Source organism: Melospiza melodia, chromosome 4 (assembly GCF_035770615.1).
Source record: "Melospiza melodia melodia isolate bMelMel2 chromosome 4, bMelMel2.pri, whole genome shotgun sequence".
NCBI classification, from domain to species: domain Eukaryota; kingdom Metazoa; phylum Chordata; class Aves; order Passeriformes; family Passerellidae; genus Melospiza; species Melospiza melodia.
Window position 1 is genome coordinate 14,730,759 of NC_086197.1, and position 144,179 is coordinate 14,874,937.

Sequence of the window (144,179 nt, forward strand, 5' to 3'; positions counted from 1 at the left end):
GTTATTCAGTATTATGAAAGGTCTTTTTCATATTTCCTAAAGCTTTAGAGAGAAACATAGTTTAAAGCTGAGTACAGCTAAAAATATAAACAATCAACTTTTTGCTATTTACTACATGCAACTTTAAGCCAAAATACAAGCCTCCCATACAACTTCTTCCTGATTCCTTCTAAAAGCTGTAATCAGAGTATAATTTGCAATGTCTTTCCTCCTCTTGTTTTTTTCTCTACTTGCTGAATTTGCACTTAATAAATTGTCCACTTCAAGGAATGAGTCTGAGGCTGAGACAAATGGATTTTCTTCTTTCCATTTTGCTTCTCTGCCCTTCTGTTTCCCAAAATATAGTGGATGTCGAGAATCAATACTACTTTGGAAAAAAATGCCAACAATTTATACAGACAGACTGACCAAAATGAGGTATTCAATGAAATGCAGTGCAGGACAGTAATAAAATTTTGGCTCTGTTTCCTCAGGGCACACTACAAGAAGAAATACTCCTAAAATATAAGGGGCATTATCCAGGGAGATTTTTAAAGTGAGCTCATGAGTGCCTTGAGACAGGTCAGATGAAGAAAAAAATTGAAGTAGATTCACCAAGAGCAGCTTATTTCAAGGACTACAGTCTGGCAAATTAGTAGGGAAGATAGAAAGACAATTATCAAAAAAAACCTCCAACACATCAGACCCCAAGGAAACCTAAAATACAGATATTTTGAAAATTATAGCCTTAAAAAAACCCAATAAATAAGTAAACAAAAAATCCCAACCAGAGACAGAGGCCTGTGTTACAAAGATCTAAATTGTGTGGAAGAGATGTTGAAATGGACTTTTGGACAAGCTAAATATAATCATTCACAAAAAACCCTTAATATTTGAATTTTTTCTTGGAACAGTTCTAGTATACTAGGCACACCTTCCTCTTGTGCTCCTGGTATATAAATTAAGGATAGAAGATACAAAATTAATGCAGCCATTTCAGTGGAAAATCAAAACAAAGGTGCTTTCATTTTTCTCATCTACCAAGTTCTGACATGGAAAAAAAAGTAAGAGAAATCTTTTATTGGTCATAAAAAAATTAAATAAAATCAGGACTAATAATAATAATAATAATAATAATAATAATAATAATAATAATAATAAAAATTTACTTCTATTAAATTTCAAAATGGAGAAAGTAAGCTAATTAAAGTCAACATTTTGAGGGGACATTTTTCTTTTGATAAGAAGAAAAGTGTAAAGTTATGTGTATTAAATATTAATTTTCACAACCCAAAAAGCACAGCTGTGCTTTAAAGACAGAGTGAAATTGTAATTATCTAAATTGGCTTGGTAAGAGCTACTTTTTCGTGGCTTTTTGCCCAGAATACATTTATCCCTTCTTTAAAAAACAGTATAGCAAATTCTAAAACAGAAAAGGAACACATTAGAGATGCAATACAAGAACACATTGATGATAAATAACATACTTGTGGATTACTGCCTTCAGTAATCCAAATTTACATTGATCTGTACAAAGAGAATAATATGGTAAAATTTGATAGCAAAAACAAGTGAAATCTTCAATTTATTGACAAAACAGGAGCAGGCACTGCACGCCTCAGAGCAGGTTTGAAGACCACCCTGGAAAGAACCTCCTGAAGTCCTGAGAATCTAAACATTCACTTTCAGCATTACAGAAACCCACCAAATAACTATTGATTAAAACTTTCAAAAACCTATTCAATGTACCAACATTAATATAGAATATTGAGAAGGTGTTTTTAGGGAAATATTTTTCCCCTTTATATCGAAGAAGAAATTCTGTTGTCTGTCTGATATAATGGTCTTTAGCTGGGGCAACACAGCAGTAGGAGATTACCTAATGCTGAAAACAAGCCCTTAATTGCTGTTTTGTCTGCTGAGTACGAATGATTTCAGAAACTTCTATCAAATTGTCAAATTTTATAGTGCTCAGCACACAGGCACAAGCTTTTTTTCCCATGGAGTATCTTAGAAGAAGACTGATAAAGTTGTATGCTATTTACCCCTCCAAAAAATCATGTCCTATAGCTACCTTCAGGAACACTGCAATCAGGTATAATGGGACACAAAACCCACACTGTAATATCCCTTCATTTTAATAATATTTTGGTGAGGTCCTGGCACAGGGTGCCCAGAGAAGCTGTGGTTGCCCCATACCTGGAAATATCCAAGGCCAGGCTGGACAGGGCTTGGAGCAACCTGGGGTAATGGAAAGATGTCGCTGCCCATTTGGAAGCCAAACCAGTCTGTAATTCTGTGATCTTATGTTTCTTCATGTAGTATGGAACAGGAAACTGCTGCAAGGTACTGCTCCAGTGGCACAATGTTACATCTTTTTCATTCTCTGACTCTTAATGTACTGTTCATTAAGTAACTTTCTACTTGATACTGACACAGTTCTGTTCACAAAAAAAGGTTCAGTAGTGAAATTAACGAGTTGTTTTCCCAGTTCATCACAATGTGTCATTCACAGCTCAGCTGCCTGCCCTTCCTTTGGCCTCTTTATGCCATGTCCTCTCATAGAATGGCACTAAGGCTTATCTCCTCCTGTCCAGCCGAGGGATGGCGTGATCCTCACTGTCCTGCCAGTTCCTGATTCATTTCCATGCTTCTCAGCAAAGGAAAGACAAGGAGAAGGGCCACAAAGGTGATGAGTGATGAGCAGGTCTGGTGAGGAGAGACTGCGGGAGCTGGGTCTGTTTATTCTGGAGAAGAGAGGACTGAGAGGGAAACCTCATTAATGCAGATAAGTATCTCAAAGGAGTGCCAAGAGCAGGGACCAAACTCTTTCCAGTGGCACCCACTGACAGCATGAGGAGCAAAGGCCATAAACTAAAACATGAGAAGTTTCATTTTAACATGAAGAAGAATTCCTTCCCATTGAGGGTGGCAGAGCACTGGGACAGCTGCCCAGGGAGGGTGTGGATACTCCCACCCTGGAGACATTCCAAACCCACCTCTGTGCCACCTGCTCTGCCTGACCCTCTCCTGGCACAGAGGTTGGACTGGATGGTCTCCAGAGGACCCTTCCAACCCTCAGGATCCCTGAGGGGATTCTGGGGTGACACTGAAGAGACACCGCTGGTGCTCTGCCACTCACCGAACCCACAGTGGGGCTGGGTGAGCAAACACGGTCCGGGAACCAGAGGGCAAGGGACAGAGGTTCCATCGAGGGCCGGGGGTGATGCCGGGGTTGATTCCAGCCGTGATTCCAGCCCTGCCCGGCAGGATCAGCGAGCGGCGGGGGCGGCCCCGCGCCCGGCCGGGACGAGCAGAGCAGCAGCGCCCGGCGCTGCGGGGGCAGTTCCCTAATTCAAGAGCTCCCTAAACACAAACACAGCAGTCTAAAGAGTTTACAGAATGAATTCTGTTTATTCTCCAAAGGGCGCACAGTGGGACTTTCCACAAACCACGCTCAGATGGTAACAACTCGCAATCTTTTGTAAAGCAAAACACACATGGTGGACCCGCCTATCTAATCCACGCTCTCCGCCTACCTAATGCATATTTATCCCGTGATGCAATCTTACGCAATGCTACAAACACAAGGTTGTTTCCTTCATTAAGCAACCCGTATTGTAGAAGTTATCTGACGCCATCAGTTGCGTTTACACAAGGTGAGACAGCCCAGCCTGGGGACAGACAATTCCGCTCGGAGGCATCAAGGTGACCTCGGCCGCGGGGAGCGGGGGGGCGGCCGGATCCACATCCGGGTGAGGCCGCGACGGCGGGGAGCGGGGACGGGCCGGGGCAGGAGCGGGGCTGGTCCCGGCTGGATCCGAGCCCTGCCAGCCCCGGCCCGAGCCGGGTCCGAGCCCTGGCAGTCCCGGGTAACAGCCAGGAGCTGCGCTGGCCGAGCGGGCGGCAGAGCCCGGCCGGAGCGTGGCCGCAGGGATGGGCCCTTCGAGGTCCGGCTCCACCTGCCGCCATTCTCCTGCCTCCAGCTGCTGCAGCTTCATCTGTTCCCTCCTGCCTCCACCTGCTTCCATCTGCCTTCACTTGCCCTCACCTGTCTCCACCTGCCTTCTCCTGCCCTTTCCTGCCTTTTCCTGCCTTTTCCTGCCTTCTCTTTCCTTCATCTGCCCCCTCACCTGCCTGCCCTGTGGAGCCCTCCCTGTGCCGCAGCACTGACACCGTGCGTGGCGCTGGTGATGCCCTTAATGATGGGGCACGTGAAAAACGCCGATCACTTGTTTTTAAAATTGTAAAAGTTTAATAGTAATAAAATGGTTATAAAAATAGGAATACAATTAGAGTAATAATAATTTTGACAGATTGAATTAGGACAATATGAGACCATGGAGACAAAGAGTTACGGATGTCCGGGTACCTTTTTCTGGGCAGCACAAGCCCGAAAAACGACACCCGTTAACAAAGGATTAATCCTTAAAAACAACAGCCTGTTGCATATTCATACATCTCATACATGATGCATAAATTCCATTCAAACACAGGATTCTGTCTGGTCATCAACAACTTCATCAGAATCCTGACAGTGCCTTCAAGGCGGGAAGAAGTTTGTTTCTTCTGATAAGAGGGCAATGCATTCTTTTTCTCTAAAAGATTTCGGTGTCCTCTGCCTGATATCTCGCTGCGAGTCCTTTCATTTAAGAAAGTATCCTACATAGCATAGTTTCTATTTTAACATTTTTTATAACCTGAAACTATATTTAACACACTACTTAAGAGAATTAATACAGCATTACTTTTTTAACACAACACATATAATATTAATTTTAATATTTGCGAAAAGCCAATTATAAAATACATGCATTTTTCACAGGGCATAAGGATCGCTACCAAAGGGATTTTAGAATTAGTTCAGAGGAGCAGCAGGGGCCTGCCTTCCTTCCCTGCGTTTTCCCTCTCTTGCACCAGAAAATTGGTGTCCCTGTCCAGGGGAGAACCCTTGGAGTAGTTCTCTAGCCCAGAGGTTTGGAAATCCTGGCTATGAGTTCTTTGTTCATCTGTTTCCAAAGCCAAACTGTACATGGCCAAATTTTCAAGCATTGTCCAGAATCTTTCAGTTGTGAAATATCCTGCATGATTTTTCAGAGGTGCGTGGTCGCCTAGTATCTGTTACTGTAAATGGAGTTAGGTGTTGAAGTATTCCTGAAAATCTCTCAGAATCTTCAGGCATCTAAACCACTTTCTGTAATTCCGGTCTTTAAATATTTTAGGAGTTTTGAGGCTTCTGATCTGTGTAACAGGGTTGACTCTGTCCTCTTGATTCCTCAGCGCCCGAGCCCACCCTTCTGCTCTGGGACATTGTCATGCTGAGCCCTGCCTGCAGCTTTGGTTCTTGTCAGTAGACTCTAGTTTATTTCATAAACAGTTTTTCTTTTCTCTCCTGGCAATTCTTTTTGCCAGTCAATTGCACACTGTGAATGCATCTTTTGCCACCTTACTGCAGCATTTTGGTGGAATTACGAGTAGTGTTTGTCACAGTTCTTGAACACCTGTTCCAGTAGACCTACTTGATAGTTTTTGTTCTCAGCACTCCCTGGCTGTTTGCCTTTCTGTTCTTTAGATTTTATTCTTCCATGTGTATTTTTTGAATAAATGACCATGATCTGAGTGCCTCCACATTCATGGCTTGACTGTCTAGAGTAAATATTGATGCAAGTGTTGTAATTACTTCCTTGTTTGTCCTTCAGGGGCTATCAGTTTCTCACTCCCTAGTTCTGGAAGCAGACTGCTGACCATCCTCAAACACAGACTGCAGGGCAGACAGTGTCTGTTGAGTGCAGTAGTAACCATCGTGGCTGGTAGGATCTGAAAGAAGAAAATCACAGTAGTGTTCAAACAGGTGATGCTTGGAAGCTCAATGAAGGGTAGATAATCCCAGAGCCTTTTTAAACAGCTTCTTAAAGAGATTCTTAAGTGTATTTTGAAGACAATTAAATACAGGAGATAAGTTTCTGTGCTGTGTGCCTCAGTGTGTCTGTGAATTGATCCACCAGTAACAGTTTTTGCTGTTAGTCTGGGACACTGAAGCTGAGATGGTGTTTTAGCTCAGCTGAGGGGGTGAGTGGGTCATGTGCACACCAGATTGAGACAATTGGCATTAAAATAGGGTCTGTTGCCTTTGGTTTTGTTTTCATCCAGATCTCTCTCTGACCATTGTTATAATTAAAACTTCCTACTAGTTTGATTCTACCTGGAGTGGTTGAAAACTGAGCATACCAGATGACACATTTGCTTCTGGTGTATTCACACAGAAACCTCCATGAGGATTTGGAGGTACAGTGATCAGACCATGCCTCACTAGAACTCCCAGTGCAGTTTTAGTCCTTTTGCAGTTGATTAGGAGCTCCTTGACTGTTTTCTGCACATCTTTGAAAACAGCCATGGGCTGTTGGGGCAGCTCCTTCGCATTTCTTTCCAAGTGACGCAGCTACTGCCAGAGCTTGGTGAGGAGTATCTGCTGTCTGGGTACTGTTAGCTGTTTCTCTGGTGTCAGGCTAATGGCAACCACACAGATTGAGAGATGCCAAGATGCAGTTATGCTATGAAGCATATTTCTGCTCTAGAGGAACAGTTGGATTGCAATCTTAAGGGCAATAACTCCCCAAATCTTTACGAAGCTGCTGAGACAGATACCTAAGCGTGGTGTCTCTCTGAGGGCTTGGCTGGAAACCCAGCTTCCAGGAAAGCTTGCAACACCAAATGGGAAAAGGTCTGTGGTATGATGGAAACACACCTTCTGTGAGTTCTTAAATGTACAGTTCACAGTGCCTTCCTGCCCATGTTCAGGTACTTGAAGTGTGGTTTGTGTGTGCAGGGCCCCATGTCCTCATGTGTGGTAGAATCTGCTGCTGTCCTTATCTGTCCAGTGCTTCATGCTCAAGTGCCCTTACAGGGAAGTTCTTTCTGCTCAAGGAAAATGAATTTAGTTATAATAATGACACAGAAAAAAATCTTGTTAAACCAGTTTTGATACTCAGAACTTTTACAGCTGGGTTTTGTTTGTTTGTTTGTTTGTTTCCTTGCTTGCTTGCTTGCTTTTTGTGTAGGGCTTTCCCCTCAGTACACTCCAAGTCTCAGGCTACAGACTCTAAATTTTAAGTCATGTGGACTAAATCTACTTTTAAGCGCAGTGTAAATGGTAGATCATCTGAAAAGTGTTTCAAGGTGACTTTCAGGCACTGTATTTTAACGTCTGTTATGCTTCATTACTTCGTTACTTTGATATTTATCAATGCAAGAATACATCAGAAATTCAAAGTGCAGGACTTGTTTTTCTTTTTTCTACCTCATACTTCTAAAGACTTGAGAATTATGTGGAAATAACCCCTGCTAGTGTTAGTAAAAATAAATACCTTAAATTGGAAGGTTGGATTTATCTTTTCTGATAAGGCCTCTTGCAAACCTAATCTTCTCTCATTACTTTGCATCCTTTAAGCAAAGGTATCTGCTCTCTAGACCTGAGTCTTCAGAAGTAGTATTATTTTTACACATAAAAATCAAGTGCTTTGTAATTTTCTTAATGTAGAATTATATTATCTAAACTTTCTTGGTATGCAGTAGGATTTATATTACTTTATCCTGAAGAGTTGGGATTGACCAGTGTGAAGAATTTTGCTTGTCTGACATAGCAGGCTTTTTTTCCTTTTCATTGTTCAGTTGGCAGATTTATTTTAGGTGTGACTGAAATGAATTCTGGGGGTTCTGTCCACTCTTTCAATTAAACCATTAAAATTGTAAATTCCATTCTAGGGAGTGGGTGGAGAAACAAAATTATGTACCCATAAATTTCTTTCTAAGTAATCACAGAAGACTCTGAATTAAGAAAAAGTGAATTAAGTTTTTTTACTTACACATACAAGTGGCAACGGATGTTCCTCAAGTGGTTTTCAGGGATGAAATTTTTATTGAGTTTTTCTGCAGTTTCCCATCAGATTTATGTGACATCTGTGTCTGCCTTAAGTTTGTTGGCACTCATGAGGCTGAAATTTCCTGTGATCACCTTGTTACAGACACTGCCTAGTAAATGTTCCCATCCTTTGAATCACAACTAGAGGAATGGGCATATATAAAGTTATTTTAGATCCTCAGAAAGAGAAATAGTTCTCATGCCTATATAATGCCAATAAGAGAAAAGCAGGTTTTTGTATTTGTCATTGGAATGATAAAAATTAATTCATTTGAATGTCTTTCAGAGAAAAATTTGGATTTAGCTTAAAACTATGTCTTGTGTTATATTTGCAAAAATTCTTAAGTTTTAGTTTTAAGAAAATCAAGCATGTCTAAATTATAGTGCTAATTTAGTACAAGGAATAAAAAGACATAAAATCTCAGGCAGTTTGTTGAACTCTGAGGTCTTTAAAAACCTTCCACTCAGTGAAAATGATATAGGGCTAAATCTTGATTTTTAGGGCTTCCATGAACAACTGTGGTAAGTTTTAGAATGTAGAGTTTTCATGTATTCAGCATTTTCCTTGATGAAAGGACCAAGTTTGAACCTCTTTATCTGATAACATATGGCATCATAATACTCAAATATGAAATAGTCAGGCAAGTCTTCACTTGCAGTGAAACATAGGTCAGGTTCAGACCCATTCTTCCAAAGACCCATCTAGACCCATTCTTCCATAGACTCCAGGAATATTCCTCTCATTTTAGTGCAGTCCTGGAAAAGATGGCAAATTTTTGTGCGTGTACATAAATTGGTTTTAGGTGCCTGTGCAACAGTAATGGTTGGAGCTGTTTGTTTCCTTTGAGGAAAAGTAATTAAAATATTTAATTTTAATTAAATGAAATGTAATTTAAATTTTTACCTCTCTGGTAGCAGAGGTGGTTCCAAATGGAGACTTTTGCTTATCTTCATCTTTCCTCTGGCTGTAGCAGATCAATCAAAGCAATCTCTGCTGGAGGGTAGATAGCTTGCAGGAGTATAGTTGGAATCTGGCATAAGGGCTGACAGCATTTAAAACTTGGTATCTTTGGAAATGAAGTATTAAGGGTGTACAAGCACATTTTGAAGGGCAAAACATCCAAACTCAAATTATTCCAGTGTGCAAACTAATAACCTCAAGCTGTAGCCTAGGGTCTGTTACTAGAGCTGTTGCTTTTCCTTCAACAAAGAACTTAAAAAAGGGACTTAATGTGCTGTGTTATTTACAGAAAAGAAGTTCTCAGGGACATTGCTGTCAGTGTTTGAGCATGCTGGCCGATTGGGTTTTGTTTCTGTACATGCTGGAGAATTGCACTCTGGTTATAACCATGGCATTCATGCGAGGTCTCAGCATAGCCACATCAAAGCACTGCATCTCTTCATCTGAGTAGAAGATGAAAAATTCACAAATGGCAATCCACTGCATCTTTTGATCTGAGTAGAAGATGAAAAATTCACAAATAACAATCATCTCTTTCAAGTGACGGCGAGTGTGTATGAAAATGGAGTGGAAATTCCATATTTCAGTACGGATATGATAGAAGGCATGTCCTGTGAGGAGCAGCCAGACAAACTCTGGGTCTGTCCAGTTTGGAGAGAGGGAGGCTGAGGGATGCCTCCATGAGGGTGGCCAGGCAGGGCAGAGGCTCCAGGTCGGTGCCCCAGGCATGTCCATGTCCCAGAGGCACTTGGACAATGCCCTTCCTAATGTGCTCTGACTTCTGGTGAGGGCTCAGGCTGATGGACCAGATGGTTGTTGTAGGTCTGTTGTAGCTGGAGCTATTCTGTTCTGTGAGCACTCTGGGGAGGGGATACAGCTGTGGGAGAGGATATTGAATAAATACGAGCTGAAAGGGATGACAGATGCTTGCCCTAAGCTGTGGACATTTCAAGAAAATCACTGCTGTAGACATCCTTGCTGGTACACATGTGCTTTTGGGCACATCAATTGGAGCCAGAAGAAATCTGGTAGAAGGTGAACAGGTTTAGAGATGCTTCATCAGTTAATAACCATGCTCTCAAAAAGAAAATATAAGCTCCTGCAGCAAAACAGGAGCTAACCTAGTGCTGGAAGTAGTTTAACATTTAAAAACCCAGCTGAACAAACCCCCTTCGTCTGGGAAGCAGAAACTAACAATCCATTACATCAATTCATAAGCAATCTGATCTCAATATACAATATTATGAAAGGATTCTTTGTAACAACGTTAGAAGCCTTAAAGTTAGAAGCTCATAAGTAATTTTGTTGTCTCCTTCCCAGGTGTTTATATTCAAGTGAAATGATTCCACATCAAATTTAAATATTAGCAATACAAAACTTCCAAAGGTTTAGAAATTATTTTGTTATCTAAACTTCCGTTAGATCGTAAACAGAGGTACTAAATGTTATGAATTCATTCTGTGTTTCCTTAGTGTTTATTCTGTGTCTCCTTAAGGTTTCTGAATAAAGTGAATGCAGGTAAGAGCTATCCAATATTCTGTGTATTGTTGCAAAAACTTGGTCTTGTAGTTCTTTATTCCTAAATACTTAGCCAGAACCCACTGCTAGAATTTTTTTATCTTGAGGTGGGTTTACAGAAAGATGGAATTGCTTTACTTTGAATTTGTTTTAGTGTCCATTTCTAATAAATACCTATGTTTTCATATAAGTATCTTCTGTTTATTGCAGAACACAGTGATGTTTCGGATTTTTAAAAAGTTTCTGAGGAAGAGAGACCTACAGTCAAGTTCTTTGTGCTAGGATTACTTTTTTCAAAATTTTAACAACACATTACTGTGTTACAGTTCTTGAGCTTAGTGTGTGTGTATAGAGAGAAATAAAGTGGAAATCCTGTCTCTGAGGATTGGAATTTAGTGTAGATTTAGATGGAAACCAAAATATTTTAGCATGCATTTGCCAGTTAAGTTTTTAAAAGGACTTTCCATGGGGTGCAGCTTCTGAAATAGTGTGAGTTTCTGAAGAGGTTTCCACACGATGCACATACCACAGTCGGCTTGCTTTTAGTTCACAAACTGCCACAGTGAAAAATCAGTATCTTGGCCTGATCCACTACAGACTGAAGAAAAGTTGTATTTAGTTTGAAATCATGGAATTGTTAAGGTTGGAAAAGACCTTCAAGATAGTCGGGTCCAACCATTAACCTCACACTGCCAACTTCACCCCTAACCCCTGTCCCCAGGTGCCACATCCACATCTTTTAAATGCCTCCAGGGTTGGTGGCTCCACCACTGCCCTGGGCAGCCTTTTCCAGTGCTTGACCACCCTTTTGTGGAATATTTTTTTTCCCCCAATATTCCATCTAAACATGTCCTGGTGAAGCTTGACGCTCTTTCCCCTTTTGCTGTCCCTTGTTCCCTGGGAGCAGAGCCTGACCCCTATCTGGCTGAATTCTCCTGAGTTGTGGAGAGCTAGAACATTGCCCCCAAGCATCCTTTTCTCCAGACCAAACATTCCCAGCTTCCTCAGCCACTCTGTTCACAACTCTCTGGGCCTGTTCACCCAGCCATTTATTTTACCCAGCCATTTATTTTACCCAGCCATTTATTTTACCCAGCAAAGAGTGCACAAGGTCAAGCCAGGAGCAGCCAGTTTCTCCAGGTGAAGACATTGGAAAAAGATAAGTTCTACTGAAGTCCACGTAAAAAAATCCAAAGCCTTTCCCTCATCCAAAATGTGGGTCACCTTGTCACAGGAGATCAGGTCAGATCCTCCTTCCCTCTCTGTTGGTAGGTGGGAGGAATACTTTCTAATGTCCAGCCAACAACTTCTAAATAGCCAGGACTGCTGGTGCATGGTTGGAAATGGCTCTGTGGCTCTCTCAGCAGCTTGCCCAGCACCCTCAGGTGGATCCCAGCCAGCCCTGTGGATCTGTGTGTGTGTGAGAGGCGCAGCAGCATCATCTTCTGGAATGTGGGGTTCATTCTGCTCCCTCTCAGGGCTGGCTACCCTGGGGACACCTGGTCTTGCTACAAAGACTGAGGCCAAGACAGCACTAAGTACCTCAGCCTTTTCCTCATTCTTCCTCACTATCATTTTCCACTGCATCCAGTGAGGATGGAGATTTAGCTCTCCTTTTCTTGTTGTTGTATTTATAAAATCATTTTTATATTGTCTTTTATGGTGGTAGCCAGGTTAAGTTTTAGTTAGGCTTGGGCCCCCCTGAATTCCTCCCTGCGGAACCTCGTGCCCTTCTTGCAGTCCTGTTTCCCCTCTGCTGGGTTGGATTTCTGGCAGACACCAACTAAAAGGGCCAGCAATTGTGAGACTTCAAGTCCTTTAGAGAATATTTCATCTATCTCCATACTGGTTGGGTGGGCTGTAACACACTCCCACTGAAATATCTGCCTTGGTCACCTTTCCTCTGATTTTTACCCAAAATTTCTGCCCCCTTTCCCCTTTTTTTCTTTTTTTTTCTTTTCCTCTGGAAAAGTTCCTGCACATTTGTTTAGTACTAATGGACAGTAGCATTCTAAACTTGCTCTGGAAGGATTCTCAGTTGTTTAGCACTGATGGATAGTAGCATTGTAAACTGACTCTGGAAGGGGTCTCAGAAACTGAGAACTTCAAAACCACTTTTGTTTAATCCACTTAAAAAATATGCTTACAGAAATTTAGGGTTAATCACAGTGTGATGAATGATAAAATGAGATACTGATGCTCCGAGACCAGATGAAATTTATTATTGGGAGCTAAAAAATAGGTTCTGCTTTAGGACTTTCATAAATACTTTTTTTAATTAAAGAGTGCTCAGAAAGTGTGTGATACAGCTATTTAACTTCCATCAATATTGAATGTACCTGGGATTTGGTTAAATTATCCTTACAAATGCACTTATGAACTGCCTTTAATGTTTATAAAAACTCCTGACTTGCCCTCTTGTTGGGGTTGAAAGAACAATATTGATTTAAGAATCTTTAAGTGGAGAAGAGACAAGAACTAATATGCTTGAAAATTTCAAAAACTGAGTCAAATTATAATTATGTTTGGAAACTTTTTCATTTAAATTGACTGTGTGCCCTGAAGACTTTGCTATACATAGATCCTTTTGTTTAACTATCTGAAAATCAGTGTGTTCATTGTCTTTATATATCTATATCTATATCATCTATATCTACATCTAGGTACACACACCTGTATTGCCTCAGTGATATTTTCACAGTTGAGCCAAGTTAGTTTCTTTGGGGGTTTTTTTGTATTTGTTTATTTTTCATTTTTTATTATAGCAAGTTGAAATAATGTAGTGTAAATCCCTAGCATTTTCAGAGCATACCTTTAGAAGTTACCACCTTTGTAATTCATTTATAGAGGACCAAGGTAATACTGTTAAAAATGAACTTATCAGTAAAAGATTTCAAAATGTTTTTGCAAGATACTGGCTTGCTAAATTGTCTTAATGTATTACAGGGTGTGTTAAGGAAAGATGGAAGAGGTTAGTTTATTGAGTTATTGTGATGTGAATTGTATTAAAGACATATTTTTGGTAAAGCAGATGGATACTGAGTTGCAAGAGTACTCAAAAATAGTTACAAAAATGTAAATCACTTTTTACAAGTTGTGATCTAGATGTAATATATGTAAAACACACTCAGAAATGAAATAATTCTCGTTCTAACATTCTTGAATACTTTTTAATTAAAAAAAAGGAAAAAAAAGTTAACAAAGTTGTTGCAAAAACAGAATACATTTTGATTTTAAATGGTTGTCTTTCCAATTTCCTCATGGTGTAAAATACACCATAATCTGATTAGAGTCTCTAGTTAATAAATGAGGGTTTTAATGGGGGTTTTTTAAAAAAGATTTTTTTATGTTAAATTTTATGTCAGCATTGAATCCTATGGAAAAATTATTGCATTTAAAATTATTTGTATTTAACCTGTTTTAACTCCACATGACTGCAGAACATGTGAAGTTGGTAAAGCTAACAAAGGATGGAACACTGACATTGTCTTTGGTACAGCAGGGGCTAATGATTAGTTTTTGCTTATTAATCCAGTCCAGGTTCCTCCAGAAGGTTTGAATTATAAACCCACACACCAAATAAAAAGTGAGGGAAAGCTGAAAGGAGACCAGCAGTCTCAGAGCTGAGTTTAGTGCCAGTCTTAGGCAGACTAGAACAGGCAGGCTCCTGGTCAGAATTCTGGTGCCAGCCAGCCAGGCTCCCTGCTGAGCAGCTGCTCTCAAGAAATGCACTGAGTTTGAATTTCTTAAAATTATTTTGGCATTTAAAAGGGTTTTCTCTTTGTTCCTATTTAGTGAAATGCTTTACAGTAATAATTTTCTGTGTAAGATGTGCAGTGTGCAACTAGTCATTTGATGGCAGGAATAACCTATTAATTACGAGTGAAGGAGGATAGTTGTGAGCTTTTCAGTTGATTTTTTTTTTTACAATCATATATTTTAGAAGATGGCTGGATTAGCTTGAGATTGGCCATTCATGTACATCTCTTTGTCAAAGCCTCTACAGAAGATTATAGTTATCACCTGAAACTTTAAATTGCTAAATGAGTTGGTTTTTTTTTTTTAATTACTATTGAGTGCAAGTGTAGGGCACTAATGGTTATTGTTGTGAAATTCAAGTTTTTTCTTGCTGACTTTAGTCAAGCAGAACTTGTTTTCATCGGGAATTTTGCTGACTGAAGACTGTGTAATTGCCCAGTAATTAACACAGTTAAAAGATATCACTCTACGTGTAGTGTGTAGTTTGCACTTTGGAATCCAAAGGTTCTGTTGGTTTTCGCAGCATTGCCAGAAGCCATAGTAATTTGAATAAATTTCAGTAGTCCTCTTTAAACAGTTCTGGTGTCAAAAGCCATGAATACATAAGGCCCTTGTTACCTTAAATAATTCCATAGAGTCTCAAGTATATTATTTCTCATTTCACTGTGTGCTTGTATAAATAACTGTCCACTACAGCTTGTTACTCGTTTGTTCTTGTACTTACCTGTATTCTGCATGCCTGGAAGTTTTATACTTTAGGATGAATGTCTGTTAGGCATGCATTTGCTTCCAGTTCAGCAAAAGTCTTAGAGGACTTACAAAATTGTGGTTTAAAATAAATTAGCTGGGAGGAGGAACAATTGGTTTCTTTTAAACTGGGAAGATGTGAAGCATTTTGGTTTTGTCTGTTTGTTTGGGGCTGGGAGGGGAGTTTAACTCCTCTTGAATGAGAAATAATTTTTGCTTAATTGTTAACTGATGTGTGATATTCTTGGTATGTGCCCTCCTCACTTAATTGGTCCTTGAATGTCCTTGCTGAGTATGGAATCTCTCAGGAAACATCTCAGTAACTTGCTGAGTCTGGAACCCTTTAGGAAACATCTCCCTCTTTCTGAGAGGGGCCTGGTAGTTCTGACAAATCTTTGTCAAAAGCTTTGGGCCTTAGAGAAGAGCTGTATTCTAGAAATGCATAGTAGGCATAAAGAATCAACCTGAAGTGATAAATTACTTTAAAGTGTTGTGATCTGATTAAAAGAAAAGCATGTAGGTGTTGAACTCAAATCCTGTTTTTGCTCTGGTCTAATCTGGAATCTCTGTTTGCAGCTCCCTCAGCATATTACAAAGGCATTGATGGCAATCAGCCCTTTCTGTGAGGAATAAATATTTTCTATTTTTTGATTGCAACAGAGAACATACAATTATGATAATATCCATTTGGTCAAAGGTCATGTGATGGAAAGTGTTGCGTTGCACGCTTAGGAGCAGACCAGAAATGAAGATGAAAAAAGAAAAGATAATGTGCACAGACATTCTGGCAGCAGTGTTTTCTGTTGGAAAGTACATTAGCATTTTGATTTTACTTGTTTATGAGTTGGGAGTTGGACAATGTGAAACCTCTCCAGTTTGCTTCATAAGAGGCATATGAAAAGGAATTTTAAGTCACATCGCGAGTTGCTTCTTCATGAGCTGGACCATCTCTTTGGAGAGCAGGGAAAATCAAGTTAATCTGCTTAATATGTGAACAGAAAGTCATCAAGTCTTCTTTTTAAGTATTAATAAAGGGAGCAAAAGGTGCAGTGATGATACATTCTTCTTTCTGTGTGGGAGGGAGGGTAATATCTGGCCTTGATCTGCTTCTAACAGTATAGCTAGAGCTTGCAAACAAAGGATTAAAAGGGGTTTTTTTAATGATCAGTTGTGTTGCATTTAATTTTTGCATTAAACTTCCATAAAATCTGAATTTCTAATTGGTGATTGGGGCAAAATGGATATTATCAGTGTTATTTAAAGTTTTCTTTTTCAAGACCAGCAACTGACTCCTATAAAATCAGAAAGACTTGAAAATCTGAGACATAATGTCATAATGTCAGAGAAATAGATTAGTGTCTTGTTTCTTGCCTGAAATGAGTACCTTTCCCTGTGAGAGGTGCTGTGCTTTCAGGGTTTGGAGGAAGCTGAGGAGAGTTGTTTTATTAATTGGAAAAGTGAGTCTTCCAGTTCATTGGGAGACAGAGAGGAATGATAAAAGAATGCTGTGTATTTTTATTTAGTACAATCGTATCTTAAATAATGTATTTCTTTAGTATAATCCTATGTTACCATGTGATGCTGATTTTGTGGAGGTTTTTGGTTCTTTGGGTTCTTTTGGTTTTGTTTTTTACTTTTAATAAGAGAAAAAAGCCTCATTTTTAAGTGCATGACAAGATGATCTACAGAATTTTTAAAGGTTTTTTTCCTTGTTTTTTTTTTTTTTTCTTTTTTTACTTCAAAGATTCTTCTTCTTGTGAAGGAGTGTTGGTTTTTAGAATAAGTGATTCACTCAGCACCAGATTTTCCTAGGTACTGCATTGTGCCAAAACCTGGTATTACCCTGGGTTTGGTTTTGTTTAGTTGTTTTTTTCTACTTTTTATTTTCCTGTGAAGCATATATTCCTTTTTAATGTGAAAGGTCTTGAGCACTCTTTTCATAACATTAATGACATTTATTAGTGCAAGTTACCACACATCCATATGAACGTGCATTCAAAGACCTAGATTTTTGTTTGACATGTTGTTACATTAAATTGTGTTGCAGTGATGCTCTTACTGTTACTAAGATTGTGTCAAACCTTCTATTTTCACATACCTGTTCTGTGACAAAGTTCCCTTGAGGCAGAACTTGGTGCCTTTTACTCTTGGAAAGCTTCTCCATTGTGCAGACACCTCTTTTTAAGTTCTGTTAAAGCACATTACTGTGATTTGCAGGTAAAAATATTCATTGCATTTGCTAATGCTGCTTATTAACATGGAGAAGCAGGAGAATTTCAGGTTCAGTCTGAGTTCTTGAAGCTCAATAATAATTTAAGTGGGAATCCATTTGAAACATGTGACCCTTTTTTTTGCCTTTAAACCCTCCATTTCTTTAGTTTATCAGACATGAACTGTAGAAGAAAGGCCGCAGTTTGTTCTGGCATTCCCAAACTCTTAACAGGAGGTGTTTCTGTATCCTCTATTTGCTTCTGAGTAAAAAGATTGTGTTCCTAAATCACAGTAGAAAAATCAAGCATATAGTTGGAGTGACTGGTTGTATGAAATTCTGGAACTGGTATCAGCTCTTCTCTTGAGAGGGAAGCCCTGAATTGCAAAGCACTGTGTCTGTTCAGAGGCTGAGAGGAAGGTAAAGGCTGAGACTACTGAACCTGGCTCAAAGAGCCACTGGTTCATTAGGAAGTGCTAGACTTTTCTTTTTGGGAAAAAGAGTTGTTATTTGTAATTGTCTTGCCATGATCATGATCAAATTGTACCATTTAATGATTCCTAGGAAAGGTTTTGAATAAGTTAATGAATTTACAAAGTAATTTATTGCTTCCAAAGAAGAAGCATCCCCGTGCAGTTTTGCTTTCTTGTGGGGATATTTTTTCCTTAATGCCAAAAGTTCACCTCAGCATTTTCATGAAACATTTCTGTAAGACAGGTTTTCTTTGAACTCATGATGAAAATATTTCTTAGAAACATAAGATCATGGGTTGGAAGTGATGTCAAAGCTCATTCATTTCCAACCCCTGCCATGGGCAGGGACACCTTCCACTATCCCAGGTTGCTCCAAGCCCTGTCCAGCCTGGCCTTGGGCACTGCCAGGGATGGGGCAGCCACAGCTTCTCAGGGCACCCTGTGCCAGGGCCTCAGCACCCTCACAGGGAAGAATTTCTTCCTGATATCCCACCTAAACCTGCTCTCTGTCAGGGTGAAGCCATTCTCCTTTGTCCTGTCACTCCAAGTCCTTGTCAATAGTCTGTCTCCATCTTCCCTGTGGGCTCCCTATTTCATTAGGCTTTCACTCCTTTTATTCCTCATACAGCACTGAAGATTCTAGGGCTACTCTTTCTCTTTCATGCTCCTTTCTTGAGGTTGGTTCTTCTGTTATCAGCAAACCCAGTCATAAATGGTCTTGGACAGATGTTGGTAGTTACAAGTACGGCTCAGATGAAGAACAATGTCAAAAGTGAATTCACTTCTTTTTTTAATGGTACTGTTGTGGATTAAACTGAATACATTGCAACATAGACCATCCATGGAAGGATTGAAAGTTTGGAATTTTTGGAAGTTTTTGGAACATTTGGAAGTTTTCTAATCCAAACCACTATGTAAAGCAGATCTGGTTAGAACAGGTGGGTCAGGGCCATGTCCAGTCAAATTCTTTGTGATTATCCTCAGGAATGATTCTCTGTGGCAGGGTACTCCTTCAGGGTAATTCCTTGTGATTATTCTCAGGTCCAACATGTTTGTGGGCAGCCCTTTCCAATATCTGGTCACAATTTTCACTATTCCAAGTTCTGTCCCAAGGGTTTTGTTCTAATCCCAGTGCAGCTCTGAGAACAGCCTTGCTCTGTCTTTTAGAGGTCTGTGTTCAATTTATGGGTTCCAGTAAAATTAGAATACTTTAAGTAAGACAGTTTTTAGTCTACCATGGTCACTTTTTCTCAAGCATTTATGGGACTCATGGTGTCTGATCTTTGTGACCTAATTAGGACATGACAAGTCAGGCTTTTCTCACCTTTCTCTTTTTTTTTTTTTTTTGTTCTTGTTGGTGTTTTGTTGTTGTTGTTGTTGTAGAATACGAACTAAATTCCAGACCTTCTGATTATCATCAGTCTGAATTAGGTTTCAGAGATTATTGTTCTGGACTTGATGTTGATTAATTGTACATTTTGCCTGGCTGTACTTAACACAAATGTTTAATTCCAGTTTAATTCAAGCTGCTTTCTGAGATTTTTTTTGGAGATGGGTGGGGAGAAGGCTTGGTGAAAGAAAAGGGATTTCCTCCAAAGCACAGTATGTTTGAATTGTATCCACTTTGCCAGAATTCTCGCAGAAGTTTATGTGCATTTTGTAAAAATGTGGCTTTTGAAATAAAAGGATATTTGTGATAGGGTAAGCTTAGAGAAGGCCAATAGAGAAATGTGAAAAATGGTTAACTGTGTGATTTATAAAGCAAAAACTAGCATTTCCATGTTCTGGTCACAAGAAACCAATTATAGAGAAGACTGAAGATTTAAGAAGGTGAAGACTGAAGCACTAATCCTTGAGTTCCTGAAATTGTTAGAATTAAGTCTTGGGAAAGATAGGTTCTGCAGGTATTGAAATATGCTCAATAATACCGTATTTTAATAATTCTGCTGGAGTAGGTAATGTATTACTTGAAACCATCTTTGAATATCTAGAGAGAAGAAGCTGGTATTTTTTAAGTAGATGATTGCCTAAGTTGGGGGAAATTTCATGGAACATGGGTTTCCCAGTTTTCTCTGTTAGTTTCTTCTAGGATATGGTTGAGAAATTGACAGTTCTTGAATACGTTTTCCACACAAGGCTGTGGTGCTGTGGGTTGTTTTGTTTCCCTCCTCCTATGTCATAAGTGAATTTAAAAACCAGTACTTGCCCTCTCTGTAGGAGCTCTCAGAGCTCATTTTTCTCTTATGGGTAAAAGTAGAACTCTTAATTTCTTTTTGTGTGGTTGAGTTTGAACTATAGAAGTGAAATGGACTTCATTGTTTTTTCGTGCTTTGCTCACTGTTTAAAAAAGCTAAAAGCTATATGCTGAAGAATAGTGCCCTCAAATTCTAAACCACAAATTTTTGTGGAATCGATTTTGTAGATTATCTTAATAGCAATTTTTGTGGAGTTTCTGAGGTTTTTTTCTCATACAAATTCAGCTTCTTGAAGATGAGAATATTATTTCTAACGATTATTCAAGTTTCTTTCATAAAGGCTGTATGAAGCTGAGATGTTTATTTATACAATGTGGTTCTTTTTCCTCCTAAAAAGGCTTTTAACATTGGGAAAGGCAGTTATGGAAGTCTTACAAATTGTGTAAAATGGTCTTGCTACATGAAGCTGATACAAATGCTACAGCTTTTTCTGTAACTGTTTTGTTGCAGCATTGCCATGTGAAAGTAGAGTTATTTCAAAATTATTGGTGATGCTAGGTGTGGAACCATCATAGGATATGGAATCTTACAAGCTTTTTGCAGGATCTGGATCTTTCACTTCAGGGGGTCTCCTGACAACAGGACTAAGTGGTTAAAAAAAAGTTTTTCCCTTTTCCTTTTCCTTTTCCTTTTCCTTTTCCTTTTCCTTTTCCTTTTCCTTTTCCTTTTCCTTTTCCTTTTCCTTTTCCTTTTCCTTTTCCTTTTCCTTTTCCTTTTCCTTTTCCTTTTCCTTTTCCTTTTCCTTTTCCTTTTCCTTTTCCTTTTCCTTTCCCTTTTTCCCTTTTTCCCTTTTTCCCTTTTTCCCTTTTTCCCTTTTTCCCTTTTTCCCTTTTTCCCTTTTTCCCTTTTTCCCTTTTCCCTCCTTCGCTGTTCTCATCTCTAAGCATTGAAACCTTCTGGAAACTCTTCAGAATAAATGGATCAATGGGTAGACTTGAAATGTGAATAGGAAAAGAAAATTCTCAGGGTGTTTTCTCCACTGCTTGGCTGCTGCTGCATCTTACACCAAAGTCTCAGTCCTTGCAGATATTCTGAGCTTGACTGTGTGTGGCTTTAGGCAGTGCCAGAGCTGGTCTTGTTTTCAGGTTGGGTTGTATGAGTTGTCCTGAAAGACTTTGCAAACTAAATTGTGATTACTTTAATGTTGAGCTGCATTATTTCGGCTGTGGAAGAAAATTCATTACAATGGGCCAGGCTTTAATATTTTCTTAAAAATACCATAAATTTGAATGGAATAAATTGTAATATAAGCAACTACTACTGCAAAATAGATGGGTGTGCAACTGCTGGCTTTTTTGGGTTTTTTGGTTTTTTTTTCTATTAGAAATGTTTTAACATTAAGTAATGTACTAAGTGATTATTGAGTCAGTACTAGAAGTGAAATCAGAGAATAATTCAGGTTAGAGAAGACCTTCCAATTAATGGCTTAGTTATACTATTATAAGTTCTTAAGATGCCAAATGCTTATCCTGCAGCTGTAATTGGTATAGAGCAGGAGGAAAGCCTGTATCAGCCAGGTAAAAAGAAGGAAGTTTGTTCCTGAATTTTAAAATTTGTAAGGAATACTTGGAGTTTTGGTGAATGCCATGGGGAAACGTGCATGTGAGCTACTTAGATCTTGGTGATACAGAAATTTGTCATCTCCCCTGCTCTTTATCACAAAGGTATTGCCACTGTACATGCTTTCTAAATGATGTCTTTTTAGTTTTGTTTTATTGGGATTTTTTTTTGTTTTCTTTTTGTTTTCTTTATTTTATTTTATTTTTTTTACATCTCATACTTATCCTGAGTAGACTTTTTGGAACCTGCAGTTTTGGCCAAAGATTTATTCTTCAAATGCCGTTGTCTATATAATGTCCTGTCAAGGAACAACTAATAAGCCTATCCTGGACTGAACACATTAGATGAGGCATTTAGGAAATATAGGAATGAAAATAAAACAGATAGGTTGTCACCCTGCCAGAAATACAAATGCAGCAGCCCCACCCTCAGGGCTCCACACACACCATTCTGACAAAACAAAAAGCTGTATATTCTGTCAGTTGTTCCATTAAAATGTACAAAATTCGGCCTCAAACTCAGACTTACAGGCCAGGTTGTACAGAAGTCACTTGATTGTACCTGGCAGAATCAGATCTCTATTACTTAGACAAATTTAGGTTATCAAAAGTTGATTAATTTGAATTCTCACTTATCAGAGGTGGATGTGAATGAGAAATTCTTCCTAATTCACCATTTGGTCTTTCCACCACTTCTGCCTTTTGCATATGAAGAATACCAGGATTTCTGGTGGGATTACAATGTTCTTTCTCCCCCTAACTGTTGGAATGGAAAAGCTTTTTTCCCTCAGCTTACATTTTTCTGCCTTATTTCTTGGTAAGGGCTCTTGATCTTCCTGTGTATAAAAACATGCTTTTGGTGTGTCTGTTAGGTAAGCACATTTCACAAAGTTCTCATGAGCTGTTTTAAGCTGCTGGCCAGGCTTTGGTGACTGGATTTGGCACAGGAAATCTTGTGAGCTTCTGAATAAATCCATCATGCAGCCTTACCAGCCATGCAGGAGAAAGCCTTGAGCATTGAAATGCAGTGTTGACCCTGCTTTGAGCAGGAGCTTGGGTTGGATGACCTGCTGGTTTGAATTTTGGCAGAATTCACTGTTCCATTTGGTGGATTCAAGCTTGTTGATAAAACCTTCTCAAAATTCAGTGGCTTGCATATTCCTTGTCCGTGGAAAGTTTCCTTCCTTTCACGGCATGTGACTGGAAAGCTTCTCAAGCCTTTTAGGACATGGCTGTCTGAGAACTGCAATGTTTTGGAAATGACCTGGGCTGGATGACCTACTGTGTCTTTTCCAACCATAATTTCTATGACTCTGTAATTTTGAGGTTGACTTCTTGTTGCCCAATTTTACAGTTACTTAATTCCAGTATCGGGCATATTTCAAGAGACCACATTTAGTCATGGTAAGACTGTGTGGGTTGTTTTGTCTTTTTTTGGTATTTTCCAAATCCTGGAGATTGTCAGCACTTAATGTATTCTTTCCTATTCCGGTGCCACAAATAATTTCCTACCCAGTGAGGAAAGAAAAGTCTGATTCCCCATTTTGGAATAAATGGTTGATTAAAAGAACTTGCTCCCAGATTTTTTGCAGTTCTAAGGAGAGGTGTTAGGCTACTTCTGTTATTTATTTGTACCAGAAATACATTTACATAATGAAAATAAGGGATAGAATTGAGGAATTTTGTATTTGGTCAGATTTTCGGCATTGTTGTCAGTCAAATTTATAATGCATTATTAATACATTTTTAGAGCTAAATGCACATGTACTTTGAGGACTGTGAATGTCTCATATTTCTTTTTCTAAACATTTCCCATAGCATTGATGTGGCCCTTTTCCTTGCAGAAGGCTCCTTTTTTATGCAAGAAGAGATCATATTTTGGGAAATGCATTGCCTAACAAGAGCTCTTGCACCAACATTCTCTGAAGAGAACCTCAGCCTCTGAGTTTTTGAAGTGCCTTATATTAGCATTCCTCAGGATTTATTCCATGCTTTCTATCCTAATCTGCTGCCTGCATATTTATGACACACGTTGAGTTTACCAGTTTCTGGGTTTTTTTTGTTTTTTTTTTTTTTTTTTTTCTGTCCACAGCAATCAAAGCATGGAAACAAATCAGGATTTCCTTTAGAAACAGAGGTGCATGCACATGTATGAATATATATTATACACACCTAAAGAGCACACAGACCTAGAATTCACTCACCTGGGGGGGAATCACTTGGCCTGGAATTCCTGTGGGGTTTCTGAAGAACTGGGAATTGGAGGATTAGCATCTAGGTGTGAAAACACCATTGGTACTACAGAGAGTTCCTGGGGGTTTGTTTATCTTTTGTTCCATTGGAGTGATATGTGGAATAATTCATAAATTAATCACGCTGTTACAGCCACAAAATGTCTGTGTTTAAAACTTGTGGGGTTAAAGGTAATCTTAGGTCAGAATAGTCCTGGGATTCTTACCAGGCTTAAAAAACTGTATATGAAATGCAGTAAAAAAGATGATGGATTCAATAACAGGTTGGTCTCCAGTTTTTCTTCTGCCCTACATTCTTTTTCCCTATCAAAAGTTCTGTTTTATTTATGCATAGTTTCTTATAAATGCTCTTGAAGGAGAAATGGAAATCCTCATATGTTTTCCTTTCAGGGCCTTCTGTCTTTACTGCCTCAGGTCAGTGTTGTACTTGAAGAGAAATCAAAGTAGTTAATCACTTCTTAGAACATGATTTTACATATTTTCTATTTTTGTTTGCCTTTTATTTTTTTAGAGACTCTCCATTTTAGCATGCCTTTCCAAAATTGCTTTAATTCTTGTTGAACTCCTCTGAACTTGTTCCAGTTTGTGTTTTTAAAATACAGTGCTGAATGTAATTTCCCTGGTTGAGACAGAGCCAGTTCTCAGATGATGGGAATAATGTCTCATGCACTTTGTGGAGAAAATCTGCTTTGAAGGAACTTTGTGTAGAGCCTGTAAGACCTGTTGATGTGATACAGAATGTATTGCAGATAAGATAGATCAAATACCTGTTTGCCTTTCTAAAGGCTCACTTTCTCCTGCTGGCTGCTCTGCCTGGTGGCTGAACTCTGGGTTGTGCAGTGATTGTGTCAATCCTCAGTCTGGTTTGGGTGGTTTTCCCCAGAATGTGGCATGAATACAGTGACATTCTCAGTCTGTGCTGTCTCCATCTGCAGTCCTGTGCTGTCCACACAATCTCCATCCATCATTTGTGCACACACTTGCTGCATTCTTGAGCTGTGTGTTAAAGCTCTGAATGTTGATAGACTGCATGAATGTTTGACCAATTAACCTTAACACTGATTGGAAAAATACTCAATTACCTTCTTTGTCTCTTGGAAAATGATCCAGCTAAATCCAAAACCCAACTGACACAAAACCCAACTGACACAGAGCCAACAAAACTCCTCCTAGTCCCTAGAAAGATACTTAGTTCTTATACCACATGAGGCTATTGAACAATACTTCAATTTAGACAAATATTTGTAGTTACACTGTGATAGTGATGATTTGTCATTGAATCACAGGGCTTTGGGTGGAAGGGACCTTAAGGATCACCCAGTCCCATGGCAGGGGCGTCTTCCACCATCCCAGGTTGCTCCAACCCCATCCAACCTGGCCTTGGACATTTCCAGGGATGGGGCAGCCACAGCTGCTCTGGGCACCCTGTGCCAGGGCCTCAACACCATCACAGGGAAAAATTTCTTCCTGATATCCAATCTGAACCTCTTGTAAATCTCTTGTAAACAGTCCCTTTCCATCTTTTCTGCAGTAATGAAAGTTTATCCATCCTATAGACTGTTTTAACTGAAGTCAGTTAGCTTTATAAACATTTTAACATCCTATAAAGTCCTTATAGGTTTTTTGGGTCATCCTTCATTTACCTCTCAGAATTACAGATATATATATATTTTATTAATACATAATACCTTTCTTTCAACAGCTTTGTATATCTTGAGTTAGTTTCATTAGCTGAGTAACTTTGCCTGCTTTTTTTTTTTTTTTTTAAAAGGAACTGCAATTTAACTATAAATATATCCAAATGCCACAGAATTCAGGGCTGCAAGTCAAAAATGCTGATCAGTTTGTAAAATCTTAATCACTCCCTCCATGAAACCTAGGGACGGACCTCTGTGGTAGCAGAAGAATTTCCAGAAATTCACCACAGTTTTTTTCCAAGCTGCAGTTTGTTCTGATGTTGCCAGACAGCTAAGAAGATATGGGAGAAGCAGGAAATCTTTTTGGATTTAATCACAGTGCTGATTTGGAAAAGCAACTTAACAATGGAAAATATTTTTTGTGCTTTAAATCATAAACACAAAACTATACAAGGTCCATGCATTAAGATAGATTGTTTTCCTTATGAGTGAAGATAACCCTTCATTTTGGAATCTGGTGGTCAGAAATCCTATTTCCTAGACATATTCATGTATTTATTTGTTTATTCTAATGTATATATCCAGACTAGATTATTTGATGGTTCTAGTACCATTTATTGAGGTACTGGTGACCTGTTTGCTATACCTGAAATATTTAGATATAACATTTAGGTGACATCTTCATATTTTCCTCTATGAGGAAGCTTTTCCTGCATTTTTGCTTTCAAAAGATGTTGGACTATGTTGATAGGCAGTGCTTATGTTTTCCCCTGAAGTTATTTAAGTTCTGCTGTAAAACACCCAATGTTTTGTATTTTGCTTGATCAATAAAAAAGCGCTTCTTAAGCGATATCTTGCAATTCTTGGCCTTGCATCCTCTGTGTGAAAAAGTTCTTATTTAGGCCCCTTGATCTGTTTTAGGGCTTACAAATCATGGAGACTTCAGTTGGGCTGTGCAGATGAGACTGGAGGGAAGGACTGAATGCTCATTTCTGAGCGAGCAGGGGATGAGGTTATGAAAATGTTTTAAAATCAAGATTTCTTTTGTGTTCCAGTGCCTGCTGAAAGATGGATGATGATGACTTTGGAGGATTTGAGGTATGCTGTTTGGATAACTTTACTTTGAAATTTAACAATTTTCAACTATTTTATGGACATTTATAGCATTGTGTAAAATATATAACGGTTTCTTCTTGTTTCCAGGCAGCAGAGAGTTATGAGTTTGGAAATGGTGAAAAGCAGACCACATCTCCTGCTATTGCTTGGGCAGCATTTCCTACAGGTATTGACAGAATCACTGTAAAAAAAAAAATCTTAATTTTCTACTCCTTTCTTTATGTCCTCACTGTAAATATCAGGGCTTAGAAGGATGTATACAGTAAAATAATGCACAATAAAAGAATAGCCAGCAGTCAAAACTTGATCATAAGGATGTTCCTGAGCAATTATTTTGGGAAGCTGCACTTCTCAAAGTTAAACTTTATTGAGCAATGAAAGAGAAATTCAGTTTATACAGTAGAAAAGGAATGAAAGTTCTTCATTCAAAGGTTATTCTTTTCTACGGAGTGTGGAAGATCTGTTGCAAATTGTGGGAAAACAGAAAAAGTTAAAAATGGGATTGTGATGAAGTATTTTACTTGCTTTGGGGAAGAGAATGCTTGTTTTTACTTAAGCAATTTATATAGTTGAAAAATATATTACATATTCTTTATCTCAAGCAGAAGCAGAAACATTAGGTAACTGTTGTGTTAATTTATACAAGTGCCTGGTGCCTGTCTGGATTTTAGGAAATTGATAGAAGATTATTGATAAATTAATATTATCAGTGGAACAAAAAATATTATGGAGCTCTTAACTGATTTTCTTGTGGTCTAGATTTCACTCTTTTCACAAAGCACAACAGCACTTTTGCTGCACCAGGAAAAAATGACCAACAACCCACATTGTATTGTTGTGAAGAATAAATTTTGCAAAATAAGGCAGGGATTTTTCTTAACATGAGCTCTCTATAAATCATGCTCTTAAAATGTTTTTATTAATTTATTTCTAGCTTTTATCTCTTACAGAATAATTAGTTTTATTTGTCATTGAAACAGAGGAAAACAAATACTAAATAAACAATATTTTTCCAAATAACTTTATTATTCATCTTGTCATTTTGACTGATATTTAAAAATACTGCTGAAATTCAGTAGCATGTTTTAATGTGTTTAATAAATTAAATCCAATAGAGCTGTGCAGTGTCTGTCAGTGAAGTCCAATTAAAATCCTTTAAAGTGTGTAGAATTGAAGTTATTTGTACATAACACAGAAGTTTTTTGTATGATTTTAAGTGACACAGAAGTCTAGGATAAGTTATACCAAGGTATTTTAAGCATTTCAAAATGAAAAGAAAACTCCTGTGTTCTGGATATTTTGTTACTGTAGAATCTTTATGTGACTTTTTCATGCAAATATTGCTGTGAATAAATTAGTTTATTGCAATAGGCAAGGTTTTAATAGTATTGGCCAAGTGCTTCTTGGGCATTGACTTGTAGGCGGATGTTTTTAGTAACAGAAATAACTGAATTGTCTGCCCAATGTTAAGTATATATAAACATGTAACTTTCTTACCCTAGAAATTTCTTTGTAAGTCTTGCTGGAAAATTCAAATGTATTATGGGGCTAGTGGGGTGATTTTGATAAATTCGGGGGGTGATAACATTGCATACCCACAAGATTTGATAAATGTTCCAGAGGAGTTCTTAATCTTGTGAATTTCCTCCATGTCTGCAGTTTGGAAGTTACAAAACAAAACACTGAAGCCTGTGGCTGTATTTTTCAGTGTGCAGGCAGAATTCAGAAATTATTTCTAAGGCCTCAATGGTGACTTCATTGCAGTTTTTGCCCTTGAAATTGGTCTTGGGCTTCTTACTGTTGTTTTGGTAGTATGGACCACGTGGCTGTAGATTTAAAATGTGAGGATAGTAGATGCAATTCCTTTTCTTCTAGAATAGTTTGGCCTTGGAGGAATAAAATGTGGGAAAGAGTTACCAGAAATCATCTTGAGAGTGCAACAGAGTGGTTTTTCCCACTGTGGTCACAAAACCAGTTTTAAACTCAAACTTTCTACCTGAATGTTAGTTTTAATGAAAATGTTTAGGGATTTAGTTTTCAGTGTATGCAGTATAACTGAAAGTGTCCTTTAATTATAAAATCAAGAAAGGGGAGTTGTGGAAGGAAATTTGATTTTGTTTCTGTTTTTCATTTTTAACAGCTGAAACCTACATGTAGGGGAACTGTACTACAAGTTGTTTGCAACCATCTACAAAAATATGTCAAATAATTTTTATATGGTCTTTTTCTCAGAGCCCTGCTGTCATATTTCTTCTTAATTGCTAGATATAACTAACATCCAGTCAGTAAATATTACCCATGTGATACATTTGATATTTCATGTCTTCGTTCTGAAACTCAGTATGAAGGATAAGACTCAATTGGAATGTTGACTTAACAGTTCATCTTCATCCATTTGGTTTTGTTTTCAGAATTTCTGATGCCCCAGAAAATTTTAATAATTGTTTAAGCTGCATTACCAGCATAAAGACAGAATTTTCCTTGCATTAGCAAGATTGCAGGCTGCCCCTGATCTCTGCTGCTATTAACAAACTGCACGGTTCTGGCAGTTCTTAGATAGAAAATTCCGACAGAATATTCTTAATTTTGGGAAGCCTGGGCTTCAGAAATTTTTAGATACTTTTAAGGTACAATTCTGGCAACTAATTATATCTGCATCCTATTTCAGCCTTTTCAGGTGTATGACTTTTGATATACCTGTAATTGTGTGAATGCGTCTTTTCTCTACAGTGCTGCAGCTCTGATCATTGAACAATAAATTTATTTGAAAATTCATCAGACTTAACCTGTTGAAGTCAGGTCTGGTAGTTCCAACAGAGGCAAGTTTTTGTTTCAGGGGTTGTGAAACTGTTCCATTATGGTAGCTAAGGCATGGTAAGCAGGAATGATTTAGGAGTTCTCTTTATAAGCGAATTTTGAGCTGAATTAAACGCAATTTCACCAGTATATACACAAGAGGAATGAATTAAGAGAGCTTGAATTACAGACATAGCACATGCAGTTCTAGGAATGTCTAATTTATCAATCTTTAGCATTGCTGAAAAGTGAAAAGAAGGTTTTGTAAAAAAAGATGTTTGATACCTTGGAGAGTTGCCACCTTTTCTTGTCTTCTGCAAGGTCATGTGTTTAGTTGAAAACTTTAAACCAAAATGTTCAGAAATGCTCACCAGTGGTTGCTCCTCATTTCCTAGGCTTCATTTTGACAACTTAAGGAGTGGGGATTTTCTTTCTGGTTTATTTTCTCCCCTTCAAGATGCAAAGCATTCATTACTATAATAAAACTACTGAAAGCTCCACCTGATTGTAGAAGATTCCACATAAAACTCTACTACCTGAAAAATGGAGTTTTATCTCTAGGATTGGACACCCTAAAATATGTGCCCAGTCTCCATGGCTGTTTTTACTTTTGTGATAAATTATTTATATGTGAACTATGCCTGTGCTATGGTAATCCTCACCAAAGGTTGAGCACTCTCATCACAAGGATCATGGTCAGAAATTGCCTGGTATATTATTTTAGCTGTTTTTCAATCAGGTGAAAATTGATTTAAAACTGAGACTCAGGACATTAAGTGATAGCATCAAGCTGAAGATTTAAGGTTTGTTTAGATACAAAGAGATCATCTTCTATGTCACTTTATTGCCACTTGAACAGAGTAGATAATTTTTATTGGGAGCTGCCTTTGAAAGGAGACATTTGGAATGGGGGGGGGGGGGAAGTTTTATCTTAAGGTACTTAAAAGAAAGCCACAGAAGTCCTGTTTCCAGCTCTGGAGAAAAGTTAACTGTTAAAATGCAGTTACCTATACTGGTCCCCATTCTGTTTGCTGAAATACTCTCCTCTAAGCTTTTTAGCCAAGTTTCTATCTTCTGCTGGACTGTGATTTTTTTTTCCAATTTTTTTGGCCACGTCCAGATCTACTATCATTGCAGTTACCTTACTGATGCTTTTCTGCCTCATGGTGTATTTTCTTTCTTCTTCTCATTCAATGTGGTTTGCATGTTCCTCTGTACTATACCTGAATCCTAGAACTGGCACCTGAAGAAGATGGGACAGAGAGTGCCTGGAGCCAGGAATTATTGTGTTTTTTCAAATGCCTTAAGGCCAGATATACACTCTGTTTTGTGCTGAGTACTTGTGCAGTATTACACAGGGATATCCAGAGGCTGAGCCTTGCTCCAGGCTAGTGGCATCTTTTACATGTTGCCAGAGTTGTAATAAAAATGGGAGCTGCTTTTTCTGAAACAACTGGCTGTGTGTTTTTGCCTATTGCAAAGACACACCTGGAGATGACGGTGTCAAAGTTTGCAGGACTTCACTGTTAAATTAACAATGTATGCAAAACTTTCTCTTTTTCTTTCTTTGTATTTCATTTGTTTAGTTTATGTCTTTTTTTTAAACCAAGATTTTCTGTTGTGCTGGGTTGGTAATGCTGATTGAAGGTTTTTATAGTGTAACTGTAATTTGGTATAGAAGAGCGCTCGGTCCAGAGTTGATTCCACTTCAAGTTTATTAGCTAGAGACTTATTTACTTTGTTGTCTTTTTATCTCTTAAAAAATATAAAGCTGTTTTATTGTGTGTCTTGACAAGCTGTTTGTATGTGGCTTCTAAGACTTTTGTGGATTTTTTTAACTTAAAAATGTATAAAACTTGGGAAATTATGAGTATACTTTTCCTGTTGATTGAAACTGCTTACAGATCATGCTGAAGCTGTAAGGCTGTGTGAATCAAAAGAGACAGAGTTAAAACTGATCCTTTTGAGAGCTGCTGTCTTGTAAAACCTCTGTGTAAATTAAAAGTCTGAATTTATTGTGACTGAATTTATTGTGTAAGTCTAAATTTATTATGATTTTGGTTGTCCTTAAGTCGATACTACTGAAAAACACAGGCACTTTAAGTGAATTACTTTTCAGTGAAGTTGAATTATAAGAGGTACATAAGCTTACATTGGTATGACTAGACTTGTGATGGGTTTTTCTAGGCATGGACTCCAGAAACAAAACTAATTTTTGGGTGTTTCTTCATATTGTGTGTGTTTTCTGTTTCTAGTACCTGAAGTCCATAGATCTGCTGATGTTCTCCTGGAGCACTCTGTGCCTTCTTCCTGCCTGCTTCCTTCTGACCCTTTCATTTTATCAAGTGACAATGTGACAACAGTTATTCAAACAGGCAAGGGTGTGATAAATCCAGCTGTTCCTGAAGAGCAGGTAAATTTCTGATCTTCAGTGTGAGCACTCAATGGAATAAATATCAGTTTTGCATCTTTTCTGTGCATATTTAGGTGGAAATGCTTTTTAAGGGCAAAAGGTCCTTGGATTTCTGTGATGCAGACTTTGAAGTAAAATGATTTTTAGATTGTTTATGAAACCTATAACTGATGGAAACCATGCTACTTTGATCTGAACTGCAAGAGAGATAACTGTATTGGAGTTATTAAAAGTTAAAGGCATGCTGATGGTGATTTCCATGCTCATTTCTTTCCATGTGTGAAGGAAATTTCAGCAGGAAGGTTGTCTTAAAAAAAAAAACTGTTAAAGCTTGTCATACTCGTATGTTTTCTCAACTAGGTTTTTAGGATTTTCAAGGATGGGGCTCTGAGCAACCTGGTCTAGTGAAAGGAATCCCATCCCTGCCCATGCCAGAGAATTGGGATAAGACGATCTTCAAGGTCCCTTCCCATCCAAACCATTCTATGATTAAATAATTAACATTTAATCTTTACCTAATTATGTTTATATTAATTTTAGGGGGGGTTAAATTGCTTTACTTTGTTTTTTTCCCCATTACTTTTAAAGTAGATTTTTTTTGGTGGTCTAGTTGTGGCTTCTTAATCTCTGCTGCTGAGAACTGAGCTTTGTTTCTTTCTGGGGTGTGAAAATGTTTAGTTTTCAACTAAACAACTAGGTGAGCAAGGAGAGAAAAAGCCTTTCTGCCTGGAGATTATCATAGGAATTCTGTCAGAATCACAAGAGCTTCTGCAGATGAGATTTAAATAGATTAACCCTACTGAATTTTTTACTGCCATTAATTGCAGTGACCCCCATTTGGACATGTTAATTCATTGTAAACTTCCTTGTTTCAGGATGTGGGGTAGCACATACTTCAATTAGAAAAGGCTCTTTCTCACTCTGTAGCAATCAGTGTTTTGGGCTATTTGTCAACCCAAAACCCTCCTGTTTTCAGCACTTCCTTGGTTTTTTCTTCTTCAGTTAGACTTATCAAGTCTTAAGGCTGCTCCTGGTGAAAGCTGAATTTCATGATTAAGTCAGATTTTCAATTTCTGATAATTTAAATTCGTTTCTTTAGAGCTATTTAAACAAAATTCACAAAATGCAGGTTTTGGTTTAACTGAGCCTTATAATTTTCTTTTGAGGGGCATCTGTATGTTCACACTTCCAGAAAGTCTGTGGCACAAATTGTGAATTAATTAATTAATAAGTTACCATTTTTTGTTTGTTCCCAGGATAATGTAGTGTGGAAAACCTGTAAAAGTGAAGAAGAAATCAGACCAAATGCAAATGATATCAAAGAAATGCATAAATCCAAAAGTTATGGTTTTTTTTCTTGAGAGGGAGGAGTGTTTGTTTTCTTTTTTGACTGATGCCAGCCACAGTAATTTTCTGTGTTGAAGGCTCTTCATCTGGCTCTTTGACAAAGTTTTGATAAGTAAATTTCTTTTACTGGAAATCTGATCAAAAAGTGATTTTCTTCAGCCACCACAGATCCTGCCTTTTTAAATTTTGGCGAACAGTGAATAACCTTCAACCTTTCTCGTTTGAGCTAGGCCAGCAATTTCAGCTTTTGTGTTCTCTGGAAAGAGCACTTGGGTTATTCCAGAACACTAAGGCTTAGGGGTATTTTTTAAAACTATAAAGTAATTTAGTTAGGTAATCCAACAGAAAAATAAAAAATACTCTTTGTTACTTCAGACTAAGTGCGTGTGCAAATTCTAGTTGTGGTTCATGTTTCAGTTTTTCTCATCTTGTTCTGTTCAGCTACTGAGAGACCCATTATTCTATAAATTCTCTGTAATGCAGGAAATAGTCCAAATTAAAAAACTTTATCAGCAAGTCCTGCTGAAGGGAGTTGAGAGCAGGTCCTTTAACATTATTTTGAGATGGAGATGGCTTTGCACTAAGGAGTAAGCAAAAGGAAAAAGGTGGGCAGAAAACTAAAATAAAATATTCTTATACCTATTAGAGGGTGGTGTTAGTAGAACTGTATTTTATAATTCTATCTCCAAAGCCTCTTGAGGTTTCAGGTAAAAAAATGCTTCCCTGTTACATGTTCCATACTCACAGTTTTTGGTGGTGCCAGACTCTAATCTTGAGTAGTACTCAGACATAGAATTGGCACATATGGCTCCCCTTTCCTTCTTACAGGAGAATTCAGAGCACAAACTGCAGTTTTCTCTCTGTCTGCTTTCTCTGCTGTATATATATATTCATGTACAGTCAAGATCTCAGCTTTGTTTGTTACTTTATTTGAATAATTTGAGAGATATTTATGGGAAAGACCATGCATTATCTAAATGTATGTTTGGAATAAAGGGTACTAGGGGGTGGATGAGGTCAGATCAATCAAAGCTCTCTTTAATAAAGACACTGAGATGTTCCTTTCACCACCCAAATCTCAAGCATGCTTGGCTTTCAGGTTGTTGAAAAAATGGCAGCTGAATTAATGTACCAGTTCTTTCCTTGGAGTTCTTTTGTGGTGAAAAGAACAAATTTTTGCCCCTTCCCTTATTTTTTTTAAGGGGAGAAATAAAACTTTGAATTTTGTTATCTATAATACAAAATGTTTTAAACATCTTAAACAAATTTATTTGTGTTTTTTTTTTCTGAAAGTGTGGGCTTACCATCAGTGCTTCACCTGTTTTCTGTACTTCCACAGTTACTGAAACAGCAGTCACGAAATGTTTAGAGATGTCTGGATTTCTTTTAGTCTGTTAGTCTAGCCTAAGGATGAGATATTTATTTTAGATATTTATTTTAGCCCAAACCCTTTGTATTCCCTCTCTGTGACCACTGATTGCAGTGTGCACTCCTTGCAAACATGGAATGACTAATCCAAGGAGAGGTTGTTTCCCTGAGGCATTGAGAGAGGTGATTGAGTTCCACTTTTCTCCTCTGAACTAGGCTCAAGCAGATGTTCCAGTTGCCTCTTCAAATGCAACTGAAGACAAGGCTTTAGCTGATGTTGAGACAAAGAGAACAAATGAACCCAAGAGCTGCCTTCAACAAGCTGTTGCAAACCTTGAAACCAAGCTCTGCAGTGCTGAAGAAGAAAAGCTAAAAATCAAAAAGGTATGAATAGTCATTTTGAAGGAAAACATTTGGCATTTATATAGGAATTAAATATAGGTGGAGCTGGCAGAAGTTTAAAATTTATTTGAAATTCATTTTTTTCATAGAAATTAGGCAAATTCCAGAGAAACTGGCCAAATTTAGAATCAAAGACTTCCAAGACTATCAAGTTCAACCTGTGCCAGACCCCCACTTTGTCACCAGCACAGAGCACTGAGTGCCACATCCAGGGGTGGGGACTCCACCACCTCCCTGGGCCTGCCTCCCTTTTCCATGGAGAAATTCCTCTTGATGTCCAACCTGAACCTCCCCTGGCACAGCTTGAGGCCATTTCCTCTTGTCCTGTCCCTTTGTCCTGGGAGCAGAGCCTGAGCCCCACCTGGCTACAAGAGATAAAGTCCCCTTGAGTCTTTGTTTTTCCTCAGCCTCTTCTCATCAGATTTGTGCTCCAAACCCTTCCCCATCTCCATTGTCCTTTTCTGGATGCTCTCTAGAGACTGGCCAGAACTGGGCACACCACTCAATTTGGCTGAAATACTTTTTATTTTAGGTCTGGTGTCTATTTTAGGCTGAATTTTCGTAAACTGTCAGAAAAAAAAACCAAACAACCCCAAAACTTTTTTAGCCTAACTGATAAAAAAAAGGGGACAAAGAAGAAAAAAAAAAGAAGATACCAGCTTTCTCAGCATGAGGTTTGTTTTGATTTTTTTTTGGGTTGGGAGTTCTAGTAGCTAAATTCTTCATATTCCTTCTGACCTGAATACAATATGAGCACCAAGCAGGGCTGTGCCTGCAGTTACACATGTAGAGTTAGCAAAAGGTCACTGAGGCATGGGAGAGTGAGTTTAACTTCTGTTATTCTTAATATTGTTTCTTGGGAGGCCTCAAGCTGTGCTGGGGAAGGAGAAATCAGCTTTTTGGAAATGAAAATGAGGGTGAATAACTGGAAGACGAGACAGGTTGAGAGAGAGGCTTTAGATTGGTGCTCCACTGTCTGTTTCTATCTCACCAGTGAAGTCTCTGAAACTGTTTTGACTATTCTGTCCAAAAGCAGGGCTGAACTAAGAAGACCTGCTCTTTCTGTCCTCCTCATGACCCTTCCAGTCCTGCCTTTGTTTGAATAGCTGTGCAGTGACCTGGCAGGTCATTTGTTTCTATACTGGCTTCCTGCATGGCTTGGAGGAATAATTGCTCTTGAGCAACTGAAAGGGTGCCAGCAATGTCCAACAGCAATGGCTGCATTAAGGAAAAATAAAAATCTTTAGCTCTTTGTACAGCAAATAATTTCGAAGTTTATTGTCAGTGGTGTTATTCTCCTTCCTCTCCATAGGTTCATATTGTTGGGCAGGTTTCCAGAGTGGCTCTCTGCAAGATCCCAGAATATTTTAAGATTTTATTCATTTTGGAGATGTAGATAGAGATCATTGCATACATGCATAAATGTCATAGGATTCCTGCCTTTTCAGTGAAAACATTTGCTGACAGTACATTTAATATGCTGCTTTTCAAGAGCAGAAAGGCAGAGCAAGATACTAAAAATATAAAAAATAATTGGAACAGAATAGAATGGTTCCAGTTGGAAGGGACCTGGGACAACAGGTCTAGCTGCCTGAACCCTTCAGTGTTCAGAATAAGTTAGAGGATGTTATAAAGGGCACCTTGGCCACTTCACATGGGTCATTCCTTATACATGAGACATGCCTTGGGTTTTAAACGCCTCACACTTGTAAAATACTGTGCCAATTAAAAGACTGCAGTCAGGTTTTTCTTGCACAACCCTTTATCTCTGGAATAGTTATTAGAGCAAATATCACAGTTATCAGAAATTAAATTAGTTTGAATGGTTTAATGAATCTGTATTTTCAAAATTTGCAGATGTTTGTAATTTCAAGTGTTTTATTTTACAAACTTTATAGGAATTGGAATATTTGCTGGAAAAACATAGTGCTCTAGAAATGGATTTTTTGAAGGAAAAAAAAGGAAAAGTGCTTCCACATCAAGACCATTACAAGACACTCCAGGTAATTTCTTTCTTGTATATCTTTGTTTTTCAGGAGGGTTTTATAGAGTATATTTATGTCCAACAAATATTCTTTTCGCCATCTGTGGGCCTGCTCCAAAGCATTTTGATTTTAAAGAATTAATAAGGTTTTAGATCACAACCTGATTTTTTACATTAGCAGGAATGTAAGTTTAATATCCCACTTGCCTAATTACATTTTTGTAACTCAGAACACTCTTCCTTGTTAGGAACCTATTTCATAAAACAGATGAAAAGGAAACCACTTTGCTCAATGGTTGTGTTTAACAGCATGACTTAGCATGTTCTAATGTGGGCAATTCTTTGTGCTGTTTTACCTAACTTCACTGTGGAATAACTCATGCTACATAATAAAAATCATAATAAAAAATTAAGTGTAATTAGATGATGGACAGTGCAATTAGAATTGTTTGCATTGTAAAAGTTAACATCTTCCATTAGATACATGTGTAAAGTTTCACATTCCAGACAAAATTTTCATTGAAGTTTTCAGTCATCTTCCAGTGTTAGAGCAAAGCAAACTATGTTTCAGCATTTCAGAAGCTTGTGTCTGTAACTCAGCTTCACTTAATTTTTTTTGTGGATGCTCTTTAATAGATTTTGCACTGTTTCCCATTTTTATTTAAAGGGTTGCTGTAGTAATTTGTTTTGAATTCCTTATAGCAGTACATTCTGGAATTTACAGTAATATAATAATCTAATACTGGTGTTTTTTCCTTTTTTATGTGTAACACTTTGCTCAATGAAAGAAATGTTGCTTAACCATTATAGAAAAGGAAGTTTAACTTAAAACCCTCATGATTTATGGAGTACCACAGGGGTTAAAGTTATTGTTATCCTAAACAATAGAATGAGTGGATTTCATGTTGTTAATACTCACTTCTGCATGAAGATCACTGTGAATTTGAATAGTGGAAATGCTACCAAGGTTTGCAGCTATCAGCCTATATCATAACTCTTTGAGTCAGTTGCTGCAGTTTTCAAAAATGGCAATAAAAGGGTCATAACCTTTAACTTGGTAGAAATGCTCATGTGCCTCCTCTTGATGTCTTCTGGCTACAGCAGGAATCAAACCAGAGGAGGAAAGTGAGTCATGTTTCCAAGAGCTGCCTGTTAAAGTTACTTTCATGAGACTTGAATTGTGGATGCCTTCTGTCACTACAGCTTTCAGTTTCTTTTGTCTTTCTCCTCTGGCTCCTGCAGCACCAGGGTCGCCACCTGTGGTCACACACGGAGCAGAGCTGGCAGCTCCTGGGGACAGATGTCTGTCCCTGGCTCTGCCTTTTCCACTGGTAATTAGTAATTAATAATTTTTAAAAAATTATTTAGTACTGGTAATGAGTGCTGGTTATCAGTGCTGCTGACCTGAAGAGCTTTAAAGCAGACTGCAGTGGTGCCTCTGGCACAGCTTTGGGAACTCTCTGGATGAGATTTCCAATGGAACCGATGCCAGCACCCAAAGCTGTAGATGTGCATTGACTTAATTCCTTTTAAACAAAATTGCTGTGTTAATGTTTGAGTAAAAGTATAAAACCAATACCTCAGGAGACTTTTCTTACTGCCTTTTACATGAACATGCACTGTTTCATTCACCTTTATATTTACTAATTTACTGGCTTCTGGCACTTGTGGTAGGGAACTCTTAAAAGCTGCTCTAGATATAACAACGCCAATCAGTTAATCTGTTAAAACTTTGCTTTAACAAGGTGATATTTAGAGAAGACCTATGTTTTTTTGAGAGAAGATTTCAGTGATCTTTGTCAACTAAGTCACTAATCTAATTTTTTTGCATCTTTTTCTATTGGTTTCTGCATCAGTCAAGGGTGACAGTTATGTCACCACAGTTTTGTTCTTACAAAATTGCATCAATTAAATATGTTTTAAGTTTTTTTGATATAGAAAAAAATAACTTTGAAAGGCAAGGCAGGAACATAAAAATATTTTCTCTAAGCTGGGTTGCCATTCTAATGAAGCAAGTTTTGTTCCAGACTAGTCACAAACTTTCTTTTTCATAGGTGTGCAAAAAAGTAGTTCTGAAAAATTGAAAAATTGAAGGCTAGTGATAATCACTATTCCTAAGCATGGGAGGCAGACTTCCAAATCTTTGCTATAGTGTTAATATTTACCAATGGATGACAATAGAGTTATCATACCACATTTATCATTGTGTAAAACCAAAATAAACATTTATCATTGTGTTTCACCTAAATAAAATTAGCTTTAAAAAAAAATCAAGATTTAACAGACCATGTAGTATTGTCACATTCTTAACATTATTTCCGTATGTAGCTGCAACAACCAGAGACAGTAAAGGGGCAGCAGTGGGTTCATAAACAGAATAAACAAATTGCTATTAACTGGTATTATAGAGTTGTTTGGATATTTAATGCAATGGTCTCTTTGAGATCTTGAATTCATATAAGCTAATCAAAATAGAGTTATGATTCCCACATTCCTCCTTCAGTGTATGTACTACTTAAGAGGCAGAATAACAGAGTATATTTCTAACTTCTTTACTTGCAAATTTGAACTGAGTTAAAATTTCTGTGGGAAGTGTAATTTTAGGGGCTTTGACTTGTGTGCAGTGTTGCAATGATAAAGTTGCAATCTTTGCCTTATAATTCCTTGCTTATTTTACACAGCAGAGAAACAGGTACAAATGTATGTCTGATTTTTATATTTTCTTGATTGGTACGTAAGTTTTATATTTTTCCCTTTTTTGATCAGAGTTTACATATTCATCTCAACTTTTAACTTCAGCTCTTCCTTAGCTGTGAATTGCTACATATTTTTAAGTCATTTGGGGCTAGTAAGTCATACAAGGTTTTGGAGATAATGCAGATTAAGTGGTCACTTAATCCTAGAAATCTAAAATTTTGTTGTAGCCGCATTGCAATAAATTATAGAGATGGGCAAAGGCTTCATTTTAAAACTACCAAACTCCAATTTGTAATACAGGGAAAACCATCAATAGCAAAATTATCATTTCTGTTCAGTAGGTGATGTTCTCTTGTTCACAAATCACTGAGGGAACACTTAATTTGAAAAGGAAAAATAGTGCCTGGTTTCCACTCCTCTGAACAGGAATTTAATTCTTGGGACAGATTGTTTAGCTGATAAGGCCCCTGATGTTTGGTCTGTCTACAGACAACTGGTTTTGATGATTCACTGAGAACTGGATCATACTTTTCACTGCTATTTGTTTGATTTACCACACACTCACATTTGAATTGCTGCATTGCTACTGGAAAATTCTCGCTGCGGTTTTACACATTTTTTCCCATCATCATCCCTTTCTGGAAGTTAAGCAGGCTGTTTTTCTAAAGAACAATATAGTTGCTGTGGTGTGACCTTTCTTTTTGAAATAAACCTCTCTTTTTTATCTTTTGACAGCAGACTTCTGTTCTTCCAACTTATCAAACCTGTAATTGTTATGAAAATACCAACAGGTTTTTTTTTTTTTTTTTTTTTTCTTTTGGAAACCATTGTTTCTGTTCCATCTTTCTTTAGGGAGCATCTTAGAAATTTTTATTTTAAAAGGGACTTTAATATGCTTATTTTATGCAGCAGTATTACAGTTACTGGAAAGAGTAATGATTGGAAATGAATTGGTTGCTAGTGTGACTTTGCTTTATGTAACATTTCTGTATGTAAGAAAGCAGTTCAGATAGACTCCTTGTATGAGTGGTTTTTCAGAAGGGCAGGAGAGGAAGATTATCCCTAAGGAAAACATTGACAGAACAGTACAGAATGATCCAAAGGAAGTTCACTAGGTTATGCAGTAAGACCTAGCTGGGATAAAGGTAGCAATAACCTAATTTCAATCATTGCAGGTATTAGGTGTTGTTTCATTTATGTATTTCCATGGCTGTTGATGTTTTGGGAGATTTTTCATTTGAGTACCTGTACAAATGTTATATTGAAATTATACAGCTTCAATTTATGAGAAGAAATCTTTAAACACAGTTATATAAAGATAGAAAAAGGTAAACCTGAGATTTTGGGCCAGTTTGTTCCCTCTTAATTCTGAAGGATGACTTTATTTTGATTAATATCTCTTGTTGTTCTGCAGGTTTTTATGTATTAGACCCATTTATCACACAAATTCACATGAGCCAGGATGCATATTTGGTGGTGTCTGTCTCCTTGTTTTTGAAGTTAGTGCTTCCACTTCCCTTTTATGTCAGAGTTTAGTGATGTTCATCCATGCAGGCCTCCTGCTGCCTGTGCTTGTCCTTATGGACCATTCTTGGGTTTGGAGGAGATAATCCCTGAGCAGGAGCCAGCTCCTTTGGAGCTTTCTCTTTAGGGTGATGTCCTATGTCCCAGGCAGATCCCAAAGAGGCCAAACCCTTCTTCCCTCCATTCCAGTGTTGTGATCCTTGGTTTTGTCCTCCTGAACTCACCATCTCATGGTCACTGCAGATCTTCACATCCTCAGAGAGTCCCCCCATCTTTTTAAGGCTTGGGTCCAGCAGAGTACCTCGTGGATTGTTCCTCAGTTGCCTTGTGTTCCAGGGCTTGTTATCTGCATGCCCCAGGATTGCTGCCTTGTCCCACTGGCAGATTCTGGGGTTGTAAAAATGCAGATGTTAGAATGGTAGGTGCTGCAGCCTATTTCTTGTTCCCAACCCACCTCTCCTGGTGAAAAGCAAGCTGAGTGAACATTCAGGCAATGCAGTCAAACCTCCACTCAACACTCACCACAGCTGGCTCAGCAATAGAGGCAAGAAAGGCTCTTGTGCAAGGTTTTATTCCAGCAGGGTCTCGTGCAGCTGAAGGGGGGAACCTGGGGAGAAAGAGGAGGAACCACGTGGAGCAGGCAGCTTAAGGAGGGGAAGAAGTGTGTATTTGTTTTGGTTTAGGGCAAATTTGGGAGAGAACAGCCAGTGTCTTAGGGTGACTGTCTGATTTAGCTACAGCCTGAGTAGCTGGGGTGTTGGCTGCAGCCTGAGTGAGTGGGGCAGCTGCTGATTTATCTCTCTGCCCCCCTGCCTCTATCTGCCACCCACAAGCCTTAAAGGTGCAAAATAACGCACAATTGGGGATAAAAGCATCGTATAGTTAACTTAGGGCAGGGTGGGAGGCAGAGCTAAGGGCTGGGCAGAAGGGACTGGCCTCCAGGGGAAGGGGGGCAGCCACCAGGGATGCTAAGCCAGTGAGGGGACAGGGAAAGGAGAAACTAGGGGAAGTTTGGACACAGAAGTCCATGGGGGTGTCTGTTTTTCCCCCCAGGAGGGCTAACTCTATGGTGAGTAGTTACTGCTGTTTCCAGGGCCAAAGGCTTGGGAATTGGCCAAGAAAGATTAATTCGTGGGATGCTACAGGGTTGGACACGCTCCTTGTGAGGAATCACATGAGGCTCCCTCCTGTTGTCTGGAGAAGGTCTCACCTGCCCTCATCCATCTGGAGACTGTCTGGCACAGCAATTCCCACTTAGCTGGCCCTGCCTGCTAATCCTGACCCCCAAATCCTTCACTGATCCCCCAGCCCAGGACAGAGCTCCACACATTCCAGCTCCTCCCTTGCCCACCCTGTCATCGCCTTCCTGGCCTTTCCTTCCAGGAGAGTGCATTTATGATCCTGGAAAAGGTGTTCTTCTGCAGGAGGCTGGAAACAGGTCTTGGAGGTAGGTGGTTTTTATGGCTGGAGTACTAGAAAATGTATGTTTTCTTACAAAACTAATATATGACTTACATCCTGTTAAACACTATCTTCTAAGAAAATATTTAGGTTGGTTTTAGGTGCAGACATAGAGGAGACAGAATGTTAATAACAAAAAAAAAAAATAGGTGTGAAAAAAAGTTTTATGTGCTGTACCTGCAAACAGATTTATAAATGAGATTCCAGGAAATTTCATGGGTCACAGCAGGGTTTAAAATTATGGAATATGGAAAAAAAGGGGGAATTGGGAATTTCAGAAAAGACACTTTAACAGATAGCAGTGCATCTTTTTGCTGAACTGCTAAAGGTATTTATGGATATGGCAACAATCCCTTGCCCACCTCTTTTTCAAGTGAGTGCCAGATACCTCACGTTTATTTATTCACCTTTAATTTTTTTTAATGTTACTCTCTGTACTCTTCTTTGAGACACTAATTTTTATTCAAAGTCTTTATTTATTAATAATTTCAGACCTGTTTACATTTTGACCTGTTTCCCCCCTGCCTTCACTGCCACCCTCTCCCCTCCTAGTTTTGATGTCTTATTTCCTCTAAATTATTTTTTCATTCATGAGGAAAAATAAATTTTTATTTTAATTACAGAAAAATTCTGCTCTTTTGCCTTATGTTTTCCTTTTAAACTTCAATTCTTTTATTAATTGTTTTGTTGTCTTGTTTCAGGATTATTTATTAGAAGAGTGGATGTAAGACTAAGCATTTTAATTTTGTTTTAAAAATCCATCTCTCTCATGCTGTTGTACTGTTATTTAACAGCTTTGAGATGTCCAACTTGCCTTATAATCTGATATTCAGTCATAGAACATGACAAGGATTTTTTTTACACTTATGTGCCTCCTTTGCCTCCCTGATTTTAAAAGCATTCAAAAAATCGTGCTTAAATAATGTGCATTTTCTTAGTGTGCAAGTAGGTGCTAGCAAAACAGTTGTGTTTTTTTAACCACGTTTTGTGTCCTGATCTGCTTTTTGCCAATGCACCCTGGATTTGAGTGCATTTATGATTTATGTTCAGTGTGTTAAAGTCTGTGACAGCTGCTACATGTCTTCATTTGCACATTTATATCAAGTGCATTCAGAGGGATTCATCTTTTACTTTTTCTCCTACTTGATAGGGAAATTCTACTTAAGAAGGTTGTGAAATTCCCAGATATATTTAGCACTGGTTGGTTGGGGTTCTGTACCACCAGTCTTGTCTCATCAAGATTTCCGCATCAAGATTTTTCTTTTGTGGATAGGAGTAGTATTTGGTTGGATTTTTGAGGGAATGATGAAAATCTGCAAAATTGATCTAAAAAGAAACCTGTGTAGAAAGGAGTAGCTGTATTGCTAAGACAATACTTAAGGCCGGTTATTTGTTACATGAATAAAATTTAATAGAGATGGAAAAGGTTTAAAGGTGTAGCAGGTTAATGAGCTATAAAATTTTCAGCAATCTACAGCCTCTCATAGTTTATTAATGAACTGTGAACTAGACAAGATGATTTAGGAGTTAAAGGGAAATACTGTAATGCTTGCAGGACAGTTACAACACCTTAAAACGTGAGGAATGGTGCCAAATCATCTCCATGTCTCTGGGTCCACTCCAGTCCTGTTTGTGTTCAGTGTGAGGCATCTGAGACGGGGTAATTATTGTACCTGAGCATTATTCATCCCCAAAAATAGTAAATCCTAGCCAATATTAGCCAAAATTAGTCAATACTTTTAAAAGAATTTGTATTTCCTTTTTATACAGTTCAAAGTATAAGATGCACTGCAAATTTCAGGATGATGTTTTAGGGAGAAATTTGGGAGATTGTCCCTTCATTGTCCTTTACCAGTTAAATCATCTTACTTGGGTTATAATTCATTAATAAACTATGACTGACGGCAGAATGCAGCTTAATACATTACTGAAACTTCTATTGGTAAATTAACCTGCTACACCTTTAAATTTACTTTTTCAATCTCTATTAAATTTTATTCATCTATAGTATACACTTGGTGTTGAAACACAGTTTACTTGTGTTTCTAAACCCAGCTGAAATGTGTAATTTTCCATGTATTAAGCAAATTTATTTGTATAAATGTGTTCTAATCTAACTAATTCACACACTGGAAGTTATAGCCAAGAAACTCATGTGATTTACATATCAAAGTTGAATTTATTCATCCCTTCTAAGTTCCCTTGGAAACTTCCTTATTAATTATGGCTATACATTTTTTTATTTGAGTGAACTGCCAAAATGTTAATATGTAGGCAAAGTGTCAACAAATAACTACTATTTTAGACTACTACTAAAGGTGTGTATCAGGTCACTTCTGTATAACTCCTGATACTGAGAAAGCAGTTCCAGAGATAAAGTATTGGTTACTTTATTGTTGCTGCTCTTAAATAAATAAATAAAATTTTAATGCTGAGACTTGTATAAGGTTTTTTCCTCACTAAAGACTCACAAGGTCCAGAAGGGCATGTGACATTTAAAATAATCATGTACTTAAACTACTGAGAACTTTTTTACTATTCTTGGCAAAACTTTTATCACTGAAAGAAAGCTGATATTAATGAAAACCAGAACATCTGTTCTTAAACCTGGAGGATATTGAGATAAAACAGATTTTCCCAGCTCTATGTAATTCCTTAAAAATAAACCTACCTTACTTGAAGGTATTTTTAAACACAATGCAGTGTTTTGGTTTTGGATATGCATTACAAATTAAACCATTCTCAGGCAAATAATTGGTTAGGATGATCAACATTAATTTCCAGAAGTGAATATCATAATGACACAATGAAATTATGAAAATGAAGGTATGAATAATTCTTAAAAAATAATCTAAGGCATTGCGATGAAGGACTGAGAGAAATTCTGAATTTCTTCAGTTTTTATATTTTTAAATTTCAGCCAGTAAGTCTGTGCTTAATGTACTTCATGTTTATGTAAGGAGAATGCAAAGTTTCTTTGCTAGGTTTTCAAAGGGCTGAGTTTGTCTGGCTTTTGAGATAAGTAATAAGTGAGTGTGTCGTTGAAAAGCAAATTTCCATTTACTTGCTAGGCAGAGAATTTGCAATAAGTCTTGATAATTCAGGGAAGCTCAGAAGGAAAACACCTATTGAGCTCATAAGCAGTGGAGAATGTAAAATGTCCTGAAGATCTCTTATATTCAAACTTTATAACTGGAAAGGTACTTTTTATGCTTGAAGAGCCTTCTTGTTAGTGATAAGCAGAAGAGGAGATCCATTTCCATCTTTTTGAGCTAAAACCTAATTCCACGCAGTATGTCACGCCTGCTTTTTTGAAAATACTTAGTGAAATACTTTTGTGAAGTAATTTGTTTAAAAGAGTAAATAAAGGAAAAAAACCAAACAAAACAAACTGAGACGGGTCAGTAGAGGGAACAATTCTGGGGTTTCTTATGGAGTGTGATTACATCTGGCCCTTGGGAGTTCCATTACCTGCACAGAATCCCCAGTGGGAGAACAGCTGTGTTCAGCTGGGCTTGTTGGGGAGTTCCCTGAGTCCCTGGGGCTTGGACTCACTGCTTATAAAGACACATTTCAACTCTGTGTCACTCCAACACGTTCAGTGGTGGTTTAAGATTGATTTGTCTTAGATATCCCACGCTGTTATTTTCTATAAATGTGGTGACAGTTGTCAGCTGAGGAAAGTTATTCAGGGCTGTATGGAATTCAGCCAGAAATGCAGTGGACATCTCCCATGCCAGAAGAAAAGGGATATTGTAGCTAACAAAGACTACAGGAATAGTTTAAAAAATCTCATCTTTCACATAATATTTTCGTTAGAGAGTTCTCTCATGAATGGGGGTCTGGTGGCACTTGCCATCCTGTTTACATCAAATTTGTCTGTCTTTGCTTTCACATTTTTTTGAGAAATGATTATTTGTTAAATAAAAATAGCAACTCTTTGAAGCGTGTTGCAACTCTTGTGACAATATTTTATCAACTTTCGGCACAGTCCCATTCTGTCACCACCAATTAAATTACCTTCTCCTGTACCAATCACTGACATGGCTGATGAATCTTCCATCGCACAACAGAAACACAGTAGTAATTTTTAAGGAAGAACAAAATGTTTATTCATTTTTATGATATTTTGTATTTTTAACTGCTGCTGCACTGCTTTACATTTTTAAATGTGGCCTCCATCGCTTTAAATACCTTTATATATGCTTAATAAATCTGCATACATCCAGTTGAGAAGGCTATATTAGAGCAGGATTTGCTTTCCCTTTTTGCAAACACTTTTAGCCAAGAGCCTTACTGTAAGCAATGTTTGTGCCCCTCTGAAGAGGGGAGCTGCTCAGAACAAGAACGTGTCTTAATCATGATTTTTCTCATCTGGGTAAGCCAATTTGTGGGAGGTCTGACGTAGTGTAAAATACCAAGAAGTTTCAAACCAAGCTAAAACACAGCTCAAGATTTCTATCAGATTCAGTCCTAATGCTACAGCCTTTCTGAAATGTATTTACATTTTAATTTCTCATGTACAACAGAGGAAGAGTGAGCTTGTTTTTGCCTCCTTGCCAGTTGGCTTGGAGAAAGGAACTGAGGGACTTTGAAAGGGGCAGCATTTTTATGGTCTGGGTTTGTAGAGTTAGAGGAAACAATATTTGTGTCCAAATTAGAATCCCTCTGCTTCTCCCTCTCATTCTTTCAGCAACAACAAGGCTCTTACTGGGGAGGGAAAGTTTTGGCTGCTGTGGGATGTTTGGTGGGGTTTTTTGGTTTTTGGGGTTTTTTTTAGGGGGGAAAGGGGGAGATTGCCTTTTTGTTCTCAACTGCAGCATATTGAATAGATTAAAGAGGGAGCTGTGGAATTACTGTAATTCAGAATAAAAAATTCAAATATGAGAATCGTGGTTTTAACATCATTGGAGGGAAAGACAGAGTGAGGGGTGGAAGAAAGTGAGGGGTGTCCTAGAAACAGGGAAAAGGCAACAAGAGAAAGATCTGGAGAGTGAATTACTGTCAGATACAGTGATGGGAAAGTCAGTCCCTGCTTCATATTTATGCACTTATCAAAGAATATTTCTTTCAATAAACTTTCAATTTACTTCTTTCAACAAAAAATTGAAAGTGATGATATCAAGTTAATATCATCAAGATGAAAAAGTAAATGGGGTGTATAAAATGTCAAGAATCTTGAGTTATATTACTTTTATACTATATTTCAAAAAGCACAGATATATGTGTATTTTTGTTAATTTCACTGTACCTTTAGAATTCTGAATATCTGTATGAAGCCATTTGCTTTTTGTGGTCAGTAGTAATACATATTAAAATAGATTAGTTGAAATAACTTAGAGATCTGTAATTTTAAAAATTTAGTAAGTCTGTGTTTCTTAGATCACAGTTTAATTAAAAAAAAAAAAAAAAAAAACCAAAACACCAAAAAACAATTAAAACCCAACATAGCTTTTAGTTACCTCTAGGAAACTTAATGTGGTATCAATCACTGCTGACTCTTTCAGAATGTTCCATCTGATGTTTTCTGGCTTAACTTAGAAAATAAAAATTGATTCTGACTTTGGTTTAGTGATTTTAGTGAGACTGCTTTGCTTTGAGGAAGAGATTAGGTTGAATTTATCTTTTTTTTAAGAGACTGATTATATTTACCACCTACCCCACATCCTCAAACATAACTTTTCTCCTCTGACGTAAGTAGTTTTGTGGTCAGTTCAGTACCATCAGTGTTTCACAGTAATTAAAATAGAGACAATAATAAATATATGTTATAGTTTTCACCTGGGGTTGGTTGCTCTTTAGATGCCCAGGTTTATATCTAGTCTCCAGACTATAAGGGGGTTTTGGGAGATATCAGGGTGATGTTTGTTTGTTCGTTACAAATCCTGTAGAATTGGAACTTCATTATGTCAGGCCATTTGCTAATCAAGCCCAATTCTTTAACACATTCTTGAGAATTAAATACTGTCATCTTGTTTTGTCCATGTTATTTGTTGCTTGTAAAAGAGCTAAGCAAGGCTTTCTTTCTCCTCCCACATGTGAATTTGGCATCTATTTGTAAGTGGGGGTTTATTCACCTCCGAGGTGGGAGGTGGTGAAAGAAATAACCCAAAACAGCCTCTCATGCTTCAACCAGCACAACAATTGGCTGGATTCTGGGGACCCATGCCAAATGTGCACACACAAATGCATGGTGTCTAGGAAGCCAGCAGAACCTGAGCTTCACCAGCTCAGCAAAAAGGAATGGGAGAGAAGAGGTGTCGTTCGTAAAAACGAGCAGCTTCAGCCCACAGAGCTCAGGAGTGATGAGAGAGCTGGCTGTGAGAGAGTTCTGCATCCACTCAGAGGCTGGGGGAAGCTGCTGGTTGTTGGAAAGAGAGAGGAAGGATGATGGATGGATGGATCCAGGCACACCAGCCTCTTTGGGAATATCATGGTGTAGGTGCTCTTGGCAGCCATTTCCAGGCACACGAACAAGGTGATTGGAAATGGCCAACATGGATTTACCAAAAGACAAGTTATGCCTGATTGCCTTCTGTGGTGAAACTCCAAGATTTTGGATGAGATTTACACTGACTCAGTCTGGAGAAGAGAAGGCTTAGAGGAAACCCAATAGCAGATGGTCAATACCAACAAAGTTGTCAGAAAAATTGAGCTAGGCACGTTCTGCAGAGGTGTGTAGCAGGAAATTTTGATAGCTTGAAGCATGGGAAGATGCAGCTTGTTATAAGGAAAAAGGTATTTTATTATGAAGATAATTACTAGGATGTCTTAGCCAGTGATGTCGTGAAATCCCCATCTTCAGAGTTTTTCAAGATCTCACTGGACAGGGATCTGAACAATCTGGTTTGAATTCAGTGTTGATCTTGCTTTCAGCAGGAGGTTAAGCTAGTTGACCTGCAGAGGTTCCTTCCAACCTGAGTGATTGTGTGATTTTGTGATTTAATACTTTGGTCACAAATTGAGAAAAATAAATAGCCTACTCCCAGTCACTAAAGTTATAAGTCCAGTCCCGGGGATATTCCCCAGGCTGAATTATTTGGAATATTTTACTCCAATCTGGCCTACCTCATTGCCAATTAAGGGCAGGGTCAGGAATGCCTGAACCAAAAAATCTGATTAATGCAGTATTTGAAATGGTAAGCTTGTCAAAATATCAGTTACTGTAAACTTAAATAATTGTTGTATGGAATATAACATTTTTGGTGGTTTTCAGTGTATCTGCCATGTAAGAATAGGAGCTTGTACTATGAAACCTATCCATGTTCAGTGTGAGGTTTTACAGGAAGCAAAATAGAGTTGTTCAGCTGCATTAAAAGTTCCCTAAGATACACTGGAAGTGTAAAGGACTTCTTATAAAATCTGTGTATCTGTGATTTGGATACCTTTTTCTAGTCTGTGGGAGATGCTTTCTTCCAGCTGGAATTTTTCTGAGGTTAGGCAAAAATCCCTTTCTTGCAGAATTCATAGCAGTATCTTAAAATAAGGAAGCAGTAGTTAGTTTTCCTCTTTTCTTTATGTACTTCTTTGTTTTCCCTGGTAAAAGTGTCTATCTCTTTGGACTTTTTCCCCCTTCATGCTTAGACTATTTTTGACTTTTTCAGGAAGTACAACAAAAAAACAACAAATTAATCTTGAAGTTGACAGCTTGATAGCAGTTCTCTGATGGAGGAGAATTTTGGGAGTTCAGTTGCAGATGATATTCACGTTCTGGTTTGGACAGTATAGTCTAACTGATGAGCATCTGATTTTATTTCATATCCCTCTTTTCTCTGCAACCACACAGTCAAGAGAAGCTTTTCATGCAGATCGTCAGCTAAGAAAGAATTTAAAAGGCTGTATTGTCATCTTCAGTGCCTGTATTTCTTGGTATTTACTTTATCCCAAACTCTTTGATTTGATGCTCAATTTCCCAAGCTGATGGTTATTTTATTTATTTTGATCTAAATTCTTGTCAATTTTCTTATGAAACAAATACAGCAAGTTGACGCAAAAATGGATACTTGTGTCTCTGGTTGTCGCGTGAATTCTCTGAGTTTTGTTCAGCTTGCACATCGTCACTTGTCTTCTGGAAAGCAACAAACAAAAATGTGTTTGTAGGCCAGAATGAGCATGGCAACAATTTGTGTTGAGGCTGCTTTGCTTATACTTTGATGGGGAAAGAGCTGTTGTTCAGCTAGTTTTCATATAGTATGTCTGCTTTGAAATGCTTTTAGTGTTCCAAAATATATTTACAAATCAGAAAAGGAATTAAGATGAAAAGAAGAGACAAGTACATCACATTGTTTACTCCCAGAGTTTTAACTAAAGAGACAGACAAAGAAAATGGTTTACATACTGAAAATGGAAAGGATATTCAAATGTAAAGATGTAACTTATCTTTCTGCTGATTTTTTGCTAAGTATGATTGTTGATGTTATAATGAAACTTATTTTCTATACTTCAAAAATAAGGAAGAAAACAATTAGGTTTTTTATTACATTGGAAAAATTTCAAAGATACGGTGATCTTACAGCTTGACATAAAATTATTAGAGTATTTATACATAATGATGCTATGAGTTCTTTTTTTATATCTTCTAGAAGTAAATCTTGGAAAGTTTTTACTCATGCTGAGTGAAATTTATTCCTGCATGCTTTTGAAGCCACTTACTGAGTGTCAAGTTTCTTTGTAGATGTCTTGGGTTTTTAAACATCCATGAAAAGACTGAAGGTATCCTCAAGGAATGTGCTGTGAACATCATTATGTGTTATGAATGGTACAACTCTATGAAAATTCAATATACATTCTTTCAATTAGTTATATTTCTGAAGCATATTTTAGTTACTTCTCAAAGGTTAACAGGGCTGCAGATGGAACTGTTACCAATTTTTGGTGCATAAGGTATCTCTAGTTAAAGTTTTGTTGATAGAAATTGTGGGTTTGATTACTATTAGTTTTGACATTTGACATTTCATATGTTTGAAACTGGTAATAAAAGATTGTATCCAGAATAAATTGTATTGTAGTGAGCTGTATGCAGTGGTTCCTTTGGAAGGGCTCACCTGTGGTATGCTGTGATAAATGTGCAGCACACCACTGTTGTTTGCTTTGTAAGATCTTTTTTAGTGCTTTTTGTGGAACAGTTTTCAGAAAAACCAAATGTAGTTTTTTCATACATATCTATATGTATCATGAAGTGTACTACAGTAAAGAAATACTGATATATTTTGATCAGTAATTTTAATTATAATTATTTAATTATAATTAAAATTATGATATTATAATACAGTAAATAAATACAGATAGATTTTTAAATACATGCACTGTGTAAAGTTGTGTTGGGTGTTAAAACTGGTGTCAGTATCAGTAGCCATCGATGACAGCTGGCGCACTTTTCCAAATTAATATTTTGTTCTTTATGGAAAATGGTGGAATTTAATTTTGATCTGAACACTGATGCTTTTGAGACAAGAGACATAAAAATATCCTAATGAAGCTGAGAGTTCCTTTTATGCTTACTGTGTTGTTTAATTAAAATGTTCTCTTCTTGTCATCTTCCCTGGCACTGTTCTCCCGTTCACTCCTCCCTCCTTCCTTGCTTCCTCTTGATATCCTGTCCCACCATTTAGATTATGTGGGAAAGTAGGAAAGCATCCAGGACATAAATTGCCCTGGCACATTTGTAGCTTCATCCCAAAGAACTATCTGTGTAATATTTTAAGAACCTCAAGGCAGCCAGAGAAGGCTTCCTGAGCCAAGTGTAGGTGCTATTTACCATATCACGCAGTTTTGGTAGTAAAATGTGCTTTCATACTAACAACACTTTAGCTTTAGCACTTATTTTTATTGTTTAGTGTCCTCTTCAGTGGAGGGTCTCTGTATGCACATCCTGTAGGGAAGAAGAAAGAGCAGATATGTTCTTCACAAAATATTAATGTCTTAAATGTGACAGGGTAGAGATCCTTGTCATACCCCCCAAATACTCAGAGTGTGGTGTGGGAACTGTAATTCTGTTTCAGTGTGGGTCATGTGCAGGCTCTTCCATACTATTTCCTTTGCATAGTTTTTCACATTTAATCAGTCACAATATTCCCAGCAGGCTGCTCTGTTCACACTCACTCAGCTCTGGCTCAACTCATTTCTAACTCAGCAGGAAATGTCCTCACCACCACGATGTTAGGCACTTGCTTGTGAAAGTTTATTTGCTACCTCACTTCATTTTTCACCTCAGAGTCTTCCATTGTTATGCTTGAGGTACAAATTATGTTTACTTGTATGAAATAAATCAGTGTATCCTTGCTTCCTGTGGTGAGCTTAAGGCTGTGTATAATGTGGGGTTTTTGGTTAACTTGGGATATCTGAAATCTTTCTCTCCTCCCTGAATTTTTCCTTATCTTTAGGTTCTTAGCTGTATCTTTCACTAGGATGTTGATGATAGGACCAATGTGGAAATACTTGATTTGCTGGAGACCTGGAGATGCTCCCGTGTCTTACTTCTGTAGATCTCACATTCTCATTTCACATGAACAGAAATAGTGACCAACCTCTATTTTATACACAATAGCACACTCTAGTGTGTGTATTAATTAGCCATTATGGACTGATTCTCATCATGTTTACCTCAGTTTCTCATTGGTTTTCATCATGTTTACCTCAATTTCTCCTTTGCATTCAGTATTACTGTTATTTTTTCTCTGCACTTGGGTGAATTGAAGGAAATATTTATATCTTCAAACAAGAACTTAACAGAACCATTATGATGCTAAATGTTAAAATCCAAGATGATTTAAAAAAACTACATCTTGCCATTTGAGCTGATACAAGAACAGACCCTGAAGAACAGGGAGAGAGGGAATGTTTTTTATCTTCTTACTAATTGATGATTGGAAAAAGTGGTGCTTCTCACTGATGAGGGGGAAATGCTGCTGAAAATCCAATGAGGGTTTGCAAACTATTAGGTAAAGGAAAAAATGCTAGAATGTTTTTCTCCAGGTTCCTTTTACATAACGGTGCAGAAAATAAAAAGTGAACAATGTAGCTTCTTTTGAAAAAATCTATTTAAAATTTCTTCTGCAAGAAGACTTTCCCTGAAATCTTAAGAGTAAAACAAATGATAAAAGAGGAGCCACATAATAAATAAGAAAAAATGTGCATTTCTAAGGAAACTCAATCTGATACTACTTTATCTCAACATTTTTATTGGTCGGGGCAGTAAATAACATTTACTAAGAAGGTGATTTGGAAGTCCTACCATCCACAGGTATACTAAAAAACATAGAAAGTTCTGAAAAAAAACCCTAAAAAATTGAAGAACCATGTAGAACCATCTGTGTTCTATGAAGTAAAATTAAGAAATAAAAATAAGTTTAATAGTGGGACCTCCTTATAGATATATACATATATATATGTATATAGATATATACATATATATTCATATACATTATATATATAATATCTAAAGGATCAATCTGTGTGCATTTCTTCATGAAAGATATAAAAACATGAAAATAATTGGTATTTATTTATTTATTCTCCTGAATTAAAATTGTTATGTCATGTGCCTAATGTTTTCTGTATTTTTGTACAGGAAAAGCATAAGCAGGAATTAGAAGACATGAGAAAAGCTGGACATGAAGCCTTAACTATTATTGTTGAAGAATTCAAGGTAAATGAGCTGCCAAGCTAACACAATTTCCAAATGGTGTTATTGTAGTAGTGAACAGGATGAGTGCCTGCAGTGCACAATTATTAGTATTTCTTGTGCTGATTGCTTGACTTCTCCCACTGTCTGTTCTGTTGCTTTCAATTTAGATTGTTTGGTCTGAAATTTTGCATGACCTGTTTTCCCAGCCTGCACTTTGGAAAACTTCAGATAGAGTTGGTTAGCCATTTTCAGTAAGGAAACTTAAAACCAGAACAAACCCCAAATTCTCAGGCAGTTGTGGTAAACTTTGGGTTGGATTGTTTATCACAAATCCACGTTTTGGACCTCTTCAGTCTCCAGAGCTGCACTTGCAGGCAAGCAGCATCACAGAGCAGTTCAGCAGGTTTTGATCCACACAGCACTGAGGGAGGGAATTATGGATGAAATAAAGCTGAATCTGTAGTTCTTCTTTCATGCTGTTTTGGTTCCTGTCAGCTTGTAAAATGAAAGAACTGGATGTTGCCATGGAGCATAAATCTGTGTCTTTTGTTCTGTTGTGGAAACTGTTGGGTAAGAAACTCACAAGGGGCAAAAACTGAGTCAAGTTAGGAGGAGAAGGTAAAGCTAAGAATTCTAATTAGACTTAAAACTGATAATAGGAAACAGAAATTAAGGCTGGTTTTGAAAATGAAAAGGGAAGCTTAAGACCTGGTAGGCAACTGTGAGCTGAGAACACAAATCTGACAATGTCATTAGTGAAGGGGAATATCAGATTTTAACTGTTTGTTAGCAGCAATTTGTAACCAAAGAATGATCTGGCCTGGAGGGCAGGAAGATGAAGTTGGGGGCTTGGCAGTGCTGGGTTAGGGGTTGACTTGATGATTTTAGCAATCATTTCCAATATTCATGATTTTGTGGTAATAAAGCCTTTTAATAATCTTGCTAGTAACTGTTAGTAGTGTTCTAACTAATTAACTGTTACTGTTCTAACTAATATTGAAGTTGGCTCTCTGTGGAAATATATTTGTCTCCATCAATATGACTTATAGTAATTTCATTCTGAACCTATCCAGAAAAATGGTTCAAAAGTTTCCATTCCTGAGAAAACTTAAACACGGCCACTGGTGGTGTCCCACTACTCCAGTGGGAGAATTTTGCTCCTCTTCCCTTAATTCTTTGAGGACCCCTTTACCTTAGAAGCTCTCAAAAGGGAATTTTATTTGGAGTGTGCACCTTTGGATGTGCCACTGAACATCTTCAATGGCAGCAATTTTAGTTTCTATTGTGTTCTAGATACGTGTAAAATGTCTGTCTATTCTGTGTGGACTTATATTTGAACACTCTTGCGAGCTTTTGGTAATCGCTTCCCTTACATTTCCTTCTTTTTAGTTCTGAAAATATAGGTAAATTGTGAAATCCAACAATTTTATGGTGTTGAATGAAAGTTTTGAATGTTTTTGAGGTGTAATTTTTTACCATTTTAATGGATTTGTGTCAACTAAAGGAGAGCTCTGCATGGGTTATATTTGCCTTTTAAAGGAATAATTTCTTCCTGTGTAGTTGGGTAAAGGGATACATTTATGAGCCATAATAATTTTTGAGAGCTGTTTTACCAGTCAGCAGCAGCTGGGTAGATCAGACATGCCCTCTGGAAAATAGGATTTATGTTTATCAGTTTCAGTGATTTGGCACAAAATAGTAGGGAATTAATTGAACCCTGTGTTTCTAAACTATGTTTATATTTAGTGTATTATTTCTCATAGAATGTTTATATTCAAGTTACATAAAGTCACTCTTTAATACCATGGAACCATGACATGAATATGCCTCATACAAATCTTCCTGCTGCATCCTGTGGTTAGTTGAACACTCTGATGAGAAATAATATTAGATATGCCAAGCTCTGAGTAAATTACTGCAATCAGCCCTGTCTGCAAACATGAGGTTTCATCAGGGTTTTTAAAAAAACCCAAGCATTTTTTGGTTGGTTGTTTAATACCTTTCTTGTAATACTTTGCTATGTACTTTAAATAAAAAAGTAACACTGTATCATCTGTGGAGATAAAATCTGTTCTGTAGTTTTGTTTGAGAAAATTATCTCATGGATTCTTTTAAAATGTTAATTCATTGTTCATATTTCAATATGAAACAGGGCTAAGATCTATTTTTTCTTAAGTAAGTGAGTCAAATGTGGTTTTGTAATTATAAAAGTAGTATCTTACATTCTTGGGGCTTTTTAATTGCTCAGATCCTTAGGAGTTGATTCTGTTTTTCAGATATGGTGACAATTAGATAACCAAATAATGGTTCCTAATGCAGCATTTTTTAGGAATGTAAATGAAATCTGACTAGTCATTTTAGTGAAAGACAGAATCGTGAGATTCATTAACTCTTTTAATTTACTCATGATTAGCCAGACTTAATTTTGTGCTGAAATATGTCTTCTTTAGAATTTAGACTGTGTTACTGTAATACGTATTGTTTATATGCAGAAGTAATTTCCATTTTCAGTAGGTTTTTGTAAGTGCTATCTAATTAATCCCCATGTTACCTTGAGTGTGGAAATTCACCAAAACAAGTCTATGGGTCATTTAAAAAGATGTGGGAAGGAAGATCTTGTTTGTGATGAAAACAAGCTTATTTTGCATTCCTGGGGATTTAATAAAGGGAACTGATGAGAGTTATTCCAATCAGGGGATTGCTCAGGCCCTAATTAGGTTATGTTGCAGTCAGGAGTGTTGGAATTCTGACTAATCCTCTCTGAAACCAGTCAATTATAATTCTGTGGTGCTGCTCCAAGCAGAGCCACAGCACAACTTAAAAGGCCCAACATTGTTGGGTTGTTTGAGGATAGCTTGTAAAAAATATGAGCAGTTCATCCTTAGCCCCAGGAAATAATCCCCAGAATGCCTCAAACCCCAAATCCTCAGGTATTGAAACCTTGAGTGGAACAACAGTGGAAGAAAGTTGACTGGCTTGTCTTTCTGTGTTCCTGGCACAGGTGAGTGTTATTGTTGGTAGATTTGTGAATGTGCCTTCCTCTTGGTTTACAAAGGAAAAGAGAGTTGCCATTTTGGTAACCAGAAAAACAGAGTTTTCTTTCATTCAGAGCTAAGTCCACTCCTTCCAGATGTGCTGCTGCAGACCTCTGTTGTGTTTGATGTATCTTCCTGTACTTCCAAATGGCTTACAATTCCTTCTAGTCCCTTTCCTGTATTTTGGGGATTTATTTGTTGTGGAAGGGACGGTATTTCTCCACGTGGATCTTTCACTAGTGTGGTATCCCTGGGCAGACCAGGTACTCAAGTTTGAGGACAAACTCCCTCAATTCCTACTCCTGACTGGTCCTTAATATGGCAGCGGTGCTGAAAACACAGCTTACACAAGAAGCCAAAAATTTAATGACCTGTTTTCAACGACCTGGATATACCAAAACCCTTAGAATTAAATTCAGTTATCTTTGGAATGTTCAGTTGTCGAATGTGTTTGGAAATCCATTAATAGAGACCATTAGATACTTTGTAGCACAAACTCTCAAAAGCTTTGGCCATTGTTTAGCATCTCACATTCTAATCTTCCTTACAACAAATAAACCATCCACAACACAGTCACAAAATTTGTATTAAAAACCACAGGAAAGCAAATAAAAAATTAACTCAGTGCTCAGTGTAGGCCAAGTTTCCCCTTCTCATGTTTACCTAATTTTGTTTAATTTCTGTCTTTCATGTCATTGTTGTTTTAAACTTTTATCCCTGGTAATTAACCACGGTAAAGAAAAGTAAATGTAGATCTTGGAAGTTTTGCTTGTGGGATCACATCACATCTGAAGATATTTACCACAAGCAACATAAGAATTTCTCCTGTGCTTGTTTAGTCAAGCTTTTGTTCTGAAATTGTCACAGTTCTGTAAATAGATGAGTTAATAGTTTTAATCTGTTTTATTTCTCATCCTATAAAGTATCCTCTAATGTAAGTTTTAAAGAATATAAGGTTACAGGCAGGTGTATTTATTTTGATGGGTTTTATTTCCTTAGATTATTTAATGCAATTAATAGTTTTCTAAAAGAAAATCTGCATGAATCAGATGTGCGTTCCCTGTATAGAAATGAACTTAAAGGTGCCAAGTTCTTCCCAGCCCTTGCTACAGTAAGAGTTTTGTCCACCAGTTTTCAGTTTAAGGTGATGAGATTTTTTCAGATTTTCAGAATGTAAGAACAGACATATTTTCAAAGCATGGAATATGTGGGGGCCATCAGATTTTCTTTCAAAAATATTTGTGCCAATAATACACCTCTGAACTGAAAGGTTACCCTCTAATAAACAAAGGAAATTTTAAAGGATTTCATTACAAAAGAAGTTAATCTAGAATCAGGATATCTTTTTTTAGACATAGTTTATCCCTAGTGAGGGAAAGCTCTGAAATGTGGCCAGTTCTCAGCTCTTTTAAACATCAGCTTAGCTTATTAAGTTTCCAAGTTGACATCCTGGCTCAGAAAAGCCTGACACATGAATAAAAGCAAAAATCCAAAATTGTTGCAAGGGCTTGTATTTCACTTCCAACTTCTATGCTTGTTCATGTGCAAGTCACACTAGAATTCAAGTGAGCCTAGAATATAAAACAACATTGTTTTTTCTCATGGAGAGTATTTTCTCATTTTTCTCTGGTGGCTGGAAAAGGAGAGATTCCTTGGGATTTTACAGTATAAGAGTACTTCTTTACAACAGTGATGCTACTGTGGAAGTCTCTCTAGAGAATTCCAATTAAAGCAAGGTGCAATCAAGTCTCATACTTTCAGAGATCTGGCTATTAAAATATTTTATCATTGATTAAATGGCCTTTACCTTTTGAAAGCAATTATAAAAATTGCAAGGAGTCTCTCCCTCCCCTTCTAGTAAGGATGAATTTTGTAAGTGCTTCTAACTATAGAATAATAAATAGAGTGTTAAATATTATAAAAATTGGAAGGTTAATAGAAGATTAAGAGTGAGTTTGCAGTTTGTGTCTGGTAGGAGTCTGTGGGAACATTGTTTTGTGGAAAATAAATCCTTTGCCCTCACATACCATTAAAACTGAGCTATCTAGATAAATCCAGCATAGTATTCAAACTATAAGTTGTTGATCCTTACTGGTATGGATTCAACCACAAGCAGTTGAATATGGTTGTGGATACTCAACAAATATCCACAAATATTCAACAAATAAAAAATTAAATTTTTTATATCACTGCAAAAAATACTTCTTCTAAATAGTTTTATTTATATAATCTCTGTTTTAGCTAATAGCTGAATTAAAACCCAACTAGTCAAATACTGCATTTTATTGAGTTAATGCATCTTTTCCATGGGTTAGGAAAGAATTTGCATTGTGTCCTCTGCTCTGTTTTGTCGTTCAGCAATTGGTTAATTGCATTTCACCCTTAAATTAAGTAGCAGCAATTTATTAAATGGTGGAGACAGGATGCTGAATTAGATTAATCATTGTCTAATGCTATAAAGCATAAAAAATTCCAAAGCACTATTGCTGTATTTAATGCAATTCACCAAGCAGTGTGGTAACTTCTCATTAGTAACTTTTATTTTTAAAGATGACTTGTTTTGGTCATCCTGACTCAGCAATTTTGAAGAAGTGGTTTTATGTACTGACTTCCATTTAGCTAGTTAAACAAGCCAATGATGCTTGAGCAGGATATTCTTTTGGGTTATCTGTGGCTTTTAAGGAATATTCTAAAACATAACCCAGCAATTTGTACTCCATTATTTGTATTTCATACTGATGTTACATATGAGTTTAACATTTACACACAATGCTATGTATCTGTATGTGGGAAGCCTGTGTTTTGCATGTGTTAGAATTGCTTTTAATTTTTTTATTTTTTTTTCAAAAGAGATAGGAGAGGATAATAACCTCTGCTTTTTTTTTCCTGTTGCCTTTATTCTGACTAGCTATTTCCTGTAGTAAAAAGAGTTGAAAGAAAGGGGTTTGGTAATTTGTTACTCTTGGTGAATTCGGGAAGAATTGGGATAATGGTCCTATTTTGGCTATTTAATTCAAGAGGGTTTCTCATAAATTCTAGCTTCTGGCCTTACAATAAATTCTGTCTGGGCAAGTAGCTGTGGTTTCTATTGCCAGTGGAATGAACACGTTATGCACTAGGGCTGTGCAAGTAGGTTTGTATTAAAAATAGGCTGGAGTGTCCACTTTTAGCAAAACTGTAGTTGCTGCACTTTTGCCTTTTTAAGTATGAGGAGAAATTTTAGAGATAATCTGGTGCTCAGTGCATAACACACTGTAGAAATACAGGATGAAGTGTTGTGATCATTTGTGGTTTTAAGCTTTTCTTCTCATATTGGGCACAGCGCAGTTTTTCAGTCCCAGGTGTGTGTGCAGGAATGCTGTTCTCCAGGATTCCAGGTAGTGTGCTGTCAGTTCCAGGACTAAATACTCTGACCAGTGATCATGGATCTTATGATGATATTTGAGTTTACTTTCAGCTCAAGGTCTTCTAAAATTATTTCAATGTATGAAACTTATGGCTAAGGTTAGTTCTTTATCTGAGCTCAAACAGGGATTCAGACTAATTTACTTAGTTTAAGAATGCTTTGTTCAGTCATTTAGATGTGTGAAGATTTTTATAATGGCTTGAGGAAATAATGTTTTTTTCTTTGATTTTTATAATGCATCACATATCAAACTGAAATGAAGGCTCTATAGAGAATTTAAGGGGTTTCACTCTATTTGTTCTGTAAGAAGCCACCATGATGTTTTGGTTATTGAAGGAAAAGCAGTGTCAATTCTCTGACAGTGTTTTTGGGTTAGTAGAGGGATCAGAAAGTGGGGAAGAAGCCAAGGTTGGATGGGGCTCTGGGCCACCTGGTCTGGTGGAAGCTGTCCCTGCCTGTAGCAGGGAGTTCTGATCTTTAAAAGTCCCTTCCAACCCTTAAAATCCTATGATCCTTTGATTCTGTGATGATCCTTCCCCATCCGTGTCTGGGAAGTTCATTGCACAATACATAGAAGGAAAAATGAATTAACAAGAGCACTCATATTGAAATCCTACCCTTGAGTTCATACAACAGGTGCCATAGGCTTCATTGTGCTGTAACCTCACTTGAAATTATTCCATTGAAAGGAGAGTGTTTCAAGAATGCCAGCTTGGTATTAGGTCATTGGCTGTAGATCTATGGAATGTCAGCCCAGCAGTATAATTAATAAATCCTCCTTAAATAATTAAGGAAGAAAGTGGTATTTCAGCAGTGATAAGAGTGTTTGCCCAGGATAGCAATTAATCAAAAGACTTTTGATGTCATTGTTGTTGTAACTACAAGATTAGAGATACTGATCATCAAGCAGCCAAATGTGTGTTTCAGTTTAGCAAATGAGCTAATTGGTAAATGATAAAAAAAAAAAAAATTGATTAGTAATTGATTATCTTGAAATTTGCCAGAGATTTGGATGGGTATTGCGCATCTATGCTGTATTTCCCATTGAGAAACCTCTAGTACTGTGCTACATAGAGAGATCTTTTTCTCCTCACTTGGCCAACTAGTGGAACAGTCAGATACAGCATCAACCCTGTGGTACTATTTAAACTGTGTTAATAATGAGTATGACAGAAAAGGAAGACTTTTGTTTCCAAATGTGGAATTTTATGTATTTTCCAAAGAAAAATAGTAATAATAGGTTAATTTTAAAAAATTAACAGCCTCTACATGCCATCCAATGAATAATATTTATTTCATTGAAAACTGATAGTTCTTTATACCATTTAATAGGATTTTCGCAGTTGCCAGTGAAGGCTGCACAGCAAAGTGCATAAGGTGACTCAACCCTTGGCATGAGCAAGATCTGTCTGAGAAATGCCATGGCAGCCTGATGACCATTCTGTGACTGTGTTTCCTAAGAACAGAATTATTTTGTTTTCTTTTGCACTGGTTACATGAAAAATTCCTTGCTACAATAATTTAGGCAAAAGAAAGAACCCAAACCCCAAGGTCCAGGCTTAATTTTTTGCCAGTGATATGTGGCTATTCTAATTCAGGCAGAGTTCAAAGATTCATGTCCAGAGGTTACACTTCTTTGAGAGTTCAGTTTTTCTGAGTGCTCAAATTTAATGAATGAAAGAATTTAATTTAGTAAGAAATAAATTGTCTTTTTTGAAAGTAAACTTACAGTTTACTAAATACCTTGCAAACACCAGTAAATGTATTCTTATACTTTGATTAAGCACAAATTTTAACCTTTTTAATCACTGAGCTTGTGCTGAGAACTGCTACCATGGTACAGCATTACTGAAGAACAGCGATTTTGGCATAAGAGCATAGTTAGTGAAAAATTTGGAAAGGTAATTGAAAAATTGTCAGAAGATTTTATCTTTTTTATACATTCTTGGAGTTTTTTTTTAAAGTATTCAAAATTTTATTTGATGTGTGTGTTATGTTCCATGAAGTAAATGTATCTCTAAAATAAAGACTGTTTGAAAGATGGGGATTTTTTTTCTTTGCCTGCATTTGGGCCAAAGGTCTGTTTTCTGTAAAAGTCGTGTCTGTTTTAACTTACCCAGTCATTTTGACTATTTCAGTATATTGATTACTAGTCAAGAAAATTTTGGTACACTGTGTATAAATAGCCCTATGAATATTTGGAAAGTGGCCAGAAGACTTTATACTACCAGGGAAATAGGCTTGAATCACATGAGCCAGGTAAATGTTTAGCTGCCATCATTGTTTAGGGAAACCTGAGTGTAATTCTCCAAATGATAAATTGCTTTCTTCATGTATCTTCAAGTTTTTTTTTTTTCCATTTCTGCGTTCTGGAGGTTTTGCAGGGCTGAGTTGCGCGCGTGTGAGTTGAGGCATGTGCACAAACGCGCGCTCGCACACTCACAGCTCCTGCTCCCATCAGCTGCCTGTTACTGCCCTGGTGCTTTGGCTTTCCACACTTCGGCTTCCACTGCCTCACATTCAAGTGTGAACATCCTGGGGGGGCATTCTTTCATGTTTTATGAAGCTCAGAATTTCCATCTGCTTTTACTTGACTTGTGGTTGTGAAGATCATGCTTGGCCCATGGGATCTTACACAGTGCCGAGAGGATGTGGAGTTTTGTCAGCCAGGGAAATATGTCTGGCTTTTTCTTTTTTTTCTTTTTTTTTTTTTTTCTTCTCTTCAGCAGCTTTCATATGCTCCTCTTCTTGTGTGGTCCCACTAAACTGAGTATATTTAACAGAAATACTCTGCCTCTCTCTATCTTCTGTGTGCTGCTGTCTTTTAGGCAGACTGTATAAGAAATCTGAGATACAAAAAATGTTAGTAATGACTGAAAACAAGGTAGTGTTACACAGAAAGATATTTTAATCATTGCACATTCCAAATTTGTAACAGCCTTCCACATTCTGGTTGTAGATAAGTCTTTGTGGATCTTCAGTTACCAATAAACATCCCAGTTATATCTTTGCTGAGTATTTTGTGCCCTTTTTTTGCAGGCACTGCTACAATCTACAGTTCAGCAGCAAGAAGCAGCTATTGAAAAGCAGTATATATTAGCCATTGAAAAGCATTCTCACAAATGTCAGGAGCTCCTTGATGCTCAGGTATGGATGTGCACATGCGAGAATTTCCATGATTTTCTTTTAGTGTCAGTTCTTTCCTGTTTGAAAAAAATATTAACACATATGATCCCCCCAAAAAATGATCCATCTCTCACCTTGTTTCCTCAGCATGCCACTATACACGAGTATTTAAAAATGCTATATAAATAGAGACTCTTCATCTGTTGGGATCAAAAATGTTCTATAACACTGGAGCCTGCTTGGAACAGATTCAAGAAGAGTGTGTAGCACTGAGAAAAAGTCTCAGAGCAACTTAATACTTCTTAACAGCTGCCATTTTATGTGATCTTGGAAAAACCATTCAATTATTTTTCATTTATGTAGATAAATGAAGGATTTGATTGTGTGGGATTTGTACAAATTTTTGGTCCAAATTTTGAGATGGTTCTTAGATGGCAGATGAAAACACATGTTGTCCAGACCTACTTTTATTTCAAAGAAATCCTACCTAAAAATAAAAAAAAGCTATGAGTTATATAATATCCAGAAGTATATACATATATGCATTAATGGCCTAAATTGGCTCATTTAGCATGACTGGAGTAAAAGCACACTGCACAGCAAGTATTTGAGATCAGAGCAGTTAGAGATGAGTCTCTGAACAGTGTCAACCTGGTTTGTTATCAATAAGATCTTGGTTTGACTGAAGTGCAGCTCTAGAATCAAAATAATAATAGCCATGAGCATGAAAGTCTAAAAACCAAGAAGTTAATTTGTTAGTAGCCCCCTGTAGTCATTTATATTGCAACTAAGTTACCTTTTGAGTACTGTTAGCAACACTTCTGTAAAAACTACCAAAGATTACTTTTTAAAATTTTTCTTGCAGTATCTTAGTCCTAAATACATCAAAAGTCCCTTTGAAGGATTCCACTATTTCCAGAAGTGTTTTATGACCATTTGACTGTGCTAACCATATCAATTAACACCTAGTGCAAATGTGTATTAAATACATAAGCATCTGTGTAAACAGTATAAAGGAAAGATGTCATAATGTGGAGAAATTGATTGTATCATGAGTGAGTTTATTGCACAGAATTGCAGTTATTTAATGCTTGCTTTAAAGCTCTAAGAACAAGTAAACTTAATTTAAAAAAATGTTTTGTGTTTTTGAAATGAACACATTGTTTGCTAACTTGATACCACTTTCTGAATGTTAAAAAGGAATGAACCTCATGAAATGCAGAAATTTCACAGGAAGATTTTTTGAGATTGTTCTTACAGACTGACCAATGACTTGCACCTGTGATCAGTGAGATTTGCATCAAAACCCCAAAAATGACACAGAAGTGTGGAAACATGCTGTAGAGGTTCAGATTTACCTGGGGAGAACCCAACAATGTAAAAAACTGTTCTTGGTCATAAGGCAGGCTGTGGTTATGACAAAACACAGTGCCCAGTTCACACCATGTCTGCATTTAACACCCCTTTGGATCCCAGAAAAAGTGTAAATTTTGTTCACTAATTTCCAAGTCATTTCTCATTCAATACAATCAAGGTTTTGAACTTCTCATTGTAATGTAACACTGGGATTTTGAAGCCTAATCAAATAGACAAGTGTGGGTGCTTGTGGTTGAGCTATCAGGTTTAATTAAATATGATTTATACTGGCAGATTTTATTCACTCATAAAACTTCGTTGAAAGATCTGAGAAATGGGCGGTATGTTTTTTTATTATTTTTGAACACATCTATTCTTAAATGTATGTTTTCATGTTTATTTTCACACTTCCTTTTCTTCAAATGATTTTATGTGCTAACAGTTGAGTTTGATGAAATTACTGCTGATATTTGTACACAGATTTCATTACTGTTTTATGTTATGGGATTGCATAACCACCTTTACGTGGTGATCTGTGAGTGTTTGTATCACTGTAAAGAATTTTTTTGGTGCAGCAGTAATTGCACAGTGCAAGTATACACTCAACACAAAAATCGCTTTCTTTTTCTGTTCCCTTCTAATATTTGTGCCCTTACAAGCAGCATTTTGCCTTTAAAGTTTTAAGCTTGTGTAAAACTGTCAAACCACATAGTTTTTTGTGTTCATTTGCCATTCCTTTTAAATTTTCTGCTGTTTTATTTATTTCTAGTTCCGCACAAACAGATTATCTCATGATAACTCCTTTGTCATGCCTTCTGCTTACTCTTGTTTCCCCCCTAAATTCCCATGCTCCTTCCTCACAAAAGTCTCTTTGAGATGGAGGAAACGCTGTTTTTCTCTGTTTGTCTTTAACCTTTTGTTAAAGTTTATTGAAGTTTCTGATTTTGAGGCTTAATTATATCAGGTGGAGGTGCAGGTTAAAATCCTCTCCAGAGAGGTGCTGTCCTGCTGCTAATCTTCAGTGTGCAAGGTTGTGTTCTCCAGGATGGGGAAAGAAGTGAACGATCTCATTGCATTGTCCTATCCCAGTTTCCAGCTGGAAAAATACCTGCAGCTGATATTTGATCATTATGTGTCAGGCTTGTCAGCAAACTGGCTCTCTGTAGGAAGCATCCTGGGTGATGATCTGTGCTATGCTTGTCAGTTTTACTTTTCTAGAGTTTGAAAATATCAGAAAATACTAGGTCAGTTCTTTACATGTTGGAAAATCACAAATTCCATCCTCATCTTTTTCTGATACTCAAACCTTTGATGCCTTCTGAAAATGAACATCAGCTGTGATCTTGTGGTTTTACTCATGTGCTGTGTGAAAATACATGGTGAAAAACATAATCAACAAATTTCTGAATAGTTTTTTTTAATACTCAGCAATTTGTCATACTATTCAATCAAAGCTGATGGTGTTAAAATGTGTCTATAGGAAGGTATAGTTTTTTATTCTTCTTAAAGGAGTCAATGATATGTGTATCAAAATAAAATCTTGAACACCTAAAGCAGTTATTTTTCATGATGATTTTATGTGTCTGAAACATCTCATATTTTTAAATGCAGCAGCATTTAAGACAACTAGGGTTACCCCCATGTCTTTAATGCTTTTTCCACTCTATCATGATGTTGGCTGTGATTTGTATGATAAATAGTAGCTCAAAATCTCTTGCATGAAATCTTTTGTCTCTTTGAGACTCACTCAGAGAAGTACTGGTTTACCTTCAATATGAAAACAACTGCTGAAAAGTCAGAATAAAAATTCCATTGGCTGGAGCTCATCTTTTAAATTTTATGATGCTTTCAAAAGCAGCCTGTGGACAAGCAGGAAACTGGTGTGACAATAGCCACAGACTGCTGGAATGTGATAGGTATCCTATCTTCTCTGTATTTGGATGATTCATTTTGATGTGTTTTGCACAACCTTTTGTGAAAAGTACCACTATGTCTTCCAACAACTCCTAGAACGTAGAATGACAGTTCTTTTACAGCAATTGTTTGTATGCCAGGGAAAATGTTTGCTTCCATTGGAAAATTAATTTCACAGGTGATATAATTTTCCTTGGTTCCAAATAATTGCTTTTATAACTACTCAAACTGTGCCTCATGTTTCTCTAATAATGCTTATTTTGTGAACTTTGATTATGTTTTTCTTCTCTTGAAAGAGGTTCTGTGTTTTTCCCATCTGATGGTAGTAATTGTGAAATTTTTTTTTTAATGCCTGATATTGGAGGGGCCATATGCAAACTAGATTCTGAGAGTCTAGTGAATATTTGCATTTTTAGGAGACATTGGCCAAATTTTTGCAGTGAGAGTAGTAATGCTAAAGACTTACAGACTGAAAATACCAACACTGCGGTGGGCATAACCTTTCTAGTTCAATAATTCCAACTATGATAGGTCTGGAAATTATTTAGATTATTTACCATGTCCCCTTCTTTGAGCATTTCCTCTCAATTCCCAGAAATCTTGTCATTTGCTGCTGTAGAAATATTTGTTTATTCATTCCCTTCAAAACCAAGTACTTCCAATCAGTCCTTCCTGTTACATTTTCATGTAATTCACCTTCACATAATTCATCTAGGTGTGTGTTTTCAGGTCTGCTGCTCTTTTGCCAAGAGTGAAGTTACACTTTCTCAGAACTTAAAGGGGCAAAAAACAAGGATTGATTAAAATGCTGTGGCAAATTTGAGAAATGTATTCCTGAATTCCAGACGCCTCCTTGATTTCCTTGTATATAGAGGGAATCAAAATGAAAAGAGCAAGAATCAGCTTTTCCTGTGCTGGGATGGCATTTTGTTTGTTCCCTTGCTTGTTTTATTCCTAATTCTAGAATTTTTTCAGGATTTATCCTGCTTGAGCAGGGATGTGGGACCAGATGACCCACTGTGCTCCCTTCCAGCTTGACCCATTCTGAGATTCTTTACTTCCATTTAAAAATATGGCAACAGGCAGAACTGTTTGGTAGCTTTTTTTAAAAATATAAACCCTTACCCGAATTTACTAACCCAATTTCAATATACCCACTCTCACATGCCAGTTGGAGGTTGATTTTGCAGTCCCTTTGCACTGCTAATTCATCTATTTAGTGTCCCCACCAAAAATCTGATTTGGAAATTACATTTGCTTCCTTGAATTTATCAAGTGGCACTTGAAAGTAGCTCTTTAGAGTGATATTTTTTTTTCTCTCTCTTTTGCTTATACAACTTGTTATCTTCAAACATTCACTACTTGTTAGGAATTTGCACCCTCAACTCTTGCTGATACTCTGAACAGCTAAGCAATACAGAATGGATTTTTCTCCTCACTTATTTTTATGTCAGCTGTAGTTGAAAAAAAAATTGGGTTTGTTCTTTTTTGCTGTCTTTCATTATTGAATATTTCGCTGTTTACATTGGTCATGTTTTAGGAGTTCATTTCCTTTATTTCTTCCTGATAAATTGAGCGATTTGTGGAGAACTCATATGGGAAATGAATTAGATCAAAAAATAGAAGAAGTCATTGATACTTTTTTATTATTGTCACATTTTTATGAAGTTGCTTATCTCTGCATCCCCAGGAGCTTGAAGTGTGTTGGGTTTTTAATGATCTCTATTACAATGCATGCTTTCCAAGAAAAGTATTTTCATTATTAGATGTCTTTATATATCTTCCTACGTTATTTATAAAAATTATGAAGTACTTATGCAGCAAAATGTTTTAAACCTAATTTCATCCTCTCAGTGGCTCAAATGGTGCAGTTTGTGCACTCACTGTATGCTGCTGAGTGGAACCCTGAGTGCAAACCTATCTTAGCTATTTTATTACTGCTGTTACACTCTTTCTTTATATTTACATTGTTTCAGCTTTTCTCACATAACGATGTTTTGCTGTTTCCTGAGCTGTCTCTTGGAAAAGCTCTGCTGCTTTAGGAGACACTTGGACCTCAAACTGGCACAAAGATACAGCTCAACCATGCAGGCAGTAATAAGTTATAATTTGAGGAAGTGGAAATATGTACCAGATGTTGGAATTCTGCAGACAGATTTTCCACCTTGCACTGCCAAACACTTGAGATGCCACAGATAGTGAGGACAGGGTAAGAAACCATTTAAAATTACCAGTCCTTGTCATTTGATTTAGGCAGAGCTGAAGAAAAGGTGCAGTATAAAAGAAAATGCTGTTAAATGTAGACAGCCTTGTTTAAAGGAGCAGAAAACCATTGCTAGTATTTTAATAAGGTTGCCTTTTTCCTCAGGATAATATTTTGAATAGGGTTTAGAAATGGGAATATTCTGATAACATTACAAAGTCATGATGTGTTTTTGTTACATCACCTTCCTCTCACATAGATAATAATGTTTCCCATGACCTGTGTTATTTCTTCCTACTGTTAGATCCCTTCATGGGAGACAGAAATAAAAGTAGAACTTAGTGAGTTAAGGTTTCTTTTAAAATAGGTGAACAGATTTGAAGTGTTGAATTCTTGAAAAGCTTCATCCAGTGTTTTATTTTCCATGTTGGAGAATGAAGTGCTGAAGCATTTACTAAATATTCCTGAAGATCATTTTCTCCAAGTCTTGAAGGAGCAGGATGTTTCTATGTCCATATATTATGAATGTACAAAAAAGCCCCTGCAGTGTTGCAGATGACATTATTTTGTTTTTCTCTATTAAACAGTTAACTACAATGCAGTTTCGTTAGATTAAAAAATTCAGTGGATACTTGTTAAAAGGAAAACTGGTCTGGTGAATTAGACATATTAATGTCTTATACTGGTTTTGGTGATGATGGCATTAAAGTAAGTTTCCAAGTATCATTTCTTTAGTGTATGACAATTGTCTCCTCAGATGAAAGATCTGTGGAAGAGGGAAACACCAATAACTTCTTGTAGTGATACACCAATTAATGCAAGGACTCCTTTTCTTGTTTATTTTTAGGATATTTGATTGTTCTGTGATGTTCTTTGCTGTTTTATTTGTGGATTATTATCTAACTGACTACTTTTACATAAGCTATGAATAGCAGCTGACAAAATTAATTAATCCCTGCCAAATTTGGTGATCTTTGCATGATGATTTAGTCAATATTGAGAAGGAATCAATCTGCAGAATGGTTCTGCAGATTCCATTACTATAGCAAAAAACCCCCATTTTTATTTATGGATTAAATCCTGAACACATTTAGTTTTAAAGGAAACAGTACAGGACTCAGAAAGAAGCTATTTTTTAAAAAAGCATTCCAGTTCATGCAAGACACCCAATTATTTTTTTTATTTTATATTTGGAGTTTAGGATTAATAGGAATATACAAGGATTTATAACTGCACTAAGTTAGAATTAGTTATTGATAGCTTTAATGCATCATTTAAGCTGTAAAGGAGCTCATCTCATGCATTATTTCATTCACCCCATAAGTTAGTGTAATATCTTCTGTGTAATCCTTCAAATTATGCTTACCTGAAAGAAAAATTTCACGATTCTTCAGAAATAAATTTAATATATAAAAATAACAAAAAAGACAGACTAGTTGCTATTGTGATTAAATCTGTTTACAATGTCTTCTCTGACTCACATTCCAGGAAAAAAAAGAAAGATTTTTTTTGATTTCTTTTTTACAGGAATCAAGAAAAACCACAGGACCTCTGTATTTATATTTGAATCTACATCAAACGATTTTCATTTGGAACCATTGCCTAGAGAACTTCTTGCAGGGAGGAAAACATTATAACCTATTTTTGAATGCCTTGTTTTAAGCTGATTTTCACAAGACTCTTCTTGACCCTCTCATGCTACTTTCCAGAGGGTAGGGTAGAAATACTAGTATTTCTCTCCACTGTGGAATACCACGTCTCAGAAAAGTTTGGGGGTTTTCTTCTATTTGTTTTGGAAATCTCTTTCCTATGTTTTACTGGGCCATCATGTCATGAGACAAATTGCTCCTCAGAATTTTTACAACTCAGAATTTTGCACTCTTAACCCTAAACTCCCTGTGTAAGGAATAAAAGAAGGTAAATTATAGCTTTGTTGGGAAGAAGTGAGAGTGCTGGGCAATGGAAACCAGGTAAAGTGATGGATTGAAGAGCTGCAGTATTTGTTGTGCCTAAGCTAAAGGTTTTTTAGATCTCTCTGGGTATCTCTATGTGGTGTTCAACTCTCTGCTGTGCCTACAGATAACACACACAGTGTGAATGTGCAGCCTAGGAAAGTTTGAAAACTGGGTGAAAACTTCCCTGGTGCTCCAAAGGGCAGCTTTCAGTGACATTTATTTTTGTCCCTCATTGATTCATACACTACATTTCCAGTTCTGTAGTCATCACTTTTTATAAGTGTCCATCTTTGCTCTTCATTCCAGAAACTTGGTAAGATATATTTCTTTATTAACAGTTGGATAATTAGATTCAAAGTTCCAGCATATTTAGATTGGTTTTTACCTTTTTTCTGCTTCTTAGGTCGTTGATTAATAAAATAAGCATCACCTAGACTTCTGTTTAAAAACTTCATGGACCTTTGCAGGGGTTAATTGCTTTTTTCCAAATTTAAGGCTTCCTTTGCAAATCACCATCCTAACTTTCACAGGAAACCTGGGAGACACTTGGTTACTTTTCACAGGACTATTGGGTCTGATGAACTCATTATCCTCCTTACAGGAGACAGATCACTCTGCCTTGAAAGCTTTTATTAGGTTTACTGTTTGAAGCATGGGCAGTGTGCTCTTGACAGGTACAATTACCAGGAGAAAGTGGCCTCCCCATTGCTTGGGAATTGGAGTTCAGGGTATAAATAGCTCAGAGTGAAGTCTCAAATCTCTTCCACTATTCCTTTAATACTGTCTGAAGGAGAGGAACGTGTTGATAATTCTTACCTGTGGAAACTGCAAATGCTGAATAAGATTGATTCAACTCCCACCCTTTGTCTGGCTTTAATTCATGGTGTAGAAAGGGAGGGTTTGTGTCATAAAGCTGCTTAGCTGTAGCCATTTAACTCAAGAGATCTTTAATTCTGCAGTGGTCTATTGTTCAGAGGCCTTTACCATAGCAGAACAAGAAACTACAAGCAAATAAATGAACCTAAAACTCCTTGTAATCTCCTGTTAACTAAAAATACAAGGGCACTTGAAAGCTCTCAAACATGGAAGTGCTGAAGTCAAACTCTTACCTTCTGTTTGTTTTTAACCTTCAAGCCTCTTTAATAAATTTGTCTGAAAGACCAACTGAGGAAGCACTGATTGTATGTAAAGTTCACTGTGAGTATTTGGTACCAGACTCCAAAGTCATTCTGCATGTCTAGAAATTCAGTGTACCAAATGCTTCTAATAATTTCTACTTAAAAGGGTGTGTGGATGATTTTAAAATCTGAAATATAAACCTGGCTGCCCCAACTAAAGAATAGTTCCAAAAGGCTTAGAATAGCTTGTGATGCTGATCCATTGAAACTAACAGCTTGGAATTCTGTTGAATCAATTGTTAATAACTTTCTTTGAATTACTTTTTTTTCTTTCTGTTTTTGCCAAAGGCTGTCTGAACAGTCATTATACAGAAAGAACTAAAACTTTTTTGTTGACAGAAGCCTTTACTATGCATAACTTCCAATATTTCCTGCTCAAGTGATATGCATAACCAAGACCCCTGAATATGCCTTTGAAAGATCTGTGCTTCTGAAATAAGGGATTCAGATGCATTTGGGTACATTCTTATCTAAAAGATGGATTAATAATACCACCAGTAATTCCACATAATTTTAATAAGCACATCTTTCCAGGAAATTCCATTCTTCTGTATGAGGACTAACACTGCTGTGGGGCAAAGTACTGTGGAGAAAACCAAGACATTCTTTATTAGTTATTAAATTGCATATTAATTACATACAGAATGGAAGCTTTCATGTGGTACCCATAGTAATTATGTCATATGGGTTTTCTGGACTTAAGATCTGTTTGAGGGAGAAGCAGTTCACATAATATTTTATTCTGTTTTTTCCATTTCCATTTACTTTTTTTTCCATAGAATTTATGTAATGCAATAGCTTAAGGTATGTTTCTCTCTGAAAAACATGAGTGACCAAATATAGATCCTGAAGCCAAATAAACAGTTCTCCAAGGCATTTCTCTGGGACTAATACAAGACAATTTGCTTTACTGGGTTGTCTGGACAGCTGTTGCAACATTTGTGATGATAAATGATCTTCTGGAAGTTCAGATATGAAGGTAATCATCTATGGGAGGATTATTCCACATGAATAAGCATTTATATTACAACAGGAAAGGACATACCTAGGTATTCACAAGAGACTTACAGTATTTAAATGATAAATTCTGTATTTCCATGAGAAGTAGTGATACCCTTTTATGTAAAATAAGTTGTATTGAATTATGACAGAAGTTATTGGCTTCTATTTCGAAAGCTAATAGGGTTTGTATTTAGGGTTTTGATTTGTAAGGGCATTTAGAAAGCATTCTAAATGCCCTTTCAAATACTTGCCTCTGGTATCTTGAAAAATATGAACTAACACGTTTTCATAAACAGATGCAATTCTTCATAAAGTTCTTGCTGAATTTCTGTGAATTCCATAAAACTCCAAATGCAATACCATATAGATTTTCTAGTCTCCCAAGGAAATAGGAGAGCCTAGCTTAATCAAAGTAATCACACTTTAGTCAGAGCAGCCTTCAGGTTTTTGGAATTCTTGACTTAATTCTTGAGGCAACTTTTTTATGTAGTTAGAGTTTTGGTTGTGATATCTGTGATATTTGTATTTATCCTGCAGAAAATTGCTGGATTGCAGGTTCCTGACAGGTTAATGAGAAGTTAACTCTGCATGAAGATTTAGATTATGTGAAGCACTTTGGTCATCAAACTGTTTCATCATCGGGGGGACTGACATTGATTTTCTCCATGTGTACATGTTCTGTATTGTATTAATGCAAGTATCTGCATTCCTGGATTACCAGGATGGGCTTGAATGCCTTTTCATACATACGTGGAAAATAAAATTTTAAAACTCTTCTGGAGTTTAGAATTGGAAAATTTTGGTCCCGTTGAGAATGGTGTGAAATACATCTGGTAGCTGGCCTGATGTGGAAACTTGAAATGTGGATACAGGTAACCCAGAAATCTGATGGATTCATAGAAAACTAGGAAATCAGATGGTCAGAGTCAAGCTGGAATTCACTGCCTGCCAGGTGTAAACTAGAAGGCCTCTTCTCACTGAAAAAAACAACTTTTATTGCAAATTTTGTTGCAGGTGTTTTCAAGATAGAGTTGGTTTTCTCTAAGGAACTCTCTGTAGAATCTCCTGTGCTGATTCTCAACACGCAAAATAAAGATTCAGTATTTTGCTTGGCATGATTAGTGAGCTTGAATTTGTGGCATATGTCTGCAAAAATATTTGCATGTTTTTGTTTTATATTGTGTCATTGTGAAATAACATATTTGTGACCTGTGCAGTTAGTCAAGTGAGGAGTCATAGAGAGCATTTAATAATAAAATCCATTTATTGTTTCATCTTTGCATTGCTGGGAAAATGTAATTTCTGTAAGTGTCCTGATAGTTAAAGCTGATGTCTGAAAATACAAGAAAAGTGAGTTACACATCATTAAGTATAAACATGATGTGAATTTTGCTACTCCTTCCACAGGTGTTTTCCATTAGAATATGTCTACCACATTCAGAGCTATTTTAAGTAAATTCACAAGGAAATGCCTCTTTACGTGTTTATCCTGGAAGGGCAGATAGGCATTTTACTTAATGAAGCAGTCTTAAAGTTTTCTATTCTTCAAATGAAAAAATATTTTTCAGAACATAGTATTGCAGTTTGGTAATGTATTTCTAGCTGCCATTAGAGACACTTGAAATTAAAACATAATAAAATTTGTGAAACATTTTTTAAGAAATTACTAAGAAACACAAATTACTGTTTCTTAGAAAGAAAGGGGGGATTTTCCTGCTTAACTGTATGTGTAAAAAATTTATGTTTGCTCTATACACTTATACTAATAAAAAACTCTACTGTGACTTTCCTCTTGGTGATCTTGTAAAATGTTATTGCATTAAGGCTGTACTTTCAGGTTATAATAGATCATCTCTTAAATAACTTGTAAAAAAATGTAATGACTTGCTAGCAATTATATCATGACCAATACGTAGCATCAATAACTTCCAGCAGTAATTTTTGGTTTTGGGAAACAGCTTAGCTCTTAGAGACAAAAGCCACATCCTGCAAATTCTTTACTTGATACAGAGACGTGATTATCAACAGTTCTATATCTACATAGAGAATACGTGGTCACTTCAGAGTTCATTTTCTCCCTGAAAAAATGTTCAGGATGACAAGAAATTGACCAAAAAATAAAGCAGAATTGTCATTTGTTCACATTTCCTGGCTCTCCAGGGCCATGGTATCACAAATGGTTGAAAGAAATACATCTGCCTTCTACTCTCTGTACATACAACTGAGGTAGTGCAAGACTAATTTAAATTCTGCAACTGTTTAAATGAAATAAAGTGTGGTGCTGCTTAGACCATCTTTATCAATTGTGTAAGTGTTGCTTTTACATAGTGATTCATTTTTCAACTTCTTTCAACAGTACTTTTTAGAGTGAAAAGAAATATTAATTATTCAGGAAACCAAATATTTCTTGCTATTGGAATTTTTCCATTACATGAAATCATTTAAAGGAGTGCTGTGAATGTAATTTAACTGAATCTACATTTGAAGTAATTTTGTGAGTAACTGACATGTCTGAGTGTCTTGGATGAATTATTTTTGTCTGTTTTATTCACTGGCCATGGTTAGTAAAAGATGAATGTTTTCTCCCTATAGCATCAGCGACTTCTTGACATTTTGGAAGCAGAAAAGGAGGTGTTATCAGAAAAGATAGAAGAAGCTATGATGCAGCAGTCACAAAAGCACAAGGTACTGTTTTCGTTTATTAAAAAAGAGAGCAGCATCATGGAGTTCATTGGGAATTATCCTGTCACAGATATTGACAGGAAGCACTTTGACTATTTGAAATTATTTTTAGCCACCCTTTTATTGTCTATTGCAGTTTAATTTTTCATAACATTTACAGGAAATGCTGGACAAGTGTTTGGATGAAGAAAGACAGAGAGGCAAGGAGGCTCTGGCAGCTGCTGCAAAGGTATCTCTCATCAATTTGTGGGCATGCTATGTGGATTCCATGTGTGTCATTAGAAATGCCAAGCCCAGACACTTAGTTTTGTTTCATAACTATATTTATCAAGCACTGTGTTCTCATCTGTGCTTAGGAGAAGCTGTTTCTACTGAAGATGAACATGTTTGCTATATCCCATGCCTTGATGCAGAGATGTAACTGCCTTCTCTGGGACAATAGCCTCTGAATTTTTTATAACAAGAAGTCACAGAACTGCAGTTCAGTTGCTCTTGATGCTTAAATATTTGTTTTTGTGGTCCTTTGACATCAGTGCATCTTGATTTGAAGAGCTAGGTCTCAGGGTCAACTGATGAACTTAATAAAACAATCATGTCCTATTTAACTTTCATTTAATATGGTCGTCTTCAATGAGGAGAGAACTGTTATTAAAATCATAGACAAACAGAGACAGTTTAACAGGTTTTGAATTATTTTATATAAGCTGACGTTTGGCTAAAAGTGACTCTTCAGTTTTTAAATATGATTTCTCCTGTCTATTTCATTATTAAGTGCATAGGTGTTAGGAGAATAATTTTGTAAATTTTAAGCTGGAATTAAATTCTAATACTGGTGTAGAATCCAGTACAAAAGTTTAGTTGCATGTAATGATCTGGGGAAGCTAGTGGGGTGTATTACCTGGAATCAGGCTATACTGTAATTTTCTGTGTCTTTCTTGTGTAATATATGAACAGTGGCTGAGCACCTCACTGAATAGCATTCAGTAGTACCACAAACATTCCTTATGTGGTTGACATCTACAGGAAAATGTGTGTATAATAAAACTTCCTAATTTAATTGTTGTATTTTTAATATCTAAGTACAAAATCAAGTCCCAGTGAATTGAAATAAACAGCTTTAGTTGGAAGTGTAGGTATCTGATGAATACAGTATTTTTAAGCTGAGGGAATTTTGATTAAGTTTTGTTAGCCCATTTTTGCTTGTTTTGAACTTCAGTTTGCCATTTTTTATTTGTAGATATTATGCAGTGGTTGTGTTGCTGGTAAATATATTAGTGTGGCTACTCATGTGTGGAGCTGTTGGCTTCAAGTTCCCAGTTATTTCAGATAATGGTTAAATACAATGATTGGGGAGCAAATAAATCAGTACTTCTTGTAGCATGGCTAAGGAGCTTTGGGAGGGAAGACACTTGTTTTATCAAATGTCTATTGGCTTATTTTCTACAAAAAAGACTCAGACAGGTTTTGCACTTCAGATATTTGTAGATAAGAGCAGGAATATCTCTTACATGGGAATATCAAGGGAAGCCCATGATGTGCCTGCTCATGCATGGGTTTTGCTGGGTTTTGTTTTTGGTTTTTTGATTTTTTTATTAAGCAAACTAGGTATGAATGTCTGTGTTTCCAGTAGGTGGAATTTAAGGGCCTTCCTGTAACTTCCTTTTGCTTTCTGCAACTACACAAGTCATTGCCTAGAGGTAATACCTGCTTGGTAGCACTCTAAGATAAATTGAACCTCGTAGTTCAGAAGTGAAAATGTTCACATCCCATATCTTGTGAAAGTGATAAATATGAGTCATTTAGTTTGGGTGTGTTGCCCATCTAATTGTGCCTGGTCTGTTTCAAAGGCTGAAAAAGAAGTAGTGCAGGAAGCTGTCCTGAAAGCAGTGGAGGAGGAGAGGAGAAATATGGAGAAGATTCATGCAGAGGAAAGAAAACTGTGGGAAGCAGAACGTGATAGTCACAGAGAGAAGATTGCCCAGGCTGTTTCAGAAGCCATGCAAGAGCAAAGAAAGCAGAATCAGGTTAGTATGTTTTACCCTTCCATGCACCTGCTTTGTGTTTTGGTTTTACTTTTGCATGTCCTCTGTTGTTGTGGTAGATTTTCCTGTGACATCTGTCACTGGGTTGATATTTGCAATGCACAGCAAGCAGTTTGTCTTCATCTGTGAGTATGGAGAGAGGCTGGCACATTCAAAACAAAGTTCCTGTGACCTTTAAAGGTACATATATTGAAATTATGTAAATCATGCCTGGTTTTGTCATCTGACTTCAAAAGGAGCCCAGGATGAGCAGATCAGAGAGTGGCATTTATGCTGTAAACAGTTTAGATGACTTCCATACCTGTGGAAGACTAAAGATGTTACATTTCTTCCTTATAGAACAGGTACAAAATAAAGAGAAAGTTAGAAAAACTGGAAACATAAACCAGTAACGAACCAGAAATGGTTCTAATTATTGGAGAGGTGCTTCTGTAACAATAAATGTATGTCACTTAACACAAACTGAGAGAGACATTCCCAACAGTGCTTTTAGCATTTCTGCAAATTGCAAATATGTTAAAATCGCAAGTAAATTACTCTTCTAAAACTTGCATTTTGTGGTCTGTGATGCTGGAAGTATTTGGAGGGACAGCCTGAGAATTCACTGATATTTTGGTGGCATATTTGAATGTTATAGTCTTCAGAAATTTAAGGAGTATATATTTCATTGGTGTGTTGTAATTTGATATTGCTGTATTTTTTTATGTGCTGCATAAGAAAAAAAAAAGTAATAATTTGAAGTAAAATAAAAGTACTCTTTGGAAACAGCCACCATTTCCCTTTCCAGTGTTAAACAAAATTAATAACCTCATATACCTAATCAGCTACAAAAAAAGGGTTTGATGCTATGCCATTATCATACTCTGTATTGCCTGAATTCCTGATGTAAATAGAATGATTTTATTTTTTTATATCTTCTTTACTTCTTTCAAATGTAAAGTATCAAATGGTGAAATGTCACTTTTCAAGACTTTCAGCAAGCCTTCAGGCAGTCAAACTCTTCTTCAGAACAGAAGGATTTACAGCTGGGTTCAAAGCTGAATTCAAGCTGAGAACAATTGCTTGGGCTTTAGTTAGATACAAATCATTCAGACTATCCAGAAGCAGAACTGGTGCCAGTGGTGTAGAGAGTCTGTCCCTGGAAGGGAGAGTGGCAAAGTGTTCATTTACTGACAGCAATGCTTGGTATTAAAAGACATGTAATTAATGGTAGCCTGTGGAACATGAAGAGATTGGGAGGAGGAGGACTATGGTAACCAAGTTTGGGAAGGGTTTTGATGGATGCTGAGGATTTTGGGTGGAAGATTCCTGTGGCTGGGTGCTGGAGTTCAGCCAGGGCTCTGTGTTCATGGACTTGGGGACACTCAGTGTCCTGGGAATGGGAGAGATGTGGGCTGGGCTGGGCCAGTGACTTGAGGCAGGTTTGCCTTCACTCTGCTGGGTGCTGCAGACTCTCTCATGGTTGATCTTGTCTTTGAAGTTGTCACAAGACAGGATGGCATTAGAAGTAGTTTAATATGGATGGATATATTCTTTGATACAGTCCTAAATCCACTGCCATGTCTGTGTTTCCCTGAGGAAGCAATTCAGGCCTCTCCAAGGACAGGTTTTTCCACTCAAACTTCTTCTAGATCAAGTAGTTCCTAGCGTGGAAGTACCTAGTGATGTACTTGTTGAGATGGTGACAGCACTTAGGTATTGGAGGCCCTTGAAATTAATTATGTTGTAAATATCTTGCACTTTATGTACTCCTTTAGTAGTGTCATTAGTTAATTCCGCTTCTTTTAATACCAAACAGCTCTAACAACTTTTATTGTAACAGGAATAATCTCTCTTATCTGGTTATAACATGATTATTTCACCTTCATGTCTGGTTCATTTTTCAAACACCTGATCCATTTTTAATTAAGGAAAAATGCAGATTTTTCTTGAGATTTCCAAAGCTCTATCACATATATCTATGGCATATATGAAGTTACACTCTATTCTCTTACTAATGAGTACAAATTCCCTGGGGAGGATGGACTTTCATGGAGAAATTGGTTTCTTGGAGAAATTTTCCCTTCTTCCTATGCCAAGAACTTGCATATGTCCTTTAGGCCGTTGCAATTATAAGCGTACACAAAGTACAGAAATTTTCTGTCAGCAAAAGAAGTCCTGCAGAGCTGATGTGCCAAATGATAACTTATATGTGATGTCAGATACAGCTTTGGTTTAACAATGAGGAACACTTGGGCCTACAAGGCACTAAGTGTTTGGGCAGTAATTTTTTCTGTGTAGAGCCTTCCACACAGAGTTGTTTTTTATTTATGTTTTGTTTTCTGTAAGATTTGTCTTACAAAAGCTATAACTGCAGTCTTGACTCTCTTGTAGTCATTGTTTAGGCAATATATTAAGTCAGCTCTGTAAAGGCCAAAATGCAAACACAGAGTCTAGCATTTTGGACAATGAAATATAAAAAAATCCTAGAATAAAATTTTATTTCGCTGTAAATAATTTTAAAAATATTTGCTTTATTGATTTGAACTAAAAAAGAAATTCACCATAGTATTAAAGGGAAGGAGTTTTCCTTCACTGATGCAGTAAATCTGTGAAATTGGAAGATCGCAAAGGGTCAGTTTGGTCTTCTGCAAACAGGTGAGGCAGAATGTCTTACAGTCAAAGTGCCACAAATAACTCTAGGAATAATTAATGGAAAAATTCAAAAACATTGAAAATGTTGTTATTTTCTTTGAGATGCAAACCCATAGAGAAAAAGGCATTTTTATCTGCATGATGCAAGAGTTTATAAAAGATGTATTTTAAAAACTGTAGCACCACTGTGTATCTGCAAAATATTTAGGTTATGAAAGTGAGGGAAAATAAATTTCCATGTAAAAGTGGAATGAATTTGTTGGCTTCTCCTTTACCCTCTAGACCAGAGATACATGATTAGGAGTTTTGATTTGTTGATTTAAAAGAGTAATTTGCTATCCATTAATTTTCTTTATTAAAATAAAATATGTTGGTTTTTTCCACCAGTTTTTAAACTCATGCATTAGAAGTTATGTGACTATATATAAAAAAGCAAATGGAAAAAAGCATTAAAGTACAGTTGTTCACACTTCCTTGGTGAGACAGTTTTAGTAGAAGAACAATAAAGATTTGAAGATCACACTTCTGTGAATTAGTGAAATTTTCCTTTATCATTTAAATAATTTGTTTAAAAGAAGAAAATATGGGTGTTTCCTTTGCAGGGATGATCCAGGTATTGTTTTAGATGTTTTGGGGATGTTGTTGCAGAGTGGCCAGGAAGGAGACCCACAGGGCATCCAAATCTGGAAGGTTTATGCAGATGCCTTCTACTTGTGAGAAATTAATGCTTGACAAACCTTTGTCCTAAAAAAAAACTTTGTCCTCAGTCAAATGTTGTCAAGTCTGCAGATAAGGAAATACCACTTCCATTTAAAATGTATTATACTAATTTAACATTGCCAGAGAAAAAATGGGAGATTTAGAGACAGTTTAATAAATAAATCATATTTAATATCAAATATTTTGTTACAAAATATGAAACCGCCAAGTAAAGATAAACTTAGAGTGAAAGTAGGAACTAAAACATACTGAGTTAATATTTCAACTTGATGGAGCAACCTTGACATACCTCCTTCTTTGCTTTTTCTTTAAGAAATTAAAGGATTACAGCAACATGAATATTGTTTTGTTTTGTTTTGTTTTTTTTTTTTAATGAAAGCTTTTCATGAAATCTTTGCCTGTTCCAGTGACTTGGGGTCTCTACTTAGAGACATGGTATTTGTACTTAAAATAAAGGTATCACTTTTTGAGGCCTTATAACTCTAAAGGGATAAATGAGATATTTTACATCACCAAGGGAATGGAAAAATGTTTTTAGAGCATGCTCTTGAGGTTGGGAAGTAGTAAAAGTCCAGATGACTTCCATTTTGGTTAAGACTGGCAGCATTTTCAGATTTTAGAATTGTGGGTTTTGGGTGCTTCATGATTTTATAAGAGTTTTTTGATTTTTTTTTTGGTTGTTTGTTAATTTTTTTTTTACTTTAGAAGAGCATTCTCAGTTTGGGGGAAGAGCAGGCTTGCATTTTAAATCAGGAAGAACAGGCTCTCCTTGAAAAGATCTAGTAGTCTTTTGATCAAAGATAATGTTCATTTGCACAGGAACCTCGTGATCCTCTTTCAACACATTGAAAACGCATCATAGATTGGGAACTCATCTGTTTAACAGACTAGATGTAGCTTGGCATGTCTCCAGTATTTTCTTTTCTAGTTTTTCTGTAAAAACACTGTAAAAAACACAGTGGCATCTTCCCTGTAAGGAGATTTTAATGTCTGGTAGTTATGAGTGTTGAGTGGTGAAATTCCTCCACTAGAATTTTTTTTCCTAGAACACCTACTTAAATAAAAAGTGGATGTCCTCTAGATAAGGAGAAAGCATAAGAGGTAGTTTGGCTGAAGCAGAAGCTTTTTACCCCAGAATCTAAAATTGCAGTGAAGCTCCTGGGGTATTCTAAACTGGAAAAAACAATGAACAATTCTCTCTATCCTTCTTTACATTTATTTTTACCAATTTAAAAAACTGAAGTCAAAAATTCTTTGGGGATATAGGATGGTGATATCCATACAATTCTGAATAAAGGCTGCTGTATTCAATAAATAATTAATGGAGAATGAAGAGTAGCTCCATAGCTATAATGCACAGAGCCCTCTGCATGGCAGTTGTTATCATCTTACAGAGCCAAATTCTCAGCTGCACAAAGGAGGTGAAATCCATGATGGTGTGGAAGAGAATTAGCAAAAGAAACTGAAGAGAATTTATATAGCACTATTTTTGCTTTAAAATAAATTCATTAAAAGTAAAAGGAAAGCCAGCAGCTGCAGGGTGAGCCCTGGAAATTTAAATCCATCTCATAGCTTGAAATAAATAATCCTGCTAAGGCATATGAAGCAAAGAATCACCTTTGTCATTTCCTGAAGGCTTAAATTTAAAATACTGTATATATTCTAGTGTAGTTTACCCTGATTCTCCAGGGAAAAAGAGCCTGAGTTCATCTCTGCCATAATCCACACAGCAGATCCATTAGAGGCTCAAGTGCTCAAGTGTTCTGAAAGCTGAAAATATTTAGGAAAGAAAAGAAAAAAAAAAGCCTTTAATTTATTAAAAGAACTAACATAAACTCTGCTTCCTCTTGGACATGAGGAAAAGCAGTAAGGCAAAATTATCTTACCAATGGGAAAGTATTTCAGGAAAACTGAGGCTGTGGTGTCTCATTCAGCCAAACCACAACTGAGATATACTGAGATATACAAAGAAAAAATATTTTTGTAAGAAAAGCTAACTGAAACACTTATTAAAAAAAAAAAAAAAAAAAAAAAACAAAAAACAAAAAAGAAAAAAAGGAACTTTTCAGTGGTCTTTGCGGAGTAAGTCTTTAAGAATTAAAGACAATTGAGTGTGTTCACATTTCTGAAGGTTCGTGTTGTGGTGTTCTTTGCAGAGCAATAAATTTGTAATCTATGGTCTTAGAAAGCATTAATACAATTTTACTGGCAAACATCTAGATAGTTGAAAAAGAATTTATTCTTTAAATGGTTTTTAATTCATTTTCATGGATTTATGAATAGCAGCATATGCCATTGCTTAGAAGGTACAATAAAAATATATTAAACACCTAAATCCTAAAATAAAAATGTGTAGATCACCTAAATCCTAAAATAAAAATGTGTAGATTAACCAAATCCTAAGGACTGAGTGGCTCCTTACCTGCTACATTATCAAAACTTTTTCTGGTTCTCATCTACTTGAGGCAGTGCTTTTGGTGGTAGTTTGGCAAGCCTGAAGGAACTTGGTATTGAAATTCTCAAGGATTTCCTTACCTAGTGTTGTGTAAGGGAATAAAAGATATGTAAATAAAAACATGGAGCTGTTGCCTTTGTTCCTAAGGATCTGGCTTTTGTTTCTTTTCTACAAGTGCTAAAACTAGCTGTTTAATTCTTGTTGAAATTTACTGTTTGTCTAAATATTTTTCCCCACTGCCCTGCATTTGAGAAGGTTGTAAGGACTAAGAAGGAGAAAAAGGTTTTCCAAAAGGTTATTTCCCACTCTAGCTTTCAGTCAGATTTATTAGCTATTGAATGGCCCTTTCTTAACCCTGTAATCTGTAAAAAACCAATTCACTTTTTTTCGTGCATCAATTGAGTAGGTATTGAAGGAATTTTTTGGTGGACATTGTAAGGGGAAAAGAGGAAATCTATGGTATTATACATCTGTCTTGTCTTTTCATTGTCCAATAAATTTGTTCTGTACAAGATTGCCTCTTGGTTCATATCAAATTTTGAAGCCTAACTCACTTTTTCCTCCATGGGCCCTTTGTGAGCTATTTCTGTACACAATGAAAACCCTGATAAATCTCTGTGTTGTCTCTTTATAAATGCACCACTATCACTCTAAGGTTTCTTAGTCTTTCTTTTTTCCTTACTCACTTCCTAAACACTTTCTGCACCCTCAAGACAAACCCTGTTGCTTGTTGCTCTGGAGTGTATCATGGTTTTGTCTCAGATCTAATTGTAAATGTAATTTTTTGTTTACAGCACGCATTGGCATCTTATCTGTAAGAGATAAAATATCATATCTAAAAGAAAGGTACAATCTTCACACAAGGTTCAATCTTCAAAGCTCCCACTTTTCCTTTTTTTATACTAATGCATATTCTTTCTCTCCTTTGTAAATACTGCTATAATTACTGTTCAACTTTCCAGGCCTGGACTCCATCACACTTTTGCTGTTAAATAGGCTATAAACTGCTTTTTGCCTCTGTTTCAGGGTTTGCTGTTGTCTCTTTTTCCTCATTAATCGCTTTGTTTATTGTATTTGTTACCAGAAGATCAACTTTTACCTGTGTTGGCATTGCTTGCCCTTCTTCTATGATTTTTTTTTTTACTATGGAGGGCTTTAACATGATGCAATATAGCTTAACTTCGTTGAAATTTAATTTTTCTTTATCCTCAAAGCTCTTTGTGTTTATGATATACAGAGCTTTGAGTGCATTGTCAGTTAAGGGAATACAAAGTATGATGTTTATCAATCTCTCTTTGTCCACTTGTTTTTGTTTTTTTTTCATCATTTACAAGGGTTGCAGAGTCCTGTTGAGGAGTCTGAATTTGAAATATTCCCTTTGTTCTGTTTCTGAAGCACTTAGCAAAGTGGCATATTTCTTAATGTAATTTCAGAAATAACTTTTTATGACCCCATAGGATTTTGATTGGGTCAATGCTAATCTTTGGAAGACAAAATGTTTTTTCAGTAACAGGCCTGGGCTGTTGTAACATTGCTCTTTATGTTTAGTATTTTGTGCACTCATACAAGGAGTTGTTGGGGTTTTTTCCTCTATATCCCATTCCTAACTAAATAGTCTGATAACATTGTATCACACAATGTGCTGGAGAAGAACTTGCTCTTCAAAGGAACTCTTCTCCTCTTCCTCTTGCCTTTATTGTTCAGCTTCAAGTAGGAGTGTATGCTTACATTTCTCTCAAGAAGGCAGCAAACCATTATTTTCAGTTTTACTTTCTTCTTGTTTTTCCACCATCTTGCAGAAACTTTAGTGTGGCCAGTTTTTGCAGAGACACATTAGAAGAAAATTCTGTGTAATCTTGAATGTGTGAGGAAGGACACAGCTCAGTAGGGCTGAGTGGAAAGAGATCCCTGCCATTAGATGAGTTTATTTTTAATATGCTTGCAAAGTCTGGAAAAGGAACAGTTCACAGCACACAGACCTTAACCATGTCTGAGTTCAGAAGTAGATTGTAGCAGTTTGTAACCACAGACATTATAATTTGAGGGTTACTATTTTCTGAAAAACCACTAACATTGCAGTCTGTGGTTGCATTTCCTAGATAAAGTTTAGTGCTGCCACCTGATCCTTGTGTGGAAACAAAAGAATTTTCCTATAAAATTGCAAAGCAACATATGGCTTGTTTTATTTTTTAAATACTGTCTGGAGTTCTCTGGTGTATCAAGTACACTGCTTTTTCTTTCTGTCTTCATACAGATTTCTATGTTGTGATTGTGTGGTTGTCATTTCTAATACATGGTTGAATGTGATTTGTCAATTGAGATTTTGAATATCTGTATTTTATTTTTGATTAGATATTCTTAATCTTCTGACTGGTGTCATTTCAAGCACATGTATAGAGAGTCATGTAACAAAGCCAATTTTGTGACTATAATTTGGTACTCCAGCCGCTGATCAAATATGTAAAAAAAATAAAGAGAGGAGAGAGAGGAATTGCACCTCAAGTGCCATTTTGTAGAGTGTTCTTCCTTACCTTCGGAAGTTTTTCCATTTTCTTGAGTCTATTAAAATAGCACTAAGAGGCTCACATAATGCTCTACTCTTTCTAGTTAAAGAATAAATAAGGGACAATTTTTACCTTTGCAACCAAAATCTAGGTTAGGATAGAATCTAAATGTAGATATGGCATTAGAGGAAAGAGCAAAGACATTAGGGAAAGGTAGACACATGCTGAGAGAGTGTACCTGCAGCTAAGGCTTTGTTCAACAGTAATAGGTAATAGCTGAATTTAAATACCTTTATATTAGTTGATAATTTACTCTAATGACAGAAATAGAGCAAAGACAATGTCTGAGTACCTAGGGGAGAGCACTTAGTGGAAGGTCATATAAAAGAAGTGAGGATTCTTGTCACAGAAGGAAAAACTAATATCAATGATTAAGATCAAAAGGAAATGACTGAGTTCACTAGAGAACAGTGCAGTGTTGGCTCTTTGAAGACTTCTGAACTGAGTGAAAGGGATAAAAGGGTTTTCTTTCCATTCACTGATATCACAGCAAAGCTATCTTTTCATAATCTCAAAAGAGTGTCATTGTTTCACAGGACTCTATGTTTGCCCATTTTGAACTGCAGGTATGGGACAGTGCAAACCACATCACGAGTTCAGAAGTGTTGTCAGAAGTTGTAGGGTTATGTTTTTTAAGACATAACCTGTGAAGAAAGTTGTGTGTTTTATGGAACTGTCTCATTTGTCCTGAATCCAGTCAGCAGGGTAACATTTCAGCTCAGATGAGAAACAGATATTGGGATCTCGGAGAAACAGATCTGTGTGATTCATCCTGTGATTAATCACAGAAAAAAACCCAACAAATCGAAAGCGTTGTGGGCAGCTGCCAGCAGTCTGGTAAATCCAAAGGCTGGGATGAAGCCCATGAAAGCAGGAGTCTTTTTGTGCAGTCACATGAGATTGGCCTGTCTGGTGGCCACAGGATCTGTCTGGTGACATAAGTGTTGAGATGACTTTCAGGTGGTAACAGGAGGCGATCAGTGTCTGAAACAGAGAATGATTTATAATTTGGGAAGATTCATCAGCACTTAACTTGGTTTACTAGAATCTGGTAGATTGTGATGGTGTTCACAGGGGCTTTTAAATGAGGGAAGAGACGAAGATCTGACTCCATGTTTCAGAAGTCTTGATTTATTATTTTATGATATATATTATATTAAAACTATACTAAAAGAATAGAAGAAAGGATTTCATCAGAAGTTTAGCTAAGAATAGAAAAAGAAGGAATGATAAGAAAGGTTTGTGGCTCAGGCTCTCTGTCCAAGCCAGCTGGACTGTGATTGGCCATTAATTAAAAACAACCAACATAGGCCAATCACAGATCCACCTGTTGCATTCCACAGCAGCAGATAATCATTGTTTACATTTTGTTCCTGAGGTCTATCAGCTTCTCAGGAGGAAAAATCCTAAGGAAAGGATTTTTCATAGAAGATATCTGTGATAGTAGATGAATCCTAGTATCACTTAGGTTAGAAAAGACCCTTAAGATCACTGAGTCCCTCTGTTAACCTCACACTGCCAAGGCCACCCCTAACTCATGTCCCCAAGTGCCACATCTACATGTTTTTAAAATTCTTCCGGGGATGGTGATCTAACCACAGCCCTGGGGACTTGTGCCAATACCAGCAGAAATTAAAAAGAATTCTTTCCAATTTTACCTTTTTAATATCAGTGTAATGAACTAGTGTTCCATAAGGGTATTGCTAGGGGTTTCTGTTTTCTTGCATTTTATTAACAGACTTGTAGAATTTAATTGTGTTTTTGTTTGGAATTTATCGTCCAAATACTTATTTGGACTATGTAGTGTTTCGAGTATCATATTTAGGATACTTAACATCAATTGATTGCAAGTATTTTATGGGTGTAAAATTTTCTAGATGTTTAGATACCGCAGTTTATCAGTTCTGTAATTTGCTTTGAAGAGTTTAATGGGATAGGTTATGGGATTTTTCTCCATTCTAACAGAAGACAGTATTTTGGGACCTTTTGAAAAATTAAACTGTCATGAAAATATAATTATAAGAACAGCATATTTCTGTAATATGTAATTTTCTGCTACTTTTTCTGTTAGTCTTGCCAGAGTTCTGTAGTGAAAGAAACCTTTTTCTCGGGATTTTTCTTTGGTAAACTTAATTAAAATAGAAAAAAAATCATAATCACTTTTCACAACTGATTTTCATGTGTACTGCATTCTGGAACAGTGGGGACTACATAGTTACACATTTTAAATTTGGGATTTTAGACTTTTTCTGCTATAAAAATAGCGAAAGTGTAGTTTTGCAGAAGCTATTCCATTTTGGCTGAAATAGAGCAAACAACTAAAGGTAAGAAATAGAGCCTTCTTTTTCAGTTGAATAACTTCCACTGAAGGGACTTCTTTAAAAAAAAATAGTTTGATCCAATTTGGGGGGGTTATTCATTTAGTACACTAATAGCTTATTGTAAAATGCCACTTAAATATACAGATGAATTATACAACTTCATAAATATCTTGTATTTCCAAAACCTTAGAACTCCACCTGTCCACCAGTCAACCTTCCCCACTCCCCCAAATCCAAGCTGTAAATATGTATCATAAAATGTCTGTACTGCTCTGCAGTCCAGCAAGCCTGTAAACAAATTTGTGGGTACTGCAGTGTTATGTCTAACCAGTGAAGAGTAATAAGGAATCCATTTATATTTACCTTTGATTTTCTAAAAGTTTTGATTCAACATATTAAGAAAAAATCATAAATCATGTATGTGAGTAAATACACTAGAAGTCATGTTGTGTTCCTGGTTGAACCACTGAGGTTTTTTCCATTTCCTGCTTAATTCTTCAGGTGCACCACTAGTGCTTCTGTTTCTTCCAATTTGGAATGTCCAGAACAAATGCATAGGAATTGCCAATTTCTCCCTGATTTCTGAGGCACTCTCCATCTTCCTCTTGATCTCCCTGAAAAATCATTTAAGATCATGAGATTACTTTTACTGGGTGCTTTTTTTTTGCTTTCTGAAAATGTTACATTTTCGGGATTTATAGGGATCTGTGTCTTGTCATTTTGTTCTCCTGAATCTTGGGAACAGAACACTTGGATTAATAATGTCGATGCTTATTCCATGAGTGGCTTTGGGAAGCTTTGGGACTTCAGTTTTGGGACAGTTTTGTGACTTTAGCCCAGCAATTTGTTTCCTTAACCAAATACTGCAGGTGACAGGGATGTTTTAAGGAGTGGTTCCTGGCTTTCTCTACTGACAAATGGCTTCTGGAGAATCCCTTAATAATTTAATTCTTGGGCAGCCCTGAAGGGCTCAGGCAGCTGGAGCAGATGATCTTGTAGGGCTCTTCCAGATGACTTGTTGTTGACCTAATAACAACAACTGGTAAATCCCTGCCAACCCTGCTCCTGATGGAAGGTAAAACCTGAATTGCTTTATTATTTTCTGCTTCCAGGGAATATTGTGTTTCTATTAATATAGCTTTAAAGTGATTATTTCTCTCTTTTTTTCCCCCTCTCTTTTATTTACTCTTTAGTACTGAATTTATCGATTTTGATAAATACATGTAGGATAGCTATAACTGGGAAATGAATGCAGAGGCAATAAAAATTTAGCAGGAGGAAAAGAGATGATCTTTTATCACATTTGTGACTTTTATTTTTTTCATGTACACTTACATGCTTTTCTTTTGGAAAGGAGCTTGTCAAGGAAGCATTACTGGAGGAGCAGAAACGAAGTGAAAAGGCAATTGAAGAAGCAGTAAAAAGGACAACAGAGGAACTGATGGAATACATGAAAGAGCAGAAGAGGGTGAGTTACCAGTGGATAATAGGTTTCATCATGAACTGATAAATTGATGAAGTTTGCTAAACCTCAGAACTCTCTTGAAATTCACAGGAAAACAGAATCAGGAGTTAGGTTTTCAGATCTTGCACTCATTTTTTCAAACAATTTGTTATTATGATACCTTCATATATATTTGCAGACTTTTAAGTCCATCACAAGCTGAAAAGCAGACATTAATGGTTCAGTTAAAATTTATAGCATTTCTTATTACATAAAGTACCATTAAGATGGGGCATAAATGCTGTCTATCAGATTTAAATTGTGATCTGAGCTCAGATCATAGAAAACATTTCAGTACAAATAACAGGTGTTATTTTATGCTCACAAATGAACTTTATTGTGCAGTTTTTATGCACACAAAGGCCATTAATTTTTTCCTCTCAACCCATATTATATGAGAACCTGAAAATGTACTAGTATTCTATTAAGTGTGATTTATAGTCAGTGCATTGGTCTTGTTATGAAATGTTGCAATGTTCTGAAAGTTGTTTTCAGATGTTCTATTCATTCTATATCCTGGCAGTTTAATGCTTGTGTATAAACAGTAAAATGTAGCTCAAGGGACTTTGATTTGCTCTCAGTAGGAGGAGAAAAAAATAACACACTTCTCCCCTTTGAAGCTCTTTATAAAAACATAAGCAAAAAATAATTTTTAAAAACCTCTTTCATAGGGCAGTAGCAGCCTGAGCTCAGATTTCAGTATTCTCAATAAACAAAATCACTCAGCTTGAATCTAATGGGGAATGTTGTCCTGAGAAGGAAGTAGAAATAATGAGATTGGCCTCTGCTTCTATATTCCCTGCTTTTATAGGTTAAATAATACTATGGGTAATAGGATTTACCTTCAGAAGTTTCACTCTGCTGGTAGTTAGGATTGCAGTTGGGTGAGTTCCTTCCATTATGCTGTGTGTGGAGACATTTCCTTTTAGCAGGATTTGTTTGATTTGGAAAGACAATTTAAACAGAATCCAGTGCAAAACATGATCCATAAGGATGTTTGAGCATATCTGAAGTCAATTATTTATGAAGGATAAGCTGTGGGGAAGGTGAAAGTAGGTCTACTATTAAAATAACTTACTTATCATAAGTGTCAAAAATGAATGGGTCAGTAAGGCCTCCAGTGCAGATATATATGAAAATATCACCTTCAAAGAAACAAAATCTTTGGTTTATCTGGTAGAGCATAAATTCATTTCACAGAGCATATTCAAATTTTTCAGCCAACCTTTTTCTCTTTCTGATCAGTTGACACATATGCATTAATTTTTTAAAAAATCATGCATAAGGAGAACTAGATTTTTCTGGCATAAGATTTATAAAGATTGCCTATATTCAGGTTGGAAATGAAAGACTTGTTTAACTCCAAATCATGTAACATAATAGCTTTTATATAATTGCATAGGAGGCAGAGGAAATGGTCAAAACTCATACACCTGTAAGAATATAAATATACTTTATGGACTGTGCTAAGAGGTAGCAGCTTATGTAAGGAATTCCTGGAAAGAACTCAGGGAAAGTGCCTTGTCTAGGATTTGGAGAGATTTTCTGGGTTTTTATGATTGACAGGGGCGTCCCAGGTACAGACTTGCAAAGGTAGTGGGCACTCTGTGTCATGATTGTTTTAAAAATCTGCTTGTAGAACCCTCCAAACCATTGGCACAGCAGTATTTGTACCTGGTTAGCAGGGGATTATTTGAATTAGGAGAAAGTTGCTTAACAAAAAGCAACAATAGCATCATGCTAAAATGCTGACAAGAATAAATATAACTTCCTCTGTATTGAAGCCAAAAAAGTCACCAAAGCTAGGGGAGAATTTGTTGGCATGTCTTTCCACCTTCAAAACAAAGAACACTAAAGCTAAAACAAAGAGAGAAAAAAAGGAAAAAAAAAATCGATTGAAACAGGTATTTTCATACAATAAAGGAAGATATGGCATGCATTGTAATTATGGCATATGAACTCAGGTTTTTACAGATATATTGCACTATGTTGGCAGCAGTTCTAATTATATACTGCAGTCTTAGTTTTATTTCATCTGTTCTATAATAAATGAAAATTTTTATAGTAGAATTTTTTTTATTGTTGCCATAGCTAACACCTTAAGAATGGGGATATGTAAGATGTGAAGGAAATTTCAATCGGGAATTTAACTGTTTGTTATGTCATGATTATCTCATAGCCACCACCATTCCAAAGCAGGCATCAAAACTAAACTGGAGTCAGGCTGTCCTGTCTGTTCAAAGACATTTTTCATAGCTACCAAACTTGTAGAGATTTATTTCAACTTCTGTAACATCTTGAAGAATCCACCTGAGTCAAATTCAAATGCATGTTAGGCAGAATTATTTTCCCCAGCAAAGGTCCGTGCACACTATGTCCAGAAAGTTATCTTTATTAATTGCCTGAAGGCATATTTGACTGTGTAGTCTTGCTTTGCCTTCATCTGCAAAAAATATCAAGAAGGCAAAACAATGAGTGAGGGGACAGAGGTGAAGGGTAGCACACAGATAAAAAGGCTCTTTTCTTGGTTTGGAAAGACAGGTGTCTGCTAAGGAAGGCAGGAGCCTCCCCTGAAATGGAAAATGTAAACTCCCTCTCTCTGAATTGTTATAAATTTTAAATTAAGGGGCTCTCAGGAAAAAATGGGAGCAGGAATAACAGTTCTTTATTAGGGGAGAAAATAAAAAGATAAAATAAACAATAATACAAAACAACACTGACAGTCAGAACACAACCTGACACCCTGTTGGTCAGGGTGTTGGTAGCAGTCCCATTGGAAATGTGGCTGCAGAACTCCTGCAGTGTCAGGTGTGGTTCTGTTGGAGCAGGGATCCTGTAGAATGGTGTAGTCTTTGGAAGTGGAAGAGGTAGCAGCTGTTCCTCTGGGAAATCCAGTGGAGAAGATGTGCTGGTGTTCCAGAATCTCCAGATCATATCCAGGTAGGAATGCTTGGCTCCTCCCTCTGGGTGGGGCATCTCCCAATGGGATTCTGTAATTCTTATCAGTCAATCAGTGACATTCAATGGCCCCTTATCAGTAGATGTCTCCCCAAAGGGAGGAGTGGTTGTGGAAGAGATAAGGAAAACTGCCCATTAAGTGGGCAGAAGACAGCTGCCGTCCAGATGGCAAATAGAATAAAATTTGCTTGGCAATCCAGGACAGCACTGAGTGGGGCTAAGAGGCAAGCCACTGCTTTCACTTCTGTCATACAAATAAATGTTATTTTTTGTTTGGATTCAATGTATATCATGTGCCATAGAGCTCTGTCTGAGACACAGATGTAGAGGGAAGCAAAATCTTTCAGTTTGGTTAGAATTGAGTAAAGAAGCACTTGTCCTTGAGTATCCAAAGTCCATCTGTTTTGATGTAAGCTCAAGATTCACAGACTTATTTATCAGTACTGTCTTGTGTTGCCTGATGTTCACCATGCTGTAACCTCTGGCTCTGCATTGTGGTTTCTGATCACCTGAGTGCTCTGGAAGCACCCAGCCCTGTGAGGAGCCCCAGCACATTAATTGCCCCAATTGGCACTAATTGGCACATTCCAGCCCCTCAGGCTCTGCCTTAGTGTTTGCCATTCATGCAGGAAGTGTTTGCCAGCTTTTTGCATTAATTGTTAGCTATTAATCCTTTAAAAAACACCAGAGTTGAACTGCCTTGTATAAGGAAATATCTCCACAAGCGTTCAGTATAAAAAAAGCACTAGAATTTTTAAAGGATTAATAGTTTTATTTTGCTCAAACATCTTGCTGATGTGGTGGAATAAATGTACATGTCTGTACATATATAGGCTCTCAAGTGTAGGTGTGTACATCCATGTTTGTGTTTGTTACCTGGGCATCAGAGCAAGGAGTAGAGCCTAATGCCTTGTAAATTCTGGTTTAGGATTAGAGCTCCCAAACTCTGATCCCTGGGCTACAAAACAGAAGCATAACAGTGCCCTTCCCTGACCTATACAACTGCATTGCTTCTGCAGTATTTTTGGTTAAATTCTGATTAATGGGCACATGCTGCTCTGTTAGGAGTAAAAAGACAGGCTGGGTCTATCCCTGCTCCGCTTTTTATAGACTTCACATGGGGCTTTGGCCCATTTACTAAACAATTTGATTCATTGGCTGATGCTGAAGTAAGTGGATATAAACAAAGCTTTTCCCCAAATTGCAATTTGTAAGAGCTCCAAGGAAATTTCACATTTGTTGTTTGCGGTTCCAAGGTTGACTGAAATTTTGGAGGTGTGCTGCAAGCATTGCAGATATGTGAGCAAAGGAGAAGTGTGATAATTCCCTGTGCAAAGGGAATCACAGATCACAGCTTTTCCCTCATCCTCTGGTTGCATTTTGTCTCCTCTCCCTGGTCCAGGATGTGAAGGAGGTGCTGCCTGCACCTGATGGCCCAGGGAGATGGAAAGACAAGAATTGCTTTAAGGTACTAAGGTGAATTTTCAGAATCCATGGGTCTGAGAGAAGCCAAGCCAGCTGACTTCAGAGAGTAATGCTTCCTCTCTGAACTGAAAATAACCTGGAAAATAAATAGTAAAATAGCAGCTAAGCAATATCTGAATAGAATAATATCACTATTGCAGTATATTAATTTCCTTGCTTCTTAATATTATTTTGAGGCTATGTGTTGGCCTTTTCTTTGTGTTTATACTGTGAACCTACAGATATTGTGCAGTTTTCTGTAACTCCTGCTGTTCTATGAAGACAATTCCTGAAATATATTTAAATTTTATATGACTGGCTGAGATTTTTTAAAATTAATTTGCAGATAGGAAGTAAAAGACACAAACTAACTTGATACATTTTCTTTTCTAATAACTGAATTAAAATATTGAAAGCTATGTAAGTAATACTGAATTAAGCAAGCATTTCTGTTTGTCAGGGGACATCTATACAGACCAGAATGTCACCCAGAGAACTCTGGTGGAGCTTTATATTTTCAGGTGTCTCATAAAAATTCTGATGATCAAGGCAATTGATTGATCATTATTGTACTTCAAACTGAGATCTGTATCCAATTATTTGTTGTTAGAAAGGTGAGGAAATTCTCTGCTCTGCTTCTTATTTTTTCATACTTGGACAATGTTCTGGGCTCTTGAACATAATCTGCAAATGTTAAAACTTTCAACAAAACCTTTTGTTAAAAACTAAGCCTTGTTATTTCTAAAATCACACAAATGTTAGGAAGTCTTGTAGAACAGAGGTTTACAGAAGTATTCTGTTATAATATTCAGGTTGGTGCAGGTTGCAAGGTGTTTATAAATGTCATGGTTCAGTACTTTACTGCCTATTCACTCCAATTGAATACTTAAAAATAATAATTCAGTATAGTTTATTTATTTATTTATTATGTATTTTTAGCAGTCAAAAAAGTGATCTAGATTATTTTGCCTAATTAATTTTTGTGACCATTAGCTGTATAGAGATAAAAATAATTTTTGAAGTTGGTATACAAAGGAGAGAGTAAGTTACAAGAGGAAAAGTTTTCTACCAAACAAATCTTGTGCTGAATAGGTTATTTAAAGAACTTCTCTAAATCACAAAGATTCACTTCATGAGGTGATTAGCTAGCCAACAAGCAAATTTTAATTTTTCCTATTTACACTGACATCCATCTCCCCTCAGGAAAATCTGCTGCTTGTTTTGTGACAGCAAAGCTGAGGACATTAATCAGTCACCTTTTGTCTGCTAATTGTACACAGCTCTTGCTGGCTTTAAAGGACATATTTTGGCCTGTCAGGAAAAAACTGCGTGTTGGGGCTTGAGTAATCACTGGAATGACAGATCTGTTTTTAATGCAGCCCCTGTTTCCCTGAAGGTCAGACACTTGCCATAAATGCACTCCCATCCTGATTTAAGGGTCGGATTGTGAGAGCAGAGATGTCACCAGTATAACAAAACTCTCTGTACTACTGTATGCTCCCATATGATTTGTGCAGCTGTGCCTCATAACCTTTAGAAGAAAACAGAGCTAAACATTCCTGTGACTAATGTTTACCAAAATACTGCAGAATTGAGAATAGCCAAAGATATACTTTTGGGGGTTTTGTGTTTAATAGATAATTACTTCTGACACTACAGAAAATAAGGGCCTATTTCAACCACAGTATTTATATTTAAGAATCACTGGCAAGATGATATAAGCCATGTCTCCCAGGAAAGCAAAAAAAAAAATTAAAATCCAGCAAGTTTCTCTTCTGTTTTTGCATAGAGGAATTACCCCTTCAGTTTGGTAATAATACAGGTGCTTTTTAGAAAACGGAATTCCAGGCTCATCCCAGGGATGTGTGGGATGTGCCAGGACAGGCAGCTTGGCTCTTTGCCACATAACCAGAAGAACCAGAGTTGTTTTTGCTCTTTTCTGAAAAAGACTTGGAATATTTGGAAAATACTGTTTTACCATGATAAAGCACCTTTATAGAAGGTCAGTTTATTCCAGGCAAGAGCAAGTCATACCTTTCCCCACTTTCAGTGGGATTATTCTGCAGTGCAACAAGTATTTACGCCTTGAAAGGGGAATTGTGCATTTCATTCAGTGCAGAGATGCAGTGTAGTCACAATGCTTTTGAAGGGAACAAAAATAGTGATGAAGTTATATCCAAGACAGCAGGACATATCTGACATAATCTGACTGTAATTCAGATTAAAACTGCTGATTTCCTCCATGGTTATCCTTATTTTTCAGGGTTATTTCTAATAGCATACTGTGTTTATGGAGTGTATTTTGTATGCTTGTTTTGTGTGAAAGAAACAAGTAAACCTTTATTTCCATCTTTTGAGTAGGCTTCTAACTGATACACTGACTTTTGGGGTTGGTTATGGTAAAAAATCCCATTTTAGGGGTTTTTCGAGTGGCACCTGCTATGTGTCATAATTAAATATAATCATACAGATCTGATTTATTATGAATGCACTTTTAGAACTTCTTGGGGGTTTTACGTTTGATTTTTTCATTTAGCAGCAAAGCCTATGTAAATCTATTGTGAAAGCACCTTTTCCAATACAGATTGTGGAAGATGATCTATTTTAAAATTGCTATAACCCCTGTTATCTATGTAGATTTTTTTTTCCTTAAAATGTGAAGTATTTTCTGTGCAATTTCCTCATTCTTTGATATTTTAAGAGAAGATTTTATGATGAAAACTAATATCTTATGTTTAGTTATTTAAGGTAAAGATTGAAAAAGAATACATGATACTCAAGTTTAATTAGATTTATCCGCCTTGTGGAGGAGAGGCTGCTGCAAATTCATTTGGGTTTTCAAATTGTCTGAGGAATTGTCAGTAATTCACTCCTGAAATTTGACCTTATGAGAAGATGTGTGCACATCAGCATAGTTACTCTGTGATTCATCCATCAGAACCATCACAGAAAATCGTCAATTTTCTAAAGTTTTTCTTAAACAAACCTGACTAAAAGTTCTCCCTTTACATTTCAAATGCTGCAGTTGAAATAAGGTTTTAGTTCTTTACAATATTGGCATAAATGCTTTAGTTGTCATAGAGGTCATGTAGTCATTGTAAGGACCTTGTAATTTATAACCCTTTTTGTAGTGTAAGAATTAGATCAAACTAAGGAGGAAGGTCAGTACAGCAGAAGAGAAATAAGATGTCTGTCTGGTGGCTGAAACTGACTGTGATTGTAAAAATGGATTTGAAAACAATATTACTACCATAAAACACCTTCAAACATCAGTTTAATTGGAAATAACTGTGGCTTATTGGCCCCTCTTATCAAACAGAAAAAAAACCCATGTTTTTTCTTGCTATTGATTTTTAATTTCTTACTCTCAAAGGTGACTTTATTGTTGTAGAAAAATCTGTATATGTAATTGATGTTTCTGCCACTGAGAAAGTGTCAGGAGGCTGGACCCATTTTCATTTTACCCATACACCAATCCTCATGCTTATTGTCCTAACTGCAATCACAGCAAATTTTTAAAATTAAAAAGTGTTTTAAACAGCAGTTTAGCTTCCTGTCCAACTGAGAATTGACACAGACTTCAACTACTGGTTATCTATATTTTGTCTTTCCTGAAATTATTTAATTGGATGCTTTCTAGACTTTAATTTTATGGGTAACATCTCTATTTAGATGAGAAGTCCTTAAACCTTCTGTTGTTGACTGCACCTTTGCTTTCCTCTCTGTGCTTCCATGCATGATGCTAACTCCTTTTGTGATACATCTACTGGCAGTAACCATTGCAACTCCACAAAATCTCCTCTTGAAAAGTGAATCCTAATGTAGCTTTAAACCCAAGAACTCAGATTCTTTGGGTGCTAATCTCATTTGGATTAGAAATTGCCGCTTTTGCTTTACTTAAATTGCCTAATTTTTTTTCAACTGTGCACATGCAGTATTTATTTTCTATTAAGTAAATTTGCTCAATTATTTTATTTCTAATAAAGTAGATAGTTACACAACTGACATGATGATGAATGGAAATAAGAAACCCCTATACCTGCCTTTCAGAAAAGTACTCCATGTGATTGTGAAACTATTGCTTTGGAAGGCCTCTAAATTACTTGCAAATGTCTTGAACAGAAAAGAACTGTTCCCATATAGTACTACATTGACTTCAGTAACTAGACTGCTATTGCAGTTACTTCAGGTTATTACATCTAATATTCAGTTTTTTTAAATTTATGGTTGACTTTATGGTTCCAGCAGGAGTGCTGATGTGATTCCTGTTGAGGACTGATGTGTTTGCATGGTTTAAATGTGTCTGCTGCAACCATTTTTGGCTCTAGGTTAGAACTATCATAAGGATCTGCCCTCTTTCTAATTCCTTATTCCAGGGGTAGTACATCAAACACACAAATGTGCTGCTTTCAGACCTGAATCATGGATTCACAATGGCTTGGTTTGGTTTGGTTTGGTTTGGACCTGAAAGGTCATGTTGGGCTCCAACCCCCCCACCATGGGCAGGGACACCTCTGACTGACCCAGGGTACCATCCAGCCCTGCCCTGAACACTTCCAGGCATGGAGCATCCACAAATTCTCTGGGCAGCCTGCTCCAGTGTCCCACCACCCTCTGATTAAAGAAATCCATTCAGCCTGCAAATAACAGTGCAGGGTTTCTACACAATGCTGTTGGTTAAGCCAAGAATTGACATGTGCTTGGTCTCACTTTGTTATTCACACTGAGGGGCTGATTTTAAAGGTAAAGCTTGGAGATCACTTCATTTATTGGGTACCAGGCTAGAGTATGTTGTATCTTATATTATTCAAGTTAACATTGTGTGTTAGTGGAGGAACAAGTCCCTGTACCAATTCCTGGTGCACCCTTTCCTCTGTCTCCTTGGTAAATTGGCAGCTTTTTCAAATTCCCTACACATGACAGGTAAATTATTGTTAATCCCTGGTCTGAGTCATGGGTACAATCTGCTTTCTGAGTCAGATCAGTTTTCAACCCAGATTCACATCAGGGATTGAGTGTCTTAGAGCAGTGTTTATATTAGAAGCTCCATATATCCCTTGTAGATCCAGACTGCAATTTTTCCCACATTGGGGATAGTTCCTATGCATCATGAGACATCAGATCCTGGGATTAGGATGGGCAGGGCTGACTATTCCCCTCTCAGGAAAGAGATCCCAATCCCTTACCTGGAACAGAGGCTGTACTTTATATTGCATCCCTTACTCCAGATCCATCTACATGGAGAGATTGCAGAAGGCTGGAGATTTGGGAGAGAGAGAGAGAGTGAAAAACTAGTAGCTGGAGCAACACAATCTCACCTCGAACACAGTGTTTAGGAAAATAATTTGGGAATACAAGGGATAACTTAAAGAGATGCTGGTAGAAGGTGTTCCAGTGACAGAGTTCTTATATTAGCATGTCATATCTCTGTGGATAGGAATTTATGCTAGAAATTAGTGGCTTCCAATTATTGATCCATTCCTGTTAAGTCACTTGCAAAATCATGCATCAAAACCAGGGAATTTAGTTTTGAGCTCTTGTCGGTAAAGCTTATGCCCTTAGGCAGTTATTATCAGAACTGTGATATGTGTTACTGTTTTGCAAGTGTGTTTGATTTCAGGAGTCAAGCACAGCTTTCTTCTGAAGGTTTATTATTTGAAGACAAGTGCAAGTGAGAGAGGTTACGAAAATCAGTTTCTTTAATGTTATTAATCTCAAATGAGTGATTTTTTTGCCTTTTTTTTTTTTATAATACTTGCTATATTTTAATGTGCCTTAGAACAAAATAGGGTGTCATTACCATTCTTGTTGCTGAATGTTTGGCTTGGCATTTGATGCAAGGCCTCAATTGCAGGCTGACGTGCCAGCAGCTGAAGCTGAAAACAAGACTGCGGTGGGCAAACTCAAGATTTAATTTCAGAAAGAGTGTTTATATTTTCCCTGGGGCCCCATTAATGGGAGTCCAAACCCTAAACGTTACCACCAACACATTTTAACAGACCAGTTTCCCAGTTTTTAAAGTGTGGTGTCACCTTGAGTGTTTTCCTTTCAACTTTTCCCCCTTCTTCTGACTTTTAAAGAAAAGCAATGAAGTTGTATCATTTTGGGCTGAATTCATTTGGGAATTCAGTGTTGTGTTTGGGGAACATAAATTTCTGTGTAAAGCAACAAGAATTCAAAAATATTTAGTCCTATCTTGTGTTTGTGCATCAGCTATTTTAATAACTTCGCTGCCGCAAGGTACCAGTGCAAAATTTTGTGTTACTGCAGAGATCACCCCCATCCAGTGTGTCCCAGGGGTCCCCACGGTGATGTCCTGAATCCACCTGGTGTCAGGACATCTGAACTTGTGACCAACAGGTCAGTGCAAATAGAGAGTCCTCTGGAGATGGGGTCACTGAGAGTTCCTCAGCTCAGTTCCCTGCTCCTTCAGCTGGGCCTGTTTTGTGGCTTTAATAGGATTAAAGAAACATTTACATTGATGTTTTAGGAGCGTTTTCACACTGCTCCTTTACCCAGCTCAAAGAGCAGCATAAATCCCAAGGATTAAGGCAGGGATTTATGGGATGTTGTAGTGTAAGATGAGTTTGGTGCACCTGGCTCTCCTTTTCTCCTCTGTGGATGAGGATCCTGGAGCAGTGTGATGTATCTGCAGGGGATACAGAGGTGAGCCTGGCATTTCTTCCTGAACTTTTAGGTCTCTATAAGCTTTGAAATTATTGTTTCCAAATATTAAAAGGAAATTATAGTCTCCTGTGGAGGAATGTAGTATTTCTATCAATTGATATTAAAAGGAAGTTATAGTCGTCTTCTGTGGAGGAATGCAGTACTTCTGTTGATTGATCCTATCAGGCATTTTTCTTCAGAGGATATTTTGGCATTTTTCTGCCACCTTTCAATAGCAAAACATAATGCATTCAAGAAAATGTTTGTTTTCCTGGAAATCACAGTGCTCTGGTTTTAACAAATGGAAAGGGGGAAAAATACAATTCTATGCCACTTAGTTTCATTGAAATACAAAGAAAATTGTTAAATAACCAAAATTATAATTTCCAAACTCTTTGAGTGATCATTTATGCTGATGAAAGCGATTTAGTTGAAACTACATACATAGCCTATTGTAGGGTTTTCTGCAATTACTTCAGTGTAAAATTGCCAGAGTTTGAAATTCTTTTCTTAAGTTAAAACTGTTTCATATATCCTTTTGTGCCACAGTGTATTAATCTACAAAGGCTGAGATTATGACTGTACTCTTTAGTCAGGCGAGATTCCAGCTGAAACTGAAATTGAGTGGTGTTATTACTGAGAAAATATTGTGCTATCAAAGCCAAAAAGGGAAAAAAATAACAGGATGAATTATGATGTTCAGAAAGGAGATGACTGGACACTCCACTATTTCAAAGCTACTCTTGTGATTGAGATGTATTGTGTTTTTAATCCAATGTGTATCATCTTAATTGCTTTAGGAGTAACTTTGGATTTGCTCTGCAAACACACAGTTATTCATCTGGCTCTGTGGATGTGGAGTGGAGGAATAAAGACTTGCAGTGTGCACTGTGCTAATATCACCCAGATCTGTCTGTCAGTGGTATGGTTTTCTCATCATCAGGTGATTGGGCACCACCTGAGGTCCAGAGAAAAGCAAGATCTGACACCCAGGGTCCCTCTGTTCTGCAAATATTTGATAAGAAAGCACAGGAGGCTCCCAAAAGTCTCTGTTGTCCATCAGGAAGGCTGTGTGTGACAGGAGGAAGCAAAGCATCCTTACACACCTCTGCCCCCCTGCAAGTGAGGCTCTCCTGTGTTACTCCTGATCATCCCTCAGTGTTAGAGTTTCATGGTGTGCCTCTGGAAATGTGAGAATTGTAACTAGATCATCTGTTTGAAGATCAGATGTTTGTTTTGTGTTCTCTATGGCTTTCTCAAAGTATGTTTTGCTATTGAGTAGAGAAAAAAATTCAAAGTTCTTGATTAGGTGTGTGTGGGATTAACCATTTTTAGTGCAACTTGTAACTCTTGTCCAGGGGCATTTTCAAGAGACATTTTGATTAACTAAGGGTAGGTAATTTAAAGAAAAAAAAAGAACAAGAACAACAAACCCCAGAAAAATCTGTGCATCCGTGTGTGCAAATGAACATAAATATCTTGCCATCCTAGTGAGAAAGTTAGGTCAGCTGAATTTTGAAGCTTAAACATTTAATATTCTATTAGACTAAGTGAATGTTTTGAGGAGGAGGAGGAGGACTTTGGGGATTTTTTTGTCATTCCTGTGAAAATAAAACCTTAATTATTTGCTGTCTTTGTCTTTCAAATTCAGCCATATGCTTGTAACTGTATTTGTTTTTCACTGTCATTTCTTGATTCAGAATTTGTGAGAATGTACAACTTGGTATTTTTGTAACATAACAGCAGTTATAAATATGATCTTTAAGTTGGTGTAATTTTTTTACATTGCTTTGTACTAGATGGAAAGTTTAATCATTTCAATATGATCACTTGGATTAACTAAAGCTAAGAATATCATCTGCAGTTTTATTTTCTTAGTCATAGGTCAACTTCTTGGCTTTTTCCAAGTCCCTGCTGTACCATTCTTTTAGCACCAAGGGGATCCTAAAGAGTTTCAGAGAGTTAATGATGGCCGTGCTCAGCAAAGGGTTTTTGGCATGCACCTGCAAGGCTGTCACACTGCAAAAGAGAAGAGGCAATTGTTCCACCCTGATTGATTTTATTATGAGTTCCCGGTGCAGAGATCAGAAGTTGGGTCACTGTCTCTTCCATCCCTAGATTTTTGTGATACCATTTTAATTACACTGGAATTGAGGCCCAGAGAGACAAGGACAGAAGACAGAAGCCCCTTTTCCCCATTGTTTCCATGACATGCAGGAGCAGTTTTGTGGTCTCTGTGTTTGTGTTGCAAAGATCCAGAAATCACAGTAATTTTAACGAGGTGCTCTGTGGAATTTCTCTGTCCATGTACCAGGATAGGATAAGCCCAGAGTCCTTGCAGAACCACCACAAATTCACATTATTTGGCAGATTGTCTTGGCTGTCAAGTTTTGAGGGCAAATTACTTTTTTCTCTTGTTCACTGCACAATTAAAATGAGTAGATAACTTTGTGTTTAAGGATGGTTTATTCTGTTTTAAGATGTGTTTTCCTACAGCTAAGGAATATTCACAGTTCAGGGTTTGTTTGGGGTTTTTGTGCTGCTTCTCATTTACACCCTAGTCCTTTTATGTGGAGGGAGATACTTAAACCTCAATAGTTTTATCTGCTTACTCTTTTAGCTGGAGAATTATTTGAGACTTTTCGTAGTTGGTCATATGCAGGAAAATTTCGAGTATTTTTACCCCAAATTTTGCAGCTTCTTTGCTCTTTTTTTCTAGTTATGTCTTTTGCTGTTTTTATCCTTCTACGGAACTCAGATTTTTAAAAAGTAAATGGGCAAGTTGGCCTTACCATATGTGTTTTGATGAATCTTTCCTATAATTATTTCCTGCGATTAGATTCCTGCAGCAAAGCCAGTGGTAGCAAACTTTGAGATTTAATTGAGTTGTCTGTGAAGCTAGAGAAATGTGTAAAGAAATAAATTTTCTTACCTACAGCAATAGCAAGATTGGATAGGCGAAGCAAAGGGATGTGGTTTCCTGTTTACTTTTTTGCATTCAGATATTTACCTGTGTGTTAGAAATTCAGCAAGATGCTTCAATGAATTATAGTTATAAGTATATATGTTATTTTTCTGCTTTGGCTGCAGGCTACTGACTCATATAATTTGGACAAGTATATTTTTCTCTCCCTTAATCTTTCCCCCCGCCTCACCCTGCTAAGCAACAGTTTCTTCTGTTTTTTTGTTTTTTTTTTTTTAATTTTACTAATGTGAAACATGGTATTGCTGATGTGAAAAACTGCTGTTCTGTTTGTGGTTGTGTGTAGAAGAGGTTTTACAGCAACTTCTGTGAGCTAGAGAGAAGTTTGATAAGAGGATCCACGTTTACCCCTGAAAGAATTTTCTACCAAGGTCATTGACATAGAAACCAGGAAAGAAAGAAGGATAAATAAGAGAAACCTGCAACTGTCTATTCCAATAAGCACTTTGTTGGTCTTTCCTGACCAATGAGTAATCTTAGGAGTTTTGTAGGAATGTATAAAAAGCATGCATGCTATAATAAAACAGGGTTTGAAGCCTTCTGAAAATGGAGTGTTGCTTTGTATTGTGGCCATCTCACCTACAGCAATTGTATGTTCTGGGTGTAATTTCTCAGCAAAGCCTCGACACAAATGTGCATCTGGAAAAGCAGCAGAACAGCCAGGCAGCTGCCCAAAGGGAACTGCTTTGAGCAATGCACTCTATCCCTGCTGTCGAGGAGTCTGCACTGGCTGGCAGCTGCAGGAAGGATTTGGAGCAGCATGGAGCAGAAAACCTGCAGATTGTTGTTGTGTCCTGCTGGTTATTTCTCCCTCCTTTTTAGAATGTCCTGCCTGTTGTGTTGTAAGTGCTGACGTGCTGATAGCCTGGGTACTCAGTCTGAGTGTGTTTTGAAACAAGGAGGGCTTGCCTTTGATGACAGTGCTGCAGCTGCAGCTTTATGAGCTGTTTTGCCAGCAGCTGCCCTGAATTTTGCTGCAGTAGCTTGGCTTCAAACTCCAAACTGAGTTTTCCAGTAAAATGTTACTGTCAGTAAAAAACATTGTGTTCAATCTTCTCAATACTGAAGAAGTCCAGTAATAAATGCGGGCTCAAAAATTTCTGTCTGAATAGTAGGACATTGATTTTGTATTCCCTGAACCTTAATGTATAATTGCTTATCCTAATGCATTTATATTGCCACAGATTTAATGCTATATTTATCACAGATTTGCTTCAGGTTGTTTTTCCTCATTTAATTTCTTCATGTGAATCCATCATCTGTAGCTTACAATGGTAATTTTAGAAAGATACCTGTATTTCATGTGATATCACCTTTGCCCATGACTTTTAGAATGTCCTGTTTCATCTGGTCACATCTTAAAGTTTCATTAAAATGGAACCCTGGCTGTTAAATCAAGTGATCCTCAAAACCAAGAGGTGAGATTTTTCTTCTTCTGCTGCTATTTACCAAACTCCAGTGTGTTGTTAGGGGACACTTTGCTTTAGAGGCTGTGGCAGATAGTGTCACAATTTCACAGGAACCTTCAGATAATCATGATGCAACTGCAGTCTCCTTGATATGTAGGCAGATTAATTACAGCCTGACTCAATAAGTTATTTGTAGCTTCAGCTTTCCACATAACACAGTTTTTTCACCTCCCAGCCTAAAGCAGTGATTCTCTGCCATGTGTGTTATCCACCACCTGTTACCCTTCTTAGAGGCAAGGAAGTTTTGCTCCTGCTGAGCCTTCTGTTCATGAAGGGTCACATTAGATAGAGATGTTTAGAAAGCACCCATGGCAATGGAGTAGCAGTCATACAACTGTGGTTTCACAGTCATGCACATTATTAGGCTATTTTTTTCCAATTTGTGTACACTGCAAACACTTATGATGCAATGATTATGTCTATTTTACCTACTTATTAATAGATAATGCAAAATACATATTCACAGTAACAAAAAGTATTGTTCTGATTAATGCCTGTGTTTGCTGTTTGCTTTTCAGTTAGGCTTAATTAATCCAGTTCTGTAGATATCATCTGGGTACTGTAAGGCAATTCTGTGAGCATGACTCAACATGAGCCCATCAGATAACATTTTTTTATTTGGCTGGATAACAATAGAAATTTTTATGTGTAGGAAGATAGTTGCTGCTTTTAACCAAGCGTGGTTACTGTGGATTAATTTGGAACATGTTTGCATTCTGACAAATGAAACAGATCTTTGATAGCAGATCTATCACCCAGCCCTGCACTCAGGGCTTTTCAGGAAGCACAGGCTGCTAGTCTTCAGGCATTTTCCTGCAAAGGTGGCAATTTGGGTTTATGAAGCTCCTCGGAAGCCCTGTGTAATCTCTGCCAAGTCATTTGTAGCTGTATTAAATCAGGATGTGATAGTGCCCAAGACTGATTTGGTTACTTAAAACAGTTGGAGATTAGGAGAAAACTATTAAGGACTTCTACACTCTGTGAGCGCTCAAGCTCTGACAAGCCTGGATAGAAATCAGTCTGAGTCACTTATAAATCCTTTATTTAGGTGTTGTTGTAAAGCTCTAGTTCTCTTTTTTCATATCAGAGGAAGTGATCTGATGAATTTGGCCACATTGTGGTTAGCCTGCTGCTCGTGCCTGCCCTGTGGAGACCGTAATCCATTGTGTTTCAGAAACTGTGTAGGCATCTGCCAGGGCCAAATATCAAGTATTTGTCAGTCAGAGATTTTGGAGACACTGATGGCATGTGTTTCTGTATGTTTGTTTTAAGAATCTTGAATATGTGACTTAAAACCACAACAATCAGATTGCTGGACCAATCAGCAATTATAGTAGCAATTATGGTAGCTCCATTTTTTAGTGTACGGCAATAGTCAATAAATAATCTTTAGAAAAGAATAAACCCCATGTTTTTAACCTGTTAAGTAGATAGGTCACTGCAGAGATGTCTCATATGCTAATGCACATTAATGTTCATTATTATTTTTGTGGGCTTGGAAAATGCCTATTTTCTAATTCATGTAGAAAATGCCTACCTTCTACAATAGTCTGAGCAGATGCTACAATGGTTTTTAGTTCTTTTTGCACTTGATCTAATTTCCTTGATTGAAAGAAAATTTCTTTCTTGTATTTATATGAAGAAAAGTTAGTATTTTCTTACATTCCTGGGTCCAGCTGGGAGACAGTGGAGATTCTGAGAGGTTTGACAGGCTGTTTTCCCACCACCTTCAGCAAACTAGGCAAATCTGTTTTAAAGATGTGTCCAACATATGGTATTATTTTAATGATCAAATTCCAAGCATAAAATCCTTAAGGTTTAGAAGGTGCAGCATTATTTATTTAAAGGGAGGAAAAACCCAAACATTTTCACATGGCAATATAATTTATTAAACATCACTCTTTCCTAGAGGTTCTCTTGAACACTGATGACTTTCTAATATGGAGGAGATAATGTATAAATTACAGCCATGAAGAACCTTGTTTTTATATACTTAGTAAGTGTTATCAATCGTAGAAATTCACAGGTGGACAGACAAAAATGTCCTGTCCTGGGATTAACTCTAAAATAAGCTCTGCTGCGCATATGTACCATATGGATCTGTTTTCCTTCTCGTCCATTATAGAAATGAGAGGAAGTAGCTCATTGTTTCCTCATCCAACTCTCAGATTTGCAGGTTCCTCAAGGTAATAATTTTTCTATACGGTCTGTTTAGTGTGCTAGGGAATTTTTTCAAAGCCTTCTGTTCAATCTGTGGGGAGAAGTTCATGTTAGTGCACCGAGAAAGAGTTCTGAATCCATAGTTTTACTAGAAAATATTAGCATGTGGCTGAATTTCTGAATTTCCTCAGAACCTTTCAGGATTGTGTCAGGCTCATTCACTGGAGTGGGTTAATTGTGGTGGGGAGAAAATCCCAAACAAAACCTGTCTATATATCATAAAAATTGTACAAAGCTAAGCCTTTGTCTTTGAATTTTCCTCAAAGAGGAGCATTGACCAATCAAGAAGTGAAAAGACACTGATGAGTGTTTAATTACACTGCAAGGGTCTGTTGGACTGTGTTTGTTGGCCAATGTCCAGTACAGTGGAATCTCAGCACTAAGGTGAAATAGTGCTTTTCTCCATCCATTGGGCCAGCAAGAGCCTGCAAAAGTTAAGGTTTTGATCATACATGAAAAGCCATTATTTTTCCAAAAATACTTTGTCTCTAAAAATATTTAGAAAGAATCACATATTTAAAATGCAACCATTTATTCACTTAGAACTGAAGTTCAGACCATTGTTCAGAAAGACCATAACTGTAATTTATAGCTCAGACTGATGCCAAAATCAATTTAAAATAATTACCTATTGTCAGGTAATTATTTTTAGGTACAGATGTACAGGTGATTAGGAGAAGCAGAAATACCTAAAGGCAAATTCAGTTGCAACATCAATGGTTGACTCCAAGCAAGAAGTTGTGTTACATCTGCATTCCCTGCTCCAGATGCAACCCAGAGTGTTTTGAACTTGTTGTCATTGTCAAGCAAGTCCCTGCACAGAGGAGGAAGGGCCACTGACAACATTTTTTAGTAAATTGTTTATATACATGAACAAATCAAGCATCACTATAATTTCTGCTTTATACTAAGTAATGTATATTCCTGATTCCACTGATTTCAAAGGGATTTAAATTTGTTCCTCTAGTATAGAAAAATTTAGAAAAGCAATCTGTCATCATCAGCACTTTTAACTGGTGTTCTGCTCTCCATGGACACATCCATCTAAGTGCTGATCAAACAGTGCTAAGTCAGAACTATGGAATAAAATGAAAAATTATTCCAGAGTCTTTTCAAGTAATAATAGGAATTGTTAGTTTAGTCCTATAATAATTCTCAAAATTATAAAAAAACACAATCTGAAGTATGCCTGTCATCATTCTTCAATTTCTACTTTCTTTCTTTTAGAGAAAAAATTTTAAATTAGTAAAGTTATATAATACAAAACCATACAGACTAATAGCAAATGGAAATCAGTTTTTTTGCAAACAGCAAACAGACAAAGCTTTAGTAAATTTATCAGCAATAAAAATACCTAGAGAAATTAAGACTAAATTAACTAGGACAAACTATTTTACCAATTATTTAAACAAAGCATCAATTGTTTTACCTCTGGTGTCAAAATGTCCCCTTTCTATTGAACATTCATCAGAGAGGGGACAGGAAATATATAAGAATGCTTATACTGCAAGTTCTTTGGAAAAGATGAAATTATGCCAGACTGATGTCTATGAATAATTACCTGTGGTTAATAAATATTTAACTTCAAAGAAATGCCTTGGTGATTAATCCTATTCAGGAGCCAACCAGCAGCTACTTGTAAACACTAAATAAATGAAAATCCTTATTATCAGTCCCTTAATTCCACCTTCAGAACCCATTCTATTCACACACCCATCTCTATGTTTTCAAGTCTCCAAAACATTCATTTTCCATTTGAAATTTCTCTGTCTTTGCATGAACAGGATTTTCTTTGAGTAACAAGGATACTTTTGAGGATTTTAAGTCTTCCCCCACTGCCCCTTCCTCCTGTATGGATGAACATAAGTGTAAATATCACTGCTGGAATAATTTCTTTATGAACTTCTTTACATTTTTCCTGGAAAAATACAGGACTCAAAAACTTATTTTTGATTTTATGATCTTAGGGAAATTTCTCTGCTTCATAACAATATAATGGCATTATTTTTTATTTATTTTATGTGTGATCAACTACAAAAACACCAGTAATAAAAGTACAATTAAAAGCTTTCTTCCTTGACATCTTTGTTCTTCTTTTTAATCTCTGGTTATTGTATTTGTTGAATTTCATGATAAAAAGAAGATTGCAGTTTTTAGTCATGTTAGTATCACAGAGCCAGTTTAGTGAGCTACTGCTACTGAATACATTAATCCTCTAATTATCATTTGAAGTACAGGTAAATTTTTCAATATGTGTTTGAATAAATGTAGCTACTATTTCTACAGCTGAAAATACACTTGATATCGAGAAGTTGTGTTATCTGAGAGATAATTTTGAAAAATAAACTTTTAAACAGTCATATTTATACAGGCAGGAAAACTGAAGAGACAAATTTAACATTAATTTTGTTTTCTTCACTTTTCTGGGTGAACTTCAGGCCATAGTGAGATTAATAATAAAATATACCTTTACTGTGGTGAGATCAGGATTTCATCTCATATGTTTCAGTGCTTAACCTAAAATTATGTTTTTCATGTTCCATTTTGTTAGTTACTAGAATGGGAGAGTATTATTCTGACATACAGCAATTATTTATAGAGTTCTGACTGGGTTTCTCCTCTAGTAATTTGAAATGTTTAAAAAAGTTGGTGAATATTTCATAGAGGAAGATGAGTGCCATAGAAACAAACCTATTTGCAAGTAGGGGAAGGGATGAAGGGTGTGCATGCTGAGTTGTTTGAGTAAGAAACAAATTTCTACTTCAGGCATCACTCATGTAGACTTTTTACCCGGTTCACAGAGAATTTGAAAGGTAAGCTAAATCTAGGAAAATGTAGAGCTAAGAATGGTTGTTACCTGTGATTTGGTTTGAGCTATGGGTGGCTGAAGCGATGCAGAGGAACTTCAGGGGATGGGTTGGCTTAAAGTGAAATAGAGCAGGCTGGGGTAGAAGCATTCTCCTGGTGGTAACACAGTGCCTTTTATTTTTCTCTTTTTTTTTCAATTTCTCATATCCAATTCTTGCATCTGCTCAGGAGTTCTGCTGGGGTTTGTGCCTTCAGGTCGTGCCTTGCATGGCCCCAGGGCACATCATCCTGGCTGTGGATGTGACTGGGGTGAGACCCACATCTGAGGGTGTCTCTCCAGGCACCTTTGGCCAGAAGCACTGTGGAAATGCTCTTAGATCTGAGAAGTGGACTGAGGCTTTAAAGAGAGGGGAACAAACAGCACTGAGTGTGTTGGATGGTCCTGCAAGACTCTGGTCATTTTTGGTAAATGAAATGTCTGAAGGATAGTGGGAATTTAAGGAGTGGAATTCAAGGAGTGTTTTTTTTTTTTTTCCAAATCCCATATATCCACTTTCTCAGCAGGATCCATACTAGTGCCTAGAGAGACAACCTCTGGTTCTTAAGGGAAAAAAAAATCTGTACAGAATTAAAATATACTGTTGTGTAACTTAAAACGATGAAGTTCTGGAACATTAAAGCTTTGAGCAAATTAAAGCTCCATCAACTAGACACAGTCTAAATAGTTTGGAACTTTGAACTATGAACTATGAACAATGACAACAGTGACAGTATGGTGTAGGAAAATGCCCTTTCTTGGCAGATCTGAACCAGCTTGATGCATAGAATCAGAACAATTGGTTTGGTTTGGTTGTGTGAATGCTCCAGCCCAAATATGTTATTTATACCAATTACATTTGCATAAAAGTCGCATTTGAATTTGCCAGATGTCTGTTTATGTTTGTTTAAATCATGAGGTCATTCCATGAACGGAGCAGGACCTAAAAACACAGAAAGACTGTTAGGAAAAGTGAGATTTAAAATATCTTATAAATTTTCCCATTTTGTGGTACATTATGCAAGCAGGAGCACAGCAATGTGGAGGCAGTCTTCAAGAAGGCTGTGTCCATTGCTAACAGTTCATTAAACAATATATTATATAACAAAGCTTCATTTGTTTCTATTTCCCAGCCAAGCCAATTTTCCCATTAACAAGCATGTTCTCCTTTTGAATACATTCAAATGTACCATTTTCAAAGACAGCATCATTACTTCTCTTTTTGTGTTATGGGAAGATCCCACGTCTTTCTGGTTTGTTTTGTCATTTACTGTAGCCTTGAAGATTTTTAGAATGCCCTGCTCAAGGCAATGCATATTCATAAACTGAGCAAACAAGGGGGAACTGAATTCTCAAGTGTTATGTTATTGCATTTACATAAATGTTTAACAAGCAATAAACTTTTCTTATGCAGAAATGGAAACTACCAACTAACCACTTGAGTTCAACAAAGGCTCCTCAAATGTGTACTTAATTCCTTTGAGACTTTTAAAATCTTGCTCAAGCCTGAAGAAATTCTGGTTTGTTCATGCTGCAGCAAATCACTACACACATTAAACATTTACTTTAGTACTTGGTGAAATAAATTTAATCCTATACAATTTGTGATTGCAGCCTTGGTAAAGAAATTGAACAGCAGCATATCAGAACACACATCTGGTGAGCTACTCTGGTCCCTTTAAAGCAGAATTCGCAAGGAAAGGCTGCATGGAAAGAAAATGGAGAGTTTAGCCAAGGCTCATGGTCAAAGCTCAATAAAGAATTGTCTAGGAGTATAATGATATAACATGCAATAAAAGGAAACCACCAAAATTCAGTTTCATGCTGAGCTTCTCCAACTGATTTACCTGCCAGAAGCAAGAGAATCTGATGACCTCATGTGAGAATTATATTAATTAGAGAAAGAGGTATCTCATGTTCCTCCTTAACATGCAATAAATGATATTATGTGAACTGTGCTGTATCTGTCCATTCATTCCCCGAAGAAATTTGGATCACAAGCACAAAAACATATCTGCAAGCTTCCCCAAGCAAAATATTTTGGTCCAGAAGATACAGAGGAGGCAAGATACTTTTCAAATCAGAGAAAATGTGCCAGCACAACAGAGTGGGGGTTTTTTTGTTCCATTGTTCCACACTCTTCCAGATACAGCTTCTTTAGAGATTAGTTCGCTGTTTCTTCCATTTTTTTGTCAGTAGCAGCTGTTAGTTGAATATATGAAGAACAGACTTTTTTTTACATTTATTTGAAGTAGATCTGCTTTAAAATCTGCTGTAAATCAGCGGGCCAGGTTCTCCTCAGGCTGTGTATGGAGCCCTCATGCCTGCTTTTGGAGAGAGATGCAGAATTTTGAGCAGCAGAAGCAGAAACACAGGCGGACCAGGTGGGATGGGGCTCTGAGCAACCTGGTCCAGTGGGAGCTGCCCCTGCCCATGGCGGGGGATTGGAGCTGGATAATCTTTGAAGTCCTTTCCAACCCAAACCATCCTGTGATTCTGTGCTTCTATTACTGAAGGAGAGTTTTATGATTGTGTGGTGTTTGGAAAATACTTGTGTTTTCTGCTGGTGGCTGGATTTGATGCATTCATGTCTGTTGAAACAAATTGCCAGAATATTCTAACTACCCAGTTTTGCATAAATTAGAGGAACTTGTGGAGCAGAAAAGCACAGGGTCATAAAAATGTTTCCCTTTGTGTATTAAATCACAGTGCTGCAGCTTTTTCCTGAGAGCATTTGCAAAGTGAAGTGAGAAGCTGTCACTATCCTTGCCTTGCATTCTGTGTTGATGTTTTTTAAAAAGGCTATCTGTTATTAAAAAAAATAGGCATTCAAGTGACTGCGAGGGCAATTAACTGGACTGCTGATTGATAAACAGATCAGTTTTTGTTGAAAGCTGTAATTAAAGCTGTGAGTCCGAAATGTAAGAGTCAGGATACACTTTCTTGAAAAACCTTCAATTTTCCATTGCATGTGAACCTGTGCACAATAATCTGGCAGAAGTGCTGACTTCTTCAAAATTCCATTACTTCCTTTCCCTTGAGGGACATAATTTTTATGCCATATTAACCTTGTACCACTACTTTTCAGTCTCACCCTCTGTTGTCATTATATGAGTATTTAGATGAATTTGGGCTGATTAAAGGACAGTCAGATTGAAAACATCTCTCAGTTGTGATAATATTTGTTTGACGTCTGAACTTCAACATTCAAATGGAAGGAATTTTGCAGTGCATTTTATTCATTAATTAATGTTTAAAAAATTCAAATGCTTTTCAGTAAACCATATTTTTGTCCTTTATGTGATAAACCCTGCCAAATCTTGCTATGGTGTTCTTATCTTTTTTGGTGGGGAAGATTGTCTATACAGCAAAGATATATTTATATATATATATATAGTTCACATTGCTTGACATTAGGGGATAAAATGTAGGAACAAGCAAAGTAAATAGCAAGTATGTTGAATTTTTCCTCTGGGAACAACTTTAATATGCTGCCATTTAAATTACAAGTAGGCTTTGAAATTTTGAATGTGCCGTCATATGTAGTGATCACTTTAAACCCAAAGCAGTGTTTCTATAAAAGCAACAGCTGTAATTTCCATGGGGATTTACCTAGCATGGCAGTTATGCTGTTTAGCATTCTCAAATAGATTATGTGGAATTTCACAGCTTTAAAGTTACTTTTAGCCTTGTGTACATTTTATTTTGGAGAAAATCAAATAATCCATTGAAAAGTTGTTATTAAATGATACACATTGAAATTACTTAGGTTCTTTAGTTGTTGACTTTTTGTTGTTTAATGTGGTTGGTTTTTTGCTGACAAACCCTGGCATTTATTTTCAGGTTTTCTTAAAGTTAATGAATCTTTTTTTTTTTTTTTCTTTTATTTCAACAGCTTGATGAAGTTGTCCGTCAGAGAAATCTGCATAGTTTGGAACTTTTCCTTTCATGTGCACAGAAGCAGTTAAATGTTTTATTAAAGGAAGAGCCAACCCCAGCAGAAAACAGAGACTGACATTCTCAGTGCTGATGATACAGTGTGATTTGTGAAGCTGCAAATCTCCATCTAGCAAATGATGACTGTATTCCAATCTTTTTGGATTGTATCATTGAGTCGAGATTGATCTGAAATTCTTGATAGAAATGTTTGTGGATCATGTTCTTCTATTTATTTATTTATTTTACTACTATTATCAGATAGCAAATGTGAGAGGGAAAAAAATCCTTGGAAAAAATTAGTTTATTTAGGGTTTGTTTTATTTAGGATTTTGCTTTCATTATATTTTCTAGTAGCCCATGTCAAAAGTTTCCGTGTTATGTCTGAAATTTTAACATTTCCCTGTTATGTCTGTTTTAAATTTGGCACCATGTGTTAATGTGATTCACTGTTATTTTTTTTTAAATTGGAGACAAACATTTAGTTGATTATAGGTACAAATCCATCTCTATTTCTAAAATATCTACCCAAGTCCATTGCCTCAGGTGAACCTGAGTAGCTTATTATTTCTTACTGCTTTTGATGTAGAACAGAAGAATCAATACTGAAACATAAGAGTGTTGTCAGGCATTTTTAAGTCATTTATAAACAAATCCAGCTCTAGGAACAGAAAAATTTAAAAACTAAACAGTCTGTTTAGGGTAGTGTTAAACATTACCATGACCAATGTATAGTATGTATTTTATTTCTGTTTTACAGAGCTAGTTCAACTCCAAAAGTCATTTTTCTCATGAAATTACGATTAATGTGACTGACCTCAGTTTCAGGAAGAAGATGTATGTAATTATGTGGAGACTGATACTGCACTGCCTCAGTGGAATTTCTGACACAACAAGGAGTGCAGCCTGCTGACCTCACATGCCCTTTCTGAGCGCATCCAAGGAAGTAGAAAAATTCCCCACTGACATTACTGGACTTTGGAACACTCATAGGACTTTTCTGGTCCTGCAAACAGCAGATGGAATGGAATTTCTGTGCCTACACTCTATTGACTGTAGAACTGGGGCCTTAGCTGTAAAAGAGCTCTGAATGAAGTAAAGGAAAGTAAGTGTTCATGCTTAGGTACTTAAATAAAGAATGATCTCTCTTACAGTGAGCTTATGGACACTTTTTAAGTGTGGTTCTTCTTCTTTGGAGGTGTTTTGGGGTTTTTCGTTGAGCTGATTTTTTTTCATCAGCACTTTTCATAAATTGCTTTCTTGTAGTAATAAGGAACACCAAATGGTTGCACATGTATGAAACATGTACTTTAGACGTTAAGGTTTTTATTTAAATTTTTCTGTGCTTCATTTTTGTAATCAAACCCAAAGGTTTTGTCTTTTGTATACACAAAGGTTCACTGAAGAAGTAAACAGTGCTGGTTTTACTAGATGATAACCTTACCCTGCAAATGGATTAAAATCCAGTCTTCTCTTTGATACTTGATTGACTGATCAGTTTGCATTTTTTCTGGCTGACAAGAAAATCCTGTAGTGGTAACAAGTTGCCTACTCATTTCCTGTTCCTAAACCAGTGAAATTTTTGTCTCTGTAACTGCACCAAAGATGACATAGATGTCCCCATGGGATTTTCTGAATGCCAAGGTACTGTAGAAAGAAATTGATTGACTAGTGCTTTCTCCCAATGTGTGTTTAGTTGTGGAAATGTGGTATGAGCAGATTCCTAGATGAACTTCTTGATTTTGTTCTAGGCCTGTACATGAAACAATATTCCTTTTATAATTCAGACATCCAAGTGTTCTCTTTCAGAGCCAGAGCCTGTTAATCAGACTTTTCCTAATTCAGAGATATTTGTATTCTGACTTGCAACACTGTGTAAAATCACTTTTTGAAGAAGCTTATGATTGGAGTCAATAAGATTTCACTGGCAGCTGTGGTGCATCTTTCCCACTAGATCATTTGTTATTTAATTTCAGCTCTTGAATATTGTGGTGGTCACACAGAACTGTATGTATTTTTTCCTTATCTCTGACAGTTTTAATCCTTTTATCTTCCTGTCTATCCTGCAAGCAAAATTACAGACTAGATCGCTAGACCGGATTGGGAGCTGGGGTTACATTCAGAACTCCAAGTCGCAGAGAGCAAATTTACTTATACAGCAAAACCACACCTATTCAGTAGGTGAGCTTTGCAGCATACAATAACTTCCACCTTCTCCATATCTCATCCAAAGCTTTAAAGCTTAGGGATATTTTTCATTATTTCTATCTAACCATTGGAGAGTGCAGTTTGCAGAAATTTGGGAGACGGGAATCAGAATCACAGAATAGCCTGGATTGGAGGAGACCTTAAAGATCATCGAGTTCCAACCCCCTGCCATGGGCAGGGACACCTTCCACCATCCCAGGTTGCTCCAAGCCCCATCCAGCCTGGCCTTGGGCACTGCCAGGGATGGGGCAGCCAGAGCTTCTCTGAGCAGCCTGTGCCAGGGCCTCACCACCCTCACAGAAAGGAATTATTTCCTAATATCCAATGTGAACCCGCTCACTTTCAGTTTAAAGGCAGGAGCAAGTTTGCAAAATCCATCCTTTTTTCTAAATTATTTTTTATTCCTACATGTAGACTGGAGATTGACATAAAAGAGAAAATACCATGTTGTACGTCTGTGGGGGTAGAACTTCATCTGCCTCTGAGGCCTGGCATGTAGTAGTAAATATTGGCCAGACTGTACTGGGAGGAAAAGAAACCCTGGAACTAATCCTCAGAATCAAAATGCAAGAACTAAAACATCAACAAAGCTCAAATAATAAACATTTTATCTTTATGGTCATATACTTCATATTAGAAATAAACAATAAATCTTTTTATATAAAGACATGTTGGACAGTTTGCATTAGAAGAGACTTAAAAAGCAGGGCAACAGTAGGTCCAGTGTTTAGAATGCTGTCTTTCCTTGGTGTTAGTCAGGGTCACTCTATCTTAACACTTTTACTCCATGGTCTGGAGCTGAGCAGTTCTAGACTTTGTGATTTGTGTGATTTGTAGCCAATAGTTTACACAGAGTTAATACTGAACATTGTGGCATCATACAGTCCAACACATTTGTGTTATATTTCTGTGGATTTTTGTTGGCTCCTTATCTGCTTCCACTGCAGGATTCTAGATTGGCTCTGAGACCATGTTTGTGCAAGTCATGCACAAAAGGGAATAATGGGCAAGGTTTTTTTGTGTACTGTCAATATGGGAATATTTTAACTTTTGCCTTGCTGTAAGAATCTCATTGACAAATTACCATTGAATTCCTTCACTTCCATGATTAGGTGGCAGAACAAAGAAGCAGTAGTCATTCCAGAGGCTGAAATCACTTTAGTATTTTGAATTTTTTGTGCATCTTTACATTGGCTTCTGATCAGCAGTGTGTCATGTCCTGCCAGCTCAGTAAATGGTGAGGTTAATTCCTGACTGTCTGGAATCACCCATGCAGACATGACCTTAGAGAGCCTAATTCCTTTTCACACCAAAAATCCCTTACAGCACTCGAGACCCTGCTCTTCCTCTATTTCCTGTGCTCACATTTGAGCTTACAGATCTTTCTCTGCTCGTTTGATGAAGGGAGTATGAGTAAGATTTTATCTTATTTCCTGGAAGGACTTAGCCACCTACATAAATTGTTTATCAGGGGGACTCATATAATTTATGCTCACTTTCAGATCACATACAGTGTCATTGCAGTTATCAAAAGGGCTTAGTTTGGGTACTGGAAACTCCACTGCAGGAGTGACATAATATGTGGATGGGATTGTCTTAATTTTTTTTTTTTTAATGTGGACATCCTGAATACTGTATAGAAAGATTTTATAACATCTGTGGCATTCTTTTTTTCGTCAATGGTCCATAAATGTGCCAAAGAAATACTAGAAAACACTTTTTACATTGGTACAATTCATGCCTTGCATAAAATTTAATGTTCTTGTGGGAATTGACAAAAAAAAATGTTTTCTTTTCTGTGCTCTGCCCAAGAATATGGTTCTTTTGAGGCTTCAAGAAGATTCATCTGCTACCATTGTTTTCATTGTTTATTAATTTTAAAGCCCACATAAAGCTAATAGTCCTGCTGCTGAATTAGAGTCGTATTTGAACAGTAGAACATCATAGGAAAACCACCCAAGTTGCACTATCAAGTTTTGTGTTTTGCTGAGTTGCTCAGGTTTTGTATTTGCTTCACCATTCTTGATAAATCATTCTTGTGATAATAATTATAATTATAGTTATTATCCTATGATAGTAGTAATAATAGCAACAATATTTTTCTATAGTAGATGTGGTATTGATGGTTTATCCATGCCTTAACTGCTGTGTAATTGTAACGATGTTAATATGCATCAAAGATTCACATTAGCTTATATTGCCTGTAATTCCTCACATTTCAGACTTACACAACCAGCATTTTTAGATGCTTTCCATTATCTGGAATGAATAATACAATGCACAAACTATCACTGAATAAACACTCAAACTATTCTTTTTTTTCCAGTTGACAATTTTAAACAGTGCAGCAGCGAACACTAGTAAAACAATGAGATGTTTGTAAATACACATATCCTAAAAATATGATTCCCAACAAAATGCTAGAAATTTATCTTTTTTTTCAGATTTGATGATGAATCTGTAGTAATAGGTATAGAACACTGTCAGAAGTCAAATCATTGGCATTTAGTCTCTTTCCTCATGTTGAAAAATTTTGTCTTCTCTCAAAAGCCAAAGCAAAGGGCATTCTTTTTTCAGCAATGGTCCATTGATGGTCATCAAATGCCTCACTGCATTTAAAAAGAAACTTGTCTTAACTGACCCCCTTTACACAATGCTGTAGGAGGCTCATTAACCCAGGGAGAAACAGAACTGTTTTTGCTGAATGAACTTAGAGAGATATTCCAGTTCTTGTGCTACTACCAAATTAGGGCACTGGTTAAGTGTTCACATCAATGTTGCTGCATAAATTTTCCAGAAGATGGCTGGTCATGGTGATATATGGTCAGTCTCTATTTTTGTGGCAATAATTTTAAATATTCCATTACTTTAACATCCCAGTCTTTTATTATGATCATAGATTACATATTTAGAGCATGATTGGGAAGCACTGGCTCCCAGGAAGTCAGCAGGAATTATGCTGGTGGTTATTTACAGCTCAAAATATCTTCCACATTTCTTGCAATTCTGACCGTGATGAATATAATGCATACAGTTCTGTCTTTGTATGGTTCAAGAAATTAGGAGCAGATTTTATGATCAGTTCCTTGAAGAAAATGTCAGCACTTTTTCTGTTGATGGTGTTGGCTGGAGATGTTGGTGAGGGAAAAACTTCTGTGTCATTATTACTACACTACTGGTCATAAAATAATATGAAATGAGAATTTGCACTTCAAAATTACATCCAAAACCCCAAAATAAAATAAAAATAATTTAAATTAAATTAAATCAATTATAAAAATGGAAGCTTATGCTTTTTAAAACTTGGAAGAATTGCAAGGTTGACGCTCAAATACGTTAGTCTGACAAATGTTAATGATTTCCTGAGCATCCTGAGCAGGATGTTTTAGGAGCTTCTCTGGAGCTTGCTGGGGATACCACTGAATCAGGATGATGAATATTCTTGCTTCATTGCCACACTAGTATTAAAAACAAAGTTATATACACAATAGAGAAGTCTTTATGTGTCTGGCAAATAAAATGGAAGAGGATCCAGATGTTGTGTCATAAGATAATGTGTCATCTAATCATCTTCTTGGGAATCAGAAATACATTTGCTTCTTAGATTAAATAATTTTTCACTTGCACAGATTGGAACAAAAATTCCTGTAAGCTCCAGACAGCAAGTGCAGAAGGTACTGATGGTTGCACAGGAATGACAAGACTACTCAGAAGAATAGAGATTATCACAAGCAGGGTGAGCATCAAATTTCACTCAATTTGGCTATATCAATATGTAATATAAATGTCATAGTCACAAAGTGTGAGCACATTTTTAACACAATTTTTCTTCAACAATTTTTTCAAAGAACAGGTGAGTTGAAGGCAGAGGAGACAGTCATTCTCCTCAACATTTAGGAAATATTCAAAAGGATGATTAATTGAGTGATTGATTGATTGTATGTTGGGACCAAATGTTGATATTTATTTTGAATTATAAGCATCCAGAATTTTGTGCTGATTTTTACAGAGGAATCATGTAACTCAGTTGTCTCTAGCAATTATATGTTTTGATCAAACTTTTCCTCTTGGTTAAACTGCTAAGTGGATTAAAGTCTTTTGTATCCCTTGTATACTCTTGGTATTATGCAAAATTTACTCACGACCATCTCCAGGACAAAGCTTAGAAATTTCAGTTAATAACTTTAAAAAAGCTTTTCTATGTTATAGCAAGAGTTGGTCCACACTTTGTAGACTTCCTGTTGTTGGCTCCATGAAATAAACACATTTTTCCTTTAAAGAAGGCAAAACTGGAATGCCAACTGGTTTGGTTTTATTAATCAAGAAAGCCTGTTGGTCAGTTGTGTTTCTCACAGTGCTCTGAAAAGAATACTTACTGTTATGAAAGCGTCCAGAAATCGACCAGAACAGATGTGTGTGCTGACTTTACAAGTCAAAGTTTGCTGGTGGATTTTACTCCTGCTGTTAAATACCAAGGCCAGGATTTTGCTCATTGTTTCTAGCTAATGTTTTGCCTTCTTCACAATGGAGCTTTGACGGAAAGTCAGCTATACCACCCTCAGAAAGGACCCTCTGATGAAGAAAACCACTGAAAAGTATTGCGGCCTAGAGTCCAGCTAGGAATGTGGTGCTTCCATCTCCAAAGACACAATTCTGTCAACTTCTCTAGCCAAATCTGTCATTGTACTCCAAGTTTGCAGTGGGAACTCCCCCACTTTACATAGGTTATGGTTTTCTGAGCCTCAGAGGAAGTGTTTTAGCACAATTGCTCAATGAGGATACATCTGGTACACAGCAGTGCTTCCTGAGATGCTGTGCTACTGTCTTGGCTTTTTAATGTTGAATTTTCTGTAGCTGCCTCTTGGGCATTGCGTTAAACTCACTTCAGATACTATACTGAAAGAAAACTTCAAAAACTCTTGAATTTTCTGTTCTTTTTTATTAGTGAAAATCTCTGATATGTCTTTGCACAGAGAAGGAGGAGGTTGTCAGTACAGCAAGACTTCTGTCATTCTTCTAGTGACAGGTATGGTGTGGAGATTACAGTGCATCTTCAAACACAAGTCCTTTGTCCTTAATGCTTAAAAATGGCTGATGGGACAGAATGAGTCCTCCTCAATTTAGGAATTTGGGATTTTTTGCAGAAATGGTATCACATATGATTCAACTTCAGGTTCAGATTTGGTAGCAATGTGGTGTGTTAGCAGAGTTCTTTTGACAGATTTGAGGTATTGCTCACTTTCTACCCTTGTGTTTTCCTCTCATTAAATGGCCTGTAAACTAGTGCCCCAATATATATCTGCTTGACAATGCTGGAAAATCCCAGTCAAACATTATCATGAAATATGCCAACAAGATCTTAATGTATTTTTTAAAAGTCACAGAGTGGCTTTAGACATTTTAATAATAAATAATCTTGCTTTTTTTTATTGTGCTTTGTGGTTTTAAACTCCTTAAGATTCAAGCTTTCCACTGGAAATGCAAGTGCTATAAAGTCTTTTTTCCCCCTTAATGGAATCTGAGATGTCCAGGATTGCAAGAGGTATAGTGTTAAAGAAAACATCAAATATTATGAATTCTGTGATAAAATCACCAGGTGAGTAGCCATGGCTGGAATGTGGCTCTCCTGAAGGAAGCTGACACACTTCTTGTTGTATTCATATCATTGTTATCATATTTCTAGAGTCCCAGCTCTCAAGCTGCCACAGCTCTGAGCTCTCCTATCTTCTATCACGTCGGGGTCACCACTTGTTGTATTCATATTGTTGTTATCATATTTCTAGAGTCCCATACCTTCAGGGTGGTTTTCTCACAAGCAGCTCTTCACAGTAGTGTTGTTCCTACTGCTTCATCAGGGCTCCTCCAAGGTTCTCCCTGACTGGCCAGCCCACCCCCTTTTATCCCAGTTTTCTTCATTAGCCACAGCTGCCACCCAATCAGGAACATCACAGTTGCAGCCCATTTAGAACAACTAGGAGTGGGGCAAGACCACTTATACAATGCGTTTATTTTACTAGGACTCCAACTATACTTCTGCCCTGCTTCTCCTGGCCTTCAGTTATGTGGCCATAACTTCACCTGCCCCTCTGGTACTAATGAGACAACACAAGCAGTGTGCCACTCTGTCAAGCTGTCCTACATCCTACAACCTCAAAACTCTGGGCAAACATATTTTTACTAAGATTATGCAGAAGAAAATGTCACAAATATCACTGCTGTAGGATACACTAGAAAACAGAGGGACTTAACTTTGTGTAAAAAATTGTCCAACTGCTTCTGCTGCAGCTCCCAGAGCAGCAGCCTTTGTGCTTGGAGTGTGGAGTCCTCACTTGCACCAGTTGATGGTCGGCCACAAATGTGAATAAAATCATGCAGACCCTGAATTAATCACTCCCATATTGTCTAGCTCATTCCATACAAAACTGACAGGCTTCTAGGCAGCTTGGATGCAGATAAAGAAAAACGTGGGAACTGACAAGTGCTCCATGTGTCAGATTTCTGTCTATGGTCCTGTTTAAGGGAAAGTTTCTACATATTAGAAATTCCAAGTCTTATCTCATTCCAATACACAATAAAACAAGATAAAATGTGCAGAGATAGAGTGGTCAAAACATATATTTGCAGGATCTATTACTTAAATCTCAGCAATTGTATTTCAAATATGATTGGCAATGAATAGAAGGAAAGCTTGGTACTGCTAAGGAAAAGTAGTAATCCTTTTCCTTGTTGGTTACCCTAAAGATATCTAAACTAAAGTTAAAAACAAAGAACATAAATAAAAGTGGCAAATCACAGGTTCTCAGCAGACATAGAAATTTTCAAAGCTTATTGTGTCCTCCTAAAGTTCATTAAGGCAAAGACAATGCAATGGACTTTGACTCATTAGAGCACCCAGAGCATGCAATTCACACCCAGAATTGACTGGAAAAGTAGTAGAAAATTACTGGTTCTCATTGTACAAATCAATACCAAAAGGCAGCTTGGGTCTTTCAATGGAAAAAAAGGAAAAACTGTGGAAGAAAATGATCCATCAGCAGTGTAAGAAGATTTAATTTAGTACTGTAAGTAAATAATGATTTAATACTGGACTAAGACCGAGTTAATAATGTGAAATATGAATATTCTTTTTTCCAATGCTGCAATATTTGACATGGAAGATAATGGAAAACATGAATAAATGGCCATGCTGGAAAGTCATTCTTCTTGTCCTTTGAAGCAGGTCTGCTCCTATGCATTTCCCAAGGACAGCAGAACTGCAGGGAGCAGAAGGAAGGTGGAGCAAATGGCTCATCATCATTAGCTTAGAGGAAAATTAAAAAACAACTAGGTAAACTTGCTCAGGGTAGTCAAGTTTTAGTGTTCCCTGGGAAAGGTGTTTTCACCTTTCCAGATCAGATCAGACCATGGATTGCTGTGATAATTCTGAGCCATGTGGATTCTATTCATGTATGAGGTTCGCTCTTTTCAAAGTGAATTCAGTATCTGAGAGTTACCTGTCAGGCACAGAGAAAAGACCCAATTATTGCAAAAAGTGATTTTTAGTTATCAACATACAGGGGCTATCAACTTTCAGGGCTAGTTTAAACTGTTTATTTCCCTAAATAAAGTAGTAACAAACACTAAAGAGATATGAAGAGCATCTGAGAAAAATTTGCCTAAACATAAAGACAATCCAAAGCCAAGAAATGGCACAGGCGAAAACTGCACTAAGCATGAAATTAAAATAACAAAGCTACACATTTATAACCAAAATAAGAAACATGCTGCTAGTCTTTGAAAAGAAACAAATTTACTAATTTGCAGTTATACAAATTCTCCTCTACCTTTTCAGCAACATGCAGAGGCATAGATAAGTGAATCCACCTGCAGAAGTTAGAACTGATTCAGAACAAAAGGTGGACTTCTAGATGCTGGAACCTGGAGCTTTATAATAAAAAAAATAAAAGAATAGTAAAATACATACTGTACAGGGTGTTGGTGTCAAAGTTTTGGTGAAGGGGAATTGCAGAGGCTGCCTTGTGTCAGACACAGCCTGCGTGTCTCCACAGGGGAATTTGAACCCAGGGTTAAAAAACAGGCCAGGGAGAGAAGTGTTTCTAATGATCCAATTCAATTTTAATTGCCATCAAATTAAATTCATTTTCCCTAAGATGAACCTGATTTGTTGACAGCAAGATGAGTTTCCTGTACCTTGACCCATGAGCTTTTTCTTCGTGTTTTTCTCCCTCTGTTCTGTTGAGGAAGGACAGTGACCAACAGCTGGGTGGGCATCCAGGGCCAGCCAAGGACAACCCACCAGACACTCATTGACACTGGAACCTCAGTCACAGCTCCTTTAAGCGGTTCCTCACTCCAGTGGGGCCAACGGGCTGGAAAACCAATGGGAGTCTCCCACAGCTCTTTCGGTATCTCACTCTGTTGTTCTATCGCCATCAGAAGCTGGGAGAGTAAGAATAGGGGAAGCAGGGAGGAAGGGCATAGTCTAGAGGAAGAAGTTGGCATGCAGTGCCAGAAGAAAAGCTGCTCCTCCCTTCCTTGGCACACATTTCCTGATGACAGTCCCAGCAGCATGGGACAACAGCAAACAGAAAGTTGGGTGAACTCAGCCAGCATTGAGGTATTCCATAGAAAAGACAAAATAAGGAACAGCAAAGCAGCTCATGAGAAAAGAGCACCCAGCCCTGGGAGCTGGCACCAGGGAAATCAGCAAAGCTGGGAGTGGAACCAAGACAAGATAGCAAGGGTGAGATACTGGAGATCACAGAAACCCGGGAGTGAGCAATACCAAAAAGAATGAAGATGGTGGGTGCTGAGAGAAAGGCTTGACAAGGCTGATCAGAAGGAAGAAACAAATAGTGACCACTGAGATGCAGAACTGGGGTTGGTGTGGGGACAGGGAGGAGGAGACCGCGATGAACTTCTGTGTAATGTTTGCTTCCACTCACGCACTATTACAGTTGGAGAGTGGTGCTGAAAGGGATTTAAATAGAGTTGATTTCCTGAGCTTGTAATGAGTCCATGCACTTTGGGTTTGGCTGAATTATTTTCCATTTTTGTTCCTTTTTTTTTTTTTTCCACAGGAAGAAGTAATAATATTTTCAAACCAACTATAGTTCTGGTCCAAATCAGTTTTAAGATTCTAGTTTGGGAATGACAGGATCAAATTCTCACAAGCCTTCTCAGGAGATTATGGCCCAGCAAAGATTAAGATATTTCTGCTGTCTTGATCTGGATCCAGAAATTCTTTCCACTTCTGAGTCTGCTTTCCACTGAGTGCTGCTAAGGTGTATTTGAATCAGAAAAGTCAACTCTGAGCAGTTGTTTTTCTCTCTCCTTTGTCCTTTTCTCTCCTCCCATGTCCTAACCCCCAACACTCACGAAGGTTTCACTCCCTTCTGTTTCTACCTGGCTGCCAAAAAAAAAAAGGAAAACAGAAACTCGCAGCTCACTCTTCTGTTTTTTTAATAAGATCAGATCTCGAGGCTTTGGTTTTGTCTCATGTCTATATGAGGTAAAAACCACTTAGCTTTTTTGTTTTTTCTCCAGCCTTAAAACCTGATGTTGCTTTGGTTTGTGGTGAAAAGGAGATTAATGTCCTCGTGTATTCTCAACAAATATTCTCTTCTTTTGCATTCATTTTTTTTGCATTCACTCTGTAGAATCACATGACCTACTGGGCTGGATAGATAGCCAATATATTTTTAAGCCAATATATTTTTTTCCTATGCTGTTAAGCATCCCTGCTGACTTCTGTTTTCTGATGTGTTTTTAGCCTGCCGTGGTATGATGCTGTCAAGACAAATAAACTTGTTTCTCCAATTTTTTTTTAAATACTGTCAAAATACTGCACAAGGTGGTCCTCAACTTTCCATGCAGGAAGCACCAATATCCACACACACAGAGATCCACACTTAGCCATCACAGATGTTGTCACAGTGAGCTAATCATGCAGACTTGTTTAAGAAGATGTAGTTGAAGGCAGAGAGGAGTTCTGCAAATCAAAGCTTGACTGCAGAGCTGCTTGAGCAGTGACTCACTGTAAATAAGTTAATTTGTACCTCAGTTTACTGCACTGTAAAAACTAAGTGTCATTAAAGTGTCTAGAGGCTGAAATGCTATTCTGAGAACATGCTGAGGTGCTTTCTAATTCAGGTGACCATTGGCAAGTGATGTCCTCACTGTATCTCCCCTGAGAAATAAACAATTTTGTACTTGGAAAGCTGCCATTACTAGCAGCCATGCACTCAGAACATTCCTCCTTCTCCACCTTCTCACTTTGTTTGTAAGGGACTCTTCAGTTGTTTTCTTTACACTGGAAAATGTGAAATGCAAAATAAGCATGGAACAAAAAAAATTGCTAATGAGTGCTAAGGAAGGTAAAACTTTTGGGATTTTTTTTTTAGGAATTATTTCCTCCATTAAAAAAATCTGTGCTTTCTTTATATGGGAGGAGGTAAAAAGCAAGGATCTGGGAGTGAGGGTGGGGGGAAGGTTGCATGTGGCTCTAATGATTAAATGTCAGCTTTGCTCCTATTTTTTTGCCTGCTAGGAGCTGTGTACCATGGTGATACATAAACAAGAAGTGACCAATTATTCATGTGAAAAGAGGCTTCATGAATCACAGGGAAACAGTAAATTATGTGGGAAAGCACATTTGACATTCTTTTCAGGATCTAATCGTGACAACATGGTATCGGGATAGTAACCATGCATGTTCCTTTTAGTAAGACATGGGGGTGGGTAGGAAAAGGGGTTCTGATAATACTGGAATGATTTGCAACAAACCCTTTCTTCTCTTTTTGAGGAATAAAAGCCTGTTTTAGCTGTCTGCTCCAGTGTGGCTCGCTGAAGTTTGTGCCAGGCGCATAAACGAAGCCCTGGCCAGCCTGGAGAAGGTCAAGCCCTGAGGAGTGTGTTGTTTGTTAGCAGAACACCAAGGGGAAGGTTTGTGCAGTGCCGCCAGCGAGCTGGAGGTGAAATAACTATTTTAGCAACCCAGCATCTCTGTCCGCTGGCCTGCAGTGTCGCTTCTTTGGTGGCACGCTGAAAGGGAGGAGTTCTTCCAAACACTCTCCTCCTGCAGTCAGCTTGCACTGCATGGCTTGTTCCTTGCTCAAGGGACTGGAGTTCCAGCCTCCCACACCGAGATTCCAGTGGCACAAAAACCCTGCCACCCTGGCAGCCTAACCTTGCAGTCAGCCCTACCTGAGTGGTGCAGAATCTCTTTGGCTTCCTTCAGTCTCTGGGATGGCACTTTTATCCTCTGACCCCAGACAGGGCCATGCAGCAGGGGACCTAACGCTGGAAAATAACTTTTAGGTAGCCAATAACTGTTTTTCCTTCTGCCTCCAATGAAATCTCATCAATCAAAGTCCATCCCTGTGACTGTGTTCACTGGGGTCCGAGGATGAGGGAAAAGATGAGGATCTGACTCCATGTTTCAGAAGGTTTGATTTATTATTTTATGATATATATTATATTAAAACTGTACTAAAAGAATAGAAGAAAGGATTTCATCAGAAAGCTAGCTAAGAATAGAAAAGGAAGGAATGAATAACAAAGGATTGTGTCTCGGACAGAGAGTCCAGCTGACTGTGATTGGCCATTAATTAGAAACAATCACATGAGACCAATCACAGATGCACCTGTTGCATCCAACAGCAGCAGATAATCATTGTTTACATTTTGTTCCTGAGGCCTCTCAGCTTCTCAGGAGGAAAAATCCTAAAAAAAAAGGATTTTTCATAAAAGATGTCTGTAACACATCCCTGCCTTCACTGCCTGGGGCTGCTTGGCTTCATGACCAGCTCCAGAAATCCATCATCTGTTCCATTCTGTGTCTGCATCTGGCAGCCTCACTCAACAGCACCACATCTCCAGCAGGGTCAGAGATGTTTGCTTCTCAGGTGCTTTGCTGGTGTAGTGCTGTGCTAGCAAACACAGAGATTGCTATGCCTGCACAAACCCGTTTGTCATGGAAAGTGATAGGAGCCTTCTCGAGCCAGGTCTCATAAGCTCTTCGAGGTCTATTTCTCACCCAAGGTAGCTCAGCTACCTTTGGAGGTATAAAATCAGCAAGATGGCTTCTGTTGCAGTGTTGGAAACAAAAAGGTTTTAATAAAAAGGCAAAATAACAAACTCCTTACAGAGAAAACCTGAGCCAGGTGCAAGAGGCTCTTGCTCTTGGTAACACACCTCACAAAAGCGATTTGTTTCTTTGTTCTCTTATTTTTCTAGTAAATTGCAAAAACGAGACCTTTTGGCTCCTGTCCAATTAGCTATCCTTAAGTCTGAGGTGAGGTCCCACAAGCCTATGAAATGCCTTTTTCACCAAATAGAGAAAAGAAACTTCTGGGCTTCTCTCCTTTTTTAGGGGACAAGGGATAGTTTTGTCCCTCGTCAATAAGGGGGAAATTCCTATAATGGAATTCACTGGCTGAGGAGCATCTGCCACTTGGAAAAGCAGGCAGCAAATCTAACACGACAGAGTTTGTGGTTCTGAAAGGTAACTCCACTGACTTGCTGAGAAAAAACAGATGCCCCTTAGCAAGGGCCTTAATAGCACCTTTCCATTAGCACCTAGAATCCAAAGAATGAGGTCAGGATACACAAGGAGTATGTCTGGAACCCCATAACGTGCCTTAAAGTGGTAAAGGAAAAAATTTTAAGGTTTAAATTATTTTAAGTATGCCAAGAGTTAGTAACACACAGTTCCTGGACATGGGAGCCTCTCACATTGAAAAATTCATGTGCAGAGGGGCAGGCATAGAGAACTACATGTAGTCAGGATAATCACAAAGGGGCCAAAGTACACAGGTCCTACTTTCAGCCTGTGTCCAGAGACTTCTCCCTCATTCTCTGTGCATTGGATGGCCAGCCATGGTTTGGAACAGCCGGGGTAAAGCTCCTGCTACCAAAGGACATTAACTGAGAGATCACACTGATAATTTTTTTAGTGGCTTTGCCAGGGATGAAATGATTGCACAGGGTGGCAGTGACAGCACCAGACAATCAATCCTGTGGCATCCTTTGAGCTCAGAGTGGCTGATGAGAAGGAATGAGAGGAGAAGCTGATTTATGCTGCAGGGGAAGAGTTCTGCTGCTGAAGCCCTCCTCACATCAGAGTGTGGGCCAGTGTGCCATGCCACAAATAGGGGAAAAAAAAAGCCAAGGCCCCCACAGTCCCTATTTTACTTTTTGTTCTTTATCACCATTCATCAGGTGCTATGTCACATTTAATATTTTCCATTTGCTTTTGGCCAGTATGGTCTGGTACTGCTAAACAGCAGAAACCTGTTGATTCTGGACTGCTAGCTACTACTGGCTGGCACACTGAACTGTAGGGTGACTGAACTGTGGTGGAAGACAGACAGAATTGTTTCCAATGTACACCTAAGGAGGCCCTCAGTAAAGCAAACATTGATTTTGGAGGAGGAAATTTTGATTTTTTTTTTTTTAACCTATCTGCTGCCAGCAGGCTGTAAATAGGATCCCTATATTTTTCCCTGTTGATACTAACCCACAGAGGAGCTCATCAGCAGCCTGCAGGGCAGTGGGAGCTGCTGGGCCCTGCTGGAAGGCACACACACCTCGGAGCAGATGAGCTCTGTCCCGGCTGTCACGGACTGGGTACAAGGAGTGAAGGCACCACAGGCAGCCTTGCAGCCCATGGGTGGCCTGTGACTGCTGGTTCACTGGGTTCATCCTGCCTGCACGGCCCAGCTCCTGCTGCCATAAATCATATAGGTACCAGTTTGTTCCTGGAGCAACTTGTTTGCTGTATTTATTTGGAAAATTTCAGTAACTGCGCTTGCCGCAGCCTCTCTTTCTGCTGCTGGATTTGCCATAACTGGGGCTCACTCAAGAATACTCTGTCTTAACAGTGTGTGATTTCCCCTCAAGACTTCTGAACCACATTCTGAGTAGATGTGCTGGTAAAGTGTGGTAAATACATTTCCAGATAAAGTGATAGTATCTCAGAAATAGCTCACTCCTCTAGAGACAGAATGCCATGGATTTGAGGCACCCTCTGACTAAAAAAGAGTTGGACATCCTGTCCCCTTCCCCTCCTCCCCCACTTCTAAGATCAGTGAAACATTTAGAACAGAAACCGATTTATTTTTAGTACAATCACATAGTCACTTCTGGTTTTATTTATATTTAAATTAAAACCAGGTTTTAGCTCTTCGGCTAACCCAGAATGCTAATGTTATTTAAGAAAGAGGGGGGGGAAAAAAGAAACAAAATAAGAAAAAGTTTAAAATAGCTAAATAATTTGTTTGGACCTGGCATCCCACACTGAGAGGAAACAACAGCACCCTGTGATGGGTACAGGCTTTAGATGTGCTGTGCCTGTGTAGAAGGGCATGGGTTACAGGAGACACGTGCATGCTGTGTGGCACAGAAATAGTTAAAACACTCCTTGGGCTGAGTCAAATGCCCAGTGGTGCCTGTTTGGATGATTTTCCTTTGAGTCATTTTGTTTGAAATGTAATAAATGGCTGGTCAATCTGTTGTTAGAGCCTCTGTAGTTGTTGCCTGGAATATTATTCCAAAATGTTTACTCCACAGAGGTGTCTCATGAGCGGTACCTCTTACTCACATCTGTCACTTTTTTTTGGGAGGGGTAACTTGAACTTTTTTTCCTTTTTTCTCCCATCTCACAGATGTTCAGACCAGCACTGCTGTTTTCTCCAGTCACTCTGTCACTGCATATGCACTTCCAAGGGGAATTCAGGGGCAGATTTAAAAGTGATTGAAATGAGCAGAAAGACAACTTTAAGTCAAGTATATTCATAATTTAAAAATATTTCCAGTACAACCGAAGTGCTTGGGAAAAAGTAAAAAGATTAATTTCTGATTATGGGGAGGTTTCAGTGAGAGATCCGGATACTGAGATGTTGTGGGAGCCAGTGAGTGAAGAGCATTAACATAATAATCCCCAATACTCCTAAAATCCTGAATTCATGATGTGTGAGTGTGTTTTAGTGGATTTTTTGAAAAGCCTGGTGTGTGTGAGACAAAGGAAGCTCTATGTGGTTTATCTTTATGCAGCTATCCACTGTGGTCCATAAACAGCTGATGTACTCGTGCCACAAACTCCACACAGCCTGGAACCGAAGGGGAGCTGCAAGGAATGTGGGAATGGTGTGTTTGACCTAAAACTTCAGGGTGTGCACTCTGCCAAATCCTTTTGGTGGGGAACTGTGAGCTGGGGCTTGTGCTGGTGCACAGTGCTGGTTTGAACTGGGAAGAGCTTCAGCAGCACGGCAGGCACCAAACCATGGGATGTGCTTTGGCTCACACAGAGTGGGGATTGTAGTGAGCTCACAGAATCAGAACTGTAGATTATCCTGTGTTGGAAGGCACAGACAGACATCATCCAGTCCAGTCTCTGTCCCTGCACAGACACCCCGACAATCCCTCACAGACACCTCAACAATCCCTCACAGACACCCCAACAGTCCCTGCACAGACACCCCAACAATCCCTGTACAGACATCACAACAATCCCTGCACAGACACCCCAACAATCCCTGTACAGACACCCCAACAATCCCTCACAGACACCTCAACAGTCCCTGCACAGACACCCCAACAATCCCTGTACAGACACCCCAACAACCCCACCCTGTGCATCCCTGAGAGCGGTGTCCAAATGCTCCCGCAGCTCTGGCAGCCTTGGGGCCGTGACCATTCCCTGGGGAGCCTGACAGTGCCTGAACAGGGGGAAGAACCTTTCCCTGATCTCCAGTCTGACCCTGCCCTGACCCAGCTCCAGCCGTTCCCAGCTCCTGTCCCTGGTCCCAGAGAGCAGAGCTCAGGGCCTGCCCCTCCTGTTCCTCTCAGGAGGAAGTTGCAGAACAGATGTGAGCTCTGATCTCAGTCTCTTCCATCTGAACAAGCCAGGTGACCTCAGATACTCCTCATATTGCCTCTCCTCTAGCCCTTCACCATGTTCCTAAGCCTCCTTTGGATGCTGGAATTAGCTGGCAGCTTCTGAGAGTCTGACTCTGCCTGTGAGGACTAACACACACTCGTCAGAGCTGCTGCAGTCCGTCCAGATCTCCTTCCTCTCTGCCATCAGTGAGGTTGGATTCATCATCTCCTCTTCAATTCATGGACTTGGGTATGATAGCTGTTTTGGGAAAAAGGTGAATTTTCTGCACAGGTGTGCATGGGACTGTGAAGGAAAGTACTGCATTGCTATCCCTCATGACATAAATAGCACTTTATTCTTTTGATTTCTTGAAAGCTCCTCAGCTTCAATCTTGCAGAGACCACTGTTGTGGCAGGAGTGAAGAAGAATGCCATCTAAGTTCTCCTGCTCAGAGACATGTTCTGAGCAATGAGAGTTTTTTTTAAGATTACATACTCTCCAAAAAGACTGAATAGAAAACCCTCTGTCTTCACTACAGCATCCCACAAAATCTCATCTGGATGAGTTGATTGCAATCAGCTGGTCACCCAACTAGTTTGTACTGTGTCCATTCACTTGCTGTCTTAAGCCATTTCCATTGAGAATTTGTTTTGTATATGGAATCAATCTGGTAAATGTTGCTTCAGAGAAGCTTTGATTTGCACTTTATACCAGGAGCTGTGTTTGATTAACTGTCTTTTGGTAAAATACTGTGGGAAAACTTTCCCTTTCCCAGTGAATAGAATGCAATTCAGTGAGAAATTAATTTTTCTTGCATTTTTTGAAAAAGCTATTTTTTTCATGCTGTCAACTAGGGTCTTATCTTGATGTCTCAGACATGTTAAAGCACTGTGTCAGCCTGTGCAGATGTAGTGGATACCAATATCACACTTCACCTGGTCTGTCAGAGTCCTAGAGTGGGTGTGACAAGGGATATCCTCTGGTTCAGCTGGCAGATGTTCCCACAGCCTTCACTCCAGACCTGGGAGAGTTATGGGCTGCCTGCACCACGGGGGATCAAGAGTTGGTGTTAGTTTACACAGGGGCTCTGGGGAGTAAACAGAAGGTCCTCACATGGACAGACCATGGAAGATATGAGTGGGAAAGTGCTGGGATGAATCCTGACACCAACCTTGAGAGTGATGGGGTGCTGCAGTCTTGCTGGGATGGGGAGAAGTGAGTTCCTTGGAAGTATCCCAGGGTCACGTCATCAGGCCATACTTGGAACACAGGACTGTGAACTTTCTCTGGTGCTTTGCCTCTGGGCAAAAATTGGGCATTATAGAGAAATCTGATTCTGGGTGAGGAGCTTGTGTGAGGTATGAAGGCTGTGCTGTGGCAAGCAGTGATAAAGCAGCTTGACATCCTGAAAGATGCTGTGGCAAGCGGTGATAAAGCAGCCTGACATCCTGAAAGATGCACACCTGGAGTGGGACAGCTGTCTGCTTGGAACCTGGAGTGGCTGAAATCTTCCTGGATCGGGAAAAAGGGGAGAGAAAGTGATGCATTTGACTCTATTTTATCAGAAGGTCAATTAATTACTTTATTATACTATATTATTCTGTACTATATTGCACTACATTTAAACTGAATTTGTATAAGCTTTCAACTCAACTGCTCAGAATTTCATGACTGTCACCCCACAGTCCTGACACACACACATGGATTCTATTGGTCAGTGGATCAAAACTCTCACACTAGAATCTAATTACTAATTCCCTTCAGGTAAACAATTTTCTTCAATGCATTCTACTTGGGAACAACACAGGAGCAGTAAATGAGATAAGAACTGTTTTTCCTTTCTCTGAGGTTCAGAGAATGTGAATCCCAGAAAAATTCTTGGGAAGTTGTGCCTTGCTTTTCTCTGTGAAATGTGGCTACATTCCTGGGCTGCAGGGTCTGCTGAGAGAATGAACATTTCTCAACCTCTTAACCAGTGTCCTATGGCTTCTCATCTACCCAAACCCTTCCTTTTACCTAAAGCAATCAAGCAAACGACAGAGAGCGCGTCTGCTGTCAGTTCTGAGTTTTAGGAAAATGTCTAGCAAACTGACAGGAAGCAGTTTGTGACCTCATCTGGCAACAAATAAAAGCCAGTTCTAAAAACAGCATTTAAAACAGTGACGTTTAATTGATATCTGCCAGAGAAGGACACACACAAACTTTGTTTAAGTATAACTTGATTGTCAGCATGAAGGAATTTGGAGATGTTTTGACATATTTGACATTAGGTAATGAAAGTGTTGAATGTGAAGTGAGAAGACACATTTTTTTGGGGAAAAAATCCCTATTTTTGTTTAAATAACCAGACAAAATTTAACACTACAGCAATGTCCTCCTCCTCTTTTCCTTTCCATAGTTTTGTTCCATGCCTCTGTTTACATTCCCGTCAGTTTGAGCGAGCTTATGGCTGAAGTCATTACCTGAGTGTCCTTTTTCTGTGTAAGAAGGAGCAATGTAATTGTCAATTATGGATTTGTTAATGAAACATCTGAAATTTCCACGAGTCATTAGAAGGCAGGATGGACAGATGTGCATCCTCAGGGGAAAAAGTCAGAAAATGTGGCCAACATCATTTAAAGCATAAATGTGACATTCTGGAAGAATATTCAGTGGGGACAACTGCTTGGGAGTTGGCTGAGCTTTCCTCAATGCTGGGCTTGGGTTGATAGCGTGGGAAGAAGGTTTTCCATCATCATTATGTCCCTCTGGCTTTAACTGGTGCTTACTTGGAGGTAGGAATAAGTTTGGGTGACATTTGTGCAGCTTAAATAAGCGCTTTGTTAAATCATTCTGGCCAAATTTCCTTTTTCACTGTAGTCTTTTCTGAGGATAACCAGAGGGCAAAGCATTTTTAACACTCTTGTCTTTCTAGTCTCATCTACTGCTGTCTCGAGATGGCTCCAGTTAGGTGGCAGGTTCTGTATTTGGGAAGGTCTTTACTTTCCTTAGAACAGCCACTGTCCCTCTTGTCCCACAATGAAGAATAGTGCAAAGGGACTGTGTCTTGGTTTGGAAAGACGGGAGTCTGCTAAGGAAGGCAGGAGCTTCCCTTGAAATTGAGAATATAAACCCTCCCCACCCTCTGAATTGCTATAAATTTTAAATTAAGGGGCTCTCAGGCAAAAATATGGGAGCAGGAAATAACAGTTCTTTAATAGGGAAGAAAAAGTAAAAGGATAAAATAAACAATGCAGTACACTAGAACAACAGTGATGGAGTCAGAACCCAACCTGACACGCTGTGGGTCAGGGTGTTGGTAGCAGTCCAATTGGAAATGTGGCTGCAGTCCTCCTGGAGTGTCAGGTGTGGTTCTGCTGGAGCAAGGGGGTCCTGTAGGAAAGGATGTATTCTTCCTCTGAAGATCCAGTGGAAGAAGAGGCAGCTGTTCCTCTGGGAAATCCAGAGGAGAAAGTCATGCTGGTGTCTCATAAAACCTCAGGATTATATCTGAGTAGCAATGCTTGGCCCCTCCCTCTGGGCTCACATGTCACAGTGGAATGTTATAGTTCTTATCAGCCATGCAGTGACATTCAATGGCCTGTTATCATCTATGTCCCCTCCACAGGGAGGTGTGAATGTGGTCACTCAGAGAGAGAGATAAGGCAAACTGCCCACTTGCAAAAGATAATCTGCCATACAGATGGTAATGGAATTCATCTTGCCTTGCAGTCGGGAACAGACAGTTTATGTCATTTAGAGAATGCTTCAGGGTCTGATATACTGAGTTCTAAGGGTAAAGAGTAAAAGTAAAAGCTTACTCAGTTTTCCCATTCAGCTGTATCTCACAATATCTCATAACTCATTATGACTCCACAAGAGGCTGTTTTAGGGCCTGATGAAAATCAGGGCATTCAGCATTCCTCTCCTTCCCGTTGCCCACAAAGTTAGGCCCTATTGTAGAAGGCAATGAAGCTGGGCAGGCGACACATTCCCTTGGTAAATCCATTCCAGCTCCCTCTCTTTATTTTCTCATCCTTCATGTGTTTAAAAAGTAGCTTCTCAGAGCATTTGCTACCAGTTTTCCCAAGGACAGAAGTTATGATGGCAGCCCTGAATCATTCTTACACTTTTTTGGGGTTGGTGCAACACCTGCCTTTTGCCAGGCATTAGGAATTTTCCTTCATTGCCAGAACCTGTCAAAGGGGATAGAAATGATCTCCTCAGTGACATCAGCCAGCTCCTTTAGCAGCCTGGGATTCCCCTGATGTGTTGTGATGGACCTGCCTCTGTTGGGTGAGAGGATCCCCAGTTCTTTTTCCTGTGGGTACTGGCAGACTGTAATAGGAGGCTCAGAAATTCAGGAGGCCTGAGGACAGGTCACACACGTTAAATGCGAGCTGTGAATTACATCTTTTTCCCTGTAGCTTGTCACTAGGACCCTGAACCCACTGAGCAACGGATTCACTCTGTCTTTGCCCTTTCTTCTACCAATATACACACAAAACTTTCTCATTCTTACCTTCCTTGATGGCTTGAACTCCATCTGAGCTTTGGCTTTGCCCTGGCTGCATTCCTATTCATGCAATTCACACATGAGTAATCTTGCCATTTTTGCCATTCACCTTTTACAGTTTTTGCTGTTTATATTGCTAGTCCTATCAAGCTGCACCAAGTTTACAGAAATAGAACAGGAAAAAATCCTATATGACTCAGTTAATTCAGAGATGATTAAATGGCAGCCCATTTAAAACTGCAAATGAGTTTTATTTGGTTTAGCCTTGTCTCCTCCACCTCCAAGAAATGAATCTATTCAAGTTCAAACCACACAGAGGGATTTTCTCTGTGTGACTGATGGTAAGGAATGATGTACAAATCCCAGCTAGTGCTGCAGGAGTGCTTTAATTTACATGAGATACTGTGAAAATCCACTGCTGTGGCTTTACTGTGCTGGCCCCTGAGCCACCCAGGTAAACTTGAAGTGCAGCTGAGCATACAGAAGCTGATTATCTTTATCAAAATACATCTCACACCCTGCATAATCTAGTGTCCTTTGGAGTCTGGCTCAGAGGCAGTCAAACAAAGAGTTTTTTCCCTGTTGTGATGGAAATCCTGCTTTGAAACAGCTCAGGAAGGTCTAAGAAAGAGAGAGGGACTGACGTGGTCTCCCTTGGAGAGAGTGAGCTGCCTGACAGAACCAGGGACTGGCTTGGAATAGCAGATGAAAGGATATTATGATGTGTCAAGTAAGGCAAAGGAGACCCCAGGCAGATCTGATTTAGGCTCAGCTGTTAATCAAAAATTCTGGGGGAAATCCAAGCCTCCGGAGCTTGAACAGAAATGGAAAGGGCTGTTTCCTATTATACAAGCACATAAAGCTGTGCTGAGGGGGAAATCCAACCGGAAAAGGGCTTTTCTCCCTCTCCAGCTCATAGATGGTGCTGGGGCACTGAGACACAGAGTGCTGGGCCCTTTTCTGGATCACAGTAACCCATGCCATGAGTATAGAGGCATAAATACTCCATGGGTGTTCTGCTTGGAAATCCCTTTCCATGGCACTTTCTAAAGAGTTTTTATCAGTCCTGATCAGGCCAGCTGTGGCTTTAGAGCCCTTCACATGCATAGGCCTCGTACAAAACCTGTCAAGATAAAGATTCTTGTTGACTTTAATGGGCTTTGAGTCAAGCCTATAAAACAACCTGACATCTGCAGTAAACGGTCAGGCCTTAATGACTATTTTTCCCTGGGGTTTTGGAACATCATTCCAACATCTGGGAACCTTGCCTTTCCTGGTGCTTCCCATTTGGTAGAGAATTTTTAGCAGATTAATAAGCATAAGCTGTAGGCCAATTGGTTACTCACTTTCTGGGTTAGTTCAGGTTCTGATGCAAATCAGAATGCCATGTAATGTTTCCAGAGGTATTGGATATTCCAGAGAGTACAGAAAGCAAGGAAGGTGACATTGCCACCTGTCAAATTGTAATTGCAGCTCCTCTCTTTGAGCAAATAATAAAAAGTCTGTGGCTGAGTCAATGGACCTGACACCAACCAAAGGGTTGAGATGCTTTGGATGGCATAAACTCTGCATGTCTTTTTTGGCTTTCATCCTTTTTATTCTGCATTCTAGCAAGTCTGGGAATAGGAAACCACTACTTTCGTCCACAAAAGCCTGACCACACATACTCACAGCAGGAATTTTACCAGGTTTGTCTTTCACTGCCTCCTCACGTAATAGCAGTGGTGAAAGGGCAAAGAAAGGAGTCTAAACCACTTGGGCAAGCCTGGACAGAATCTCACAGACTGAAAGTGGCCACTAAAACATAAAATGTCCACTGGGAGAATAAGCTGGGAGGCTGAGAGCATTGCCAATAGCAGCAGGGTAGGGAGATGCAAAGAGAAAGAGACTTTCCCAGCCCAAACCCTGGGGTAGTTAAGGCTGAGCTGAGGAGAATTGAAAGATAATTACAAGAAAAGTTTAAAACTTGGGAAGGGAAGAATACCTATGCAGACTTTTTCTTTATTAATACTGTGGTCTGTGTGCTACAAGCATTTTGGTGAAGTGAGACTGGCTTATTTTTTTTTGATTCAGTGGTGCTCACAAGATTTTAAAAGGGAAATGGCTTACAGGTTGGAAAATGGGAGCGCTATCTTGAAATCATGACCAGCCCCAAAATATTTGGTCCTTAAGTTTCCATTCATGGTCTCTAAGACAGCACTCAGGCCACAGCAAAAAAAAAAAAAAAAAGATCTGAGCTGTGGCTTACCACAAACACTCCTTGAAATCCCAGCTAGCAGTCTGGCACTTTCTCTAGCCCACTTCTCACGTCTCCAAGCCACTCATCTATCTGCTGATCATGTTAGACATGAACAGCAGCCAGCACTCTCTCCATCTGGAATCTTGCATATGATTTTTAGAAAGGCTCCAACACAGTCTCTGTTTCTTTTCTTTGTTTTTGTTTCTGCTTTGTTATTTTTATCATGTCCAGATTCAGAGCGTGAGTGTTACTGTGGTTGCCTTTCTCACAATGACACTCTCCTAATTAATTGCTACGCTTCAGAAGCATCAATGCCTGGTTTAGGGTAAATGAAGACCTCAGATTTAGAACATTTTTATGCAAAACTGTGCCTGAAGTTTAAAGAGGCGGCGGAGTAGAAATCCCTGGCCTAAACTTCTCTTTATGCAGGGATTTGCACAGAGTGCCAAACCAGAATCAAATTAGTTTCTTTAAGACTTAGATTTTCCCATGTTTTCTGTTACTCAAAGGTCATGATGTTTTTTAAATGTCTCTGCTGTTCCTGGGTTAGTTTCCTCTTCTGCAGCAACCTGTAGGGAAGTCATAATGTAGTGTTTATGATGACATCCCTTTCGTGCTGTGGAAAGAATTTTAATGTCATGAATTCCACCTTATGACTGGAGAGATGGGCTTGAACTGGAATCTCACAATCACACAATCTGAAACTCAGTGGAATTTGAATCCCCAGCTGACCTTACATTTTAGGAGCCAAAACTCTGTTTTCATCCCTCATCTTCCAGCCTTTGAAACAGTTTAGATCTGTGATTCTCTGGCTCAAATGCCTGATGGTGGCTTCAGTGCCAGAAAAAAAAAATGGGAAAGAGAAAACGGGAAACATCGAGACAAATAGAATGCTTAAGTGGAGAAAAACTGATTAAAAACTTTATAAAATAACAATCTACAATGAGAACCTAGTTTTCTATCTGTCCAGCTTGTCCAAGAACCTCCCTCTACGAAGTTCACTAGGAAAGATTTTGGCTTTTTTATGGAGACTGTCATTTTACCTACGCACTTGTGTCTTTTGCAGTGGTACAGCTTTCAGCACCTCACTCTACACCATCTTTTAGCCTCAAACAAAATGACTGTGAGTTACATCTCACCTTTACAAATGGGAGAATCACAGTGTGAAGAATTTAAACAGCAGACCTAAGCTCTCACTTGAAGACCGGGGCAGAGGAAGGACTCACTTGACTTGACCACTCTCTGTTCAAATGTCTATATGATGACACCAACATTTATTGCTAAATGCTTTCCATATGATGTGCCAAGTGACCTAGAATCACTGGGTTGCTTGGTTTTTTGTGGTTTTTTTTTTTTTTTTAAAGAAAAATATACTTAGAGAGACCCAGAAAAATCATTGAATAATGTACTTACAGTCACACTCACTCTTCTGGGTACTTGTCTATGTCTCTTCTGCTGAGGTTCACGTTCAAGTTATTTATTCAATCATTAATCCAGAAAACCAAATTCTGCAATTATTTGAATTAAATTTTAACACTGTTGGAAGAAAGATGGTGGAAGAAAATCTGCTTTCCTCACAGGGGAAGCAGATTTTGCTTCTCATCATAAGAAGCACCGAGCAGTGCCTCTGACCTGGGCCAGTGTTCCCTTCTCAGACCTCCAAACACAGGTAAGCCCTCAGGAGCAATATGTGTATTGGGAAGGCAGGACAGACTGGGATGGCCAAGCAGAGGGCACAGATGGAAAAGAATATGGGCAAGAAACCATCTACATCAGCCCCTTTTGTTCGTTTCCTCCCTAATTTCCACACTTCCTCCTTCCCAAACCACCTCGACTTCTCCCCTTCCCAGCTTTTGTTTCCTTCACAAAGCACCCCATAAGTTTGGTACAGACCCAAGATGCCCTTCCCCTGCATCCTGTAAAGTGTCCCAATCCCCCAGGCTGTGACCCCTCTGTTTGTGAGGTGGCCTGGAGAGATGCTCTGGGTGATTTTATCCCACTTGGTGAGATAAAATTTCGCCAAGTTTATCTCACTGGTGTGTGCTGGGGCTGGCAGTGCCCTGTGCCCGCCCTTGGAAGGGTCAGCCCGAGGCTTCATTTCTCTGAGGAGGTTTGTTTTTTTCATTTCTCGGAGGAGGTTTGTTTTTTTCATTTCTGTGAGGAGGTTTGTGGGGTTCTCCCACTCTGTTCCTCCCTGTGTGTGCAGATGAGGAGATGAACTTCGATCACATTTTAACATATTTTCAGTGCCAACCACTCATTTTAATGGAGCTAATTGTCAAAGTGACCCACCCAGATTCCTGTTCTAACAGTACTGAGCAGCTCTCTCATGTTTTAATGTACGTTTTTCTTTAATTCCAGTTAATTCTTTTGCATTGCCAGAATGGGGCACTGGACACCCATTCTTCACTTCAAATTTTGCGCTTCCAGTGAGCCTGTGGCTGTAATGTAGTTTTCTAATTCCTGGATACTAAAGATTGTTTAAAGAGGGGTTAATTTTCCACCATGTTCACATTGCCATGACTTTCATGTTGCTTTAACTTTAAAATTTTCCCTTCCCTGTTATGTTTTTCTAAAAGATGTAATTCATATAGAACTCAAGTGACCCTTTTTTAAATTCACCTTTTTTTTTTTTCTTCTGTAAAATATCACACACATTTCTGGTTTACTCAACTGTTTTTAGAAAAGTGATATATTCTGGTGTCCCTGGCATGTTACATAAGTTTCAGATCCGAGCACAAAGACTCCATTTTGCGAAAATAAATGCATTCTCTCTCAGCTCACATCCGTAGGGTATCCCAAATGTACAAGCACCTTGTTTACCGTGCCCTGACACAACATGTGGCTGTGCAACCCATGAACATGCTAGTTAAATGATTAACACACGTCCTTGATGCATCAATTAACCTCATTAGGCTTGGCCCCTCGAACGATTGTGAGTGCTTGCTTGTACAGAATGTTCCTTGCCTGCCTTCTCAGAGAGGGAGGCCAGCCAGAGGAACTGCCTGTTTATTTTTGAACCCATGTAAAAGTAGACCAGGAGCAGACACTTCCTGCTGCAGGCTAGACCTGACAAAGAGGTCATCTTTGTTGCACATGGCCCAGGAATCACACCCCCTGCTGAAGATCAGGCCTATATTTAGAAATAGGATAGAGCTCCTCATTCTTGAAATTGTTTTAATTTCCATCTGAAGAGTCAGGCTGCGTGGCTAGGGAAAAGAGAAAAAAAATAAAATAAAATTCTAGTAGGTTGCAGGGCCAGTGCGAGCTGCAAGCCTGTGTAAAAGGAAACCTGATGAAATTGCTCCTTGTGGTGCTGACAGAATTTTGTCCTGGCAGCACCAATGTGCTAATCACTGTAGGCTGACAAAGAGCCATTGCCCAAGAGCAGCCCATAATGGTCATGTAAATTTTACTTAAGTACATACAATTGCAAGAAATTGCCCAGAATTTTAACACACATTGTGCTGCCCTGTTTATAGAACAGTATAGATTTACTGGCTCCATTTTTCTACTGTAAATCAAAAGCCTTAGGGTTTAGGAGGAGGGAGAGGGGGAGGGAAAGGAAATGTTTTGGCTTCACAGTATATAACTGCCTACGGAATCATTTTAATGTACATTAAAACCTCATTCAGGTCTGCCACAGATGCAGTGAGTTTAAACAATTCAGTGGGGCACATTCCTCATAAAATTCTTCCCCTTCTCTGGTTCTGCAGAGTGCACTTCAGTGGATGGCCACTTATCTCCTGAAGATACAAAAATTCTGGTCCTGTTTTCCACAACAAGTAAACAGCGTTTCTCAGAGTTCTCAAATACTGCACAGGAAAATTATAGATTATACTGACTATTACACAGTACAGGCTACAGCATCCCTCCCAGAAATTTCTGCTTCAAGCCCAGAGTTCAGGCTGACAAAAGCCAAGTGTCCAGGCCTGGGCTGTATTTCAAGCTCTCAGCTGAGAGACAAGCACCATTATCCCGATGGCTGAGTTGTCACCCTGTTAAAAAGGCAAATTTCTAGTCTGGATTATGTCTAACTGCAGCTTCCAGTCACTGAATCTTGTTTATGTCCTGTCCTGGATTAGAAAGCTATCTATTACATGAAATTGCTTCCAGGCTGTGGTATTTCTGAAGCAGTGTTTGTAATCTCAGGTCATTGTCACAGCTCTTTCTAAACACTTCCAGTTTTTCTACGTTCTTTTGCCAGGGTGGACATCCAACTGGATAGATGACTCCCAAAAATTCTCCCTGGTGCCAGATGGAAGAGAAATATTCCATTTATTTTTGTACTCAGTTTTCTGCTCCTTTTGTAACCAAAATTTATATCAGCAAAGACAGTCTCAACACATCACTAGAACTCACAAATAACCATTTTTTAGAATCTTCATGCTTTTCAGAGCTATTGATTTGGGTATTTTAAAGGCATAATCACCTCTCTTTGTTCACAGGGTGTAGAATGCACCTGTTTTAGTAAACTCACTCTACTCTGTGATCTCTGTTAATTTGTACCCAGGTTAATATGGCATCACTCACAGTTCCAACACCTGTTAATGCACATATTTTTTATTTTGCCTGTAGCCTTTGAGAACTCCGATAAAAACACTGAATAGCAGTCAGCCAAGAAAAGGAGCCCCTGGGATACCAGCATTAGCAGCAGTGGATGATGGTACTATTTTTCACAAAAACTGCTGTAATCTGTTAATGTTTGCATGAGCTAC

At 37.8% G+C, this 144,179-nt stretch overlaps 1 protein-coding gene and 1 long non-coding RNA gene across 3 annotated transcripts in view; both read left to right on the top strand.

Moving 5' to 3' along the window:
• Positions 1 to 3,539: 3,539 nt before the first annotated feature.
• Positions 3,540 to 115,796, top strand: CCDC91 (coiled-coil domain containing 91). Of its 2 annotated transcripts, none has more exons than XM_063153979.1 (13): positions 3,540 to 3,638; positions 26,323 to 26,365; positions 26,471 to 26,549; positions 31,435 to 31,592; positions 34,524 to 34,691; positions 36,608 to 36,712; positions 53,945 to 54,022; positions 63,482 to 63,589; positions 75,769 to 75,861; positions 76,019 to 76,087; positions 77,706 to 77,882; positions 89,949 to 90,062; positions 114,599 to 115,796. In XM_063153979.1, exons 2-13 carry the CDS (start codon positions 26,336 to 26,338, stop codon positions 114,716 to 114,718), a joined length of 1,299 nt encoding a protein of 432 aa, XP_063010049.1. In that variant the 5' UTR covers positions 3,540 to 3,638; positions 26,323 to 26,335; the 3' UTR covers positions 114,719 to 115,796. The 2 variants fall into 2 exon arrangements, with proteins under 2 accessions (XP_063010049.1, XP_063010051.1); XM_063153981.1 differs by having other exon boundaries at positions 3,565 to 3,687.
• A 25,210-nt stretch (positions 115,797 to 141,006) lies between these two features.
• The window catches only part of LOC134417962 (uncharacterized), a 5,888-nt gene continuing 2,715 nt past the window's right edge, over positions 141,007 to 144,179 (top strand). Inside the window, exon 1 of the long non-coding RNA XR_010027649.1 lies at positions 141,007 to 141,130. This is a non-coding gene — a long non-coding RNA (uncharacterized LOC134417962). The remainder of the gene's footprint in view (positions 141,131 to 144,179) is intronic.

Bases quoted from the DNA above. Each gene is read 5' to 3' on its own strand.
- CCDC91 (XM_063153979.1), top strand. From the start codon at position 26,336: ATGGATGATGATGACTTTGGAGGATTTGAG. The intron at 54,023-63,481 runs GTAAATGAGCTG...CTTTTTTTGCAG, and splicing joins TTATTGTTGAAGAATTCAAG to GCACTGCTACAATCTACAGT. The intron at 63,590-75,768 runs GTATGGATGTGC...TTCTCCCTATAG, and splicing joins AGGAGCTCCTTGATGCTCAG to CATCAGCGACTTCTTGACAT.